Source organism: Stegodyphus dumicola, chromosome 9 (genome assembly GCF_044657685.1).
Source record: "Stegodyphus dumicola isolate Sdum_Otavi_A_Nest chromosome 9, ASM4465768v1".
In the NCBI taxonomy this organism is placed as follows: Eukaryota; Metazoa; Arthropoda; class Arachnida; order Araneae; family Eresidae; genus Stegodyphus; species Stegodyphus dumicola.
In genome coordinates, this window is record NC_140776.1 from 44019086 (window position 1) to 44134903 (window position 115818).

The 115818-nt window shown below is 31.4% G+C and overlaps 2 protein-coding genes across 3 annotated transcripts; both read left to right on the forward strand.

Moving 5' to 3' along the window:
- Positions 1–3234: 3234 nt before the first annotated feature.
- Positions 3235–4131, forward strand: LOC118192043 (uncharacterized protein F54H12.2-like). Its single transcript, XM_035362928.2, has one exon. It carries the CDS (start codon positions 3235–3237, stop codon positions 4129–4131), a length of 897 nt encoding a protein of 298 aa, XP_035218819.2.
- Positions 4132–14483: 10352 nt separating this feature from the next.
- pkaap (A-kinase anchoring protein pkaap) lies at positions 14484–96026 on the forward strand. 2 transcript variants are annotated; one of them, XM_035362929.2, is made up of 14 exons: positions 14484–14805; positions 18904–19053; positions 27995–28726; positions 37547–37645; positions 42258–42342; positions 49445–49568; positions 55092–55228; positions 57928–58072; positions 58190–58301; positions 72091–72265; positions 78927–79003; positions 83186–83238; positions 83717–83887; positions 86679–96026. In XM_035362929.2, exons 1-13 carry the CDS (start codon positions 14781–14783, stop codon positions 83867–83869), a joined length of 2067 nt encoding a protein of 688 aa, XP_035218820.1. In that variant the 5' UTR covers positions 14484–14780; the 3' UTR covers positions 83870–83887; positions 86679–96026. The 2 variants fall into 2 exon arrangements, with proteins under 2 accessions (XP_035218820.1, XP_035218821.1); XM_035362930.2 differs by having other exon boundaries at positions 95098–96026.
- Positions 96027–115818: the final 19792 nt, after the last annotated feature.

Here is a 115818-nt window from a genome sequence, read left to right on the forward strand (position 1 = left end):
GCATTTGGGGGTGTATTACGTCTTTCAAAAACGAGTGGCATTCCCATAAAAAAGACTAAAGAATGGTTAATGACACAAGACACTTATACACTCCATAAACCGATAAGATACAAGTTTAAGAGAAGAAAAGTTTTATCTTTTGGAATTGGTGAACTGATCCAATGTGATTTAGTCGACATGTCAAAAGTATCTAGATACAATAAAGGTGTAAAATATCTTTTAACTGCGATAGATGTTTTCTCAAAATATGGCTATGCGATACCAATAAAATCTAAAAATGCTGATGCACTCGTTGAAGCTTTTAAAAAATTATTTAAGCAATTAAAGACAATAGTAAACTTGCAAACTGACGAAGGGAAAGAATTCTATAATAAAAAAGTACAAGCACTACTCAAAAAGAATAAGATACACCATTATTCCTCATATAGTGAGCATAAAGCCAGTGTTGTAGAAAGATTTAATCGTACTCTAAAATCTAAATTATATCGCATATTTACACATCGAAATTCCTATAAATATTTAGACATCTTAAAATCTGTTTTAAAAAGTTATAATGAAAGTGTGCATCGCAGTACCGGCTTTGCTCCTGCTACAGTCACGTCTGAACTGGAACCTGAAATTTTAAAAAAATTATACAATTTTCAAATAGAGTCAGAATATAAGTTCAATATTGGTGATCAAATGAGAATTTCGAAAGCAAAGAAGACATTTCGTCGTGGATATTTACCTAATTGGACTGATGAAATATTTACCATAGTTAAACGATATCCTTCGAATCCTCCTACATATGTGTTGAAAGATTTGAAAGAAGAAATTTCAAAAGGAAGGTTCTATGAGGAAGAGCTTCAGAAAGTGAACAAGCGATCAAGTGATTTTTGGCGAATAGAAAAGATTCTAAAAACGAAAGGAACAGGAGATAACAAAGAATTCTATGTGAAGTGGAAAGGATTTGATCATCGTTTTAATTCTTGGGTAAAAGCATCATGGATGAAGCAGTAACTGATTTTTATGTTACCTTACCAAGCAATTCCAGTATAAAATATTTCCCACAAAACACTCAATCTTCATATCGTACCAAACTCTGCAAACCTCTTATTTTTAATGATAATAATTATGTTGTAGGACTTTCTGAGATATTCATTCCGCGAAATTGGTTTAACATTGGTGATCATAACAACAAATATTCTGTTTCTTTTGAAAAGAGGAAAGCATAGTAATGGAAAATATACAATATGACATATCTTTAATGTGTGAATCAAAAGATAGTCTTGAGAATTTTTTGTTAAAAGTGAATGGAGAAACTGAAAAGACACATAGTGTGAACTCGAATGTAAGATTTGCTTCCGATGGAGACAGAAAAAATCGGATTACAATCGAAGTCAAAGAAGGATTTCAAGTCCATATTACAACAAAACAAGCTCCCATAATACTTTATATGTTGAATTTGCCGTTTAAAGATATAATTATAAAAAAGAATCAAACTTTCAGGTTTAGACCAACAGTTCAGAGACAAATGCAACAAACATTTACAATCATAAATAAAAATCCTAAAAATATAATTTCGCATATAATACCAGCAACACCTATCAAGCGTGGTGTAACTAATGAAAAAGACGCTTACAGCATCATAAATGAAAATATCGAATTATTGGGGCTTCAGAATTATGTTAAGTTTTCATATGAACCAATAAAAAAAGAAGTGGAAATTAAACTTTCAGATTATGTCGAATTGGTATTGAAAAAAAGCAACGCTAATTCACTAATGCAAAACCTAAATTTGAATCATGATACAGTCATAAAAGGAACTCAACGATTCGCTTGCAACCCGTTGATTTTAATAGCAGAGAGAGAACAAATGAAGTTAATTATAAAAGAATATCATCAAACAAAAAGGACAGAAATGCAAACTGAACATCTATCAGTGAATGTGGGAATGTATAAAAATGCATTAAAATTATTCGAAGAATTTAAATACATTCGATTGCAACAGCTACCGAACCAAAAGGTTGCTTTAAACGTTCCTTCCGAACATGAAGTAAATTTCGGAAAAGGTCTGGCAGACATGTTAGGATTTAATGTCTTGCATTTTAAGGCTGGAAATTATATCAGTAATTATCCACTAGAGTTGGATGCTGGAATAACTGAAATATTTGTTTACACAGATTTAATACATCCACATCATGTTGGAGATTCTTACTTACCTCTTCTTCGAGTTATACCATATATGAATGAAAAGGAAGAACAAGTAGTAAAACACTATCATAAACCGCTTTATTTCCCGATCAGAAAGAATTTTGTTGACACAATTGAAATTGAATTAAAAACAAGTAGTGGTAATAATATAATATTTACTGGTGGAAAAACGTTTGTAGTGTTGTCCTTTAAAAAACGAAACACTCTATAAATTAAATAGTTTGAACACAATTTTGTCATTCTTTGTTTCCGAAACGAAACAACATGCATTTGAGCGCAAAAGAGTGCGAATTTTATTACTGTTCCCAGGTTGGTGGAGGAGGTCCCTACTTTCAAGGTATAGCACATCAACGAGGTTATGGAATTTTTGGAGATTTGAGGCGATATATTACTCCATTGGCATTAAAAGCTTCACGCTATTTAGGCAGGCATTTGCTACAAACTGGAAAAAATGTCCTTTCAGACGTCGCATCTGGTGCTTCTCTAAAAGACTCGGCGCGCTCTAGATTACGTGAGACAACAAAAAAAAATAAAAGATGATATTTTTAACAAATTAGAACATGGAAAGGGTATAAAAAGAAAGCGAAACAAAAAATCTACTCAGTCTACTAAAACAAAACGTCGAAAAACACAGCATAAAGATATTTTTCACGATGGAATCCATGTGCTTAAAAAGTGAACTGGATCTTTTTACATCTTCACCAACACAACTTGCCATTGAAGAATCCTCATTTTTAGAAATGCATCCTGTGGCCTCGCTGAATGATAAAACTCCGATAGAGTTTTATATAAGTGGAAATGGAGAGCATTATCTAGATTTGGCACATACTCTTATACATATACAGGCAAAGATTGTGAAAAAAAAACGGACACGATTTAACGGAAACAGATGATGTTGCTCCGATCAATTATTTCCTAAACACTATGTTTTCCGAGTGCAGTGTTTACCTCAATGATAGACAAATTTCTTCACAGGGAAATTACGCATATCGTTCAATCCTCGAAAGTCTTTTATTTTCTTCTAAATCTAGCCAAGAGAATATGTTAACATCCTCATTGTTTTATAAAGATACGGCATCACAACATAATGTATTTGGCAAAAATTCAACCAACTCAGGATACAAGAAGCGATACGAAATTTGTGCTAAAAGCAATTTAATGGATTTAATAGGACCTCTTCATTTTGATTTAGCTACTCAACCGAAGCTACTGATTAATGGTGTTAATGTGCGCATCAAATTAGAACAAAACAAAGACATTTTTTCTTTGATGTCCAAAGACGACGAATTTAAAACTGTGATTCATTCTGCAAAATTATACGTTCGTAAGGTAAACGTCTCACCTTCCGTTTTTCTGGCGCATGAAAAAGCGTTAGAAAGTGGCGTGATTAAAATGCCAATACGTCGAATAGAAGTTAAGACCTTTGCTCTATCATATGGACTACAATCGACAACAATAGCGAATGCATTTATTGGGCAGCTACCAACGCGCATCATTTTAGGTTTTTTATCAAATGAAGCATATAACGGGAATGTTTCAAAAAATCCTTTTCAATTTTCTCATTATAATTTAAATTATCTTTGTATATTAAATGGGAGTCAAATGATTCCTTCTAAGCCTCTCCAACCTGATTTTCAACAGGATTGTTATGCAACATGTTATATGAATCTTTTTACTGATTTAAACCGTTACCATAATTTTCAGAATATTAACATTAATTATGAGGAATATAAAAATGGATATACGCTTTATGTTTTTGATTTGACTCCTGATTATGCAGCAAGTGAATCACATACAAGCGTGAATAAAAATGGAAATATCGGAATCGATATAAAGTTTTCCCATAGTTTACCAGAGACAGTCACTTTATTGGCATTTGCAGAATATCGTAATGTCATAGAGATTGATAAATCTCGAAGTGTATTTACGGATTACTAAAAAAAAAAAAATATCTTGTGGCGAAAGGAGAAATGAATACGATAAGTTTGTGTAGATTAGCTTGTAGTGATTTAAAAATCAAGGAACATTTTGGCGGAGTATATGCATCGGATATTTTACCTAAAGTAAAAAATCAATTTAGAAGCTTTATAGTGAATTTAGATCCTCAAAATCTACCGGGCAGTCACTGGGTTGCTATTTATTTTAGAAACGATGAAGCGTATTATTTCGACAGCTATGGATTACCTCCATCAAATAAAAACATCCTGCGATTTTTGAATCAAAATTCTCAAAAAGTATTTTATAACAAGTTTTGCTTTCAGAATAATTTTTCTTCCTCGTGCGGTTACTTTACGCTTTATTTTTTATTATTCAAGAAATTATTTTTTATTATTCAGTATTCAAGAAATTTGACATTAAAGGATCTTAACAAAAGAAATACAAAAAGAAATGAAAAATTTATCAAACTATTCGTGAAGAAAAATTTTAAACTGAATAGATGTTGCCACCACACATTTCATTGGGGAAATCAACGTTGTACTGCGCTTATATATATGAGCAAAGCCATCAAACATTAGTTCATCGATGAAACATGGAACGTTACGGATATCTGTTGTTTGATTCCAATGGCACAGAATATTATTATGTGCATAATGTTTTATTTAAAGATATTACTAGCTGTATCAGGAATTCAATTGAAAATGAAATGATTGGAAAACGATGCTATTTTAAAATTTTGAACAATTCGGAAGTGATGAATCACATTCATGCTCATTCGAAAGCAAATGAATATGGATATTTACTACTACAACTCTCCTGCGATAAAATGTTATTGCATGACTCATCAATAAATTTGTTTAACAATTTATTTGACTGTGTGATGATGGGGAAACAAAATATACGCGGCGGTGAAGATGTTCCAGATACAGTTACTTGCACTAAAAAGAAGATTGGATACTTCATCATCCTTCCCGACGACGAAGTTATTCGGGAACTTCATTTGTAAACAATTATTATGTTAAAAAAAAACTATGTAATCTCTTTTTTTCTGCAATAAATAAAAAAAAGTATATTTAACAAAACATGTTTTTTACTCACTCTTATTTTATAATCACACAGACTAGATATTTTTTAAAAATATACAAATTATACTGTAAGTTTCATACCATATCTTTTTCCCTCTGTCTGGCATACTCACGTTAAAAAGCATCTGATATATATTTCGACAGATTGCTCTTCATCGTGAATATGCAAGCCCTTGAGGGGCTTGCCATTTTTTTTTATTTTTATTTATTTATTTATTTTTAATCGTAAAACTAGTTTACATGAAAAAAGTAACTATACAAATCAAAATACATAATAACAGAATATGAATAACATAAAATAACATGAAAAAACATAGCATTCAAAAATATACATACAAAAAAATTATTAAAAAAAACATATTGTGTGTAGCCTGTTTTTCACTGGAGTGGATAAAATCCATTGGCAAATATATTGATTAGTTCTTTCGTAGTGAGATTCTTTCTTTTACATGATGTAAGAAATTCGGGGTCGAATAATCGACGTGGAACAACATTTCGTTGTTTTTTATATTCTAAGTAGAGGAAAAAAAATACATGAAACAGTTTTTTTCAATTTTCTTGAAATGACTGCTGTTTATATAAAAATAATTACATATTAAAAAGTGTTTTCTATACATTCATCTTCTAAAAGCAGATTTTTATGATGACCATAGCAATTGGCATTTATGCCGTCTGCTTTTAAGAACTTCTTGTCGTAAAATGGCGACAATCCTACTTTGTTTTGAAGAACAGTGCATATATCATGCTTTTTGGAAGTAATTGTATATTGATACTGTCTCATTAATGTTTCATCGTACAAAATCTTTTTATATGACTCAGTGGTCAGATCTGCGACACTAGCTTTTTTAATTCCTTTTAACTTTTTTTTACATGTATTTCCGAAAGAGAATGCATACATTTTGCACTTTAACCCCACAAATTCTTTGATGGGTAAATTGTTTTCATTTTTCAAAAACCCTAATTTGCCTTTATTATTTATACTGTACATTAAATGATGTTTTTCGAAATTACTACAATCTAAAATTTCATTGAAATACTTTTTCATGTCATTAAAAATATCGTGAGTTTCAATATTCATATATAATGAGTCAGTATCAGTATAAATCAATTCGCATTTATCATTGTACACGCTCTTAAAATACTTATAATATAAATTATACATATGCAATTTCGACAATTCTAACACAGTGAAACCCACATAAATTGGTTTATCTAAACACAAATTTTGTTTTTTCATTTTATATAATGATAAATTTTCATTTATCACTTCAAAATAATCCAGTAAGGGACTTTGCAAGTATTTTTTGCTCTGAATTTCATTTAAGGCCGCTTTAACATTAACACGCTTTCTTACGTTTTGACATGTTTTGCCATAAAAACTATTATTCATTTTTTTAAAGAAAGATTTTTCAAAATCATTTTCGGATGCCGTTCTTTTATCGTTATTAAAAGCTATATAGCTTTCTAACCATTTGCATTGGGAAAAAGCCAAAATCTTATGTATCTTTTGTAGAACAAGTCCTTGTTCAAGATAAAATTTTAAGTTTAAATAATGACATATATAATTTTTCTTTTCGAAAAAATTCGGTGTCAATTTTTTGTAGGGTAAAACACTTTTCATGTTTAATTTGTCGCACATCTTTTTCGCATATGGAGACAACATGTCATATGTTATTGTTAAATGTTCTGGGGCCAACGGAAAATCATTGTGGATATCATGCAATTCAGGTGGATATAGGAGATCTACCTCTAAAATATATCCAACGCTTGAATTAGGATCGATGTTCAAAATATCGAAATGTCGTACTTGGTCAGTCGTCAACCATGTGAAATGTCCATATGGTAGCGACTGACTCATGACATATCCATACAAATTGTTAGCATCAAGTGCTAAAATATAATTATGGGGTTTGTATGGGTCATAATCTGAAGTATACGGATTATTAGCCACTACATGTCGCTTGCCTAATAAACAAATCCCCCCACGCATTTGTGATTCTATCCACATGTAATCGTTGGCATTGCTGAATAGCTGTAATTCTACTTTTGTATATTTCAATCCCGCATTCCATGTGAGATCCGCTCCTGTCACGAAATGGAGGGGATCCAAATTATAGTACGTCATGGACATTCGGCGAAAGGCCGAAAATATTTCGGCTAGTAGAACAGTATCAACATTTTGATAAAGCTCTAAATAATCTCCTATTGTTTCACAGTGAAATGTTTTGTACACGAGTTGTGCATGTTCATATTCATCATCTGTTATATGGTTATATGTTAAAATATTAAAAAAAAGCACTTTTATCTGGTACGCAGGTTTCCTTTAAAACCGCTTCTGAATCCAGATAACTGTATGGGAATACTCCTTTCCTCAGCAGTAAAAATCTGTTTGTTTCATCTTTGAAAAAACTATTAAAAATCTCGAATTGGTGTTCGGACTTTTTTAAGTTCTCAACTAATGTATCTAGCGAAGCGTCTAAAAATTGATAAGAATCCAAAAATTTGATTTCGTCTAGAGTAAACATAGTAAATTTTTCCAAATTTACTGGTGTGATATTAATGCATTTGAAAACATCTTTCGGCATATTTCGTAAAATTAAATGGGAATCGTAATTACGCGCATTATGTATTACCACTGGAATAAAATATGTAGATCTATAATTTAGATTGCATGTCTGGTGTGCTAATCCGCGTATATGTCCATCGCTCCAGTGGCAGTGATCTCGAACGCGTATCTCGTTTGGTAAAAATTGCTTTTGACATATGTGACAACAGTTTCTGTCATAAGTTTCAGAGCTTTCCAACATCGGTAGAATCCTTTTCATTTTCTGTAACAATTTATGTGATAGGTATTTCAAAGTTCTTAGAAAGTTATTAATGACATTATTTCCGGAGTAGTATTCCGTAAATATTATTTCATCGTTAATGTTTGTGACAAGAATTGCATAGCTGATAGGTTCGTGGTGTTCTACTGCTACTGAAAAACTATGAAACTCAGACGGAAAAGCTGAAGAAACTTTTCTAGTGAGAGACTCGAAATCCGCAAAAATGCAAAAAGGAAGATATAATTGTTTAGACAAGTCAGTGAATTTAACTACTAAATTTTGAGGGATGCTTACTTTCTGAGGTTCTTTGCCTTCGCACAATTTTATGTGGGTTTCTAAACTGCATTTTCGCTGAAACCCTAACAAACAGTTTTTACAATAGTGATGAATACCTTTACGAACATTTAATAATCTATTTAAGTTTGTGATTAAAAAAAATGATTTTCAAAAAAAAAAGTAAATCAATTTCTTTCATTAAGTCGATATTTTTTGTTTGCTTATACTTAAAGGAAAGATTTCATTTTCTTCAAACGCAAATACATTAATTTTTAAATCATTTAACTTTTCAAATTTTTGAATTCCACTTAAGGAAATCGGAAATTTTATCCCGCTAATTTTAAGACATCTCAAATATTTTTTATAATAATTTAACGTGTTTTTATTCTGTTTCCTTGGATATAGTTTTGCGATAACAGAATACAAAAAGCATTTATTATCATAACAATTAATGTTTAAAACCGCTTTTTTGTTTCTAATTTTTGCTGGCAATTCTATGTGTTTACATCCGCCTCTTATTTCTTTAAATTGCCTACTTGAATGTCGATATAGTTCAGACGCTTTATTGTCCATCCACTACCGTTTCTAATAAAGTTATCAATGCCTAGAAATATTTTTCGAAATGCATTGTCAATCGCTATCAATATCTGTCCTCGTGTTAGGATTCGTTCACATTTGGAGCAAAAATAGAAACTTTTTTCTGTTTCTTCGTCTCCATCGCCTTTCTTAAATAATATGCTTAAGCATATAAGTATTCTTAACCTAAGAATATTACTACTACTTATTAATGAAAAAATTATTTGTCGACTGTCCTGATATAGTAGATGAGGATCTCTGTAATTGTTGCAAATAGCTCTATACGAACGCACAAAGCCGCGATGGGCATTTCTGTGCACATTAAAATTTAGCATACTGATTTTAGAAACTATTATTTTGGATTGTTACAAAAAAAAAAGGTTGTGCTGAACAAAACAACCTCATATGATTTTCTTAAATTACTTCAAATTGATATATTCATTTTTTTTTGAATAATTTTAAACAAAATGTACTTTACAAATGCTACACAATTAAAAAAAAAGTAGTCAATGTTAAATATATAACACATTCATTTATACATAATAACACACTGATTTCAAAAAAAGAAAAATGAAAAAAAAATAAAAATAAAAATAATACAATTAAATTAAAAAAAACAAGCGTTTTTTTAAACCACTCGATTGCGTTTAATGTGATTGATCATGTGCTCGCAGGCCTGTTTCAAGGTATCCAACATTTCAAGGGGGATGTTAAACCGATTTTTGATGTCGTTATTGGAGGTCTGTCTGGATAAGCCGATGTAATGAGATCCACGGAACTCCTTGAGTTCCATGACAAGATTACGACCAAGATGTATTGAGTACAATGGGAAGAGGGTTTTTTCTCTTCGCTTGCTAAATCTAAATCGAAGCTCTTTGCTTTTTTACGGTGGGGATTATTCAATTCCACATCTTCGTCGTCAAGCAAGTTAATGTGTCTTTTCACTTTGCAGTCTAAAAAAATAATTTAAAACTACACATACTATGAACGAAATTCTAGGGAGCAGAAAAAAATAGTTTTTTTGAAAAACATAGCGCAAAGCATAAAAATAAAAAAATGTCTTACCATTGCTCGTCGAAGCTGAACTTTCCATTCTGTCAGGAACTGCAAATCAAACGAGTGGAGGAATATGTTTTTCATTGCGAATTTTTCTCTTTAAATACGCTATTCGTGTCCTAATTTCCCTCATCGCCTCTCCAGTACATTTATATGCTTACTTTTTTCTCCCCTCAATATTATTTCTATTACCAAGAAAAAGGAGTTGCTAAACTTTATTCAGTGACCCACATTTTTTTTTTCGCATTCGACCCAATAGATTGACCTCCGCGCTAAAACTAACTGCTTTCGTTTTCCATACTTGAGGTTTCCCCTCTCCCTCTTTGCGACCTCCATTCGCGTTTCCTCTATGCAGCTTCGATGGCACATTCAAAGAAGGAAGAAGGGAAAAAAACAACCCTCGTTTCCACATCTTTTTATGTTTCCCGTCCTCGGAATACTCATCTGTTTTGATAACGTGTGCGCTCCCCTGCAATCTTTAATTTCTCTAGGAAAAAAAAACGTGCGTCCTCCTTTTTTATTATTTTTAAAGTTTTTTTTTTACTCTTTTTCCATAAGTAAAATAAATCATGTCATATGTCAATCACAAATTAAGAACTGTTCCTTCCTGTAATCTAAATTCTCTCGAGTTTTTTTTTCTCTCATTCTTTTTTAAATCTTTTTCCTTCCTCCTTTTAAAAACGTTTTCTGTTCTTTTCCGAAAGTAAAAAAAATACCATATATCATTCTGTCATTATACTCATATAGACTTAATAAAGAACCACACCAATCTAGTTGTCATCCTTTTAACAAAAAACATCCTGTAATCTAAATTCGTTCGGACGTGTGTTCTCATTTTTTTTCCTCTAGTTCTAAAATGGATTTTTCCTCCTTCCTTTTTCCAAGGGAAGCGAATAATTATTATCACATAGCGTCTCATCATTATATATATAAACGTGTCAACTCGATACCGAATTAAAACAATGTATATACACCAAAACATCATAAAAGCATATCTTTCGTTTCAGAAAAGTAGGAATCACAGAAAAAAATATATATGACATGACTAAACATTTCAAAATCATAATAATCTGAAAATTATTACATATTTTAACTCATCTCCGACAACAACTCCCCAACACACATCTACATATCCTCCGATTCCTAACACACCTTCGACATCTCCACCCCCCTGATGTTTGTTTCCGTTCAAAACTCATATGTACTAACAATACAACCGTTTTACATACTTAAAAAAATTTTTTTTTTACTTCTCCCATCATAAAAAGCATATCTTTCGTTTCAGAAAAGTAGGAATCACAGAAAAAAAATATATGACATGACTAAACATTTCAAAATCATAATAATCTGAAATTATTACATATTTTAACTCAGCTCCGACAACAACTCCACAACATCAAGTTTCCTTACACACCATCGACTCCATAACCACCATCGCCACCATAGCCACTAAAGAGAGTAAAACCACCATCGCCACCATAGCCACTAAAGAGAGTAAAACCATTATCGCCACCATAGCCACTAAAGAGGCGATCGCCACCATCGCCACTAAAGAGAGTAAAATTCTATCCAGAGTCAATCAGATATATACTACTGGCCGCACCAAACGTATATAAATATATTTATATATATATATCCACTTTATTACCCGGCTCAGTGATCTCAGTTTCTTTACTCTTATATGTTTGTAAATTGTACATTTTTTGCTTTAAAAATGATTGAATTATGTTGTTTTTATCTTCCGGTCAAGGATTTTATGCCTTTAGTAAATCTGTGTGCAATATTTTTAGAATTATCAGCAAATTTAAAGTTGTTTAATTGCCGCTAAGCCTGTTTTTAATGGCGGCCATTCATGTTTACATTTGAAACACGAGACTAGTGCATTTGTTGCCAATCTTGAGAAACTTAGCTTCACAACAACAAACATAACGCCTTCATTTATTATTGCGAATTAAATCCTGCTTAATTCTTTCTGGAATTTTTTCGAGGAAATAAGCGTTTGAGATTTACTTCGTAATTTTTAATATAGATATTTTGAGTTTTTATGTATTTCCTCCTCCTCGCGAAGTGAGAACTGAATTAATTAAATGAGAAATACTCAATCGTCTGTGAAAAACTGTTTCTTTTTTGTTTTGTTTGCTTAATTTCTTTTATACATAGTTCTAGCTTTATTATAGTATTTGAATAGAACATGTGGCAACGATTAGATAATTCTTTAAATGATATACATTTTGTGCATTCTGAGTTATAGTAAGAATGAAATATAATACTGTTAAGGAAACCTAGCGCCAGAGTGTCGCTATGGTAACAAAGTGGTATGGTAACAAAGAGCCGGGTAAACAAAGTGGATTTTAAAGAATGCATTTATTCTATTGTGGTTTATGCGCTGTCGGCGAAGTAGGTTTAATTCAATCTAATAAGTTTAAATAAAATGCAAGAAAAAATGCGTATAATTTAATATTCCGTATAAGGAAGTCATGTGGTGTACACATCAGATTTTTTATATATACTTTAACAAAAGGAAATGTGTTCCTTCTTTTAATATATATAAGAAAAGGAATCCATTTTCCTTTCTAAACTTTTCAAAGTCGCCTACGCTTTAAAAATGATAAACTACGCTAAGGTAGTAACCCCCCCCCTTTAAAAAAAAAGATTCAGTACAACACTTAAACAGTTCACGTACGTAGAATCCGTTCTTTTCGATTGGGTTCAAATGACGGATCCGACAACTCAATGCGCATGCGTGATTAATGTCGGTGCGAATAGCATCGGCCAAGTCAATATCGCGAAAGCTTTTGACAGGGTATGGCATGGAGGCCCTATTTACAAACTAATCACTCTCAATTTTCCAGATCATTTTATTCGCTTAATAGCCTCTTTTCTCAGCAACAGAGCATTCAAAATCAAAATCGGTACTGCTTACTCTACCACCAGAGTAATCAATGCTGGTGTCCCACAGGGGTCGGCACTTTCCCCGTACCTTTTTAATATTTATACACAAGACATCCCTAAAAGACCCTTCTGTTCATCTTGCACTCTTTGCCGTTGACAGCGCCATACTTACTAAAGCCTGCACAATTATCGCCGTAAGAAACCAACTCCAAAGCTATCTCACAAAACTGGAAAAATGGCTTACCCTTTGGAGGATTAAAACTAACACTGATAAAACTAAGGCAATAATTTTCCGTAAAGGAAACATGAAATACTATCCTCCACCCCCTGAAATATTTGACGAAGAAATAGACTGGATTAATGAAACCAAATACCTTTGTGTCATCCTTGACAAAAACTTACCTTCAGAACCCACTTCCGGTCCGTAGTACAAAAATTTAAAATCACCACAGCTACTATGCGACCTCTTCTTGGTAGAAAAAGCAACTTATCTACTACAAACAAATTAATTCTTCATCGCTCCATACTGCGCCCAGCCCTCCTTTATGCAGCACCGATCTGGGGACATGCAGCTAAAACCAATATTAAAAAATTACAAATTCTATAAAATAAAATTGTACGAGAAATTATCAATGCTCCTTGGTATATTCAAAACATCTATATTCACAGAGACCTTCGAATCGAACTTATTCAAGAGTATATTAAACGATTAGCGGTCAACTTCTTTTATTCAGTACAAACCCACAGTAATAGCCTTATTAGCACTCTCAGACACTCCCCGCATCCCAGAGAAAATCATCGTTACCCACATAAGAATCACAACCTTAATTGACTCATTCACGCTAAACTAACTCTGCAGTTTACCACCCGCAGCTACATCTTATAACGACACTGAACTTGCCACCCCCCTTTTTTCGCCGCCGCTAGAGCGGACCTCACTCTCTTTTTTCCGCCTCCCGCACTCCTTTCACCCTACTCTTTCTCCCCCCACCCGATCCTTATCAGAAGTCGAGTAAAAAGATGTTTTACATCTTGACAGTCGAGAAAAAAATACGATCTCTGTGTGTGTGTAAAAGTTAAATAGCAGCTGCCGAAAAAAAATGTCTAATCTTCCGATTTGTGAAAGGATTGAAAACGATATCTTGAGACTTGCTGATTATCGAACAATCACTGTTTCTCTTGTTCCGTTTCGACAATGTCCAGACTAAGGCCTTACAGCTTATATTTAAAACTAATTCAATCTGCCATAAATACAAGTATCTTCACAAAATTGACAAATTCACAAATTCGCAAATTGAACTATTTAAAAGATACAAGAGAGAAGAAACGCATTTTTAATTTATATACTGAACTGAATGCAGCTTTTATTGGTTTCCGATTCTAGTGCGTTAATCCAGAGGCTGGATGTTATAAACGCGCAAAATATTAATTTTAGACTATTCATATTCCATAGCAATGTTCTGGATTATTAATTTATTCAAGGGAGAGAATTAAATGAATCGAAATAATGACGGACTCCTTAGACAAGGACTCCGTATTTACTGGAAATTATGACAAATACTTGCGGTTAATTATGATATATTACTCTCGCCTAACTTCGAAAGAAGTTTGCTATCAGCAGCAATAAAACATCTAATTTCCTTTATTAAAAGTAAATATTTTTTAAGGCCTACTAACGTTGGATTTCGAATATCAACATACAGTGAAGTGCCGATTTTTTGTTTGAATTCACAACTTGAAGTAAAATGACAATATAATTTTAATCAGTGTATGTCAGTTGCCTTTTTCGGTTATGAAAACTCTTATTGTAGTGCTCTTTTCGTAGCTCAACGGTTAGCCAATTTAAAATTTTGGAATATACTGCGGAGATCATTAAAATTATTCTCGATTTCGATTCACATGCAAAGTATGCAATGAGAATTCATAGAACTACATTACGATGCCGTTATTTCGTCGAAAAGCAGGTAAGTTTATTCTGTGTGTGAGTACACGTTTAATTATATTTAAAATAAGGGAGATGTTCCCCTGTTTTCCTCTAATTCCATGAATATAAAAATTTTTAAAGCTTATTGTCATTACTTCATTTACATATACCGAAAAATTTAATGAAAATAAGATGTGTTCACAGTAATGGTTGTTCGTTTTATGTGTGAATTAGAAGGCTCATTTACTAATTTTTTAAACGACTTTTAATAGATTAATCCATATTACAGTTTCTCTTCTTATACCCAGACAAAACATTACAGTCTTATAGTTGTGGTAATATTTTTAAAAAAAAGTTCCTGTGGTAATTAAAAGCAAGCGGTTGTAAGAACAAATACAGTCTACAAGTAAAGTCTACAAATACAATCAGAACGAATACAGAAACGTAACATATACTTCAAAGTCATTTTTGAAAATAATTTGGAAAACTTTCATTGCTTAAAATTGATATTATAAAACTTGTTTGGCTTAAACCTAGGATACGGTACACACGGGATTTGGCAAAGATTTTGAAGTGTGCGTTTATCGAGTCTTCCTTTTATTCTAAACATATTTTCCCCAGAAGAAAATATTACACTTTTAAAAAAAATATACGACTTAAAAACTCGTATATATTTTTTTTAAAGTGCAAAAATTATGTTATAAAAGTCTTCACAGACAACTGAGATCAAACAAAATCATCTACAATAAACACAGTATTTAAATTTATGGTGTGTTTTCTGTCAGAGTAATAAATGTCATCTAAAAAATTTTCAGTTTTTCAATGAAATTTTCAAAGAATGTTTTCTATTTATATGCTGTTATCAAGGTTACATCATGAAGGCATATGTTATGAGACATTCACAGATTCCTTTTTTGTGACTAGGAAAGGAGAAATCTGTTAAAAAAATTACTGAAATGATTAATGTGAAGCATTTCATAGTTTCTATATAATGAAACAATAAAATGATTAATGGGAATCATTTAATAGTTTTTCTGTATAATCAAACAATATTCAAAAACCTCACAGAATTCAAAATGATAGTAAATTTCAAAGACCATTAAGCTGTTCTATTGTATATAAAGTTCATTATAAAAATTAAAATATATGAATGCTTAGGGCTCCTATTGCAGCAAAACAAAACATTGGATGGGTGACACAGAAATAGTTCTACAGAGGGTGGAAGACTTCAAATTTTCTTTCTAAAAATTCTATGAGAAATAAGAAATCTGTCTAAAAAAGTTAACATTTACTGATTAAAGATAATTTTGCATCTTTGATGAAAATAATGAGTTGAAATTATGAGGATAAAAAAAAAAAAAAAAATAGTGGTTGAAGATGTTTATAACATAGTGAATGCAAAACAGCTCCAATAGCCATGTCTGAGGTGTCAACCATTAATGACAACTGCTAAACCAGGGGCATGGGAACCAAGTGCACTGCATTTAGGTTAGTTTTACTTTTTTCAAAGGCCATAGTTGTTTCTGCTGTCTAGAGAGTAGGAGGTTTATTGTTTTTTCTAGAATCTTCAAAAGATAATAAAGTGTTGCTTGGGTAGTTGTGGCCTTAGGAAAAAATCGTCGATCAAAATTCATCATTGCCAAAAATCTCTTTAGTTTGGTCATTGTTACAGGTTTAGGTAAGTTAGAAATTATTGAAATTTTTTTCAGAAAGAGGCCGAAAAAAAGGAAACCTTGGTTGTTCAACTACCACAAGGCGTAATTGAACAACCAAGAAATGATACTGACGACTTTCCCAAAACACATTTAGCAGGTTTCAGTTTTAACTCGTATTTCTTCAGTCCATCAAAAATCAAATATTTTTTTCAAAAAATATCTGTGTACAATCTTGAATCAATGAGGTGCAGGTTAGCGGTCAGGAATAGTTACAGCATTCGGGTGAAGAACATCATCACCACAGGGATGCTAGTCTAAAGTGACCACATTTTCATTGAGACAAAGCAGGACAAATGGAATGAAACAAGAATTATAATTTAGTTATGAAAGCAGACCAATAATTCAAAAAAATGTATTTTATTATATGCATTCATATACTTGTCTATAAATATACAAAAATATATTTATTATTAACTAGTGGTAACTATAAAAATATTTGTAAAAACAATAATTTGAATACAGTCAAAAGTCTTTAATCCGTACTCGTCGGGACTTCGATTCCGGATTATCGGTTATTCCGGATTATAGATCATCAGTTTAAATCTGGCAAGATGGCATGCAGAAATTATAAAATTAAAAATATGAAACCATAATTTATGAAATAAAGAGCAATTATGATCTGAAGGGTATCAAAATTTACCAAAAAAAAAAGCTTAATATTTATTTATTTACTTTATTAAACATTTCTTTCAACGCTCGCATGCATAAAGCATACATTACGCATAGTCGAAATTAGAAAATTGCAACCAGAAAACTATTTGATGTGTATTTGTGATATTTATAATGACGAGGAATTTGATTTAAGTCAATCCAAAACGGAGTACATCGAGATGAAGTACTACATTTAGTAAGGAATTGTAAGCCGAATAAAATAAAAAAATCTGCTCTGAAGATAAGGATAGTGCTGACAGATCAACCTCCAGTTCATTGTGCGCCGCATCGTCTCCCTCCCCGGCCGAGCAGCGTGAAATTGATAAACATATTTCGGAATGGTTAGAGAAACAAAGGATATGCCTTTATTCATTTTTGGCAACAATTCCACTTTTTGTTTGATGGACATCGAAACATGCTTTCGCTTTGTAGATCCTTTGGCAGCTCCAGCATCGGAAATTCTATTTGACATAATCGAAAGTTCAAGCTTACTTTTATCAAATTGCTCTAAAATTCTGCAAGAAATAATAAGTCGGATCCAATTCAAAGATTTAAGGAACAACGTAATCTGCAACATTAACTGAAATAGATAATTAGATAATTTTAGCTTATACCGTCCGTTATACATTAAACGCGCATGAGTAAACGTATTGTGCTCATGTGCACAGGCATATGCACAGCTGTAAAGGTCTTACGCGCATGCGCAGAAATTTTGTAGCTTTGAGGTCCGGATTATAGTTCATTCCGGATTATGGGAGACCCTCGTACCACCTGGAAGGTGGTACGAATACCTCAATCATGTATGGTAATGTTAGAGGTGTCGGTCTAGCCTCTATCTCTACCTGTACCTATCCATTTTAACTAGACCTCTCATATAAGCAAACTGCCATTGTCAAATAACTGGAGTTATTAATTCAGAAAATAAGCCAGAAATGATCATCTGATTGTTAAGAAAATGTTGCATTCAGAGTGTCATAGATGGAGCTGAAAATGATGTCATTTTACTAGACTGGTGACAATGTTAATATTAAAATAGAGGAGGTTGACATTCACCCAGATTTGAACGTAGAGGAGAGAGACTTCCAGACGCTTCTAAAAAATTCGAAGTCGCATTCTGCTGCTGAGAAATTAAATTAATATATATTAGGATTTAAAAATAAATTTTTTTTTCAAAGAATTCCGTTGTTATTTTTTGTTATTCCTTATTCTGATTTAATTATTTGTAAATTATTTTGAAGTTTTATTTATGTAAGCTGACTGTAAAACTTAAGTAGCAAAAAATTTGCTTATACTCAGGGGGATACGTAGAGTAACCTTTTTTTGCTGTATTTTTCTAATTTGTATTCCTATCCAAAATATTACAATAAAACAGAAATTAGAACAAAAGTAAATGATTGATATTTTATAAAAAATCTCTAGGCACAAGGTCTTGAAAAAATTTTTTTAGTTTACTTTTAGTTTATATAGGAGATTTTTAATACAATATTATTGTATTTTATTTCTAGAAGATGTAAGAAAAACCATTCAAGTGTTAGCGATAGAGATTTATAATTATATTTTGCATTTTACTCTAATAAAAATACCATAACTGTTTAAAATGTATTTTTGATGTAAATGTATCTAGATGATGTTTTGCATCATTTATTAATTTTTTATATTAATGTGGTTTTGTATGTAAATGTATCTAGATGATACTTTGCATCTTATGCATTTTGCTCTGATACAAAATACCACAACTGTATAAAATGTACTTTTTTTTTTTTTTTTTTCAGAAACACCATTGCCAAGGACTAGTTCCATATCAATTTATGGGCAAGGACGAGCTCAAGCTTTACAGAAAGCTAAGAATTCTGACAAGCATTCTAATGCTGGGTCCTTTTCAAGTTTTGATCTAGATGACAGACCATATCCATTGGCATTTGGTATGATTAAATAATATGTTAAATAGACACAAAGTATATAATATTTTATATTTATTAAACTGTCATGGATAAGAGTGGAAATATGCAGTTTATAAATGAGGTGAAATATTAGAGCAGAGGTGTATTCATTATTTTTCAGCATAGTATGATTATATGCCACATTCTCTGATTGACTTGTGAGTATGTTACTCCCAGAATTCATAAAATACTTTGTTGTGTTATGATTCCCGGTTAGTTCAGATTTAATACATTGCTCATTTTATTGCAGCTGATCATTCGCTGAAGCTTATTATTCGCTGCAGCTTATTATTTTTAATTTGCAATTTAATTTCATGTCCAAAATAAATGATGTATTTACAACTTTTATGTACAGTCAAAAGTCGTTAATCCGGACTCATTGGGACTTTGGCGATTACGGATTATCAATTTTTCCGGATTATAGATCATCAGTTTAAATCTGGTAAGATGGAAAATGCAGAATTGAAAAAATTGCAGAAATTACAAAATTAAAAATATGAAACCATAATTTATGAAATAAAGAACAATTATGATCTAAAAGGTATCAAAATTTACAAAAAGAAAAAGCTTAGTATTTATTTGTTTACTTTATTAAACATTTCTTTCAGTGTAAGTTGTTTAAGTTGCTTCGTTTCATGTGATAATACTTCCTCTTTAATTCTATTAAACAGATATAATTTCTTGTTTAGTTACAAAGTTCCGCTGTTCAAGTTCTATAATTGCTGTGTCAAGAATACTGACTAATTTGTCAATCGAAATTTTTTCGTTTTCAATAACCTCTGTTACTTTCTTCACTATCGGAAGTGAATTATGATGACGAGGAACTTCTTTTAAATCATATCAAAGACGGAGTACATCGAGATGAAATGCTACATTTAGTAAGGAATTATAAGCCAAATAAAATAAAAACATCTGCCCTGAAGATAAGGATAGTGCTGACAGATCAACTTCCAATTCATTGCGTGCCGCGGCATTCCCCTCGCCGAGCAGTGTGAAATTGATAAACAGATTTCGGATTTCGAAACATACTTTCGGTTTAGATCCTTTACGTATTAGCAAATATATATTGGAAATTCTATTTGATATAATCGAAAGTTCAAGCTTACTTTTATAAAATTGCTCTAATAGTCAGCAAAAAATAATAAGCCGAATCCAATTTGAAGATTAAGGAACAACGCAATCTGCAACATTAACTTAATTAGATAATTTTAGCTTAGCTTATACCGTCCGTTATACATTAAACGTGCATGCATAAACGTTTTATGCGCACGCACACATGCATATTCGCAGCCGTAAAGGTCTTACGCGCACACATAAACACCTATGCGCATGCGTCAACGCGACGCATGCGCAGAAAGTTTGTAGCTTTGAGATCCGGATTATGGGTGTCCGAATTAACGACTTTTGACTGTATTTAATTCAATATCTTTATTATATACAAGAGAAATATGTATTTTATAAATTTATCTTTATAGTTGTATTATGAAACCAAGGTAAGATGAATTTCAAAATTCTTTTAATATTTTAATAATAATTTTTAATTAATTTAAAAAAAAAATTTGGAGTTGCGCATTTAATATGTTTTTAAGGTAATAATTATAAATACTATAATTAACAGCATATATCCATAATCATGTTACATAATTTTATTATTAATAAAATTCATAATATAATTATTCTTTATATTAAGATAACTGCCATTAGCATAATACATTCGTCACGTAATAATTCCTATATACTTGTAGATGCTGTAATAGGTAGAACAGTATAGCCATAGGAGTCGTAATGGGCACCCTCCTGTAATTTGAGCTGGCTACGCCCATGAGAAACCTTTGAAATTATGATTGAACATTACTTCTGAAATATAAAAGATCAAGGAACATCTTTTATTCTGAAAAATAGTAGTTTTATATTTTAACTGTCAAGCATATCATTATGCATATGTTCATTTAAAAGAACTTTAGTTACATACTTGGTAAAGTGGTCACCATTTAAACCTTGATTTTTTTTTTTTTTTTTTTTTTTTTTTTTTTTTTTTTTTTTTTTTTTTTTTTTCAAATTTGCATGATATGGATTAGATTATTAGAGTTGCCAATTTTGATGACTTAGCAGAATAGACACTTTAACAAGGAAATGCCAAACTTTGGATTTTGCTAACTGGTGATATTATTTGATATTTCATTCCTCTATTTACACAAAAGCTGTAAGGGAAACGGAGAGGAAAGATGATCAGATTAGCAGCCATTAGGTAGATCAGTGGTTGGTAATCCTCTGCAGGGGAAGGGCCAAACACCTATGCAATGCCTATGCAAGAGGAGAGCCGTGTTATTAAATGTAATGGAAATATGCTTACAGAAGGCTAAGCTATTTAGAAGTCTAAATAAAACAAGGGAACTGATGTAACATTTAAACATAAGCAACAACAACAAATCAAAATCCTTGCTACAAAATACAAACAGTTTGAACAGGCAAATTATTTATTGAGACATTTGTTTCTTCTTATTATGTGATAACTTTGCATCAGGTGAAATATTTGTTGATAGGAGCAAAATATGGTCCAGGTGGCCGTCACTCAACCTTGTTCTTAATTGACTTTCAGCATATTTCACTTTTGTTCACAAGCATATGTATTTCAAAATAATTGAGTCATCAGTTTTACGTTAGTCATGATTTTTTTACATTTTCCGCTTGGCAATACATACTTTTTTTACAAATCTGCCAAGGATTGCAAATGAAGTTTTGATTTCAGAAATCCATTGCGTTGTAAATCAGTTAGCTCCAACTGCCATTCTGTTTCATAAGGAGTACCAGAATCTTTAATAGAGCTCATAAAAGTGTGTGGTACTATATCTCTCTTGTGATTTTAGAGATTTGAAAAATGAGAAGCATTTTCTTTTTGAAGTTGTGATTCCCGTAGTCAAAGTTTTCTTCCCAAAGCAGTAATTTGACTAAGCATCTGAAGGACAAACTTTCTTTCTTTGAAATTCAGGATTCAAAGTGCTCGTGTAAGTCATGATGTCTTTTTAAATCAAACTTCATAATTCAGTTTGGATCCTGAAGGTAAGAAGTATCTTGATCTTTATTTGAAGATCTTTGAGTATACCATTGTTTATTTATCTTTCTTTATGGGGAACAAATGTGGGTATGGCTAATTTATGGTTATCTTATTTTAAAATATTCTATAAAGCACCAATCCATTAACATAAAATAGAAATAGTCACTATAATTTAAAATTATTGAATTTTATGTAGTATATGCATAACTAAAAATTGCACCAAGTAATCAATAATCCTATGAACAATCATGAAAGACTGTGCAGTAAAGATTGCTTTCCATCTGCTCATTAAGCTACGTATATCACATATCATTAGCACGAATGAAAACTAAGAACAATGTAAAAACTTTGAAATCCTTTTACATTTGTAATATTTTGTACAAGTACTTGAAGTGTTACAAATTTTGTTCAGTATTGCTAGAATATATAGTTAAAGTTGTGAATTGATATTAAATGCAATAAATTTTAATTTAAAATTAAAAATTACTCCTACCCCAAACATCATCACACTCAAATAATGAAGTATTTTTGTGTGGGGGGGGGAACCTATCAACCTAGATGACAATCAAAAACCCAGATAAGGGTGGAGAAACCCAGGTATGGGAGCCCTGCCCAACATATCTTTATATCTGTAAGAATCTCTTTGTTCATTAAAGAATAGTATGATATTTTTGTGAAACCCAGGAATAGACTTTTGGCATAGAGAAGATCATTATAACATCGTCATATAACAAAATTAAATAAAATCTGATCATCAACCAGTTTGTTACAGGAAAAAACATTGGCCTCCAGTCTCAAAACCTTAATAACAGTACTGATTAAATTATGCTGGCTGGTATTAGGAAAAACATGCCATGATTGTGGTCTTGGAACATAGTAGACCATTTGAGTGAAGTTCTTTGACATAACAACAGCATTTGATGCTCTACCATCTGGGGAAATTCACTCAACTAATTACCACTCACTATGACTGGTAATTAGTGAGTGATACTGGTAATTAGTGAGAAGTGAAAAGTTAGCAGATTGTATTACACTTATAGTAAGTTGCTGACTGTTAACTGAAAATTGACCTCTTAGCAGTAAAACTGATGCCATGGCAAAAACTCCAATAATAATGAGAAGAAAGTATCAGAAAATCAGAAGCAGGCAAATGACGATATCTGCGGTCCTAAGGTACGTCACGGACTCTGCCGGTATATATCGTGTAGGAAACAGCATCGGCTTTAGTCGCATGCAAGATGCCTCGCAGTTCGGAGCTCTCTGATTTCTAGAAAGGTATAATTATCGGGTATCACAAATGTGGCCGATCCTTAAGGGTCATATCTAGCGATCTGAAGTACCCAAAATCGACAGTGGCCTATGTGATTAAGAGGTGGAAGGTGAGAGGTGATTGTCGGAATGTGTCCCGAGTCGGCAGACCAAAGAAACTGGGAGATAGAGACCGACGAGTACTGTCCAGAGAAATTCGGAAGAACCACACCCAACCGATGGCCCTCATCTGCAAGGAGTTTCAACAGGCATCCGGGAGTATTGTTTCAAGAATATCATCTGTAAGGAAGCACATCTGCTTGGTTTTCATGGTTGTGCTGCTGCCCATAAGCCTTTGATCAGAAAGTCCAACCGCGCTGCTCGGTTAATGTAGTGCAAAGCACATCGAAATTGGACTGTAGATCAGTGGAAACGGGTTTGGAGTGGCGAATCAAGGTTCACCCTTTACCGTTCGGATGGCAAGGTCTGGGTCTGGCGTCTACCTGGAGAGCGTCTCCTGCCAGAATGCATTGTGCCAACAGTCAAGTTCGGCGGAGGTGGAATTATGATCTGGGGGTGTTTCTCCTGGTATAGGCTGGGACCCTTGGTCCCCATTCATGGTAAGCTCAACTCCGATGCCTACTGCACTATTTTGGATGACAATGTGCTTCCTACGTTGTGGCAGTTTTATGGGGTGGACCCCTGTTACTTTCAGGACGACAATGGCAGTTGTCATGTTTCGACGTTAACCAAGGCTTGGTATGGTGCCAATGGAGTTCATCGAATGGACTGGCCTGTCCAGAGTCCAGACCTGAACCCTATCGAGAACCTCTGGGACGATTTGCATCGCCGAATTCAGGGGTGCACTACCTGTGCAAAATCGGTGAATGAACTTCTATGTCTTTTCCAAGCCGAGTGGAAGAAAATACCACTAGCTGTCATACAAAGACTTGTGGAAAGTATGCCCCGGAAGGTCCACGTTGTAATTACCTTTCGTGGAGGCTCTACCAACTATTGATTTTGAATAAATTCAATTTTTCTTTTCTATCACAGGTGTCCAAATACTTATTGGTAGTCAGTGTATATTACCAGTAGCTTTGAGAGCAAGTGGGAACAACCAAGGAATGTGACAAAGAATTCCACTTTCTCTTCACTGTGAAGAAACAGAAAATCTTCAAAACTTCCCTTTCATGTCTCTAAATTGACCGTAGTTTGCTAAAATGAAAAGAATGTTGGGAAGGGGGATGCTAATAGATTGCACTTATAATAAGTGGGAATGAAATATAAATACAGCAGATTTTTTTTTCATGAAATTGTCACATTTTTTTTAGAAGCAAAAGAATAATTTTGAATATAACCATATATATTTGTAACTAATTTAGATATTTTTACTTCTAATGTTTTGAAACAGAAGATTCAAACTGTGCCATGAAGCTGATTATTTTTATTTATATAAATTTAGAGAATGCAATATAAGTACTGTTTTTTAGGCACAATTAAAAAACTAAAGTTAAAATAGCCTTTTCTGTTAAATGCTTGAAGGATAAGCTAAGTGTCACTGAAACAGTAGATATGCAAGTTTTTAAACACTTCTCAGTGTACTAAGTAAATTAATTTTAAAAATGCAAATAAACAGCTTACAAAAATTAATTAATTTAAATAGCATTATACAGTACAAAGTCCGCAATCCGGACATCTATTATCCGGAATGATCTATAATCCGGACCTCAAAGCCACAAACTTATGCATGCGCATAAAGCCAGTAAAGCGTGTACACATGCGCGCTTCCGATACTGAAGAAAGTGACAAAGAGGTTATTGAAAACGAAAAAATTTCGATTGACAACTTAGTCGGTATTCTCGACACAGCAATTACAGGATTTGAACAGAGGAACTTTGTAACTGAACAAGAAATTATGTCTGTTTATAGAAGAGAGAATTAAAGAGAAAGTATTAGCACAAAAAAGAAAGCAACTTAAACAACGTACTTTGAAAGAAATGTTTAATAAAGTAAACAAATAAATATTAAGTTTTTTTTTGGAAATTTTGATACCCTTTAGATCATAATTGCTCTTTATTTCATAAATTACGGTTTCATATTTTTAATTGTATAATTTCTGCATGCCATCTTACCAGATTTAAATTGATGATCTATAATCCAGAAAAACCCCTACTCCCGCCGAAATCCCGATGAGTCCGGATTACTGTATTAAATAAAAAAAATACACCATTAGGAATTTAAACAAAATTAATTATGATTTAACACCATTTAACATATAGTTAAATTTCTGCAATAAATGAACAATATCAGCCTGAATTTTTGCACATTTTATAAAAAATCTTGACATTCATAAAGTTTTAATTATTTTTCTTTGTTTTCTTTTTTTATTTCAACTATTAAGTTGATAAAAGTGAGCATTCTTCTTCTGTACGAAAAAGATTTAAAGAAGTGTCTTTATGCCTCATATTTATGGGATAATTCTTAGTCATCACGATACTTCCTGTGCAGTGATGTAGCTAAGCAGGAGGTGGCACACCTTGTGCAGCATATTTGGGATGGCATTTTTCATGATTTTATTATGTTAGTTATACTCTAAAACACAGTGTTCTGAATGCAGTTCTGAATATTAAATAATATTGCAAAATTTCCCCACAGTTGCTTTAAGTGCTTACTTATTTATGAGAGGGATTTTTTTTACATAGTGAATAAGAAGACCTTCGATTTATTACCTTTGCACTTAAAAAACAACTTACTGTATTTTGTATAGAACAACAACTGGAGAGATGAAACAAACCTTTAGAATGCATCAACAGTTTTGATAACAGAAAAAGGAATAAACTAACACTTTAGAATGCTAGAATTAAAGTTTTATTTCAAAAAGGAATATAAGGATGGGAAAAGCTGTATTTACACTGCTTTTATAGTCAGTTACTTTAAAATAGGCCCTTCAAGATTTTTCCCCTTGTTTACAGTTGTAACATATATTGCCATTACTACAGAAAGGAGATTAGGAAATCTTAGCAAATTAAAAGACTTAACCATCTTGTGTAATAGTTATTACCATGATTATGAAGTAAGTTGAAAGGGGAAATAATCTCGAAGTGCCTGTTAAAAAGACTGTAGTCATTGCTGTTTTACCGTATTTGTATTAGAAATTTCATTCCATAAACCTTGCAACTTAATATTATGATACAGCATTTTGTAAAACAAGTGTAAAATAACTGTCTTAAAATAATGTGTAGTAATTGTTTGATCATAAATACTAGTTCAGAACAGTTATAAACATCTGTGTACAAAGTTTCCCAGACTTAATTTTTCAGTATGCCATATGATTTCACTTATAACCAATGATAATTAAACTGTAATGAATTAAAATTTCAAATTTAATCTTAGGAAGATATCATCTGAAAAATCAAATCATATTTATGATGTAAATTTAATGAAAAAAATCACATTCATGCGAAATTTTTATGTTTGAAATAGAGTATACCTTTAACATAACATTTAATTATACTTTTGTTTGCTTTGTTATGATTTTTAAACGCATGTATTATTTAAGCTGTTATTTCTAGAACCCTATACAAAAACAATAATAATAAAATAATATTCATTAAAATGCGTGAACTTATATGGTAAATTATAGAATGTCAAAAGATATATGGTATCATAATTGGTATATGAAATCCCGAGAACTTAAATGAACATTGCATATTACGTATTCAAAGTCCTAGTAAACCGTTTTTTAAAACAGTCATCCAACTTTTCAGAGTGTTTTGGTCTTTTGTATAAATTGTTGCGTTAGAGAGTTGATATTCAGTGCTGATGTTTATTTATGTACTAAAAATTACTAGTCACTTTCAGAAATGGTTTTTGTGTGAATATTCACTCTATATTTTAGTAATGATGGCTTTAATTTTGACTTATTGTAATTCTGATATTGTAGTGGCTAAAGAAATTATAGATAAGCAGTTATAAGAATTATAAAATTTATTCCCTAATATTTAAGTAAACTAATTTGGCATGTATCTAAAGAACATCTCATATAAGCCGTCGTAATTGTTGTCTCAAAACTTGCTGTGATGAGCAAGCACCTTACAACATATACCTAGCAGCATGACTCTTTCAGTTAACAGATGTATCACGCAATTTTGACTGCTTTTTACATCATTCAATGCACATGAGTCTTTCTGTCCCAAAGTAAAGTGTAACGCATTTATAAATCGTAGCCGGAAACCATTGGGCCAATTTTCAACACAAATGCCTCTGCAGCTTTCGAAATTTTATATATGGGCACATAATCATTTTCACATATCTTATATAAGAAGACGACTGGAAAATATATCGAGAAATAAGTGTAAGTGAGAAACTGTATGCTAAAAATAAATCAAAATATTATTTTGTTATAAATTTCTTTTTTCTATAACATTTTTGTTTATGCTTTTTCTATTTAGAACTTTTATTCATCCCTGGCACATTTTACTTAATGACAATTTTCATGGTGTTTGCTATAACACAAAAATACCAATAATTTTATTATTTATGTAATCTTACTAATTCATTATGGTAAATTTTGGTTTTTGCATGTATTTTTAATATATTAATTATCTATTTTATTTTCAGCTGAGGCTACATTTGACCCATCATTGCCTATAAAAAACAAATCTCGATTATCAAAAGATCTAGATGAAGTTCTTGCTGATAATTCTGCACTGGCGTACTTCATACAGTTCATGGATGCACATCGTGTTAAGCATCTGGTCAAATTCTGGCTAGAGGCGGAAAGTTTCCGAATTTCATCAGAGACTAAGCTAAAATCTGAAAATAAGAAAATGACTCTTCTTCAAACTTGTGATGTAAATATATCTGCCTCAAGCAGTGGGAACAGCAGTTATGTGTCTGATAAGTCCGAAGAAGTCTTCCAGTCCTCTAGTCATGCCACTTGTTCTAGTTCCAAAGTGCTGGACCATAAAGTTGATATATTTGAGAAAAACTTGCATGACCCTAATTTAAAAACACTTGCTGTAAATATAAATGATAACAATACTGTGCCTCTTCATATTAGTTATAACGAAACTGTCAAATTTGATTTTTCTTGCGGAAACTCATCTAATGATAAACCTAGTAAAATTGTACAGCAGAGTTCATCTATAGACTCTGGTTGTGAAGAAAGAGCTAAAGAACTTACATTTGATTGTAGTTTAACTGACAGTAAATCAATTCCTGTAAATAGTGGAAAAAATAATGCAAAATTGTCTGGTATTAAAAAAGAATGGAATGCTGAAAATGAGGTGTTAAGCAAAGATAATCAAAGGACAGAACTTCTGAAAGGTGGTTTGGTGAGACTTGAAACAAGTAAGTGTTTGGTTAAATCTTTTGCAAAGGGTCTGTTTTAAAGAAATCATTATTTCTCAAATTCTGATGTTATCTAGTTGATATATGTGTAATATACTTTTCCTGAGGTTATAAATTATATTTCTAATAATTGAAACTCTTAATTTCTGTTTATTAATTGCTCTTTTAGTTTTTGTTTATTAATTGCTCTTTTAATTTTTGTTTATTAATTGCTTCCTTCTTAATTCCTGATGGAGAGGGATCTGTTCCTGTTCATTCTCAAAATCGAGAGAGTCTTAAATAAAATCTATGCCAAACATAAGGTTATTGCTTTGCCTAATTTTAAGTTATATTTCACTTCTGTTAAATTTTGTGTTTATTCATTAACAGCTATTAATTAGATTAGAAAATGTAATGCATATTACAGTTATTATGTATAAAGCTTGGAAATAGTCATTTAAAGTAAAAGCATATTAAAGTAACTGATCGGATAGGAATGGATTTTCATTATTGGCAATCATTGCTGAAATCATCTTATTTAAGAAGCAAATGCTCCTGTCCTAGTAAAATAAGTATAAGAAGGATATTTATATAAGGCAACCTCATCTGTGTGAACCTGATGTATTGAAGGTATTTTGCTAAAGAAGGGGAAGAGAGAGAGGTAGTCAATGGTCTAAATGCCAAATTTGAGATAAAATTAAGTAACTATATTTTCTTTAAATACAAAATTTCAAGAATAGGTAATAAATTATTAATGTATTTTTCAGTGTTAGGCTGCTTATATAATATGAGTATGATTTTCAAGAGGACATTTTAAGAAAAAGTCATTGTAACTATTGTATATTTTGGGTAGTTGAAGCAGCACACTGTGTTGCCAAAATAGGCAACTCATTATATTGTCAAAATGTATTTATGTAGCAATCCAGGTATATGCACATATGCAGTAGATGATTAAACAACAGATTTTCACCTTAAAATTCAATGGTTATTAATTTTTTGGGGGGACTGCATACATTTTTTTTTGTTTTTCTAAGAAATTGTAATGGGGTAATGGAGTTTGCTGGCTAATGAAAAAGAAACCTGCCCAACAGTTAAGAATGTTAAAATTTCCATTCTGCAGAGTTGTATTTCATGAATGATCGAAGTTTATTGATCAAAACTCGTGCCCTTGATGGCTAATTTGTGCATTTCTCTTATGTTTTTTATGCAAAACAAATTGCTGTAAACACGAGAAAATGATAGCATGCACATTGCCCAATTTTCACAATTTTCTGCTCTTGAGTGAAAACAGCTCCTGTGTGCACAAGTCAAATAAAAAATAAGTAGTTTTATATTTCCCATTCTACTTGGTTGATTGATGAAATTTAGCTTGTATTTTTCATGTCTTGAAAATGTGACTGGCAATACATATATATGTATATAATTATCTATCTGTCTATTAATCTATGTGTAAATTTTAATAATTAAATTCAATTTTGATTATTTTCTAGAAAATGATAAGAAAATATTAATTTTGAATTGAAATAATGCAAAACTTATTAAAGATTGTGCATATTGTGGAAAGCAAAAGTTGTAAGAAGTATTGGATTTAATGAAATTTAAAAAATATATTAAAAGCATTAAAAATACAGGAAAACTTATTGCCGATTCCATAGAAAGATCCTGACTTTTTGAAGGGAATTAGCCCCTTTCCATAAAATCACCAGCATGTCAATCTGACCACGTTTCGTCTCTCTCATATTGTTAAACAATACTCCTATGCCAGATTGTAAAGTAATATAAATTTTTTAATTTAAATCTTTGATTTTGTACATATTGTACCATGTGTGTGTGTGTATGTGTATATATATATATATATATACCCACTTCCTTAGCTTAACAGTTCTTATCCATCCTTTATTTTTACTATTATTGGTCATAGTTATGTATTATAGAAGTGTTTTAAATGGCAAAAATATTCATGTTTTGGCTATGTCAAATTAAGAAAGAAAATTAATTTTGGGCAGGTAATATAAAACATTTTTATTGTGGTGTCCTAGTTCCTGTACTTATTATTAGGGAAAGCTTTATATATTATGAAAGTATTTATATATATGAAAACACATATATTTGGAAAGTTTGTTATAAAAAAATAAAAACACAAGAAGTTTGATTGTCGTACAACAAAAATTGACTGGGATATTTAATTTTAAAATTTGCAGTTTTTTATGTCATTTTCAGTAACTTTAGGATTTTTAATTAAATTAAATAATTTGGGGAAATAAGTTTAAATGGAATGCAGCTGAAAAAGATTTTTAAAAAATATGTGAAAAATTTTTTATTTGTTATTGACTGAGAAAGAATTTTATGGTATTATTATGGAGGCCATGAAAAAGTATTAAATTTTGTTATGGATGTTTCTTTTATGTACCAGAGAATATCATTAGTCACAGACCTCACTCTTTTGTCCATATCACTTTTCAAATGTTGCCACTTAATATTATTGTCATGCATTATTTTTAAAGAATTGTAGTGAATATAAAAAAACAGATATTGCTGCGAAATGCTATTGCCATGTATGTTTTTTAAGGAAATAATGTAACAAAAAATCTATCAACATTTAGCACTTTATCCAGAATTCTAAAGATAGCCAATATAAAAATATTTTAAACATCCACATCCAGTTTTGTTGCCATTTGACAGAGTGTAAGCTGTTTAATTTTTATTTTGAATTTATTCTGCCTGTTATTAACTAACTGAGCAATTCAAAAACAGTAAGTGCAGTTCCTTATCTCATTTATTAATTACTTGGTTGACCTGTGAAATGGCAGTAGCTGGATTTATTAAAAGCATTATATATGTGTGTGTGTATGTATGTATATATATATATATATATACGTATATATATATATATATATATATAATTTATTTACTAAAGAAATATTGATTTATATTATCTCCTAAGATTAATTTTAGTAGAATTATCTTAAAAGAGTGAATCCATACTTAGTAAGTTCAATTTCGAAAATTGTTTTAATGTAACTTGAATGTACATTGTTAAAAATGTTTAATGGGGACTTGAATTAAATCATGAATAACAAAATTTCAATTGTAAAAAGAAATAAATTAAAAGCAAGTAATTAAATTAAATGCAAGTAATAATTGCCATTGATCAGAAATTAGTTGACTTTTCAAGGGGAACAAACCAACTCCTGTTCAATGAACAATAATTAAGAAATAAATACAAAGGTGTTTCGTGCTTTACTCGAGTAATAAGGTGTTGCCAAACCGGCAATTCAAGCTAGGCCAAACATTTCCGTGGATAGAAGGGATTAAGAACTAATGCAGAGAACCAAGGAACTCATTCTGTTTAAGCATTTTAGCTAATTCAATTTTGAGTGAAAAGCAATTTCTGCAGTAAAATTGATATTGCTTGAGTAATTGTCCCGCGACATCCTCGTGTTTATGTATTTTAATTCAAAACTATTTGTAAAAATTAAACATTGGAAATTGGCATTATGAAATATAATTCAAAGTAATTGAAATAAACATTAGAAAATTACAAAATATAAGAAATATAATGCAATCTTTGCAAAAACAAATCTAAAAATAAAAATTTAAAATTAAAAAAATGTATACAGTCAAAAGTCGTTAATCCGGACTCGTCGGGACTTCGGCGATTCCGGATTATCGATTTTTCCGGATTATAGATCATCAGTTTAAATCTCGTAAGATGGCATGCACAAATTCTAAAATTAAAAATATGAAACCGTATTTTAGGAAATAAAGAACAATTATGATCTAAAGCGTATCAAAATTTACATAAAAAGAATCTTAATATTTATTTGTTTGCTTTATTAAACATTTCTTTCAATGTAAGTTGTTTCGTTTTATGTGATAATACTTTCTCTTTAATTCTGTAAACAGACATAATTTCTTGTTCAGTTAAAAAGCTCCGCTGTTCAAATCCCGTAATTGCTGTGCCGAGAATACCGACTAACTTGTCAATCGAAATTTTTTCGTTTTCACTAACCTCTCTGTCACCTTCTTCATGTCTTTATCCATTTTTTGCAGCAATTCCACTTTTTGTTTGACGGACATCGAGACATACTCTCGTTTTGTAGATCCTTTGGGAGCTCCAGAATCGGAAATTGACATAATCGAAAGTTCAAGTTTACTTTTATAAAATTGCTCTTACAGTCTGCAAAAAATAATAAGCTGCATCCAATTCAAAGATGAAGGAATAACGCAAGTATCAACATTAACTGAAATAGATAATTGTATAATTTTAGCTTATACCGTCCGTTATACGTTAAACGCGCACGCGAAAACATATTCTGCACTTGCGCACACACATCTTACGCGCACACGTAAACGCCTATGCGCATGTATCAACGCGGCGCATGCACAGAAAGTTTTTAGCTTTGAGGTCCGGATTATAGATCATTCCGGATTATGGGCGTCCGAATTAACGACTTTTGACTGTATAATAAGAAAAGGGAATGTACATGAAGATATAAAGGCCAGAAAAAGCATTAATTAACTTACGTTCTTTCTAGAGGGAAGTGGGCAAAGTGTTCTCTTTGCGTCTGACTCTGAAGGGTTGTGTTTCCGAAATTCTTTATCGGCAGCGGGGGTTTGAATTATATCAGTCGGTAAGACTTGTGTGAAGTAATTTATGGTATGAAGTGACATTGAGAATGATTGTTTGTTTTCCTCTTCTATTTTTGTCCATTTTCTTTTAATTTCATAATTTTTGAAGAGGGGTTTTGCTTGTTTTAAATGTTTTGGTTTTAAAATTTTAAAATTTATTATTGCATTTCTATGATTATTTGAAATTTATTAATTATGAATTTCAATTTCTGGTCTTTGTGAAATATTAGCTCTAAATTTCTTACTTTATGTCTTAAATGATAATTTTTCTTCAGCTTAATGTGCAAAAATAACTAGGCATGTTTGTGTTTTGTTTTCAAAAGAATTATTTTGTAATTATATACAGTCAAAAGTCGTTAATTCGGACACCCATAATCCGGAATGATCTATAATTCGGACCTCAAAGCTTCAAACTTTCTGCGCATGCGTCGCGTTGATATGCTTGTGCGCGTGCACAAAATACATTTACGAGTGCACGTTTAATGTATAACGGACAGTATAAGCTAAGCTAAAATTATTTAATTATCTATTTTAGTTAATGTTGCAGATTGCGTTGTTCCTTAATCTTCAAATTGGATCCGGCTTATTATTTTTTGCAGACTGTTAGAACAATTTAATAAAAGTAAGCTTGAACTTTCGATTATATCAAATAGAATTTCTGATATATATTTATTAATATGTAAATGATCTACAAAGCAAAAGTATATTTTGAAGTTCATTAAACAAAAAGTGAATTGCTACAAAAAATGGATAAAGGCATATCCTTTGTTTATCTAAACTTTGTTTATCTTTAACGCCGTGGCGCCGCGCAATGAATTGGAAGTTGATCTGTCAGCACTATCCTTATTTTCAGGGCAGATGTTTTTATTTTATTTGGCTTATAATTCCTTATTAAATGTAGTATTTCATCTTGATGTACTCCATCTTTGATATGATTTAAATCAAATTCCTCGTCATTATAATTCGCTTCCGATAGCGAAGAAAGTAACAGAGGTTATTGAAAACGAAAAAATTTTAATTGACAAATTAGTCGGTATTCTCGACACAGCAATTATGGGACTTGAACAGCGGAACTTTGTAACTGAACAAGAAATTATGTCTGTTTAAAGAATTAAAGAGAATGTATTATCACATAAAAAACGAAGCAACTTAAACAACTTACATTGAAAGAAATGTTTAATAAAGTAAACAAATAAATATTAAGCTTTTTTTTTTTTTTTTTTTTGGTAAATTTTGATACCCTTTAGATCATAATTGTTCTTTATTTCATAAATTACGGTTTCATATTTTTAATTTTAGAATTTCTGCATGCCATCTTACGAGATTTAAACTGATGATCTATAATCCGGAATCGCCGAAGTTCCGACGAGTCCGGATTAATGACTTTTGACTGTATATATATTTAACAAACATTCATTATTCGTAAAAAGCAATATATATACCTTATTTGACGGAATATAAGACACACCCTTATTTAGATGGCCTCACACAAGGAAAAAAGTTTCAATAGCGTGGTTTCTTTTAGTTCTCACGTTTCGTAAAAGCCAAGTAAACAATTATTGAATGCAATTACCTTCACGTATAAAACACAGGTAACTTTTTTCAGACCAAATTTAGGAAAAAAAGTGCGTCTTATATGCTGTCAAATACGGTATATATATATATGAGGGTAAAGTGAAAAGTCCTCGCCCTGACAATAAAAGACTGTAACTTTCAGTTAAGAAATGATTTTATTTTTCTACATAATCTACCTTGACTTCAACACTCTTGGTCTAACGTTTCTCCAACATCAATATTCCTTTCCAGAAGTGAGAATCTGGAAGGTTGTGAAAATATTGAATTTTTTTTTTCAAGTTTTGGAACAGATGGAAGTTTGAGGGTGCGGCATCAGGAGAATAGGGAAGATGGCTGAGCAAATTGTACTCCAAATCCTACAGTTTTCCTATCGTTAACGCCTCCTTGTGCACAGGTGTGTTGTCGTGGTAAAAGATGATTTTTTTCCTCGCAAATTTTGACGTCCAACTGGTCAAGAAGGTTGCAGAAATATTCACCTGTAATTGTTCTGCCCTTTGCAAGATTATCAATTAAAAGAATCCTCTCCGCATCTTGAAACACTTTGTGAAGGTCATAGACCTTGCCGGCAATGCAATCAACTTCTTTGGCGCTGAACCATCGGCTTTCACTTCATTGCTTGGACTACTGGTTCATTTCTGGCATGTGGTGGACACAGGCCTCATCCATGGTGACAAATTGGAGCACAAAATCAGTCAGATCCCTGCTGAATCGGTCCAAAGATTGCTGTGAAAATCATTTGCACATTTGCTTTTGATCAACATTCAGCTAATGCAGCACCCATCTTGTGCAGAGCTCTTGCATCCCTAAATCTTTGTGCAAGATGTTTCACACCCTTTCTTCTGATGTCCCCATAGCTTCAACTATCTCACTCACCTTCACTTGCCTGGTGTCTAACATGATATCATGCTTTTTTTTTATTGTTTCCGGTGTGGTTGCGGTTTTTAGCCTTTCTTCACATGAGTCATCTTCGAGGGATGTGCGATCACATTTAAATTCAGCTGCCCACTTTTTAATGGTTAACATGGAAGGAGCAAAGTCCCTGTACACTTTTGTCAACTTTGGATGAGTCTCCTTAGGAGTTAATCCATCCAAAACGGAAGAATTTTATGACCACACAATATTCAAGTTTATCCATTTTAATTAAAAACACGCAAGATGTCTACTGCGAAAATTCCTGTAAACAAACTACTTGAGAGAACGAGTTGAAACTGGTCATATGAACCCAGGCGGGAAACATAAATTTTTGCTGATTGGAGTGCCATCTGTGGGTCAGGCCGAGAACTTTTCCCCTTATCCTCGTGTATATATATATGAAATAAACAGCAGCAAGGAAAAGACAGGAGCAGTGTTGATGCGTACGTAGATCCATATTGAAGAGGAAGCATTTTGATTGCATTCTAAGCTAATAGGTTGACTTCATAATATCTAAGAAACTTAGCAGTCGAGGCAGTTTTAATTCCATTTTTATTTGCAACTGACTTCTGTAGTCCCAGTTCGCTTGGCACTCTAGCGGTGTCTTTTTACAGAACATTTACATTTTTGATATTATTGCAATAGCAAGCAAGATAGCAAAGTTACATCCTAGCAGGGTAGAGAGCAAAGCTGAAATGTGTAGTTATGCAAGATGGAAGCACGCAAAGAGAAAAGTTGAGTTTAAAAGTTTCAGTTTCCAGCTATTACGCCATCAGCGCTGCTGAAGCCATGTAAAATAGAATGATCTAGTAATGATGCAATCCCAAGAAGTTATTATAATTTTTGAACAGAAAGGGAGAATTAAAGTTTTACTGTTTGTTTAAATTATAATTTTGATTCACATATTTTTTACGATGGCTTTGCTGTAAGTGAACAGGCAACCTCTAATTAACTTTCAACAATATCCGGATCATCCCCCTAAACCAGTACTTTCGATAACTTTCTGGCATGTTATGTAACTCCTGCTATAAATGTAGAGTTTGTGCCATTTTTCATTAGACCGCTTTCTCCTTTTACTGCTGCCGCTCTTCCCATCTATCTTTCCTTGCTATTATTTCACACACACATATATATATAGTAATAAATTTAGGAAGCTGGCTGCAAAATTGGTTAGTTTGAAAAGAGAAATGGGCAACAAAAGTGATTCATTGCAAAAGTTTGAGAATAATATTCCTCTTGGGGAGAAGTCTATGGCAAAATTTTAACATTTGATTGGGAATTCTAAAAGATATGCTTTGTGCTGTTTAAAAAAAATTGGGATATTTTTCTGTTGAACATTTTGCAGCATAAGTGTGAAAAAGGTGATTTTTAATATGAAAGCTAAAAAGGCAAAAGTGTTGTAGCAATGGGAGTGAGTCCAAGAGCAGGTAGATAAACTGTGAACTGAATGAGAGCATAAAAAAACCTTAACAAACCCCCTGGTATGATGTTACTTAAAAAAATTATTGATTAATTTTTATGTCATAGAATTCATAATGTGCTGCTGTTTTCAAAGTCACTGTTGCCTTTTATGTAATAGCTTTATGAAAAATTAACTGCCAACTTTTTTAGGGATTGATGCAGAATATTTGAAAGCATAGTTTTAATTGGGAAATCTGAATTTTGACAGTATTCTGCAGTTAACATATATTTCTTTTCTTTAATTCAAACATTTTTTAATAGGTATAGAGCAAGATGCTAATTCCATATATTGCAAATATATTGCTCTTGATGCATCTTTTCCAGTCGGTGTGAGTGAAGAACTTAGAACAGCAATAAAAAGTAAGATTTCTATTATAATTTTCTGCATGTAAATATTTTTCTGGCTAATATTTTTATTTTCTTTTTGATGCTAACTATTATAGATACATCTTTAAAATAATTTATCTAACAGAGTTGTACTTATGCCATAACTGCTATTATTGTTTTCTTAGATGAAATTGTATGCTTCCATCTCTAGTGTGAATTAGTGTCATTTCTTATACTTTTTACTAAATCATTTTGCCAGCAGTTTATACTAAAGAAGAGGTAACAATACAGATGCTGTAAAACAGAAATTTGTTGCCAGAAATTTTTTGTTTTTGAGGCTTTTACTAAAATAGGCAATGGTGTGCAATTGATCATCATTTTCTTACAAAAGAACAGCTCCAGTTCCTTCATTGCTACTGTATGTATTGAGGATTATCTATTGTGGAAATGGAAGTCAAAGTGTCTTTCAGAGCTTTAAACATTTCTTCACACTCATCAATGTATGAAAACTTCTACATTGCTTGTCAGGCAGTGTAAAGGTCTTGCAGTTTTAGGAAAACCTTTGACAAATCTTCGATAATAAGTGCAGAGGCTGAGAAATCTTTTAAACTGAAGCACATCTTTAGGGTGACACTGGTCATGAACTGCTTTGATTTTCTCCTCTGTAAGTACACCTTTAACAGAGATAATATGACCGAGGTAGCTAACTTCTGGTTGAAATAATTTATATTTTGAAGGACTGAGTTTTAAATTGGCTTCACTGAGCTTCTGTAGCTGTTTTTTGATATTACATTTGTTTCTCAAAAGTTTGACTGTTGTCAAGTACTGAAAAAAAAAAAAAAAAAACTTCAAAGTTGCTGTTTTAGATGTCATCAATGGAAAGCAGAGATCTTTGATTGTAATGTCATTTAGATATCTAAAATCATCATAAAATTACGTGGAAACCCATCTAAAATGATAGATGATGCCTAAGGACTAGCTGAAGGCTCAATATTTTAAATTCTTCTATTAAACAACTTGCAGCTTTAATTTGATTAGCATTAAACTCTGTAGTTGCAAGTAAATCTTTTAATTCAGATGGACTGTGCTTCTGATCAACAGAATTTTGCACTATACTTGTCACATGGAAACTTGAAGCTATGTTTTCTCCTTTCGTAAAATAATGTGGCTTATGTTTTTTGTTGGGAATTCTGACAGGGTCATTTTCTATTATTATGTCTACTAGGGCAGCTGCAATTTAAAGTTCCTTCGAATGTATACTTTCTTGAGGGATATCAGTAATTCTTACTCGCAGCTTTTCAGCAGTTTTCACTGTTTTGCCGATGAAGCATTCCATTTTAGAAAGAATTGTAATATTCTTGTGAGCAGTTATTCCAATAGCAGCTCACTTCATTTCCACCTACTCTAAACATATGAGGTCTGTCCAGAAAATAATGTCATACATTTTATCGCAAAGCCTTTAACTTTGCAGTGCACGTTTTCTACCCTGACTGATGGTGGTGTAAATCAATTATCAAGCGAGCATTTGTTTCAGTGGTCTCTGAGCTCACAGAGGTGTAGGGTGGGTGATTTCGTAAACCTCTGTTTCATGTCTTGTATGAGAGTTTACTGAAACAAACATATACGATAAAGTTTTGTGTGAAACTCGGCAAATCTAAGTGGAAACTTTTCCAGTCGTTAAACATGTCTTTGGGCAGGAGTGAGCATCATAAAGCCTACACATGGTATAGCTTTTGGAAAGCTGTGAAGAGGTCAGTGATGAAGGCTGTGCTGGGCACATGCCAACTTCCTCAAACGAAGAGAATGTGATTTCTATGAAAGAACTTTTGCAGACTGTCAAATGAGTGTTTATTTAGTGGTTGATATGTTAAATATTCCAAAAGCTATTGTCTGAAATCGTGACCTAGGATATGCATATGAGAAAAATATCGTCCCAAGAATTTTGACCAACAGCCAAAGTATTTCCTGAGTGGAAATTTGTCAAAATGTTTTGGAAGTGTGTGAAAATGATTCTCACTTTTTGTACAATATCATGGGTGATGGAGCATGGATATTTCAGTACAACTCCAAAACGAAGAGCTTAAGTGCTGAGTGGCAAATTTGAGCATCCCCTCACCTCAGAATTTAAATTTAAAACCAAATGAGAAATATCTTTAAAAAATCTAAACCCAACTCATTGTTGAAGTTGGATTACTTCGCTAAAGGCAGTAAAATTACGCTATGGTGATACATATGGTCTTTATCAGTCCAGCCACTATCAACCGTAGTAACTAGTGCAAAAAATGGTAAAACTAATAAAGACTCAGACTACTTTGATTAATTTTCTGAGATTATTTAAAGCATTAAACTTTATATATATTTTAAGTTTTGCCCAAGGGCTTTGAAATTTCTAACTAAGCCACTGCACACAGGTGGCATGCCATACGTATAAATTGCATAACTTCTGCTAAATGTAATATGTAAGTGTCATCTTGTTAAATAATTGCAGTTTAGGCCTACATCTACTATACTGATTACTTGTTTATCTGGAAATAAATAATTAAGTGGTATTAATTTTTCTTTTTATACTATATTTTTAAAGCAACATATTGATTTAATTAGGTAGCTTGCTTTTCATTGTAATCAGAAACAAGTGAAATGCAATCAGAACCATGCTGTCATCAAATATTCACCTGCACTTTTATTTTCTTAATATTTATCCTAAAATATAAGTGGGGAATTGTACATTTTTGAGTAACTAAAGTGCCTATTTAAAAGTTAATATTTCTTATTAAAAACAATTAATCAACATACATATTTAACTTCTTGCAAGACTAAGTTTATAACAGTTTTCTGACCTTAAGTAGGAATCTAATGGCATGGCACATTGCCATTTTCTAAGTTAAATTTGCTTTTTTTAAAAAAGTAACATCACTGATTTAAACAAAAAAATTCCCATATAGGCAGTCAGATGTTCTTCAAAATTAGAGTTGTTTCAAAATTAGAGTACACATAGAAAATCCCGTCGACCATTTTTGGGGGGGGGGTGTGGGAAGAGCTGATTTTTCACTAATGATGGAAAAGCTTTCCTTAAAAAGCACTTGGTTTAGTGTGTTCTTTAAAGAAAAGTTTTATCAGCTCTATTTTTCAAATTCAGTTCTTTATTTATTTATTTATTTGACTCAGATTTGGGACATGCCAACTACAAAAGAGAACGCAGTTGAATATAGATATATATTTTTTAATATGGAATCCTACCAGCATCCACAAAGTTTAATGGGCAAGATATCATGCTTGAAAACAGACAAGCAGTGTTGCAATGTTAAGACTTGTGAAAAGTTAATATCAGTTCAGAAAAGCACATGGTTCCAGGTTCTATTTAATTTTTTACTGTTATCATCTGCAGCTGGTGCAAAAATGGATGACTGTGGAAATTGAATGGGAAAATGAACAATTAATTAGATTTAAGTAAAAGACAGTTATAAATTGGAGCTGTGACAACTACTTGAGCGGTGCAGGTTTTTTTTTAATCTGTCATGAAGACCGGTATTTAAACAACTTTTATTTGTTGAATTTGTATTTATTTATTTTAGCCTCTATTTTCAAAAACTTTACTTTATTAAGATGACATTTATATTATTAAAGGAAATGAGAAAGTAAAATATCTTAAATTATTAGCTAACATACCAAATAACAAAAAATCTCATAACTGTATAAAGTTGGTCATAGCACTCAGAGGGTTAAATGATGTTTGTGCAGACAACTTTTTATCAAGGCTAAAGAAAAATACCAGAGGGTCTAACTAGTTGAAAAACCATTTGACCTAGTGTAAAAACCAAGTAAGTAGAATACTGAGCAATTCATAGTTTGGTAGAACAGGGAGAACATCGAGTGTTTTACTATAAGAGTTTCTGAAAGAAGATGACTACCCTTTTGCAAGCAGCAAAAGAAAATATATATATATATATATATATATATATATATTAAAAAAAAAAAAAAGGATTTATGGTTTATTTGAACTCATGATAGTATTATAAAACTGTCAAATTAACAGTTGTCAGATTTGAACAGTCAAAGTTGTAAATTACTGATGTAACTTGTTGATCTGAATATATAAGAGTGTGTTTCCAAACCAGTGAATAACTGTGGGTCTCTGCTTAAGGGCATAACAAGAAACAGTCGAAACTGCACACTAGTACTTAGATTTTTATTTGAATGAATTTATGTGTTGTTGGCTTTGCAAAGAAAAGCATTCAAAGCATTAATAATTTTTGGCCACCACAATGACTGATATGTGCTTGGTGGGATTTTCGCCAATATATCTTGGTTGATGGAATTTTTCATAAGTACTAGGATTAATTTCCTGATATCAAAGTATTTGCTGAGATAATTTAAGCTAATAACTCATCCACTCAAATAATATTTTATTCGTGAAGACTTATTATTTATATTTAGTATTATCCGTTGAATTAAAAAGGTTTAATATAATATTTTATTATATGTTTTATTGTAGTCTCTTGCTTTAACTGTGTGTCAGAATTTGTATGCTTGTTTAATTTATAATGCTTAACTGCAAATTAGAAATTATATTTTTTAAGATGTTGAGGTATATAGTTTGTGTGCTGAGTTATTTGAGTAAAGTACAGAATTATGTTTTGTATAACAGATGATATATTCAATTCCTCTGGTGATATTGATCCACAGTGTTTTGTTCCTGCTCAAGATTTTGTTTTTAAGCGAATGGAGAAAGAGTATGTATTAATATTTATCCCCTTTTTGAAAAGATTCTTGTGTTTGATTTAGTAATTAGATGCATTAGCATAAATTTCATATCAAATTTAAATGTAGTATGCTAAAATGTAAAAAATTTCCTCTTTCTCTTTCTTTAAAGCTTCCTCATGCAAATAATCCCAATTGACTTAATTTGCATCTTACTTCCTTTGTTAGAGGAAATTATAGATGTAATTTTTCCTGTAAAACAAATGTAAAACATCTGTAGCATGAGCAGAAATATGTTGCACTGCATAAATCTCAGTCTGTGAAATCTACAAATAATGTGAACTTTTTTGGATGTGGATGCAGGGGCATGCTGACTGAAGCTAACAACACATCTCAGAAATATGACTTCACAAGAAAAATTCACTGAAAATTTGTGTCTATCGAGATTTTCATTGAATAAGTTGCTCACTTTCTGAGTTTGGTAAATTGCACTTATTATGCCATGGAAAACTCATGATAACTGTTGAAGAATAAAACATACATTTTATATAAAAAAAGACATGAAAATATGTAATTAAAAGATTTTAATTCTCAGCAAATTCAAGATTTCTACATGCATAGATATGCAATTTTGAAATGTTTTCTTCTGAATAGGCAGGAAGCATATGCATTTTTTGGCAGTTTCTCAAGTTATTACTTTGAGTCATTATGTTTTCAAAGTAATCCAGTAGTAATTGCTTTCAGCAGTAATCATTTTTAAACACATAATCTAAAACAGATTTTGGCCTCCTTATGTCATCACAAAAGTGTGCAAGATATCAGTTCTTATTTTTCAATCATTAATCTTCTAATTGTTAGTTTCACTGTTTTTCACAGTATCACGATCAACAACATCTTCTCTGTCCAGCAGTAAATCATGTTCAATTCCATCCATTGTGTATGATATGCCCTTACTTTAAAACTTCATCAAATACTGTCCTGAGATACATTTCCTTATGTTGAGAGCTTTCATGGATTTATAACAGCCTATAAATCATCCACTTTCCCCCTACTACATCCTTTCAATTTTTCCATCATAAAAGTGCTTGTTCTGATACTGCGTGGATAAATTTTTTTATCCTGTTGTATTTCTTGCTGAAAATCAAAGCACTTTTTACATGACTACATATTATTGGGTTTTAATAACAGTTGCCCGCCCCTGCACTGTCTCCACAAACAGTTCACATTAGCTTGTTTAATTATATTTAGTCAAACGATTTTTGGCATTTGAAAGATAGAGACTTGATTTAGAACATTGTGTTGTGAAATTTGTAAAAACAAAAAACATTAAATACAAGGTGTCTGAAATGGAACTATTATGCTACCAGATTAGAACCATCATTTACTTCCAGTTCTGTAGCAGAAAGTCAGCTATAGAATGTCACCAAATGTACTGACTATTTGTTATGTGCAAATAGTGAGTACATTTAGCTTTAAGGTACTAATATTGTATCATGTGACACTATGAAGGTTTGGTACTGAAAGTTCAAAAGCAAGGATTGTGACATTTAAGAAGCAAAGCGCTTTGATCGGCCTACTGATGTTGATGAGGCCCGCCTGTGAGAACTTGTATACTCGAACTGTATGATCAGTATACTCGAGAGTAGTATATGCTCAGTGTACTTGAGTGCTACTCGAGAACTTGCTAAGCAAATTGAACGTTAGTGCCATGTACATTAGTTGTGCTATACATCGCAAAAACTTGACGTACTAGTTCAATTACTGGGTGCTGCATGAGCTGACTCAAGAATATAAGGACAGATGTGTTCGGGTCTGCGCTAATCTGTTCGAATATCAATGCAAGGGCAAAATTCTGGGCTGGAACTTCACTTGTAATGAAAAGTGAATTTACTTCAACAACACAGGCCAAAAAGGGAGTTGGTTTGTACCCGGTTAACCCGCCAGCAGCATCACAAAATGCAATTTGACAAATAAAAAGATCATGCTTTGTATCTGTTGGGATTACTTAGGTATTATCCTTGAAGAGTATCCAGAATAAAACCCTTGACAGCAAGATGCCGATCCATGTTGGCGTTACTATCAAGGAATAATGTCGAACTGAGTTCTGACACAAAAAGGTAATGTTCCATCAAGATAATGCAAGTCTGCATGTGTCTGCATTCATTGGCTGCACTCTGTATGAACTCGGGATCTTTTGCTACACCCACCATGTAGTTCCAACATCATTCCATTGTGCGCAGGATGTCCGAAATGAGGATGGATTTTGGACTTGTGACTACCAAGTTTCTGTGCCTAAGGTTTTGAAAAACTACCAAAACATTGGCAGAAAATCATGTAACAATTTGTGAAACGCAAGACTGCTCTGAAAATTGATTTTTCAATCTGATATATCATGCCTTTTGCATATCTGATTGGAAATCAAAAAATTCATTTCAGGTGCTTTTTTTTTTTTTTTTTTTTTTTTGAAAACCAGGGCCAAAGAGTTTAAACAGCAAACGTTATAGTTAATATGCAGTTTTATAGAACCTCTTTTTTCAAGGTATTCAAACAAGGGGATGTGCATAATTGCTTTTTATGAAAAAATTAAATCTATTGCAACAGCTATTCTGTCAGTTTATGAAGTCAGTATGATTTTTTCTTTCTAGATTCTTTATAAAGTTTTAAATTGATGAAATGCTTTCCAGTATTAATAATTTTGAAATGTGAGCAAAATACTTATTAGCTCATACGAATTTGAATAATCATATTCTTCAAAATTAAACCTATCTGGATTGTTTTGAAGATTTCAGAGGCTCAAACTTATGTTTCTAGAACTAATGTTATTTTCCTAGTGAGTGAATGTTAAAAATCACCAAACACAGGTAGTTTGACTTGATTCAAATCCTACCAGTTGGACTAGTTGCATGAATTTTTCATAGTTTTCTCCATTGTAATAAAATTAAAAGTCAACTCCTTTCCAAAGTTTTCCATGAAGACATTTCTTTCCTAAGGCAGATTGCCTTTACATGCTTTGTTGCATTAAAAAAAAAATCTGATGTGTGCACCAAATGACTTCTTTGTATGGAATAATAAATTATACCCATTTTTTATTCCATTTCATTTAAACTTATTGGATTGAATTAAATCTACTTCGTCGATAGCGCACAAACCACAATAGAATAAATGCACTCTTTAAAATTCACTATATTTGTTTACCATAGCGACACTCTGGCCCTAGGTTCACTTAACAGCGTTACATTTCATTCATTTCTAACTCGGAATGCACAAAATTTATGTCATCTTAAGAATTATCTAATTGTTGCCACATGTTCTATTCAAATGCTATAATAAATCTAAAACGATGTATAAAAGAAATTAAGCAAAGAACAACAACAACAAAAAAAAAAAAGGGAGAGTTTTTCACAGACGCTTCAGTATTTCTCATTCAATTAATTCAGTTCTCTCTTCGCGACAAAACAAAAATACACTAAAACTCAAGATGTCTGTATTGAAAATTGTGAAGTAAATCTTAAACATTTATTTCCTCGAATAAATTCCAGAATGAATTAAGCATGATTTAATTCGCAGTAATAAAAGAAGGTGTTATCTTTGTTGTTGTGAAGCTTAGTCTCTCTAGATTGACAACCAATCTATTATGTTGTTTCAAATGTAAACAAATATGTCCACCATGTTATTTAAAAATTAGGCTTAACCGTACTTAAACAGCTTTTAAATTGTTGATAATTTTACAACTATTGCTTGCAGATTTACTAAAGGCATAAAAACCTTAACTGGAAGATAAAAACAACATAATTCAATCATTTTTAAATCAAAAAATGTACAATTTACAAACATATAAGAGTAAAGAAACTGATATCAATGAGCCGGGTAACAAAGTGGATATATATATATATATATATATAAATATATTTATATACGTTTGGTGCGGCCGACTGGAACCAAAATACGAGGGGCTCATCTACATGTTATAGCAGTCCTATATACAAAATTTCAACATTCTTAGGCTACTCGTTTTTGAGCTATGCGAGATACATACATATGTTCCTACGTACGTACACACAGACACCACAAAAAAGTCTCTTTAAAATTCATTTTAAATTAGTTTAGGGTTTAGTTGGTTTTAAATTTGTTCATTTTAAAATTTAGGGGGAAAAGAATCCTTTATCCTGTTCTAACATACAGATGTCACTTAAAAACATCGTTAAATTGCATTCGATAGCGGTCAAAATGGATATTTTCATTGAAATATGCTGCCTGAAACTTTTTGCGATTACAATACTTCCTTTTTACTTCGTACTAGGAAGTAAAAAACTCCACCTAATGTTTTATATACCGATTTTATATTGTATTTTTTAATTAATCAGTGTAGTTATTTTTAAATATTTTTCTTTGTAGAATTTTATTTTAATTGTATGAATTGCATGGTTAAATTATATTTTTCCAAATAATTATTTTTAAACTTTAATTTATTTGTTCTGTTTACTTTAATTATATTTATTAATGTAAATGTTTTGAGAATTTTATTTTATTTATTTAAACAGCATTTCTTTCAAATGTTACCCAGTATATGCCATGATGCATTTGAAAATTGATATATTAAAAGAGGAAATACAAGAGTCAAATAACCTAAGATAATGCGACAAGATTTAGGAAAAGAAGACAGAAGTATAAATTTTAAAATTTAATTTATCATGAAATAAAAACAATGCCAGATTTTTAAATAAGGAGTAAAGCTCAGATTTCTAAAATATTGCAGATTTGAATATTTTTAATTTGTATATACTTACTATCTGTGCACATGTAACAATGAATTTTTATCATTGCCTTGCTATATTTATCTGGATTCTAGACATAAAAAGGTGTTCCAGTTTTTGACTTGCACTTTCATATAATGCTTTAATTTATATTCAGATTTTGACATTCATTCTAGAATATTAATCCAGGAGTGGCATCAGTATTAAAAAAGTTACGTAATTAGGAATATTTACTGTTGCAAGTGCTTCCATATGAAAAGTTTTGAGGTAGCAATTGAAATTTACTGTTTATTTTAAATATACAATAAAACTCCTATTAAAAACATAATAAAACAGTTTTAATTCACTTATCATTAATCAATATAATTATAGTTCATGAAATACTAAAATTTTATTAATATACTTTTGGTACAGCAAGTTTGATATTTTAAAACCTAATTCATTTTAATTAAACAGTTACTTTTTTTATCAATTATTATTATCAATTAGCAGTTATTTGTTATTTTTATCTAATTACAATTTTATTATCAAACCAGCATTTTCAGTTTTAAAATAAATTGATTTAAATGAAATTAAAGTAAGAAATTGCGGACGATAACATGACAAAGATAAAAATTTACTTTTATGAACATAGAAAAAGGGAGGGAAAAATATATTAAAAATTCAATTCATAAATCTTATAATTTAAAAGATTGCTTTTTAATAAATATATATCATGCATCATTAGTAAAACTAAGAAAAAATTCCACATAAGTAATTATCAGGAAAAATTATTTTGAAATTTAAGGTTAAAAATAACTGTGGCAATTCATTGAAGATTGTAAATAAGTGCTTAAATGACATTTGGCATTATTATCGCTTATAACAAAGATTCCAAATTTCAAAACTTACCAATACGTAAATTCATATACAGCATCAAAACATTATGAGCATCCCCACATTTTTTAATGAACTCGTCTGGGTGACGGGGAGGGCATGTAATTAGGTGGGAATGGTGTTTAATTGCTGCTGGAGAAAGTAAGGAATCATTCTTGTACTTACTTTTGTGAGTGATGGAAAAGGATCTAAGCGAATTAGATAGAGGGCAGATTGTAATGTTCCAAAATCTCAGAACAAGTGTCTCCGAAACTGCATGACTGGTGTGTTGTTCATGATCTACCATCGTTAGTATTTTTTAGTAATTTTTAGTAAAAGTAATAACTGTTGTTGAGATTTCATTAGTAGAATATGTTCTCGCTTGCAACTGACAAGATACACATTTATTGAAATTTTTTGGGCATATTTAAGATTATCCTTTTACTGACATAGTTGGCCAATAAAAAAATTATCTTTTAAATATATTTTGATTCTCCCCCCCTTCCCAGATGACCTTCCCTGTACTTAAATGTAAAATTCTAAATATTACAATCTTCTGTCTGTTAGTTCTACTAATTGTGAAATTCAATCAAAATATTATGATGGTACAAAAATGTTCTCAGTAGAATAATCATTTGAATATTTTTTGATATTTTCCCAATAATTAGCTAAAGATTCATCAAATTCTTGCTGAAAAGGAAACTGTTAGAATGATAGAAGGCCATTCAATTTTTTGCTGTAAATACTAATTATATTAGGTACTAACTTTAAGTGCATAATTGTCATTGTGCTCAAAAAAATTTTCATTTAGTTAGTTCCATGCAGTAAAAATTATCTGTTCATCTAGACATTATCCCTTCTACTTCAGATTCTACATTTTATATAATTTTTTTATATGAAATGTGATTATTCTTATATGAAATTTTTTTATATGAATGCATACCAATAAGTCATTCCTTAAGAAGTCTTTATGACTGTATCTATCAGTACATTTACAGCCTGATTATAATTTTCTTTGATCAGAGAAAAACATTTAGCAACTTAATGTTGTACCATCTGCTAATAAAGTGAACATACAATTTTTGTAAGTGTAAATTCTGGTTAATATTAATGCTGACAGAAGATTAATATTAATGTTGCTCTTGTAGGTTTTTTTACACAATTTATTGATTATCATTTCAGACAACAATACAACTGCTTTTATCATTCCTATACTTCTGTTAAAAGACTATTTATAATAAAGATTTGACTGTTTTATTACAGTTCATTAGCTTAAAAAATATACCTTCAGTTTTCATGCTAAATAGAATTATCTATCAACAAAGTTTATTTCATTAAATATTAATGTATGTATAATGCAATTTAATAGAATACTACAATATTTAAATTGCGACTTTCCTTTTTTTTTTTAAATATAAATTAGCAAATCATATTACTCATGAAAAAATGGATTTCAAATCAAATTTTCACAATATGATGGCATGTTATTTTACTAATACAAAATTGCATCTATATTATTTTCCAGATATTTCCCAAATTTTTTAAGAAGTAATTTTCATTGCAAGCACCAGATAGATGTACTTACTAGTGGAAATGTATTTCTTGCTGATGTCCTTTATAATGATTCTGCACTTTTCTATTTTATGGAGGTAGTCTTTTATTTGAGTAATTTTATTGTATAATACTTGCTATGTTTCAGATTTCCTCCCACACAAAGAAGTATTTTTGTAAGAGTTTAAAAATATGTTATATAAGAGAAATATTAATTATTTTTATAATTGTAATTTGTTGGGAAAGTTTTAGTGTTATGCATTATAAGGATTATAGTTCAGGTATTCAGTGTATTCAGTGCTGTATGACTGACATGCAGGAAATATATGCTGTAGAGAGAGAGAGAGAGGGGGGAAAAATAAATAAAATAAAAGGCACCAGAATATTGACCCTAAAAGGTTTTCTGGTAATCATTTTTTATTTATCTTTTTGTTAAATGATTTTAAACCTTTTTTATTTGTGATTTTTTTTTTTTTAATTTTTTTAAGTGTATATAGCTTCATTATATTCTATACATATTTAGCCATGCAATCTTTAAATCTCAGTATGTAGGGGTCATATATCGGTAACATTCTAGTCATATATGCTACACTGCCTATATATATTAATCTACTGTGAACATATATGCTATACATTGTTAGTATTTAAACATTTAGAATTTATGTATGTGTTAAACAACCCTCCAAGTGGCCTAGGATTCAGCCCTCAAACCCTAAAATTACTAAAACAAACAGAAGTGCCATTTTCTTGATAATAATTCCAAAATGATTTTGTACCAATTTGTACCTTGATTTGTTTTCTTGCTATATAATATGTAATATATATATATAAGTATTCGGTTTTGAGGGCTGTAAAAAAAATTGCAGCGAAAATGTATGCGCGAAAGCGCCAAATCTAGCAAATGTGCCCATTTTACAGCGGGCCAAATCTCGTGTACGCGCTGATTTCAGATTGCATAAGTTTATATAGTTCTATATTTCTTAAGATGCCACTGAAATATTAGTTTAATTTTTAATTCCTTTTTTGATATCCTAGGGATTTAACAATTTGGGAATTGCCTATGATGAAAAGTCTGCGATAGAATTTTGGGTAAAGTGCAGAATCACCCACTGCTTGACGAGTTTTTAAGAATTGCTCATACTCGATATCCATGTACACATCGACTTATTTTCACTTTAAAAAAAATCCCAGAATTGCACAAAAATAGCACTGCGCACACCCTTGACTTTATCTATGTACACATCGACCTATTGTCACGTAAAAAGTAAAAGAAAATTGACAAAATTCCAATTGTTTTTACCCTTGTAAAAAGCGGCAAAGAAATAAGCGGGCGATTCTGCCCTTTATCGAAAATGTTTTCAAAGAAAAGGCATCATTCATTATAGAAAATTATGTTTGAACAACCAACGAGATGACATTATGCTTTAGCGATAACTTGGTAGCGAAATATTATATGAAATTAACCTTTCATCTAAATTAAAACATCAATATTTAGATAGTTATTTACTATTATACTTCCTTTCTTGCATTAGGGTTGCCGCAGTTACTTTTGGCAGCATTGGCATCAACAATAGTGTGGCGATTTTTTACGGTCCTCAAAACCGAATAGTACCAAAAAAAAATACAGATGTAAAATATAAAAAAAATACGATGGCTTTGCTCTTCGTGAACACACAACCTTCAGTTAATTTTCTGCAATTCAGGATCTTCACATTAGATCAGTACCTTCTAGAATTTGCTAGCCTATTACATAACTGCTACTATAAATACTGAATGCACACCATTTTGCGTCAGAAGCTCTCCTTTCCTCGTGTGGTGTACTCCACGCTGCTCTGTCCATCCTTCTTTTCATTGTTAGAATGTTATGATGCAGAAAGTCAAAATTTAATTTACTTAGTAACTCATTATTGAATATGTAATTTTATAGAACTTCGTTGGAAAAGGAAATTGATCTGCTATTTGAATTAAATATGTGCAATTAAAAGTGAAATTCCTCTGTGTGTCTTCTTTGGATATTGCCTTACCACTCTGCTAAAACCATGCCTGAACTCTGATGCCAAACTTCATGACTGCCACTTTAATTGTGTGTGTATATGCCACTTTGTCTGGACACATTTCTAGATGCATATCTGTGTACTTAAAGATATCATTACTAATACTTTTTAATGTGTATATACGAGTATATTGTTTGGCTGCTTGGAAGGTTAAATCATTGCAATACATGTGTATTTCAAAGTTGCTAATGCATGCACTCAGTCAGACTACTCTCATTTATAAATTTCTAGTTGTTTATCTGCTCAAAATTCAGCAAATTACTGAATACTAAGGAACAGATTAGAAATAATATGAAATACAAAAGCAATAAACAAATATTAAATAACAAAAACATTAATCAGGCATGTGATAATACCAAGTTATTCAAAAGAAATATACAGTCAAAAGTCGTTAATTCGGACACCCATAATCCGGACCTCAAAGCTACAAACTTTCTGCGCATGCTTCGCGTTCACGCATGCGCACAGGCGTTTACGAGCGCGTAAGACCCTTACGGCTGCGAATATGTTTGTGCGCATGCGCGTTTAATGTGTAACGGAGTTATACGCTAAGCTAAAGTTATCTAATTCAGTTAATGTTGCAGATTGCGTTGTTCCTTAATCTTCGAATTGGATCCGGCTTATTATTTTTTGCAGACTGTTAGAGCAATTTTATAAAAGTAAGCTTGAACTTTCGATTATGTCAAATAGAATTTCCGATATATATTTATTACAAAGCGAAAGTATGTTTTGAAATCCGAAATCTGTTTATCAATTTCACGCTGCTCTGCGGCAGAGGGGGGGGGGCAGAAACGTCATTCTGTTTAATAGAATTAAAGAGAAAGTATTATCACATGAAACGAAGCAACTTACATTGAAGGAAATGTTTAATAAAGTAAACAAATAAATATTAAGCTTTTTCTTTTTGTAAATTTTGATACCCTTTAGATCATAATTGTTCTTTATTTCATAAATTACGGTTTCATATTTTTAATTTTGTAATTTTTGCATGCCATCTTACCAGATTTAAACTGATGATCGATAATCCGGAATCGCCGAAGTCCCGACGAGTCCGGATTAACGACTTTTGACTGTACAATAGAATAAACAGACACAGTAAAACCTTGGTTCACGAACTTAATGCATTTCTGAAAAGCAGTTCATCTCCTAAATATTCATAAACTGGGGGGGAGGGGAATTTCCGTAGGAATTAGTATAAGGTAAATTAATCTGTTTCTGAATCTCAAATTATTGTTTAGAAAAGAATATGTAAGTTTTGTATTTGTAATGCAAAATCACTGGAATTCTAACACATAGACTATATGACTGCATGCAAACAACTTTATGGATAGAAAGTAACTTTAAGCTGTGGTATGATGAAATATTATCTAGGGGCAAAAAAAAAACAATTAGTTTCATTGCAGATTAATATAAAGTTTAATATGCTGTATAGTATGCCTGTTAATAAATGTAAATACTGTATTACTATTATTCATCAGCAGAATGCATATAAATTTTATGTAAAAATGTATGTTCCTAATGAAAAAAATTTAAACTTTTTTTTGTTTTATGAGTGGAAAGAATTACACTTGTAAATATTTTCAAGTTAGCTGTACGGCCCACTGAGTGTAAAACTTTGTAGTCTGCCCCTTTCCCATACCCCCCCCCCAAAAAAAAGGTTTGTGACCTCTGTGCCAAAAAAGTGAATCCATTACTTCCATTTAAAGTCAAGAACTCTGTAACAAAATACCATATGTACTTGTGTATTTCTCCCCTAGTTGTTTCAGCATGTGATTTAGAAATTTCTGGTTTATCATAGGAATGTAAATTGTATTTACAAATAGCAATTTATTTTATGTAAATTAAAAGAATATCATTAAAATTCATAAGCTGTTTGAAATACATAATATATTAGCATGTTTTTATGTGCTTTTAATACGCTATATATGTATTATTTAAGCTGTTTCTTTAGAAATAGTATACTATGTGTTGCGTTTTCAGGTGGTAAAATTAGTAGGAAAAGTGGGGGATATCTGAGTAAATATGGTACATTAACATCATACATTTCTACCTCCAGTCTATTTTGATTTGTTATTGCTTTTAACCTTGAGATGGCTTGCCTTTGTTTAAGACAATTCCTCAAGACGGATGGGAGTCGAAAGACTTGTCGCACAGGAGGCGAGTTTTTGTCACTAAACCTAACTTTAGGGGGTGGAAATCCAAAAATCAAAGTTCAGGTTCTAATATCATAAATTTTGGTATCTGTTTAGGTTATTACTTAAGCTATCATATACGTTAAAATTAGCATTTAATATATTACATGAAAATAGATTTTTAAAAAAATTTTACTGTGAGAAATAATTTTCGAAAGTGCTATTCAAATTATTCTGAAGCTTTAATTACCAAAATACATTAACAAACTTTAAAATTAATAAAATATAAAATATACAAGGATGACTATTTACAAGAAAAAGTATCAAAATCTTTCACAGGAAATGGAAGGCAGACACTCAGCTTAGTCTCTGACAAAATGTTTTTCATCAGAATCACTAGAAGTGTCACTCTGAACTCTTTAGAACACTGTTTCTTAACCGCCGGTCCGCAAGAAATATTTGCCGATCCGCGAATTTCCAAGTTATTTTTGTCTTCATGACTTATTCACGTGAAAAAAATTGTGCCTATGGATCAAATTATTAAACTTACCAGTCTGCGAGAACTTACCGAAATATTTTACCGGTCCTTGGAGTAAATCCAGTTGAGAAACACTGCATTAGAAAAGGAATCATTACTCTCATCCTTGTCACTTATTGGCTTATTTATCATGTGATTATATCTTTCCTCTGATAGATAATGCTTGCTCACCATAATAAATTAAGTCAAGGTTTTCGAAATAGAAAGGAAACTATGCAAAATATAAGTGATAAAGGCAATGCAAAAAATAACAGAACTCGACATAGTTTTTGCAAAGACTCCATAACAGCTAAAAAGAGGATTCGAAAGGATGTTAGAAACCCAAATGTTTATTCTGTTTACATTAGACTTTCCCTGCAATGCCTGATACCAAAGTTAGGTCCAATATGATCAAACTGAAGGTCAGGATCCTAAAATTATGTTCAGTTAAAGTAATGAAGACAGGATGCCATCTAGTGGGCTTTAAAAAATAGTTCAGCTTAAAATGCACATATATGCATCACCCGTCCCTTCCTGGCTGTGAGAGATGTTTGTAAGGAATGCATATATGGGACACCTGTCTGGAAAGGTTTAATGAATTTTTATTATATTTTAGTTTTAAAAATTTTTATATGCATTAGCATGACCTTGACAAACTTAATTATCATCATGTGTCATGCAAAACTGTTGCATAAGTTGCAATGTTTACTTATGTAGTAGATAAAATCATGTATATTGTATCAAATAACAGCATAAAAAATAGATATGTAACTATAAGTTTGTTTAGCTAACAGATCAGTTTCAGCTGCTGTTTTTTAAAATGATTTAAATGAAATATTTTAATGAGAATTTTTTAATTTTACTAAATGCTGTTAATTGAATTTGTGAAAAGTTAAACAGTATTTTCCTTCCCATCAGTTTATGGAACAAGAAGGTGTTCGGCATCTTGTTGATTTTTTATTGATGGCTGACAATTTTCAGAAACATTTACTTTCTCATCAGGGAAAGTATGATGGTCTGCAAGCTCAAACAGATGCCATGGTTTTATATGACAAGTAAGTGCTTAATATAGTATATTGTGTAAAATCTTATACTCAAGATTTTTAATCATCATGAAAATTTTTATTGAGAGATTCCATTTTTAGAAAATGTAATAAATAGTTGAGGGTTATGTGTTTAGAAGAAAATAAAAATAGAATAAAGCTTCCAAAATAAAAACCAACATGCATTTGATTTATTTAATATTGTCATTCTGAATGTTGTTTGTAGCCGCATCGAATAATAATAACCATTCTTTAATATAGTCATATTTAATTACACAAACTGTTGCAATTCTGAGTTAAAATAACATGCCAAATAACGATTTTTGGAGTTGTTAAGTCAATAAGAATCCACCCGAGCCTTCTTTTTCATAATTTGCATTCCTGCAGCTGAAGAAGACTGTTCCATGTTTAAAACCTTTGAAGCTAGTCCTGCAAATTCACAAATATTATGCTGATTCTTCTTGTTTTGTTTTAATACCTCCAAGGAAGTGTAACAGGTTTTATAATATTTTTTCTTAAAATTTTCATGTTTATTAAATCTTAAGGATATCTTTTCTTATTTATTTTTTAGTACTTGAGTACATTCTTTTTTCCTCCTCTTTTGAAAGCTTGTTATTGTATATTATGCTATTTTCACGACTTGTTCTTTGGTGATACACTGCTTTGTCTGCTTTTTAATGATATATCGCTTTACCAGTTAATGATACAAAAGTTGTCATGTAGCAGGGTTAATTGTGGTCCATATATAGCTGGAATTTTGGATTTTTCACTTTCTCATATCTGGAATTTTTTAATTTATCTTTCTCAAATTTTCTTTTACTAGAAAATATCATTCAAAGATTACAGAAATTGAAAAATTTTAGACTTTTGACTAAAGTCAGACAAGAGTTAACACTTTTGAGAGAAGTATTCGAGAACAAGAGAGGAGCTTGAAGTATTCAGGCTGAAAGAAAGCGGAAAGCAGAAATAACCAGTCTTGATGCAACTGATTAAATCTCTTTTACCTTACTTCCATGTATCCATTGTTCAGAGTTTATTTAATTGACTCTGATAAGAAGTTTTTATTATATAAGAAAGCTATTTTTACTGTTTGCCATATACAGACACAGAAAAATAAGCTAATTCTGTAAAGTTTTTGGCAGTAGTATTCAGGCTAAAGGAGCAGGAAAAGCAGAAATACCAATTATCAATAAAACTGTTTAAATCTGTTTTAATTTGTTTCTATGTATAGAATGTAAAATGTCCTTAAAGAACACCGACAGCCTAGATATTGCATAAAATGTGAAATATTCTTTATTCTCATTAATGCATGTGAAGCTTTTGGATGAGGAAATTCCTTTGAAGACCCAATCGGTGAAGATTTTAGGGATAATTTGGTGAATAACAAGACAGCTTACCAAAATTCTGTACATTCAATGAACCGTTCTCTTCTTTCTAGCAGTTTCTTACCTTCCACACTTGTTAATATACATACTTCAAGCTCTAATTTAATATTTAATTTATTCCCCCCTTCCCCAATTTGGTTTTCTATCGAAAGTATTGCTGATCATACTGAACTTTCGATTGTTAACAAATATATCTACAAACCAGAAAGTAAACTGTATCTCCCTCGAAGGCGGGCTGAAATTAACAATTACTTTTTTAAATGGTAGGAAATTTAAAAGATAGACAACTGGGGGAAATTAATTAATTAATAATAAATTTTAAAAATATGTACTTTTAGCTGTTTAATAAAGCTGCTTTGAAATATGTGAGCATGCATTTGTATTTCAGCTTAATATTTTGAATTATTTGAAATTTTATCAGATTTCCCCTCCATGTTGGTAGTTTTCATGATTTTTGAAATGGGATCACATTCAGCTCTAATGTAGTGTAGATGCAAATAATATTAAATTTTTAAAGCATTTTTTATGCATATTGTGTCAAAAATTTATTTTTCTCACATTTAATGCATAATATATGAATTTTAAAAGTATTTTTCTTTATATATACACTTTATAATTTTAATTTTTCAATTGAGACTGATCAAAGAATTAAAAGAGCAGGGACTTTCAATTAATTGTGCTTATGACATACCACCATTTATCAACACAAAAGTTTTAGTATCATGTATTTAATTTTAGTAGCTCTAAATATACTGACTTTCAGAATATTTCAGATTAAGTAAATCCTCCATTACCTTATTTATTTATTTTTTTCCGTAGGGGGGGGATATTCAGTAAGTAATCAAATGCGCATTTTTTATTTTTTATTTTTTTTTTATTTTATTTATTTATTTTTTTTTTTTAAGTTTCTGTATCAACACTAAAATTAAGTAAAGCAACAACCTTGTTGTTTGGCTAGATTTTTATATAAGACTCGTTAATAGAATAAGTTAATAGAATTTAAAAAAATGTTAGGAAAGACATTCCTAACATTTGTAACCTGCCTTTGTTTTTTATCTAAATATAGCTGTGGTTTCTCCCATCATTGCAGTTTCCTTTGCTCATGATGAGAAAGAACATATACCTGTTCGCTCTCAAAAGTGATAGAGTCTTAATTAAAATCTATGCCAAACACATAGTTGTCGATTTGCCTAATTTTATGTTTTACTTTGGTCTGTCTTTTCTCTCTTGATAAGTGGATACTAGTTTAATAAATATTTCATCTGTCATACAATCTTCAGAAAACCTGCTTTTTATTTTCTGAAATATTTTATATCTACCCAAAAGATACTTTTCCCTGCAAGCTACTATACCTTTGGGCTTTAGTGATGAGGTCCGATATGAAGTGGAAGCAAATATATGCAGAGAAGGAGGACCTTTACCAGATTGTTTTTTGAAACCTGTAAAAATTCTTACCCAGTATTTAGAAAAAGTAAGCATTTTAATGTCTTTTATTTTAAAAATGTGTTTCCATTTTAAACGAATTAATTTTTTTCTTTGCAAGATTTATCTTATCCTTTTTTTTTTTTTTTTTTTTCTTCTGCTATAGACTTACCTTCTCCAATTTTTAAATAGTCAGCTTTACTTCAAGTATATTTCAGAATGTATTATCATCATTCAGAGTGGTGGGACTGATTCTCCATTGCAGCAAAAATACACAGGTAAAAAAATTATTAAAACAAAAAAAAATCTCTGTTTTGCATAAAGGAAGGTATTTTTGGTATTTGGTTATTTCTTTGTGTATTAAAAGAATATGTGTAATGTATGTTTTTGCTTAAATCATTTTATGTGAATACTTTAAGTATTGTTATTTCTGTACTGAAAACACCATTTTTTCATTTTTCGAGAGATCACTGTAAAAATGATGTCTACATGTGAAAAGTACATAATAAAAATTTCATTTCAAGATTGTCATACTTATACAGTTAACTTAGAATTTTTAATCTTATTTCTGTAATATTATTATACTATTATTATGCTATTGTAGTTATATAAACTTAAAATTATCACTGTATTTTTAATTTGCTTAAAACCATTCTGTATTTAAAAAATTTTAAATAATTTTGAAATAATAGTAGCTGTGTAATATAAAAATGAGACTAATCATAAATTTATTTCAATTGTTTTTGTTCAACAAATAACACTTTTTCACACAGAAATTTTAATATGCATGCCGAACTAAAGAGAAAAACGTCTATCAGTATCATGTGATGTGCCATTTGTATTTTTATCATAAGCTAAGCAATTAAGAGCATAAAGGACAAACAACAGTCATGCTAAAACATGCTTGCACATGACAGGCAAAGTATCTTTCATCAGCAGATGTATAATAGACTGATTTGATAGCATAATTTGCAGACATTTAAATATATTGTTATGTCAATCTTGGGTTATTTTATGTTGTATTAGATTATACAACAATAAATATAAAACAAATTTTACTAATTAAGTGAAACATTACAGAAGGAATTTTGACCTATGTTTGCAGTCTAGATGTAACAAACACTATTGTGGAAAATTTGATTATTATAAAAATAAAATTGAAAAAAATTACAGCAAATCGCCCCCTTGCCCAGAAAAGGAAATTTTTATTGCTAATGATATAAGCATCTTGTGCTATGACCATATTAATATAATTTATTGATTTGTTTTATTGTTATTAGGTAGACTGGGTTTTGCATCAAAAAAGGAAAATTTACATTTTTCACCAAAATAAATAGATAAGAAATACAAAGTAACTTAAAATCAAATCAACTATTGCATGAAAAAAAAATAATCGTATATTTTATCAGCTGCTGCAACTAACGACTTGTTAGTCCAAAGGAGCTTTTTCCCTGAAGGACTATTGTTTTCGTTTTGTGATTTTGTGTTGAAAAGGCAGTATCACTTTTCAAATCATTGCCACCAAATACTATTGCCCTGTATTATATTTGAAGAAATTAAATAAGGAAGAATCTGCATAAATGTATGTATGTTTCTCGCATTGTGATAAAATAATGGTACCTCGAGCCATCCAATTTTGAATGCCTAATCCTACTGCAAATATGGGCACTGAAAGCCCAAATTTGAAATTTGTAATTTTTTTATTATCAATTTCATATTTTGTAAAACTAACAAATTTTTTATTAACAAACTCAAGGATTTAAAAGCGAGCAATGGCAACACTCTAGGTGGGGAAAAAAGATCTTTTTATCTCCAGTGTGTGGAACTGTGTATTCGAAATTCTAAAGATATGCTCATAATTTTATTTTAGTTGTTCTTATATTGCTTCTTCTTCAAAATATATGCATTATGTCTCAAAGTATCTCCAGAAGGAAGGTCATTTGAACTAGAGACATATCTTACTAAATCATCATGGACAGCTAAGTGATCTTATTTATGCAGTAGAATCTTGACTTTTAAACTCATTTTAAAATCTTCCTTTCTCATTCTACATGTTTTTGCACTTGATAACTACCAATAGTTATAAGTCTGATGCTTAATTCCATGTGGGCCTCGATGGGTACTTTTCCTTTAAATGACTAACGTTAGTCATATAGTTCATTAGAGTATCCCTGCCCATTTACATGAACGTAACTATATTTATTTAGCTATGCATGTAAAAATCTTGTACAAACCTTCTTCTGTGAACTCCTTTATTCTACCAATTATTTCCTTTTTATAGTAACCCATACAAATAAAAATTGATGATCATTAAGTTGAACTAAATAAACGTGCACTTATGCACTTATTCCGTAGTTTGTAACATGATATATATATATATGTAATAATAAAATTCCATAGTCAAGAATACACTTAAAATTCTAACTGTATGTTCTTTTCATTTTAAATGGCGACGGTCTCTTATTTGAAAGTACGTGGAATTAAATCCACAGCCCCGTAGTCAAGTTGTTTTTCCTGCCTTTTCTACACGTACAGTTATAGAATGTTCTGGAAATATTTAAAGCGAACTGGATTGGCTGATGAGGCTGATGTCATTTCTTGGAAGCTCCGCCTTTCCAGAGGCTATAAAAGGACTCGCAAAAGAATATTGGGGGCTTTTTCTTAAATGTCATGATGCAGTAAATTTCATGCAAAATGTTATTAGTAGTTCTTTTTTATTTACTCCGGATATCTGATTTTGTAACTGCTATTTCTCCTGACCAATAATAAATGGATCCTGTTTTTTAAACTTATCGTCTGATAATTTAAGCTACGACTACATTTATGATTCTTCAACAATCTATTTATTCCTGACAAAGCTGGTACATCACAAGGAGTCGGCAGGATAGATGTACCCAAAGATCTAATGGAAGAGAAAGAACTTTTTAAGTGCAACTTGTGTCTGTTTTTTACAACTGAAGAATTGTGAATTGTGATACAGCTGTGTCTTCGAATTTTGAGCGCGTCTCATAGTTAGAACCGCATGATTTGGATGCAATCCCAACCTGGAAGGCCACAACCCTTCCGACGCCAATAGGAACGAGATGCCTGGAAAGTGCATTTTCAATAAACTGTGGCTTCATCAAGCTGACTACGAAGACTGGATATTGATGGATGGCAATCCTTAAATGTGGTCTTTGTCTGAAACAAATTGAAATTTCTAGAATGGGAGAGTCAGCGCTGAAAATTCACATGAAAATTAAGTTTTGTTTTATCATTTCAATTTGTTTTTACATGGTTTTGCTTAGCTTAATTTCTGTGTTTGTTTCAATTAAGCCATAAATTAATTTATCACCTTCTACGGAGTTTATTCTCTTTTGCACGTACTATATTGTTGATAGTAATGCATAATTTTTGCTAATGGCGATACAATTATTAGTTGAAAATAACTAATTAAAAATTTTTTAATATTTTTAAAGCTAAAAACAACTGATTGAAACTAATTTTCCTGAATTAACTAGACGCAAAATTAACTTTCATGGATTACTAAAGTTATTGGGTAAAAGTTTAACTGAAAATATACATTCCGTATTATATATATATTATATATAATATAACAAGCAAGGTAGTTAGTACAATACTGTAAGACCAATTTGGTCTAGATAACATTTTGCGCAATATGCTGCAAAATAAGTAAATTAGAAATTGTAGTAAGCTCGCCTAAAAGTTACCAGGAGCTCCAAAAGTGGCTCCAAAAAGTTCAACTTGTTTTAAGAAACAATGTCATTTAAGGGTGAGATATATATATATTTATACAGTACAAAGTCTGAGGTCTGGACTCGTCGGGACTTCGGCGATCCCAGATTTGAGATTTTTCCGGATATTAGTTCATTTTAAATCTACTAAGATGGCATGTAGAAATTATAAAATTGAAAATATGAAATCGTGATTTATGAAATGAAGCATTTATGATTTAAAGGGTATCAAAATTTACAAAAGAAAAGAGCTTAATATTTATATGTTTACTTTATTAAACATTTCTTTCAATGTGAGTTGTTTGATTTGTTTTCTCTGCTAATACTATAGACATATAATTTCTTGTTCAGTTATTAAGTTCCATTGTTCAAGTCCTGTAATTGCTATGTCGAGAATTCCGAATAACTTGTCAATCAAAATTTTTTTCTCGTTCAGTAACCTCTCTGTTACTTTCTTCACTATCGGTAGCTGTATTTTCTGGATTTAGAACCATACTACAGATTTCGCCCTCCGTTGATTGATGATTGGGCATTGTCATCGCAATGAAAAACTTCTGTTTAACTTCGTTAAATTCTGCCGCCTGTTGCGGCCATGCGAGTTCTGGCGCTGGTTCTGGCTTTATGTGAATAACAAATCAGTTATTCTTAATTCAAATAGCGCTAAATATAATCATTTGTACTATGAGTATCGTTAACAAAATCTATTTTTAGCATAAGGAAAGAAATTTCTGCTAAATTTCCCCTTGTCAACATTTTAGCGCATTAAACTTAAATCTGTAATCGGATAATACTCTGTTATTTGGCGTCGCTGCATGATTCATCACTCAAGTTGTCATCCATTGATAAACATGCGGTGATGAAAGCAAAATACAATAAATAATGATTCGCGATTTCGGCATCAAGGATATAAAATATTAGTTGGTGTAAAATTAACAAATGTTTCGGTTTGAGATTATGCCAAGCAGATACGCAGCTATGGAGTCAAGTTACTAATCACACAAATTTATGCTAAAATAATTATTTCTTCAATAATGAGATATTTTATTTAGCGCCAAACTGAGATTAAGAATCGGGATTTCTGGCATGTTTTTTTATGATGAGGAAAAAAATCTAATGCGCGTGCATAAAGCATACCCCTTCCCTTCAAAAAAGCCCTAAAAAATTGGTTGGTGGTGGCTTTGAGATCCGAATTTTAGATCATTCCAGATATTGGATGTCCGGATCTCGGACTTTGTACTGTATATTTATATACAGTCAAAAGTCGTTAATTCGGACACCCATAATCCGGACCTCAAAGCTAAAAACTTTCTGCGCATGCGCCGCGTTGGCACGTGCGCACGGGCGTTTTACGCGTGCGCGTAAGACCTTGACTACTGCACATATGCGTGTGCGCAAGTGCAGAATATGTTTTCGCCTGCGCGTTTAATGTATAACGGACGGTGTAAGCTAAAATTATCTAATTATCTCTTTCAGTTAATGTTAATGATTGCGTTGTTCCTAAATCTTCGAATTGGATCCCGCTTATTATTTTTTGCAGACTGTAAGAGCAATTTTATAAAAGTAAACTTGAACTTTCGATTATGTCAAATAGAATTTCCGATGCTGGAACTTCCAAAGGATCTACAAAACGAAAGTGTGTTTCGATGTCCAACAAACAAAAAGTGGAATTGCTGCAAAAAAATGGATAAAGAGATGAAGAATGTGACAGAGAGGTTAGTGAAAACGAAAAAATTTCAATTGACAAGTTAGTCAGTATTCTCGGCACAGCAATTAACGGGACTTGAACAGCGGAACTTTGTAACTGAACAAGAAATTATGTCTGTTTATAGAATTAAAGAGAAAGTATTATCACATAAAACGAAGCAACTTAAACAACTTACATTAAAAGAAATGTTTAATAAAGTAAACAAATAAATATTAAGCTTTTTTTTTTTTTTTTTTTTTTTTTTTTTTTTTTTTTTTTTTGTAAATTTTGATACCCTTTAGATCATAATTGTTCTTTATTTCATAAATTACGGTTTCATATTTTTAATTTTAGAATTTCTGCATGCCATCTTACGAGATTTAAACTGATGATCTATAATCCGGAATCGCCGAAGTCCCAACGAGTCCGGATTAACGACTTTTGACTGTAAATATATGTATACATCTTTCAAAATATAACTACCAGTATGGATTCACTCTTTTAAAATAACTCTACTTTAATTAAACTTAGGAGATAATATAATCAATTAATCAATATTGTTTAGGAAATAAATTATACATATATATAGTAAAAAATGTATATTTTCACTATTCAAGTATTCACTGTGACAAGTATTCTTATCTTATCACATGAACAGGCCTCTGTGGAAAGGGGCTTCTCTGTAAATATAGCAATTGAAATTGAAAATTTAAGTGACTCATCATACATTTTTCAACGCACAGTATTTGATTACATAAAATTTTCTGGAGGTGATCTTAATATCGAAATTAATAAAGAAATGAGATCAGCAGCAGCTTCTGCAAGAAGTGGAATTCGTTATTTAGAAGTTCAGTATTTAGAAGAACAAAAATCTTTAACTAAATCTGAAAATTCAAAGAGGAAAAGAAATTGATTATATGAAGCAGAAGAAAAAATTTCTTCAAAGTGATATTAAAGATGTTAATGAAGAAGTAGATGCTTTAGCAGATGAAGCTGAGACCAGCAGGAACATTGATTTGTTTATCAAAGCAAATGAACTTAGAAGAATAGTTAAAGAAAAGGAAATAGACATAAATAAATTAGATGTTAAAATAGCTGAAAAGATTTCAGATTTAAAAAATAGCACAAATATTTTGTATCTTTTATTGTACAGTTTATTATTCTAGTATCTTTCAAAAAACCAAGGAAATAAATTGTATGTTTACAAATCAGTTATTTTAACCTGCAAAATATTCTTACATTGTGATTATAATAGTAGTTGACTGTGTTTAAATAAATATCAAATAAGTTAAATAATAGCCATGTAAATCTCTAAAGTAGTGACTGTTAAGACACAATAACACGCCGAATAAATATTAATTCAGAAGTCAAACAACAAAAATCAGCGTTATATTTACAAAATTTTCACAGGACTAGTTTCGATGGTTTTACCGAACCATCATCTTCAGCTGCAAAACCGCAAATGAACAAGATAGGAAATAATGATTAGATAAGATAAGAAAGCCTGGACAAGAATAAGCAAGTGGCGCCATCTGTTGGCGAAACCAGAACTAAAACATAATTTCTCTAAAAGCCGAAGGCAAATTTGGATTGGAATTAGGATCGTTAACTAGAACAGAAAGATTTTTATGAACGTGAAATGCCTCTAGAAAATCCAGTTCTCCAATGGAAGATGTTTTTTGAATAATTTTGGCAGCAGAAAAATTGAAAGTGTGATTTTCGGACCAACAATGTTGAGCAACAGAAGACTTCTGTGTTTCCTTTTTTCTAACATATGCCTCATGTTCTTTGACGCGAAATTTTAAGGCTCTCTTAGTTTGGCCAATGTAAATTAAACCACACTGGCAAGGAATCCTATAAATACCCCAGGAATTCATATCCGGAATGGGGTCCTTGAGTATAGAAGTTGGCATTTTATTGATGGGAGAATAAACAACCCGAAAGTTAAATTTCTGCAAAATATGTGAAACTTTATAGCCAATTGATGGAAAGAAGGGAATGACAACAGAATTTTTATAATCTCCTAAAATAAGAGTGTGGCTTTTAGTGTGTTGAGATGAAAATTTTTTAACTGCTTGATTAATAATGTTGGGTGAAAAGCCCCTGTCAATAGCTATTGCTTTTAAATAATTTAGTTCTTCATCAAGGGCTAGTTTGGAGGAGCAAACCTGAAGAGCACGGAAAACATAGGAATAAAATGAAGCTAACTTTTGTTTAGTCGGATGACGTGATTTAAAGTGTGGTGGAAGGCAAACCGATGAAGGTTTACGGTAAACTGTACTACTGAAGTTGGATGTGTTACGTGTGACCAGAATGTCGAGAAACGGAAGAGAATTGCAAGTCTCAAGTTCAAAAGTGAACTGAATAGCAGGATCAATAGAATTCATTGTTGAAAGAACTTTATTTCAATCATCTTTATTACCTTCATACAGGGTAAAAGTATCGTCTACGTAGCGGAACCATGCCGGGAAGTTTAAAGTTTCAAAAAATTTTGATTCATAATAATGCATGTAGATATCAGCCAGGATGGGACTGAGGGGGCTTCCCATGGCTAATCCCTCAGTTTGCTTGTAATATTTATTTTGGAGAACAAAATGTGTTTGTTTCAAACAGAGTTGAGTGAGAGAAATTAGCTCATCAATTTCGATGCAAGAGAAATGAAATTCGCGAAGTCTGTTTTCTAGACATCTTAATGCACCCTGCACTGGGACATTGGTGAATAATGATTTTACATCAAAAGAAACCATGAGTAAATTACTAGGAGAAATGTTTTTAACCTTTTTTACAAACTCTATTGAATTTTTTATGGTGTAAATGTTATTGTCTAATAGAGTGGAAAATCTAGAAACTAAATATTTAGCTAATGGATACGAGGCAGTACCTAAATTTGATACAATAGGGCGGAAAGGAATACCACTTTTATGAATTTTGGAAAGAGCATATAATCTGGCACAATTCGCAACAGATGGGATAAGCGAATGTTTTAAGTTGCTTGAAATGATTTGCGAAGATTTGATCGCAGTTTTTATTTTGGATAAGTCCGAAGGTGAAGGATCTTTAGGAATCGGATTATATGGTCCTTCGTTTAAGAGTTTAGTGACACCATCGATGTAAGTGTTCTTATCCATGACGACTATCTGGCCACCTTTGTCGGCCTTTGAAATGATAATATCTGGGTTAGAATGAATTTCACGCATTGTAGCTCTTTCTCTCGCAGTCAGATTTGGTTTCAAAGGTTTATTATTGAATTTCACATTATGAGCGATAAGATGCCTAATCATTTCTTTCTGTGAATCTGAAACTTTACTGAACTTGAAAGCTTTTTCGATAGGAGCCAAAATCTTTGGAATCGAGGGTTTACAGGTTTGTGAGAAGTTAAAATTATATTTTAGAATTCTCGAAAAAGCTTTCAAGTTCAGTAAAGTTTCAGATTCTATCGAAAAAGCTTTCAAGTTCAGTAAAGTTTCAGATTCACAGAAAGAAATGATTAGGCATCTTATCGCTCATAATGTGAAATTCAATAATAAACCTTTGAAACCAAATCTGACTGCGAGAGAAAGAGCTACAATGCGTGAAATTCATTCTAACCCGGATATTATCATTTCAAAGGCCGACAAAGGTGGCCAGATAGTCGTCATGGATAAGAACACTTACATCGATGGTGTCACTAAACTCTTAAACGAAGGACCATATAATCCGATTCCTAAAGATCCTTCACCTTCGGTCTTATCCAAAATAAAAACTGCGATTAAATCTTCGCAAATCATTTCAAGCAACTTAAAACATTCGCTTATCCCATCTGTTGCGAATTGTGCCAGATTATATGCTCTTTCCAAAATTCATAAAAGTGGTATTCCTTTCCGCCCTATTGTATCAAATTTAGGTACTGCCTCGTATCCATTAGCTAAATATTTAGTTTCTAGATTTTCCACTCTATTAGACAATAACATTTACACCATAAAAAATTCAATAGAGTTTGTAAAAAAGGTTAAAAACATTTCTCCTAGTAATTTACTCATGGTTTCTTTTGATGTAAAATCATTATTCACCAATGTCCCAGTGCAGGGTGCATTAAGATGTCTAGAAAACAGACTTCGCGAATTTCATTTCTCTTGCATCGAAATTGATGAGCTAATTTCTCTCACTCAACTCTGTTTGAAACAAACACATTTTGTTCTCCAAAATAAATATTACAAGCAAACTGAGGGATTAGCCATGGGAAGCCCCCTCAGTCCCATCCTGGCTGATATCTACATGCATTATTATGAATCAAAATTTTTTGAAACTTTAAACTTCCCGGCATGGTTCCGCTACGTAGACGATACTTTTACCCTGTATGAAGGTAATAAAGATGATTGAAATAAAGTTCTTTCAACAATGAATTCTATTGATCCTGCTATTCAGTTCACTTTTGAACTTGAGACTTGCAATTCTCTTCCGTTTCTCGACATTCTGGTCACACGTAACACATCCAACTTCAGTAGTACAGTTTACCGTAAACCTTCATCGGTTTGCCTTCCACCACACTTTAAATCACGTCATCCGACTAAACAAAAGTTAGCTTCATTTTATTCCTATGTTTTCCGTGCTCTTCAGGTTTGCTCCTCCAAACTAGCCCTTGATGAAGAACTAAATTATTTAAAAGCAATAGCTATTGACAGGGGCTTTTCACCCAACATTATTAATCAAGCAGTTAAAAAATTTTCATCTCAACACACTAAAAGCCACACTCTTATTTTAGGAGATTATAAAAATTCTGTTGTCATTCCCTTCTTTCCATCAATTGGCTATAAAGTTTCACATATTTTGCAGAAATTTAACTTTCGGGTTGTTTATTCTCCCATCAATAAAATGCCAACTTCTATACTCAAGGACCCCATTCCGGATATGAATTCCTGGGGTATTTATAGGATTCCTTGCCAGTGTGGTTTAATTTACATTGGCCAAACTAAGAGAGCCTTAAAATTTCGCGTCAAAGAACATGAGGCATATGTTAGAAAAAAGGAAACACAGAAGTCTTCTGTTGCTCAACATTGTTGGTCCGAAAATCACACTTTCAATTTTTCTGCTGCCAAAATTATTCAAAAAACATCTTCCATTGGAGAACTGGATTTTCTAGAGGCATTTCACGTTCATAAAAATCTTTCTGTTCTAGTTAACGATCCTAATTCCAATCCAAATTTGCCTTCGGCTTTTAGAGAAATTATGTTTTAGTTCTGGTTTCGCCAACAGATGGCGCCACTTGCTTATTCTTGTCCAGGCTTTCTTATCTTATCTAATCATTATTTCCTATCTTGTTCATTTGCGGTTTTGCAGCTGAAGATGATGGTTCGGTAAAACCATCGAAACTAGTCCTGTGAAAATTTTGTAAATATAACGCTGATTTTTGTTGTTTGACTTCTGAATTAGTGACTGTTATTAGTGTAAAATACACTTATACATGTTTTTCAAGAAATTATGTTCCTAATTTAATGTTATCTACTTCATAACTTGTAGGGAGTTAGTTTAATTTTCAAAATTGTTTTATGGTAAGTATTAAATTGAATTTAATAATAGTGCATAATACACACTTCTGTTAGTTTCTTAAAGTGAAATTACAAGCATGAAGTCGGTTGTATGGATAATTGCTTTATTCTATTCATTTTTTTGTTTGCTGATAGGTCCTTAATTTTTTCTTTGATGGTCCCTAAAAGTCCTTAATTTTCATGTAAGGAAATGTGTACGAACCCTGTATTTTTCTTTATTTTCTATAAATGTCAATATATTAAGATATATTATTTACGATTTATATATTGATATTATTATTGACTATGCTATAGTGAGAGTGTATATTTAAGATTAATATTATTGTAACTCGAATTCTGGATGCGAGTTCTTCAAACAAATTAAGCAATGATTTAAAATATTTTTTCTATTTGGAATGTCTTGTGGTCGAGGCACCTGGCTTCAAGCCTTTTCAGATGGGGGGGAATATTTGTAATAATAAAATTCCATAGTCAAGAATACACTTAAAACTCTTAACTGTATGTTCTTTTCATTTTAAATGGTGACGGTCTATTATTTGAAAGTACGTGGAATTAAATCCACAGCCCGTAGTCAAGTTGTTTTTCCTGCCTTTTCTACACGTACAGTTATAGAATGTTCTGGAAATATTTAAAGCGAACTGGATTGGCTGACGTCATTTCTTGGAAGCTCCGCCTTTCCAGAGGCTATAAAAGGACTCGCAAAAGAATATCGGGGGCCTTTTTCTTAAATGTCACGATGCAGTCAACTTCATACAAAATGTTATTAGTAGTTCTTTTTTATTTACTCCGGATATCTGATTTTGTAACTGCTATTTCTCCTAACCAATAATAAATGGATCCTGTTTTTTAAACTTATCGTCTGATAATTTAAGCTACGACTACATTTATGATTCTTCAACAATCTATTTATTCCTGACAAAAGCTGGTACATCACATATATATATGTATTGTTATGAATTGTACAGGTGAGGTAAGATAGCTTTCCCCGCAAAGCAGTTTTAGGGCTGCCATAAAATGGCAAGGAAAGGCCAAGTTGCCACATTTGGTGGCAAAATTGGTGATATCCCATGGACGGATGGAGAACCTTCTGGAACGAATTCTTACCGGTTTAGCCCAGAATGTTCTCGAACACAAGCCGAAAGCTATATAAACCCTGCTGGTCCGCAGTCAGAGAGGGAGTGCCTTACATAGAGTGCGAGGGATTGTGTCTCATCTAGTAAGTCCGTGCGCAGACGATCGAGTTGACAGCCGGCCAGCGAGTGCCAAGTGGGTCATCGAGTGCATCGAAGAGTCTCTTAGTGTATCGCGGTTAGTGCATCGTCGAGAGAGCGTGTTGAGCTCTGGGAACGACTGAACCGAAAATTCGGGAGCTGTGCTCTGTGCGTCGTCGAGTTCATCGTGAGTTGTAGCGTGGAGAGTCTCGAGAGTACATTGATCTCCGGGAACGACTAAACCGAAGAGTCGGAAGCTGTGCTCTGGTGCTTTGCAGTGAAGCTGTCTCCACCGTGATAGCTTGATAACCTGAAAGCTGTGTCGCTGATTGTGTAGGCGTGTTTATAGTGGATTTTCGACGACTGTAAAAGTGTTTTGGAGCTGTCCTGATAAATGTTGGTAAATAAAGTGTGTTTCGATACTTCATCAAGAAATATTGTCATTATTCACTCCAAATCTGCACGAACCCCGTATGAACATGAAGTGAAGAAAGAAAATAACGTAACAACTGGTGTCAGAAGAAAAAAACGCAACAATGTATATACCGAAACTTGCTCAGACAGATTGTGCGGATCATGTTAGTAGGTATGTGGAAGATGTGAATATCTGGTGAGTTATTGAATGGTGAGCATCATGCACATTAAGAATTACCTGAAATATATGTTTCACTAATTTTCATTTAAAAATATTTGTGAACAATATTTTGTGTGTAATTGCTAATACTTGTGAATTTCAGATTTATTCACCTCTATTTCATAAATATAAAAATTATGTATATTTAATAATAATGTTAACAAAATTTTAATCATATTCAAGAGTATTAAGGAAATTAAGTTGGAACAAATTGCCTCATGTCTTTGATATAGCACTGTGCATAATCCACAAATAAATGGATGGATTAAATGAATCCACATTTAATAATCACTATGTATAAGTGTGTTAGGGTAACTCTCATATATGACTGCTTAAAAAGAATATACCAGGTAACAAAGAAAGTTTGAGTGGTTTTTGAGAACAGTTTTGGTATATTAGTGTAGTCAAATTGATTCTGATGATATCGTATGTGTACATTCCTTTCAAACCTTATTCAGTAGAGAGTTGTTCAGTGCATCGACTGTTTCGCTGTAAGTTTTGTAGGAAGTGCAATTTTCGAAAGAACACATAATTGGGAAAAAAGATTTTGAAGCCTATTTTACTTTATGAGTAAAATTGGGCACAAAGCTAATGAAGTCGACAAAACAATATGCTCTGCATTTTGAGAGATATTAGTGAGTGAACGGACTGCTCAAAAGAAGTTCAGCTGATTTTCTTCTAGGGACAAGAATCTTGAATACAAGCCTCGTGTTGGTAGTCCATCCACCCTCAACAAAGTCCAGCTAGAAGAAGTCAAGCAGAATCCTCATCAAACCTACCAGGAACTTGCGCATAGGTTTTGAGTATATGATAAAACCATTTGATCACATCTTCATAACCTTGGGATGACATGAAAATTGAGGAAGTGGATTCCTCATGTTTTGTCTGAGGAAAACAATCTCCAGTCATTGAAAATCTGCTTTTGTTGCTGTCACGTCTAAAGCCTCCATCCTGGACTAAAATCATGTCTTGTGACAAAGAATAGATCACGTATGATAACCGGATAAGAAAACATCATTGGTCAATTTCCTGGTTTGGTATCACCGGCCGCTAAACCAGACATCCACCAAAAAAGGCTAATGCTGTGTGTTTAGTAGACCAGGATGGCATAGTCGACTATGAATATTTCAGCTGCACTGTCCCAGAAGCAGCCAGCACTAGTCAGTCAACAGATGAGTTCTCCTCTATGATAAGCCACTATGATAAAAAATTTTCTTGTTATCAGAACAATAATGCTTATAGCATATTTAATCAGAATCATTTCCTTATATTTACATAGGCAGTGACAGTGGAAGTGAGCAGAGTCTTCCTATATCTTCAGTAAACACCCTTCTTGCAATGGACACTAAACACCAAAGTACATCTAAAATAATAAAAAATCTTGATGATCAAGACATGAGAATAGATACTCAACAATTTAATCCTGATGCACTTTGGCAAAGACCTTTAGCTGGGTAAGTTAAAGCTATATAAATTCAAACTTGGTTTGGTACTTTTCGTTATTGGGACCGGATTCAGAAATGTATTTTGCATGTATGTATATGTGTATGTGTATACAGGGTGTTTCAGCAAATCGGGTGCAGACTTTCAGGTGAGATAGAGTCCAACTGGACGACAGAAAATCATATGGCAATGAATGGTCGGAAACGCTTTTCTGGATAGTAGTGACAATACAAAACACAAGAAAGCAAGAGCATGAATAGGATGAGGAAACATGTTTATTATGCTTAGTGTAACAGATATCAAGAAACAAGAACAAAAATAGACAACCATCATCATAAAGAGGGTGTTCGAAATTACAACCCTGGACCGTGATGCAGGCCTCTTACACCTCTGGTTCATGGAAGATCTGCATCACGCATGGAAGATGCATGACGCACAGTTCCTGCATCAAAGTCCGATGTGGTAATTTGAACACCTTCTTTGATGACAGCCGTTGTCCATTTTGTTCTTATTTATTTCTTGGTTTCTGCTGTACTAAGCGTAATAAACAAATTTCTCACCCTGTTTGTGTCCTTCCTTCCTTTTTTGTGATTTATGTCATCACTACCATGCCAGGAGAACCTCTCTAACCATTCATTGCTATACCATTTTTTATCGTCCAGGTATATCCTGTATCTCTCCTGAAAGTTTGTAACGGATTTGCTGAAATACCCTGTATATATGTATACGTACATATATACAGGGTGTCTGTAATCTGGACTGTAAAAGTTTGTAATCCAGGTGTCCATATCCGGAATGATCTATAATCTATATCAAAGCCTCAAACTTTTTTTTTTTTTTTTTTTTTTTTTGTGTGTGTGTATGTTTTACGCATGTTACACATGGGCATTTAATGTTTACGCATGCACTTTTACCACAAAAAACGAAGTAACTTTAACAACTTGCATTGAAAGAAATGTTTAATAAAGTTAACAAATAAACATTAAGCTCTTTTCTTTTTTTTTTTTTTTTTTTTTTTTTAATTTTGATATCTTTTTAGATCATAATTGCTCTTTATTTTATAAATTACGGTTTCATATTTTAATTGTATAATTTCTGCATGCCATCTTACCAGATTTAAATTGATGATCTATAATCCGGAAAAACCCTTAATCTGGAATCTTCGAGAATCAGTCAAAGTCCCGAGGAGTCCAGATTATAGACTTTGAACTGTATTGTGTATGTGTACATACATATATATATTATGTAAGGGAAATATGGTCCTGATAACAGAAACGTACCCTTTGTTTTATATGTAGTGATTTCCAAGCTTTCGATTGACAACACACCTAATTTAATTACCAATCTTATGACTAAAATGATTTTGATTGATTTTAAATTATTGTTATTATTTCATTAAAATTTGCCTTTCAGCGTAAATATGTGCATCATATATTGTGTATCGGTCATGGTCTTCAGTTGATAGACTTGACCCAAATTATCTTCGAAATGCATCTATATTTAGATTTTATTATCTTAATGTTACTTCACAATAATGGGGTTAAAAATGGAATTAGATTTATATTGTGGTATTTACAATTGTAATGTGTACAGATTACAAGTAAATCCATAATGATAGTAAAATTTGTGTATTTTTCATCAAGTGAAAAGCATGAGGCATAGTAATGTTGCAGTACGTTGCAACACATCATATGGGAATCACTTTTATGATGAATACGAAAGAATATAGCAGTAAAATAGTTGAATTAGATAAAATTCTCTAATTATTTTAATTTGCTCATATTTCTGTCATTTACTTTTATTAACGATAGAGTAACTAATGCTAGTAACTTGCATACATTCAAATATATTTTTATGTGCTTATTTGTTTATTTGTTTGGAAATTTATTAGAATTTCCAAGCAAATAAATAAATTATAGAAGGTCTGACTACTTATCCCCCCTTTTTTTGTTTGTGTGTATGTGAAAGAACTTAAATGAAAGCAAGATGTAATTTTTAAAAAAGAAAGTTGCAGAATATTGGTGTGTAGTTTTTATAACAAGCATTAATTTTTTATAGTAAGTAAAAAAGATGTTTGAAATTTTATATTTCATGTCAATTTGTATTTTTAAAGATGTAACTGAAGTATTAGATGAATAAATAAGTAGTCCAGACCTTGTAGGATTTTAAAATTAAGATGAATAAATAAATAGTTTATACACATACTGTGTAGTAATACTCATGAATTACATGTTTATATATTATTACTTAATCTTGTTAATTTTTCTTTTTTTTTTTTTTTTTTTTTTTTTATTCTTTTTACACAAATTTAATAAGAACTTAAATTAGAAATAACGTAGATTTAACTCATCACTGATGTAGTCAGAGTTTGTATGGTTCTTAAATTACTTCAAAGTCTAGAATTTTGGGAAACGATTTCTGGTTCTTAAAAGTCCTTAATTTTGGTCCAAATTAGCAAAAGGTCTTTCTCGTCTGACTTTTCTGTCTGCTTTTTACAACTGGCATTTTGAGAATGAATTAAAAATTTTTTGGGAATATTTTTCGATTTGTTGATAAAAATGTATTTGATGGGTCATCATCTGAATTTTATCCGTCCTCTTAATAGAGCACGAGGCTGTGCATCAATGAAACATTAACATTTCAAAATTATTTCTATTTTGAGAATGTTCATAAAATATTACATCAGAAACATCATTTCCCTTTTTGAGGTATGATTTCTTTTATTATGCAGTACTAAATTTATCAATTTCAAGATCAATTTGTATATAAAATTTCTGATCCGGGTATTTGTGAATATTCCGACTTTTTTTTTTACACCCATAATAAAATTTTAAAATATCATTAAAATAATGATAATAAATTAAGATTGTAACCAAGAAATAGCAATAAAATAAAACTATTTTATTTTCCCATGTCATATTTTAAAATAACATTATTTCCCATTTTTTGATTTAGGAATATTTTGGTTCTGGAAAATGAATAAGCTAATAAATGTCATGTATCTTATTCATTTTCCAGAGTTTCTGAAACATTTTCTAGCAAAAGCAAAATAGTTACTTTAGTTATTTTTAAATTAATTTAATTTTTCTTCTTTTGTATTATTTCATTTGAGTTTTTCCCATGTAATTGTTTCAGAATATTCAAATGTTTATAAGTTTTTTCTTAAAAATTCACTGTACACTTTTCTTTTCTGAACTTTTCATTCAAAAATCTTTTGGCGTTTTGCTCTAGCTAGGTAATTTTTAGACCTTGCACCTCGGAAGGCTTACAAGGATTTGAAAGCAAGATTTGTAGACCTATTATTCCAAAAGATTCCAGAAAAATGTGACCAAATGAAAGATATTTTCACAGTATTGATATGTAATGAATGAGTGTTATAAGAAATTTGTTATAAATTTCTAATTTTATGGAAAATTTTTGGAAGAACTGTGAAACAAAGTTATTAGAATTATCTGCCTTTAGTCCTAGAAGTCTTCATAACATATTTGTCTTTCCTGTATTTTCTTGAGACGCGAACATGTAAAATTTCAGATTTAGTCCTTGGACAGGCATCTGTAGAAAGGAATTTTTCTATTACTAAAGAAATTGAAAACTGGTAATTTAAACGATTCATCTTATATATCTCACTGCATGTCACACAGAATGTTTTGCCCTACAGTCTCTATGGATCTGCTGCACAGTGTCTGCTGTGAATTCTAAAAATCTTGCCAGCTCTAAATTTTGTTGCCTGTTGCTTCCCTAACTTCTAAAAATTCTGCCATACTGACTCTGGCGCCAGTCCTGACCTTGTATCATTTCATATTTATTCTCAATACTCATATTATTAAAGAAATAAAGTTAGTGTCTTCTGTACATTCTAAATACTTGCAGTTCTTTAGCATAACAGAAATCTTTAATTAAATCCAAAATTCTAAACTGTAGCGGAAACTTATTGAGGAAAAAATTATATAATGAGGAGGAAAATTATTCTTCAAAAGTGTATTGTTAAAACATTAGCAAATTAGGGGATGAAGCAGAGACTGGTGGAAACATTGGTTTGTTTATTGAAAAAAACAAACAAAAAAATATATGAAAGAGAAGAAACCTGATGTAAATTAGCTGAAATATCTTAATAATTTTCAAATTAAAAAGATGCATAAATATTTTTTGTGTGTTGTACAAAATATGTAATTCTTGTTTTGTAGCTCTTTTCATGTTATTATTCTAATATCTTTTTAGAATCAATATCATAATTACATAATTTTTAGAATCAATTACATGTGTAATTAATTATATATATTTTAAACTGTAAATTAAGTAATGATTTGAATATTATTTTTTTAACAGATAATTTTTAGAAATAAATAAAACAAAAACTAATAGTGTCCATGTAAATCTATAGGGGTTCGAAGTATCTGACTATGTATACAGTGTGAATCTGAACAAGTGGACAAAATTGAAGGGGTAGTAGAAGCTATATGATCAATATTCATCACAGAATGTATGGTCAGAACTCAAATGGCGAGCTGCTAGTTGGCATTGTAAATAATAGTGTAAAAAGGCTCGGTCATAGCACACAATGACATTTTCTACCATGGATTGCCGAGAGGATTGCTGGTTATACAAACCACGAAATTTCCAAGGCGATAGATTGGCCGAGGTGGTCCCATAGCTTGGCCACCAAGATACTGGATCTCTCATATTCGGACTTTTTCCTTTGGGGCCATATGAAAACCTAATTTATGAGTGCTTCATTAAAACCAATGTGGATCTAGTCGCCAGGACCACCGTTGTTGCCGGCAATATTCGGGATATGCCTGGTATCTTCACAAATGTCCATCAATTCATATCCTCCATGTGCAAAGCCTGCATTATAGCTGGCGGAATGTCTTTCGAGCAATTTCTATTAGCATGTTTCATTAATAAAATGTTTTCTGAAGTATTTACCCTCATTCTTGTGTTAATTCCTTAAATGTGACAGTGGAAAAACTACCCTTTAACTTCTCACCTCTTGCTTTCTGACCGATTCTAGGAAAAAAAAAATCCACATAAAAAAAAGCTCACAGGAAAAAAGCTCACAGGTATAATGGTCAAAGGAAAAAAGCACACACAGAAATATGCCCACATAGAAAAAAGCTCACATGGAAAAATGCCCACTTAGAAATAGAAATATGCTCACACAGAAAAAAGCTCACATGGATATATGCTCACATGGAAGTAAGCCCACTGATAAATAAAACTGGTGATGTAAATTGAACTGAAACTCAAGCAGCCAATAATAATTTTACAGCAATATTAACTGTCCTATCAAAATGCTTTGAAAACCAAAACTAACTCGGTCTGACTTGAGATTTCATCATGAACATTACACACTTGCTTTCCACGCTTTGGCCTATCTACACTGCTGCCTGTTTGCTTTGATTTCTTGCTACAAAATTATCAAAGATGAAAGCCTTTTGGAACATACACATTTAATGTGCCGACTTGTGTGTAGCCGCAACATGTTGCTGAAAATAAAACTGAAGATTTAATCTGCATTCACCCCCAATTTTCCGGTCATTGCTTCTGAGTTTGAATATATTACATATATATATAATATAATTTAAATAATTTTGCTTTGAACAATTCAAATAGGTGTACAATGCCCAAATCGATTAATTATTGATTGATTAATCTAAGGATATTTCTACATATTTTATTTATCAGTGGGCTTATTTCTATGTGAGCATATATCTTTGTGAGCTTTTTTCTGTGTGAGCATTTTTCCATGTGAGCGTTTTTCTATGTGGGCATATTTCTGTGTAGTCTTTTTTCCTGTGGTGGCCATTTTTCTGGTCACCTTTCCAACCATACATTCTATGATGAATATTGCTTTTATAGCTGCCTTCTATCACTCCCTTAAGTTTTGCCCACTTGTTCAGATTCACCCTGTATAAATATTTGTAACTAATCACTCACCTTTAGAACTTTTCTATGCATGTTAAGGTAAGGTGTTATATTTATTTAATCTTTAAATCTATTAAGAATCTTTAAATCTATTATTTATTTAATCTTTAAATCTATATCTGTGGACATACGATAGTGACACAAAAATGTAAATATTAACATAAACATGTTTGTTCTCAGAGTTGTATTACAGAATAGAGGTTTGGGTATAGATAATTGCTTTAGTTTATTCAATTCCCTTTGCTGATAGGTCCTTAATTTATTTCACTAGTTATTCTTAAAAGACCTTAAAAGTACTTTATTTAAGTGTTTAGTAATATATCGAACCATGTGTAGTGAGTAATGCTTATAAAAAAGAAATTTTATTGATCATCTTAGGCTTAACACAACCATGTATGTAGCTTTGTTAATGACGTACTTAAGTAATAGGCAGTTTCAGTTAAGTTGGCTAAAATTTTTAATTGCTAGAACAAATGTTAAGTTTTTAAAAATTTCAATTAAATGTGTTAAGTTTGTTACTTTCTTTAGTAATTTTATTTTTTATAAATGAACTGTTTTCAATCCTTTTCTCTAATCTTGTAATTGTTTGAGGCATTTGTAATTGTTATGTATTTTCATGCAGAATTGTTGCATGTACCTGCATTGTACCTTTTTAATACTAAATTTGTCAGTGAAAATTGTAATTAGGTATATTATAGAGTATTTTCCTTATTTGTGGAATTCAGTATCTTTTATATAATATTATAGGAAGTTGCAAATGGCACATGTTGATCATCTGGGAAGAGTGACTACTGAATTTGAACCAGATCCTGAAAAGAAACGTGGTTTGTATTTTATTATTATTATTATTATTTTAATATTATTCACAAAACTGTTTGCTATATCAAACAGCAGTAATAAAAAAATATTTGTATAATGTTATTCATTGTATCCATTTTAAAACATTATACATCATAAGATAACTGTCAAATATTTAAAAGAAAAGTATTGTAGGGTACAAGTGTGGGGATCCCCTTTCATTTATTTATAATATATATTTAAAAAGTTTATGCAGAATTATAAACTAGAATTAAAATTATAAACTGACAAAATATATAAATTTTGTTCAATTTATTTGTTTGTACAATTTTGTTCAGTTAATGCTGGCAGAATATATGAGTAATAACCAATTAATTATTTGTTTAAAAAGCTTATGCATAATGTTTCAAAATTATAAATGACAAAATATATGAATGTAATTTATTATCCTCTTCATCCATGACCATGAGCACAAATACACATGCACCATTTAGACTGATTTATTCTCAAAATGATGAACAGGGATCATGTAGAACAGATTTTTCCTGGTGTTATTTTTTTCTCTGTTTGTTTCCACGGTGTTCAAAGAGCACAGACATAAGAAGACAGGAAATTACCTTTAAGTAATCTAAGCTGATATCCTGATCATTATTTATAATTAGCTGTTCTATTAAATTATGCTTAATTTTGTGCATTTATTAGTCCAAATGGGCTTTATCCCTGAAGGACTATTGTTTTCATTTTGCGATTATGCGTTGAATCACTATAAATGTGAGTTTCACTTTTCAAACTGTTGCCACTAAATGTTAGAGTCCTGCATTATATTTGAAGAAATTAAATAATGAAAAATCTGCTTAAAGGAAGTTATATTTCTCGCATTGTGATAAAACAAGGGTACATACAGGGGTTGGACAAAAATATGGAAACACCTTTAAAGAAACATGTTTCTTTGCTTAATATGGTGTAGGAAACCCGTTGGCATCCAAAACAGCTTGCAGTCTTCTCAGAATGGATAAATACAGTTCCTGTACGTTTGCCAAGGGAATATTATACCATTCTTCCTGCAAAATGGTGGCAAGTTCAGATAATGATGTTAGCGGTGGATAACGAGAATGCACTTTCCGTTCCAATGTAGACCACAAAGGTTCGATAATATTCAGTTCTGTTGACTGTGGTGGCCAGGGGAGATGGGACAACTCATCCTCGTGCTCAGAAAATCAGTCCTGGACAATGTGAGCTGTGTGAACAGGGGCTTTGTTGTCTTGGAAGACACCATCACCATCGGGGAACAAAGTTTGTACCATGGGATGAACTTGATCGGCCAAAATGTTCACATAAGTCTTGGTAGTCATGTGCCCTGACACAGTTATGGGGCTAGCAGAGAACCACGATATGGCTGCCCAAACCATAACAGAACCCCCGCCATGTTTCACTCTTGGCAACAAGCAGTCTGTATTATAGGCTTGAGACGGCATTCTCCAGACGTAAACTCGGCCAGAAGTGGGAAACAATGTGAAAGAAGACTCGTCAGACCATATTACTCGCTTCCACTGCTGTATAGTCCAGGCTTTTATGACTTAAACACCACCTTTTTCTGTTACGGGCATTAGTATCACTGATGAGTGGCTTCTCAATTGCAGCACGGCTAGAAATTCCCTGTTTATGAAGCTCCCTTCTAATTGTTTTGGTACTCACAGGATTCGGTAACACAACACGAAGTTGTATAGGTGGCGTCAGTAGTCAAAAACGCCAGCACTACCTACTTATTTTATTAAAATCAATCTTTCTTTTCAAACATGCATTTCACAAGGTGTTTCCATATTTTTGTCCATCCACTGTAGAGCCATCGAATTTTGAATGATGGAACTGTGTATCGGAAATTCTAAAGATATGCTCATTTTAAAATTATTTTGCGACATTGCTATTGAACTGAATTAACTGGTTTAAGGGCAAAGAACATAATATTTAATAAATAAAGGAAACACAAAAAACGTTTAAAAAAACTGAAACATAATTTAAAATCTGAAACCTTTCGGATTTTTTTTATATATTTGTAAAAATACAAGCATTTTCCAAATTAGTTTTTCTATGTATACTTTATTTTGTAATAAAATGGAATAGGTAAATTTTATTGTGTTGTAATTGTAATTATAGTTATTCAATTATTATATTTTATTGTATGATTTTTATTATATATTATAATTGTAATTCTGATTATTACATTATTACAAATAATTGTCCTAATTATTACATTATTACAAATAATTATTACAAATAATTTTTTATTATTATATGATAGTAAATAATTATTGAAATTATATGATAATTGATAAGTATTGTATCTTTTTTTAAAATTTGAGCTAATATATACTCCTACAGCGTTGCTGGTTCTTTTCATGGACTATTTCTCCGTTTCCATGTCACGAAATGCAGTGACACTGTATAGCAATTTCTTACAACCAGCATGAAATGCTTTGTTTTCACCAACTGAACTCATTTTAATGATAAAAAAAAGCTATCACTAACACAAAAGACCACAATATTGGCAAATGTCATGGCAAAATCAACTACGATCTTCTAGGTAAATTCCACACAAATGGGGTGAAAACCCTATTGTTTCCTTTTTTTACTTTGAAAAGAATACTTCCATTGAAAAATATAGCTCCAAGATTTTTAGTGACTTTAAAAGTAAACTATGAAACATGCATTGTCATTATAAAATTCATTTTTTATGAAAAAAAATTCTATATTCTTGGTTCCCAGGCTGTAAACCGATGTGAATTTAGCCGAATGTGAAAGGTGCAAAAGACAATTGACAATAGGATCACTCGATGACACAATTTTCTTATGACATCTCACCTTGTACCTCACATAATTAATGCCCTTTTTGGAGGATTCTATGTATTTTGGCTGAATGCCAGCTGAAGCTGTGTTTGAGATGGTGGAATTACGTAGCGTATTCGGAAACTAAGTACCGTTTCATTCTGGCGCCGTCGCAGCGCTGTGGTAGGCGTCCCGTGCATGCGCACTAGTCTTTCTTGTTCACTGACTTTCAATTGTCACCATTTTGGTTGCTCTATGTTGTGTTTTCAGTTTGCTGTGCACATTCAAAATGTTTAAGACAATTAATTCTCCCGCTGACTGTGAGATTCGTGCCGTGATTCAATTTTTGAATGCGAGGAATGTTAAACCGGCCTAAATTTATCATCAAGTGACAGAAGTTTACGGTGAATATGCGATAAGTGATGGAATGGTGAGAAAGTGGGTAAGAATGTTTAATGCAGGTCGAATAAATGTCCACGCCGAGGCTCGGAGTGGTCGGCCTTCTGTTGTCACCGATGATTTGGTAAGGAAAGTTGATGAAGCAATTCATGAGAACAGACGCTTCACAATGACAACTCTTTCAGAGGCATTTCCACAAATTTCACGGCGCCGTCCGACTATCACTTGTTCCTGCACATAAAACGCGAGCTTGGTGGCGAGCGCTTTGGATCTGACGATGACACGAAAAATGCTGTGGAGTCGTGGTTATCAAAACTGGCGGGAAGTTTCTTTGACGATGGTATACAAAAACTGGCCACCTGCTATGACAAGTATTTTCGTGGAAAAATAAAATTGGATTCGAAACAATTGTTTTACTTTTTTTTTTTTTTTTTTTTTTTCAAAACGGCACTTAGTTTTCGAATATGCCTCGTATAATAATCTATCATTTATTAATTATGCAAAAGTTTTTTTTTTTTTTTTTTTTTTTTTTTTGTGTGTGTGTGTGTGTGTGTTTGTATAGTGTGATGGAACAGCACACACAAATTAAATTTTCACATGAATGTGAAACGTCATGAAAATATAGAATATCAGTTTACTGGATTCCTGTAAATGTTAGACTTCTTAATTTTTACTAGAAATGTTTTGGCAAAATGTATAAATAAGAATTAGCTTTTCTCTGTATTAAGCCTTGTTTTTTTTTTTTTTTTTTTTTTTTTTTTTTATGAAAATAAATAAATTATAATAATTATTTTAAAAGAAATTATAAATTAGTTTTAAATTAACATACTTATGTTCAATTCATTATCTGCTTTTTTAATTTTAATTAATTAATTAATTAAAAATACTTTTACTCATATGTATTAATATATTATGGATTTTTATTACATCAATTAAAATTTAGTATTTTGCATAGAACTTGAAAGCATTATAAAATTTCTTTTCAGAATCCAGGATTTCAAGAGCTGTTAAGAAACTAGTCAACTGGGATGCAAATAAAGTAAGTGTCTGTGTGGAACTTTGGCTAAACGACTGCAGATATGTTTAGTTTGTTCGTCATATGATAAAAGAAAATGTGTTTTCTATTTATTTTTGAAGAAACATTTGTATTTGATCCTAGATTTAATAAAAACTGCTATTTCTCAAAATCTTAAGGAAATTAATTTTTCATTTGGCATGAAATGCTCCATGATATTTCTAATAATCGTGTAGTTCATTGAATAATTTCTTGATTAGTTTACACTGAGGAAAAGTGTTTTTGATATTTTTCTTCATAACAAAATTAAAAGGTTTAATTCTAATTCAGTTCTTTTAAATTCTAATTTTAAGACTTCATAACAAAATAATTAAAAGACTTTAAATTGTAACATTTCTGTAAATTTGCATACATGTCAATTTAGCATTTGTTTTAAATTTATTTCTTAAATATGATGCAAATCTGAATCAAATCAATCTAAGAGTTTCAGTCATTACTTTAGGATCAAGAAGAAATGGCATGGAAAGTAGCTGAAAGGATAGTAAAAGACATCTGCAGTATAACTATGCCAGAATCTGTTGATTCTATGCCAAAAACTATACCTGATTCTATACCTGAAATAGATGATTTTTTATTTGACAGCAGCCCATCATAGCCAAAATTGCTCTTTATGGTAATGTTATTTTAAATTTTATTCCATTGCATTATTCACAGCTTGATTTTTAATGACAAAATCATTCTAATAATATGTATGTTCAAAAATAAAACTTAATTTTACATGAAATTCTTGTGTTGTGAAATTATCGTATTATTTTTCTTGTTAGTACAACACTGCATGAATAATAGTAAAAAGATGACACCTCTCAGAGGATTAATAGTAAGAACATCCTAATAAGATATTTGTATTTGAATTTAATAAGAGTTCTGCAATATAATCACACATGGCCAAGTTTCGTGTATTTGTGTACCAATCAATTAAATATAATGCTAATAAATAATATTAATGATCACCGAAATTTTAATATGAATAAAATAGGTTTTGCTTGCTTATCTTTATGTGGAGTAAATTCTCAATGGAGAATTTTGTTTGCCTGTACAAGTTGCACCCAGAAAGTAACCACATAATTTCTTGCAAATAAGGCAAAAGATTACTAACCTTCAAATAAATTTAGCTTCTTCAAAATAATCACCAGAAGTGTGTATGCAAATTTCTAACGTTTCTTCAGGTCATTGAAACACATTTTATAGCTGTTGGAACTAACCATACATAAAATGCACGTAACATTAACAATACACTTTCAAATCTCTGTCCTTTCATAGCCATCCTGTGCTTTGGAAAAAGAAAAATCAGCTGGCAATAAGTTGGGAGAATATTGTGGGTAATTTGTCACTGCAGTTGAATACTTAGCAAGATGTTGTACAGATACTGCTGGGTGGGGCCTAACTTTATTATGTTAAAGAAACCATTGCCCAGAATCAAAAAGCTCCTTCCTGACTTGCTTTGTCCTGTTTCTTAATCAGCAAAGCACCTCCTTGTAGAAATACTTATTAACTGATTGATTTTCAAGAACAGGTTCGTGGTGAGTTAATCCTTTGCAATAAAAACATGCAGCCAGCATCACCTTTGATTTCGGCATTAGGGCTTTTTTTTTTGTATGATAGAAGACAGTCCTTTTCCTTTGTGTAGTTTTTCCCCCCCTCCCTAGGTCATATTGTAGTAACCACGTTTCATCTAACCCTATGATGTACTTAAGAAATTGTTTTATCTTCACAGCATACTTTTCTGTCATCTTTTTGCTGTTCTATCATTAACCCAAGGCACAACTCGAGCACAAACTTTCCTCATTTTCAGATTTTTGACTGAAATTATAACTTTCTTTGCTTATCCCAAGCATATTTGAAAGTTGCTAAGTTGTTACTTGTCTTTCAACTTTTACGAAGGGGCAAATTTTCTCTACACTTTCCTCATTCTTTGAAGTTGAAGGGCTCCCTATCTTTGGTTCATCTTCAATGCTTTCATGCCTACATTTAAAATTGTACCATTCATATAGTTGTGTTCTTGATAATGGTGCATCATATTATGCTATTTGAATAATCTACCATTTCGGTAGCAGATTTGCTTAATTTCTACCAAAATTTAATGTTATAACATAGTTTAATCTCAAAGTAAAGTTTTTTTTTAATGATGCCTTCTCAGTAAGTGAAAATGCCATTTCAAAATGCCCAGTTTTGACAAAATAAGCAGTTTAAACTGGCTCTTTTAAGAGTTGAGATGTCACACTTTCTAAACCTACATTTATTTCTTCACTTTTGTATTTTATCATTTAATCTTTTAATTTATTTGGTTTCTTTAAAGTTTATTTATTGTTCAAACTTTTAAAAATTAGAAATATTTCAGGGAGGGAGTGTCACATTTAATCTGCCACAGCCTCCAACTTTTCTTTTCTCCCCCCCCTTAAACCACACCTTCTGCTTTGGTAAAAAAAAAAAAAAAAAAAAAAAAAAATTCATTGGTTTGTAATTTGCATAGAATCATATAAATAGAACTGAAACATATATAATAAAGTAAATTTAAGTCAATTTACACCATTGCCTTACAATGAGAAAAACTCCAGAAATTCCAGTTTTTCATATGGCATATCATCCAGTGAGTATAAAGGAAATACTATCAATATTTTTTTCTGAAAAAAACTTTTTTCATTTCAGATCACCAGTTTGAACAATTTTTCTTATGAAATTTCTTTCTAGGTACTACATTTATATTTAGGAAATTAGGCTATTTAGTACATGCATTTGTATCAGTAGAAATATCAGTGATAGCAATGTAAACTATTCTATTAAAAATTGATATATGCATTATTTTTGCATGCTTTCAAAATAATAGTATAAATGTGACAACATTTAAATATACTGTCAGTCAATGGTAACAATACTGTCAAAATGATTTTCTTAAATAGCAGATATTGTTACTTATAATATTTTGTTAATGAAAGAAATCTAACATGGTAATGTGAAAAGTGTGCACTTCTATTCTTTGCAGTTTATTTAAAAATTACAAAATATGCCTTTAAAAATATATAAAATGTTGATTTTAATGGATATGTGAAAGGCCAGCATCAGAATTCTTTAAAAAGTGTTTAAAATGTACTATTTTTCATTTTCAACATGAAAAACATTTCACTATCTTTTATCTATAAGTTGCACTGTTATATGCAATATTTCTTTTGTTTTATTTGATAGCTAGTTTTCATATCTGTGTTGAACTAGTCCAAAATCTCTCATGTTATTTGTCATTCTTGAGAAAATGTTAGTAGCAATTTTTATTCACAGTAACTGAGACTTATCAAAAAATGTTCTGACTTTTCTTTCACTTTCATTGTTATTGAACCAGTATTCATCTAAAATAGATTTAATTTTTTTGTAAAAATGTTTAATTTTACGCAACAGCTGTGTTTTTATTTTAGGTATGCTGTTTAGCTGGTGTTATAAGTTGGAATATAATGAAAGAATTCCTAATTATGGGTGTTGCTACATCTTGTGATATGAACTCTTATCTCCTTATTTCTTCCATGTTACTTGCTTTTGTAAAATACTATCTGCATGTATGGTTAGGGTCACATATTTAATTATTTTATTTTTGATTTTCAGGGTATAGTAATCTCAGTTTTAAATTTTTAATTTCTGTTTCTTCTTTGTACTCATTTTCTCAGTATAAGTTTATATATTTTTAAACATGTTTTTAATTTTATGCCATTGTATAAAAGGTTAGAATATGGACAGATAAGGCTGATTTTTATGATCTATTGACCGCCTTATAATTTATTTTGGATAATTTAAAAACATGTTAGTTTTTTACAAACATTACACTACTTATCTTCTAGTAATAACAACAGTAAATGCTTATTTAAAGGAACTTTAAAAAAATTAAATGATGTTACAAAGGTAATAATAATAAGCATGAAAAGTTTTATAATAACCATGCAGTTTTATCAGAAAATTTATACTAAAAGACTAACAGTCAGTCTTTATTATTGCATACCTTATGTATAGGATAAATTTGGAAGCTAAAACTTAATCGGGGACAGACATAAAATTATTTGGTTGATTTTCTTCTAAGCAAACAATTTATTAATATTAATATTTTTGATATTTCTTAAAACAAGCTAAAAATATTAATTTTTACAGGTACTTAGTTGCAAAATTATTTGTAAATTATTCATTTTTTATGAATTTTCATATATAAATGGTTCTGAAAATGCACTACTTTTCTCCAATTATTTGAATGTCTATGTGCATTGTACTACTTGTATGAGTTAATGTAGATGTGCATCTTTTATTTTTGGAAAAAGTGATACCTTTGTGCTGCTATAAATAACTACATAATCTAACTGTATATCTTTTAATATAAACATTTTAATATCAAGTTTAATAACATGAAAAATGTGTTGTTAATCACTTCATTAAAGAACTCTGTTTCAGGTGTATACTGTGTAGTAAACTAAAATAATTTTACTGCTGTCAAGTAAAGCATGATTGTCGTTTTGTTTATCAAAATCATTCCAAGTAATTTGTTAAAAAAAAGCTTGTGTACCTTAAATGCATAATAATTTTTTTATTAATTTTGTAATTAATATTTATTATCACTCTGAACCTCATTTTATTTTAATTCTTAAGATTAGCAGTGAAGAAACCTCTGTATTACCTGAACTTTTCTATGCCTGAAAAATTATATGAATTACCAAAAATTAAACAATGCTCCCTCATATTATCTCTGTTGTAACTCAGGTTTTTGGATGCCATTGTTAGGCTCATTCTTAGATTTCTGTTTAATAACTTATACATTCATTGTAATACTGAATTAAAATTTTCATGAAAAATATTTTAGCCTGAGTTGGACTGATTCTTAAGAAATATGTTTCTTGTCATGGTAACCATTAAATATTGCATGAAGCTTATGCTTCACTAAAAGTTCTCACTGGGATTTTTGGTAGAGAATGAAAACCGTTCTTTTATAGCAGTTTCTTTTCTCTAATAGAAATGTATTTCAAATTAATAATGGATTTCAAATGAATTACTACTACATCTCTAAATTTATTATATGCTTCTAATGGTGTTGTTGTAGCTCTTAATATTTTGAGAGACGACTATTAATTTTTTTCTCATTTCTGCATTGAATACTTTTTGGCAAAAATATTTTAACTCTGCTCTTGATCATAATTGTATACTTATATTCATGTGTGTGTATGCGTGCATATATATAATTACATAACGCAAATATCATTTCCAAATTTCAGATAGTGTCTGATTTACTAAACAATACTGTATCAGTAATGAGTTATTTAATTTAACATTCAAAAAATAAAGTACTGTCAATTGATAAAACTGCATGATAACATTGAATGAAATTATCTGCAGAGACATATTTGATATAAATAAATTATAAATTAATAAAATAAAGTACTGCATTTAATTATGCTTGGGGCTGTGATCCCAGTGACAATAATCACATTCATTACTGGATAAATTGTTTATACCTATAGGTGTATATAAGTATAAACAATTTATCCTTTTGAATGTATGTTGCTATATTTTGCCCATTGGTCTATTTTCATGTTGAAACTTCTTTTTATCATTTTCTATTAAATTTATTTGGTTGTGTCAAGTATGTTTTATTTATATAACCTATAAATTATTTATATTACCTATAAATAAAACACACACAAAATTGTGTCCATTTAAAATAAAGATTTTAAAAGGGGTGGAATTCTAAACTGACTGCAGTTTTTTCATATTTTTCTTGTATAATGAAGTGTAAATCTTTATCATAAATTTTTATGATATTCACATACCAGAAAAAGAGCTTTTCAACTTTTCATGATTTATATCATTTTTGTGATTGTGTCATTTTAAAATTCTAATATCAGAAATGCCATCTTGCAAATCTCATTTTTTTGTTGCATCTGATTCTGAAAACCATACTTATTTTCAAAGAGTCTTGTGAGTTTTGCATTATGTTATGTTGAATTGGGATTTTTCTCTTTCCATAATACATAGACTTTTAATCTTTTGATATGTTTATATTTTTATGGGCTATGCTTATGTTATAGTTATAAATGATGACTGCCTGCACATATATATGCTCTTTATCAAATGGTCATTTATATAAAAATGTAAAATACTTTAACTTATGGCACATGAATTAGAAAATTGGTCAAGTTTCTTTCAATCGTTCCCTGTTTGGTATTAACACTCTCCCTTTTTAATTAGTACTCTATAATTATTGCATTTAATATATTATATATGTTTCCATTTAATATTCAATTCAAATTCAAATATTTGTATCTCTAAATTTCTTATTACACACTTCTTAGAATTAGTTTTTAAGACAAATTATTTCATTGGTGGTTTCATTCAAATTATTTCGAAAATGGTGCCTAATAACAAAGCTGGCAGGAGTGAGTACAGCAGCAGACTGGTAGATTGCAATCATAGAAGAACATAAAAATCCTTAACAAAACCTTTTAGTCGATTGTTAAAATCTGAACTATTTTAGTTTTTTAATATATATATATATATATAATTGACAGGACTATTTTGCAACTTGCTGTATTTACCATTTAAAATGTATTATAGTAACAAAATGGCAGAATTAATAACACAAATTTACTGTGTCTGGAAACAGTTGGAAAGTTGATAGATCAAATAAAATATATAAAATCTCATATGTGTAGAGCCACAAATTTAATGGTATATTCAGAAATGTAAACTTCAAAGAACTGAAAGGAAAGAATAATTTTTTAGCTACAATAGAAATAAATAAATCCATACAAAATATTGTTGCATTTTTTACTGGTATGCTTTTAGTTATTTGTGCAATATGTTACTTTTTCACCTTGACTGAATGTTATATCTGGATGTCAAATATTTAGACTTAACAGTGCAAGCACCTTTCTGTAAAAAAATAAGATCTTAAAAGTCTTTGACCAATAAAATTACCCATGAAGATATGATTTCATATATCTTCTTCCAAGACATTTCTCTCTGGGAGATTAATAGAATGTGATTTCATATATCTTCTTCAAAACATTTGTCTCTGGGAGATTAATAGATTGTCACATATAGAATACAATTTTTGTTTATTCTAGACTATTTTGCAAAGAATGTCTTGAAGATGTAATTGTATCAGAAATGCCAGTAATCTGTAAATTAAATGTTAGCTTACACCATTGTTATTTATTTTGTGAATGATTTTTGTCATGAAATTGGGCAATATTAGGGGGGAAAATTATTAGTAAAATGTGACTTTGACATCTACTAAAGCTTTATCTTTCACACTGCACATGCATGAAGTTTTTGTTATACCACTGTTGTCTCAGTATTCTTTATTTTAGTTACATTGTGTGAAATGTATGAAATTTCCCTAACCATTTTATTTTATATCAGTTGTCTGTCTGAATCTTCCCTTTTCTGAGCTTGATTGAAAAAAATCAGATCAATTTATCAGTTTTCTCTGCTTTGTGCAGTCATAAAAACATGAAAGAAAACTCAAAAGTTCTTAACACTTACTTAACTAGGACCATTAACATACTTTTATGTTATCATTTCATTCATAAACTTTTAGTGCCTATTATTGTTATGTTTATAAATAAATAATGTAATAAAAAAAGAAGGGTGAAGAAGTAGCTTTTATTTAACACTCGGCATGCGGTTATACTTCGGCGCGAACTTACATGTGTAACGGGCGTTTTTTTGTGAATCGTGCGGAAGTATGGTTATTCAGGAAAATCGCAGTAAATTGAAAACTACTTGTTTTTATGAACAATTTTTTTTTTTTATTTTATACTTAAATATATACTGTATGATTATTTAACCCCCCCCCAAAAGATATTGTTACGAAATCACAAAAATAAACGATTTTTAAAATTTTACAATGTATTCAAAAATATTTTTTCATAACAAGTACAAATAGAACTGATAACAAGTTAATAGTTCTTTACAGTATGGTAGCGTTCAAAGCATTTTCCTCTATGAAGAGGAACACGGCAGAAGCTAAATATGAAACACATTTCACTTCGCACTTCTTCGACTGCTCACACGCGACATTGTCTTTGTGGATTTTTCTTCTTCCCGGCACCAACAATTTTCTCCAATACGTGTTTGCGCATATCCATGGACAATCTTCCAGGAAGGTCGTGTTTTGATATCATTTGCTCTGGTTCTTCAATGCTGATTTCAGGTAGTTCATTAGTAACCCAATGTCGTGCAAAAATTTCGTGTATTTTATTTTTTGCGTCTTTGTCAATTTGTATACTACATATGCATTGAAAAATGCACAATTCATCATATACATAGCTAAGCGCTTTGTCCACTTCACTGTTTTACGCAAAATACTATAGTAGGACAAATACTGATTGGCCCAATCTACACCTTTCATGTACTTGTAGTCAATCAAAGCATTTGGCTTTATGATTTTTTTGTCTCTTGATATGATCAACATTACTACTTTCTTTTATTTCCACAGAATAGATTAAAGAGATGAGACCAACTTCTTTCTTGGATTGCCAAACTTGTACCAATATATAATTTTTTCTTCGAAAGATTGTTTCTCCTTTTTTTCAAATTAGTTAGGCACTCTGGTAGACCTCTATTCTTCCTAATTGTTCCTCAAATTCATATTTTTTTGGGGGGGGTGGGGTAACAGGGCTTTAGTGTTATCGATGCTGTTGTAGTAATTGACCATGTACAAATGGTGCCAGACATCAGTATATGGCAAAACTACTGTGAGTATCGTTTCAATCAAACGTAATCCTTGAGCTGCATAAACTTCAAAATTGCAAATATAAGCAGTGTCACTTACTGACAATATTCGTATGAGTATGCCGTATTTTATAATTTTTCTAGCGTTGTAAACTCTAAAAAAACAATTGTTCTCTCCAAGGTATTATGCCCTCATCTAACGATACTTGTTGTTTCGGTTTGTAAATGTTATTGAATTTTTCAACAAAATAATTTAGTATAGGCCTGACTTTGAATAATCGATCAGAATCGTCCGTGATGTCTTCATTGTTATTGAAATGCCAAGCCTTCCATATTTGGAGAAATCTATCCCTTGACATAGTTTAAAAAAAAAGAAAAGAAAAAAGGTGTACTCGTGCAGACATTAGTTAACCAATAATCGTCTCGGGCGTCTTTACGAACTTGTCCCATGAAAATAATAAGCCTCAAAAATTTCTTCATCTCCGGAATCGTAATATCTCTCTATTTCATGCTTTTAGGAGATATTTTGAACTTATTCATATTTTGATAATAATACCTGTTTGATTCCGCGACTAAATATGCAAAAAAGTCATCGCCTATAAATAACTTTACTGCATCAGCTGTGGGTTCAGGAACATTAGCCAGCTATTATTAGTTCAGGAACCATTTCATGCTATTATTAGTTATTCCAGGATGACCCAAAAACTCTTCAAGGTCTGGAGGATTGTCAATTGATGACCATTCATCTGCTTCTTCATCAGAAGTTGTTTCAGAACTACTAGAAATTCTTCTTCAGATGAACACTCGAGAACGTGGAATAATGTCATCGTCACTTTTTTCGATATCTTGACTTTCAGAATCACTATCATACGAAAAGTCCAATAATCTGTCAGTTATTTCTAATTATTTCATATTTTCTTCATCACTATCTTTGTCACAATGATTCATTTTATCAAATTATTTAATCAATAATAAAAAACCAAGCTTCAAATTGACAAAATACGACTTGTACGTTATGGAGCTAAGAATTTGATTGAAGACGAAATAACTCAACAAAAGACCAAGTAACTCGACAATCATAACTTGTTGAAAGAAAAAATGCATATCAAACAACACCCATATAATGTCACACATGCATGTAATTATACGTATTTAATAGATTTGTGGTGGTTAGTGGGTATTCACCACAAATCTACTAAATACGTATCTTTACGTGACCCACGCTCCAGTGACAGACTGCAAAAAATGTAAAAATATGTTGCCCACATGTCATACGTATTTTTACATGATCCGCGCTCCAGTGACAGACTACAAAAAATGTAAAAATACATTGTCGCATGCCAAGTGTTAATAGCACAGTGTTTTACAATATACAATATTCATTTTAAAAATAAATACACAATTGTCATCTGCAGTTGAATCTTCCTGCTTTAACATACCGCAGATAAAAGGAATGACCCTTTTGGTTCTGGTGCAGTTCTCTATTGTACTCTTACGTTATGTTGTATTATATTATACAGTTAAAGTGAGTCTCCAAAAATAAGAAAATTGGATGTAATGAACTACTATATGATTATGTTAGACTAAAACATTTTTGTATTTTTCATATACCTTTAAGAATCTCTGCAGGTTTTAATGAAGAAATTACTGTTCAAATTGTCCATGTTTAGAATATTAGGTGACTATATTCCTTATTTCATCCATGAAGGAAAACATCTTCACTACCCCACTATGAAAATTAATTGTAACATACATATTTTGTCTCATACCATTGGGGTTGCATTTTCTTAATGATGTTTGACTTGTTCACTTAGGAGCAAAATTTTTTACCATCATAATAAAACAAAAATTATGGTGGTAAAGCAAAATGTTTTGTTATTGTGACAATTAAACCCAGTATTTTTGTTTAATAAGTGACTCATTGCTTCTTTTAAAAAATGTTTAACAGAGTAGTATTCAAGGCTTTCTTAACAATTAAATCCAGTATTTTTATTTAATTGGTGACACATTGAATTGAAAATAACACATTGAGATGTGACACAATAAAATTTTTTAACAGATTTGGCAGACAGAATAGTATTCAAGGCTTTCATAATTATTAATCCGGTATTTTTGTTTATTTGGTGACACATAGCCTTCTTTTGCAAATTTTTAACAGAGCTGCCAGACAGAGCAGTATTTGAGGCTTTCTTTTAGGGAATTTTTTTTTAATGCTTATCAGTTTGTTTTGAGTATAAATGTTCTTCAGTTCTACTCTGACTCCAAGTTTTGCATTCTTTAGCTCTTTTGAAAGATATAAGATATTCTTCATAATGGTTATTGAATCTTTGGGTTGCAACCATACATATCTTGTGGGATACTGTTTTTTTTGTCACTGTACATTGTATAAGACACATAGATTTTCTAGCTCCTTTCGGCTTGTTTTCGTGATGTAATGGTAGCACACTCGGCGCATATTTGAGAAGTCCAGGTTCGAGCCCCGGTGAGGGTCTTGCTCATTTTTTGTGTTTACTACTTCAAAAATTCTAGTGACTCTACAAGATGACAAAATTATCTTCCTTTTCCATCTTATCTAGTTGAATAAAACTCTCATGTATTCTTCAGCCAAATTCTGTGATTCTGTATAAAAAATTTATTTGCATGCCGAGCTGTGGATGTTAAAACTTCTGCATTGAAGATAAAATGAAGATTTTTTGAAAAATACAAAATGGATGCAGTTAAATCAATATCTGCCAGAAATATAGTTTATCCAAATCTTCAACTCATGCCAGATAACAAAATCAAAACCATGTAATATCTGCTCATGGAAAAAATGCGAATATGAGAAAAAAGTTGAAAGAAAAAGAAAGATTGAGCATGGGGGTGTTGAAGAAACATTTTAAAAATGAATTGCAAAAGCCATTGTTTGGTCAGATGCTTCGAAAGCCAATTAAATCTCCAGGCACTGAGAGACAAAAGGAATGGATAACAAATTTAATAACTGCAATTAAATGTTGATGTATTTAAGTTAAGTTTATTATTTGTTTGCTTTTTGTAAATGTGACAATTTTAATCAGTTTACCCCCCTTTCTTTATTCATCATTAATTTTTTACACGGTTTTGTGAGCTATCTGTTTTTCTTTTCAGATCAGATATAGTGAACCAAACTTTTGGTTTCTTGAAGTTTATAATAGCGAGGTTTGACTGTAAAGAAAAGTTTGTTAAACTCAGGTATTGAATATTGCATATTTGTTTATCTGTGTTAACCATTTTTTGCAGATATGAAACTGAAATTAAAATCAGAAACTTTTTTGAGACTTTGTTAAACAAATTCTGAAATCATAGTTTCTGATCTTTCATTTGTATGGTTTGAAAGAAGAAGGCAGTCTTGAAATTTTACTAATGTAACCTATGCTTATTGTAGCAGATATTTATTAATCTGAGTGCAAGATCTTTGGTTGATGATTTCTGAAATAAAGAAATAATTTCTAATTTTCTTTCTAATAGCCTGTATTTATTTTAAGTATTAACATGTATAGTTTCTTCGGTTTTTATGTGTTTAATGTTTGACTGATGGTATAATTGTAAGCGAATATTGTCTGTAGCAAAAAGAATTTTTTATGTATTTGGTGGACTTCAGTATTGGTTACTATTTTATGAAATGCTATTATTATTCCGTTAACTGTTGTTTCTGTTGAATCTGAACTGTATATTTATCTTTTTTGTGCTTCCATTATTTTGTGAGAAAGGTTAATGTAGATGTATGGATATAAAGTACACTAGAAATTGTCTTTCACTATACATTATGTTGTTGAAGTTTGTTACAATATATATTATATTTAATATTCTGTATTTTGATTCATAAATTGTGTTGCAGAATATTTTGAAACTAAACATTATGTTTATGTAAACTTATATGTAAATGAGAGATAAGGTGCTCTGTGATTTTATGGAATTAACTGATAATGGAAAAGAGTATTAATGCAATATGTTAATAATTCATCCATTTTGGGGTATGTAATATCAGTGTACAAAATACTGAAATGTAAATAAAAGATAACATCTTCTTCTCAGGATTTTTTTTATAATGTTCTGCGATGATGAATTATTATCCTCATCATTATCTATTAAAATTTTGATAATGTTTTTCAATGCTTGTTTTTATATTAAAATCTGATGATTTGAAACTTTTGCATCTTAAGATGAAATTACTTTAAAATTATAATTATTACCATTAAAAAATTAAAATCATTGCTGAAATAATTCTTATTTTCAGGACTTAATGTTTTTCTCACAACTTGGCTTCATAAATAATAAAACATGCAAACACACATTTGTATCAATTAAAAAGCATTAACAAATTAATAAATCAGGTACATGTACATATGCATAATAAATTTTTTTAATGAAAATTAATTGTAACACATATTTTGTCTCATGTCTTTGAGGCTGCATTTTCTGAATGATATCTAATTTGTTCACTTAGAAGCAAAATGTTTTACCATTATAATGAAACACAAAATTATGGTGGTAAAGCAAAATTTTTGGTTATCGTAACAATTAAATCCAGTATTTTTGTTTAATTGGTGACACATTACCTTCTTTTGAAAATTTTTCATGGATTCTTTTTTAAAATGAATTACTTCTTTTATCGAAAACTGATAACTGAATATCCGTCTTAAAAGGAAATAAGAATACTTACAGTCAAAAGTAAAAGCTTTGTTATTGCTTATAGAAACTGTCATTCTTCTGAGCCAATCAAAATCTCTAATGGTGATAGGCTTTACCACTTCATTGCTAAGTATGATTGCTAGGCATAAAGAGAGAAGACTTGTTGGGTGGCTCTTTTAGATTTCAACAATAAATCACTGATTAGCATTTTTAATAAATGCAGGCTGTCAAAAGCTTATTAACAGCTGAAAAATTTATTAATTATATGTATATGCAAAAGGAGAGAATTAGGATGTAAATCTCTGTCTTGATCCAGCTCTAAATTACTAAGACATACATAGTTCTACACAAAGGTTCACAGAATTACTTTAAAAATGTATATTATTATACAGTGTCTCATAAAAATGAATGGAAACATTTCATTTATAAAAATAATGTCAAAAATTTTAAATGCATGAAATAGAAACTAAAAGATTGCCTTTATTTGAAAGTATATATACATTTAATCTAGTCTTCTTATAGTATTTTACTTATACTAAATATTTTTTCCAAAAATAAAGTATTGTGCTTAAAAGTTAATATCTTCTCTTTTGAATGAAGAAGTCATCTTATAACAGACTGCAAACAAAGTCATAATCTAATAAATATATATAAATAATGATATATTGCATTAAGACAACAGGAAAAATCTAAAATGACACTGTACAATGTTGTACATCTCCGATGAATAAATTTATGATATATTGTATTAAAACAACAGGAAAAATCTAAAATGACATTGTATAATGTTACTCAATGCATGACATAATTCAAAGTGAGAAAAAAAGCATGACAGTCAAACATTTTTTGTGGAAAATTTTTAAATATTATCAAAAGTAATCTAAATAAAAAAACTTGAAAGCTGTTATCCAATATGTAAGGTTTATTCTCAAGTTTAAAATCTGTATTAGTGAAAGTAAAGAATATTTGAGAAATAATAATTCTGATCACTGTAATAAAGTAATATTTGTTGAAAGTAGCTATTTTAATATATTTGATTAGGATGTCAGCTTTAAGCACGGAGAAGAGATGAAAAACAAAATTAGTTCTAACAGTAGAATATGGTAGAGGAATAGGTATGATATTGCTATTTGAAACCCTGATTTTAATTTGATGTAATAAATCAGTACAAACAGATTGATATTTTAAAAAGAAATTTAAAAATTATCAGTTCAAAAATTGAACCCATGGAATAATTCAAATTTTTTTAAAAACAATTATCCCAAACTTATTACTCTAGGTATTGCTGCGGATGCTGAATACTTTTTATAAAATTTCCAGGGGTATTAATTTCCTTTCGTCTTCCATTACTTTCCAGAGTCCATCAACCATAGTGAGTTTGCACTTAGAAATTAAAAGCAAGCAAGTGAAATGACAGAGGACTTATATGCAATACCTGTGCCAGTTTTCACTTTTTCATGGCACATATCGGCCTATGATTACTATAGAGTACAGACGCTAAAATGTTTAATTCTATTGACAGAATGACAAAAAGTGAAATAGAGACCGAAATCTTGCAATACAGATTATCGGTGGGGGAGGGAATTGTTTATTCGGTCTCGATTGTTGAATCTATGTATCTATATCCATCAACGCTACATTTTTTTACGCCTTCATCTTGCAAATTCTCGCATTTATTGAAAGTCAAAGAACTAAAAATGTTTCTTGAAAGCATTAACATATATCATAAATTTGTTCCAAATTATGCAAAAATAAGACCCTATAATAACCTATATATAAATTTACTTTAAAAAGATACTCCATCCATTGAACGCTAATAGTCAAACAACCTTTTAAAATTTAAAGATTTTACTTTCCAAACTCATTTAATATTATTTAATTCAAATTACCCTCGTCTTGTGTTTGTAAATGCCTCTGAAGAAGCTATTGTTGCAGTTTTCAAACAAGAACACCCAGATGGTACATCAGCATTAAGAAAGACCTCATAGCATTTCATTCTCATAAATTAAGATCTTATGGAGTCAGTGAATTAGAATGTCTAATTATACAATGAAGGGTCAAAACATTATGACCACCTACTCAATAACACGTTGCATGGCTTTGGCAGGCAAAACAGCTGCAACTCGCCTTGGCATGGTTGCTACAAGTTCTTGGTAGATGACTGAAGACAGATTGTACCAAATTTCTTAGCAACAGTCACACAAATTTGAGATATTCTGACACTGTGGTGTTTGAGCTCTGAGCTGCCGCTCCAAAACATCGCAGATGTTCTCAGTCGGGTAGGATGTAGTGAGTTAGGTAGCCAGTACATTAATTAGAATTCATCCGTATGTTCCTCGAATCACTCCAACAGCATTCGAGCCTTCTGGCATGGGGCATTGTCTTGCTGCCTATGAGAATGTCCTCCAAAGCATAATACCACTGCCACCAGCCTGTGTATAACCTGCTGTACAGGGAAGGGGGCAGCAAATGTTTGCCTGGAAGATAGTGTACCTCATTCATCCGACCAGGCAACTGTCTTCCACTTATTCACGGTCCAGTCTCGATATTTCTGGGCTCCACTGTAGGCGTAGTTGACAATGATGCTTGATCACCAGAAGCATACGTGTGGGATATTTGCTGTGCAATCCCATATCCAAAGAATGTTCACTAAACCGTGTGTTCCGAAACACCTGCACTGTATTCGGTTGACAGCTGAGCCACTGCCTGCCACCGATTTTGCTGTACCAAGCGGAAAAGTCGTTGACCTCCTTCTTCTTTGATGATGTCCTTTGTGGATGTCCAACATCTTGATGTGTACTGCTGGTTTTACCACCATTTATCCACTTTTCATAACTACTAACAGCGGCAGATCGTGAACTACATACCAGTCATGAGTTTCAGAAATACTCGTTCTTAGTCTTCGGATCATTACAATCTGCCCTCTATCAAATTAGATCAGCAGCCTTTCCATCACTGGCAAAGTAAGTCCAAGAATGATTCCTTACCTTCTCCAGCCGCAGTTAAATGCCATTCCCATTTAATCACTTGCCCTCCATGTCATCCAGATGAGTTCATTGAAAAATGTGGGAAGGGTCATAATGTTTTGTCTCGTCAGTGTAGATGCTGTAGATAAATTGTATTACTATTTACATGGAAATCATTTTTTATTGTATATGATGATCATGCTGCTTTGTAAATTACTTTACTTTGATTATAACTGATAGATATTCTAATCACTGAATTAGAAAGTCTAGCAATCACAAAAAATATATTGCATCCTACAGGTGGATTATTCCAATGGTGTTTAAAATTATCCATGTAGGATTCTGATATACAACAGACATTCTACTAATATTGCATCTGTTATGTTAACATATAACCGTATTTGTCAGCAATTTTGTTTATAAATTAATTTATTATCACTGAAAGAAATTGAAGACCATCAAAATTTGGATAATGTTTGTAATCCTGAATTCAAGAAAATTAATAATGTTTTAAACATAAAAAAGTAAGTATTGCATACAATTGCAATAAAATGTCTCTTCGTACAAAATTATTTCAAAAAGCCCTTACTGAATTAGGCCATATTGTTTCTTTTATGTCAAATTTATTATCTCCTCAATATTATTAGGCAGGTATAGTTCAAGATATTAGATATTATTGTAAACATTGTAAAGTATACCAGTTTAATAAGAAAAGTAAAAGAAAGTAAATTTGATGCAGTCTGTACCGTCTGTAAACGAATATTTTCCAATTTTGTCTATTGATATCGCTGGAGGTTTAAATTGTGTGATAATATATAGGTGGAGATGATAATACAAGTACTATATCGCTATAGGTAGACATTTTCCTCTAGAAGTGTAACTACTAAAATAAATTCTTAAAACAAACTTTTCAGATTCAAAGAAAATTTGCAGTGATTGTAATGCTGTATGTACTTTTTCAAAAATCAACGCTAGATTGCCCAAGGAAGTCATTTTGACTGCTTTTTAATTTCAATTAGAAAAACAATTATGTATATAATGACACAATTTCTTAGAATTTTGTTACTTTTGTACAACATTATAAATCCTTTTATTAATAATTGTAGTTAAACCCCTTATTTCATTTCCAGTATATAGATGTGTTATACCTATATTGCCAAAAGCAGTCATTTTGACTGTTTGGGAAATTTTAAATAATGAAAAGGCTCTTATTATTGAATTGAGTAAATTTCTTATATGACCACTTCGACTCTGTATTGAAATAACAGTTTTCTTTTCTTTCTTTCTTTCTTTTTTTTTTCCCCCAATTACCGTCACATGATAACATACAAGTACGTGATAATTTGTCGATTTGGGCATATACTTGATAAGTTGCAGTTTCTCAGTAAGCTAAAGTAGTACTTGTTATTCGAATCTCAGTGAACACATTTTTCTGAAACTCGTCGAGCCATATACAAGTTGTAGAAGAAATATCACGACCGGTAACGTTTTCACTAGCATGTCACTCTCGACAAAATTATTGGTTAAAAAAAAAAAAACTCTAGTTGGAACTATTCAAGGAAATAAAAGAGAACTACCCAAATCAGCCAAACAAACTAAGTAAACATGCCTCATTTCTCTGCTCTATAAATCAGTGAATTGTGTTCTTACAATATATAAAAGCAAACCAAATAAAAGTGTAGCTGTTCTAAGTTCTAAGCATAAATTTGTGAAAATTGATAAACGTAATAAAAAAGTGTTACCCGAATCTATTCAATTTGATAACAGCACAAAATGTGGAGTTGATATTACGGATCAAATGGCCAGAAAATATACAGTAAAAGCAATGGCGTAGCTAGGGAGGGGCAAATGGGGACATCTGTCCCCGGGCGCAGCGTAGAGGGGCGCCAAAATTGATGGTACAAAATTTTAGAATGAAACTTTTTTCACTCTTGGCACACAGAAGGGGGCACAAGGTCTTCAGTTGTCCCCGGGCGCTGAAAACCTACATTTCTGAGAAAAAGCTAGTTCTCGTAGATGGCCCCTCAAATATTTCTCAATATGTTAGATTTAGCTGCTTTAAATGTTTGGATCCTTTACAAAGAAACGACAGGAATACAAATACAACGAAAAGAGTTCTTGTTTCAATTAGCAGAACAGCTTTCCACCAAATACAGAGCTGCAAGACAGAAAAAGTCATCAAAATATGAAGACTCGCAAAGATCAACTGCAATATCATCAAATGCAACCCGTTTCTAACAAACGCAAAATTTGTCAAGTACGACTTTGCCACAACAACAAAACAAATAATATATGTGAAAAATTTGAAATGTTTGCGGAAGATGTACTCGTAAAAGATTTTCATTTACAAAAAATGTACAAATAATAATGCATAAATTATTTTTTTCCAAGTGAAGCAATTTTTTTATTGTTAATATTTACTAATAACTTGTTATATAACTGTAAATAATACAAAAAATATTTAAAATTAATTTCAAAGAAATTTCTTTACATATTAATTATTCTTTCACAATGCAGTCATTTTGACTGCTTTTAGGCAATGTAGGTATATGCTAAGTTTCAGTCTTTCTGGTGTTAAACATGTTTTTGAAAAACCATAATGTTATAGAATTATAAACTACTGTTAATATATCACAAACTAACGGCAAAGTAGAAAGCGTTAATCAAACTATTTAAACTGCATTAAATGTAAATTAAATTCTTATTAAGGTATAATTGTATGGACAAAATTGCTTCTTCAAATTACTGACATTAAAATAATATCCTGTAAAACAATTTCCACCATCGTATCTAATGTACGGCAAACAGTTATATATTCATTAATTTAAGGGCAAGATTTATATTCAGCGGTAGAAGAAGGAAAAAAATTGCTCAGAAATAATCTAATGATTATCACAATGTAAAGAAGCAGAGGTATACTGACAATAGTTTTAAAGCAAGTAATTTTAAAACTGGTGATATTGTAATGCATAAGGAATTTCAATGTCACAATTCTAGAAAACATTCACCTCTATTTTTAGGCGCACATAAAATTTTAAAACAATATTCTAAAACTGTTTCAGAATTGATAAGTCCAATTCTCTCGCTAAAACTAAATCTGAAACTGTGCGAACCAGACTAATACTTTTTATTAGAAATAGTAAAATATCTGTTCCAACTAAAACTAATTTAAAAGTTTCAGAAATTATTTATCAAAATGGGCTTGATTTTTTAAAAAATATATATTACCTGACCTTTTTTAACCCGACAAAATGAGGCCCATAAGTTAAAATGCGTATCCAGTTTTATCGGTAGCAGTGGGGTAGGACAGGATGTGCACATGTTAACTTTATGGGAAATTAAGGAAAAAAATATTTTATTCACAATTTGAGAATATTATTTACAAATTCACTAGTAAAATTGTTTTCGTTGTCTTTCTTTTCACTGCAGCTTTTGTGGACCCGGTTAAGGCAATTGCCATATTGGATCCTCTGCTTTTACCGTTTTTATCGGAAGTTTTTTTTTTGTTGTTGTTGTTGTTGTTGTTTGTTTACTTTTCTTTTTCTTTTTAGCCTAAAGGGACAATTTGCCCAGAAGGGCTATTAATTTCGTTTTGGCATTTTGCGTCAGCTCACTATACATAAATGTTGATTCACCTTTCAAATTTTTGCCACCAAATATTAGAGCTCTGCATTATACTTAAAGAAATTAAATAATGAAGAAACTGCATGAATGTATGTATGTTTCTCGCACTGTGAAAAAACAACAGTACCTACAGACATCAAATTCCGAATAACCTAGCGCTCCATTCGAATATGGGCATCTGGAAGCCGAAATTTGGAATTTAGAATTTGTTTTATTACCTACTAGCCGCTATGCGGCCAGCCTTCGTCTGGCTATTAAATGTACCGGAAAACAAAAGTCCTCTCCACAAACGTCGTATCCAAGTGCCTCTCAACAAATGTCCAGTATCCAAGAGAAACATTAAATTTAAATCTGCACAGAATTATCGTCCTCATTTTTACAAGTGGCAACAGTGCTGATATCAGCAACAATAGCTGCGTGTCATTATGATACATTGCGTGCCATCGATTTGATGCGATTTTATCAAAAAACATAAAATAATAAAAATAAAAACTCCCTCGAATTTTGAAAAAATCGTTTCGGAATGCACTGGCTTTTGTCTAGATGCACCCTATGTACCAATTTCGTAGGCCTGGGTCTATTAGCTTACGTGCAGCACGAACGAAAGACACACACAGACAGACAGACTCTTTCTTTTATTATATGTAGAGATTTCATATTTTGTCAAACACTGAAGAATTTTTAATTAACAAACTGAACGATTTCAAAATGAGCAATGGCAACACTGTACGGGGAAAAAAATATCTCCAGCGCGCGAGACTTTGTATTCTAAGATATGCTCTTTTAAATATTTTGTGATATTGCTGTTGAATTGAATTTTATGGTTTTAGTGCGAAGAATATGATATTTAATAAGTAAAAGTAACACGCAAAACTTTAAAAAAAAACTCCCCTTTGGGCGTAATATAAAATCTGAAAGATTTCAAATTTTTGGGGTGAGGGGGGAGTCAAAACGATTAACCGTTTCCTTGTGGAAACAATGTAGTGGCAATAACAACAAAATAGCATTGTTTTCTTGGACGAAATTTATTAGATCGAGGTTTTTCATATGTGTGGCATAGTTATCCAAAATGAAAAGGTCTAATTTTTCAGCAGGCAATTTAGAGAATTCTGTAAAATTTCGAAACCAATATACAGAAATTTTCCACATCCATCAAGAGGGATATTGAGCAAAGCTACCTGGCGATGCAGCATCAATGAATATGGGGTTTTTCTCTCTTTGGAAGTGGCATTAAGTTCTTGGCCGCACTCGTACGTTTCAGCGGTGACCAGAAAAATGCTCACAGGAAAAAATGCCCACAGGAAATATGCTCACAAGTATAAATGCTCACAGAAGAAAAGCCCACATAGACAAAAGCTCACATGGAAAAATACTCACTTATAAATATGCTCACACGGAAAAAAGCTCACATAGATATATGCTCACATGGAAAAAAAGGCCCACTGATAAATAAAATATGTAGAAATATCCTTACATTAATCAATCAATAAATTACTCGATTTTTTAAACATCGTACACCTACTTGAATTTTTCAAAGAAATATTATTTAAATTACCAAAACATCTATTGTATATATATATATATATATATCAAAAACGGTATAACTTATGCGTAGATTTAGTTTCTATACAAGATCAATAAATGGGCCGTTTTGAATTAGGAAAAACAGGAGGAAGGAAGGCAAATGAAAGAGAATATACAGCGAAAAATTATTACAATTTTAATTGTTAAAAAAATAAAATAATAGTAAGTTACAAATTTTTTAATAGAAACATTTAGAAGAATAAGCAAATAGAAATAATTATTTTATTTAAACTACGTAAAATACCTTGTTATATATAAATCATGTATATTTCACACAAACCTTCTTAGCATGACTTCGTGGTATGGTGGTCTGCACGCTGGGCGCGTATTCCAGAGGTGCGTGGTTCGATTTCCGGCAAAGGCTTTGGTCATTTTTCCCATCTCCTGCGTCCAAAATACCTAATGTTTCTACAGTGGCGCCCGAACTACAAATGTGGTGGATGATGATTTTCCACACCCAGGATTTGGCGATTGGGTCCCGTAAAAACCCCAGTCGCCTTTTAAAAGGGGGGAGTATATAACGCATTTCTCTCGCCTTCCTAGCATGCCTTCGTGGTGGGGTGGTCTGCACGCGGGGTGCATATTTCAGAGGATGGTGGTTCGATTCCCGACGAAGGCTTTGCTCATTTTTCACATCTCCTGCTTCCAAAATACCTAATGTCTCTATAAACTTATTGAATATTAGCTAATATATGTAAATATCTAATTTTATCATGGATTTCATCATAGTTTCTTACATGATTCGCGATTACCAAATGCAAGTTTCATATATTTTTTTTTTTTTTACTTTAGTACGCCCTGTATTTACAGCAGATAGTAATAAACGTTGACAGGCTAAATCTTTTTTCAGTCCGTCAAACAAAAACCACATACTAGGATGGCTACAATTAAATAATGAATTTAGTACCTTATGAAAGTTTTCGTAATAATTTGTTGTTTTAGGAGATTTTTCGAAGGCTGCTTCGTAATGATTCCACACTCCGATCGGAAAATGTGGTCTTCTAGAACTTTTTAGGCTCCAAGCTTAAATAACTACATTCAAACATCAATTTCTATAGATACACATCAAAAGTATGCAAAAACAGAGTAAATAAAAAACAAAAATAAACTATTGGCAATTACAAAGGGAAAAAATTGTCGTACAGGGGGCAGTGGTATAAAATATTACTGTACATGCAAAATTTTACTATAGTTTTTCATTCTTTTATATACCACCCCTGAAAAAGTTAATATGAGCATTTGTCTAATAGTTTTTCAAATGATCAAATAATTTTTCTGTAAAAAATTCAAGTAGGCGCACGATGTTGAAATCGATTAATTTATTGATTGATTAATGTAAGGATATTTTTACGTATTATATTTATCAGTGGGCTTATTTCCATGTGAGCATATATATATATATATATGAGCTTTTTTCCGTGTGAGTATATTTCTAAGTGAGCATTTTTCCATGCGAGTATTTTCTATGTGGGCATATTTCTGTGTGGGCTTTTCTGTGTGAGCATTTATACCTGTAAGCATTATGCCTGTGGGCTTTTTTCCTGTGGGTTTTTTCCTAGAACCCGTTTCAGCAGTAACTAACTCCACATTTGGCTGATGCCAATGTTTCAACCTGTTTTTCCCTTTGTCCCTTTTTCTGATGATCTGTTAGTAACAGTATTTATTCCTGTTTCGTCGACGTTATATATAACGGAGGAATAAAATCTGTGTTTCTTATGCAAACCTTCTGACAAATAAAAAAAATTAATAAACAGCTTGTTTGCTGAAATCAATGACTATTGATATCGAAATGTTTTCTGGAAATTGCAAAGAAACCTTCTTCTTATATCTGTTTAGGCCTATGAAGGTAGAGCTATGTTAAATTGATAGAAAAACATTAAAAAGTTCATTGCTGTATTTTGAATAGTTTATGCTTTATGGTATTATGTGCACCTAAAAATGCGCATTTTAATTTGTATGACATAGGGAGTATATGGTTACCGTAAATAATAAATATAATTTTTTCTTAAATTATATGTATTCGGTCTTGCTACGCTCGGCCCACTGGTCTTACATGAGTGTAGAGGTTATATAAAAACAAAACAGAACCATGCTACCATTGGACTAAGATCTTATTGTCTGTTAGAGTATAATCCTTAGTAAATGTATAATGAGGCTGACGAAAGACAGATTTTCTAACTGTAATGACTGATAAACAATGATAGTTTAAAAACAAAGGACCATTGTAGAGTTGACATCAGGAAGAAAACCCGCCGAAACCGTGAATTCAATAGCAACTTGCTAAGAATACCGTTTCTTCTTTTAAATTAGTGGAATATACACTGAAGTGACAAAAGTCATGGGATACCTCCTAATATTTTGTCGGTCCTCCTTTTGCCCGGCGAAGTGCAGCAACTCGACGTGGCATGGACTCAACAAGTCGTTGGAAGTCCCCTGCAGGAATATTGAGCCATGCTGCCTCTATAGACGTCCATAATTGTGAAAGTGTTGACGGTGCAGGGTTTTGGGCACGAACTGACCTCTCGATGATGTCAATCGATGATGCCATAAATGTTCGATAGGATTCATGTCGGGCGATCTAGGTGGCCAGATCATTCGCTAGAATTGTCCCGAATGTTCTTCTAACCAATCGAAAACAATTGTGGCCCGGTGACATGGCGCATTGTCATCCATAAAAATCCCATCGTTGTTTGAGTACGTGAAGTCCATGAATGGCTGTAAGTGATCTCCAAGTAGCTGAAGGTATCCATTTCCAATCAATGATCGGTTCAGTTTCACCAGACGACTGAGACCATGCCATGTAAAAACAGCCTAGACCATTATGGAACCAGCACCAGCTTGAACAGTGCCTTGTTGACAACTTGGGTCCATGGCTTCGTGGGGTCTGCGCCACACTCGAACCCTACCATCAGCTCTTACCAACTGAAATCGTGACTCATCTGACCAAGCCACGGTTTTCCATTCGTTTAGGGACCAACCGATATGCTCACGAGCCCACGAGAGTCGCTGCAGGCGATGTCGTGCTGTCACTAAAGGCACTTGAGTCGGTTTTCTGCTGGCATAGCCCAAGGAAGACAAATTTCAACGCACTGTCCTATAGGACACGTCCCTCGTACGTCCCACATTGATTTCTGCGGTTATTTAACGCAGTGTTGCTTGTTTGTGAACATTGACAACTCTACGCAGATGTCGCTGGTCTCGGTCGTTAAGTGCAGGTGGTCGGCCACTGCGCTGTCCATGGTGGGATGTTATGCCTGAAATTAGATACTCTCGGCACACTCTTGACACTGTGGATCTCTGAATGTTGAATTCCCTAACGATATCTGAAATGGAATGACCCATGCGTCTAGCTCCAACTACCCTTCCGCGTTCAAAGTCTGTTAATTCTTGTCGTGCGGCCATAATCACGTCAAAGCCTCTTCACATGAATAACTTGAACACAAATGAAAGCCCTGCCAAAGCACTTCGCATTTATACATTTTCTACGCGATACTACTGCCATCTGTATATTTGCATATTGTTATCCCATGACTTTTGTCACTTCAGTGTATATCAGAATTCGTCTGCTAGAAAACAGAACTGATGCCGTCAGAATCAAGGTACTCGGTTGCATCTAAGGAGGAAGGAAGGGAAAGAAAGGCTTTAACCCATTTCTGTTGCTCACTCTCATGACGCAGTTGCAGTAGCAAAATACTTAGTGGTTTTCTATTAACATCTATAAGCTTTGACAAATCCGGAGATACATACCTTCTTAGGTCGTAAATATAAGTATAAATGTATATATTTTCTTTTTCTACAATAACTATATGAAATATCCTAACTATGTGAAAGTTAAAGTTTAAAAGTTCTAGCTATGTGAAATATCATATTTTTAAACATTTCCTTCAGAACGAAATTAAAGGCTGTTACTTTTCTTGTGTTCTGAACAGTTGGAATTTCAATGAAATGTTTCCGCTAATTACTTTAGAATGAAATTTTAGGGTAATTCGATTTTGCTTAATTAATGATTGCAAAAATTGAAAGCCAAATTTATTGCATTTTTAACATTAAAATCACGCTTTTATTGTGTTACTATAATATTTAAAATACGGTATTAAAATATTTCCTCAAATATGAGATAATGTTCAGTTTTCTGAGGTATCTTTTAAAGCAAAAATCATAGTCACTAAAATTAATGCTCTGTTTGATATTTACTTCAAACTAGAGCCCTTTTTATTAGTCCAAAGGGAAATTTTGTCCAGAAGGACTATTAATTTAGTTTTGGCATTTTGCATTATCAGGTTCAGTGTTTCTCCTTACTTGCTTGTGGAACATGCAAGAACCTGATTCGGAACAGGGAGCTTACTAAAGCTATGTTCAATAAATGTGGGAAGTAGACAAGATACACAGGAAGGGTATACGAAACCCTTTATTTTTTCACTCTTTACAATAATTTCCGTACTTCGGAATACAGAGACCAACTACTTGTGGTCTGAACGTAAGAATATAAAAATATTAACTAAACTCTAACTTAAATTTGGAATAATAAACAAGGTCTACGTGGAAGATTGGCCGTATATTAACAGGAAGCCGTATGTAGTACAGAGAACTGTTAACACTACAATACGTTTAAAATTATCAAGAGGATTAAACCTCTGGCCTGGAAGGCAACCAGCAACTGAGTAAAACTGCTAAGGCAAGCGGCCTGCTTCGACTAACTCCTTCCTCTCCTCTCGCTTGGCAAAAAGCCACAACTTAAGTACTTGGCGTTCGCCAGACAAATTTGCATAAATAAGTTAAAACTTTTAATTCTGGCCGGAAGTAGAAAATAAGAAGTGATAGTAAAGATTTAAAATAAAATAAACGTTAGTAAAACTTAAGATCCTTACAGCATTAGTTCACTATAAATGTCGGTTCACTTTTCAAATTCTTGCCACCATATATTATCACACTATTATAGTTAAAGAAATTAAATAATGGAAGAATCTATATAAATATATATATGTTTCTGGCATTGTGATAAAACAACGGTATCTAGAGACATTAAATTTTGAATATCGTACGTTAACCCGAATATGGGCATCTGGATCCCCGAATTTGCAATTTGTTTTATTATCGATTTCATATTTTGTAACATTTTAATGAATTTTTGATTAACAAACTGAACGATTTCAAACCAAGCAATGTCAAAACTGTACGGGGAAAAAAAAAATCTCCTGCGAGCGAGACTGTGTATCGGAAATTCTAACGATATGCTCATTTTAAAATTATCTTGCGATATTGCTGTTGAACTGATTTTGTGGCTTAGGTGCGAAGAACATGATATTTAATACATAAAGGTAACACCTAAAATGTTAAGAAAAGTCCCTTTGGGCGTAATATAAAATTTGAAACCTTTAAGTTTTTTTTCTTTTTTTTAATAGTTAAAACTATGTTAAATATCGCTGCTAATATTGTTGATTTTTAAATTTCACGTACTTTACTTTCTTTGCAGATTTCGGGGGGGGGGGACAAAAAAAAAGGAAAAAGCTTTATTAATATTCTTTGATAATTGTAGCTGAATTATTAAAAAAATATAAGGAAATATTTCTTTTACTACTCATCAAAAATTAGTTCTGACCTTTATATTCAACAATACATATTTTTGCGTGCGTACGGGTGCACAAGTCCGATAACAAGTTAATAAAATTGTTTTCGGTACTTTTCCGTTTCGCCGGCGCAAATCTCGCCAAGCAGACTTTGTTGGCGACAAACATACAGTATACACAGAAAAAATGTTAACAAATGTTAGTTCTATGAATTTTTTTATTTGGAAGGCATAAACATTTTAATATGGTTTAAAATTTTGTAAAAAGCCAATAACTAAAGACAAATTTGTAAAAAGATATTTATTTAAGAATTAACTATTCTTTCATGGTTCAACATCCTGATTCGCCGGTTCGTATCACGTGACTGCAAGTGATCTTATCTCACGTAAACTACGCTACAAAATTCTAATTCTCTCAGTAATTATCTACATTAATTTCAAGTTAAATCTTAATTTGGAATACACATTTAAATGTAAGAAAATTATTTCAATTCGTACTAATAGCTTACTCAGAAATTATGTAAAACCGCAGTGCTTTACTTCGCTAGCGCATTTTCATTAGAATTCATGATTTTAATCATTGATTTTTCCTTTTCTATATTTTCGCCTTCGAGTGAGCGGTTTGATTGCATCTTAATTGAATGGTCTTAGGGCATAAAATTTAACTATCTTGTAAAAATTCTATGTAATTGTATGCCAGCATTGAAAGACAATCAGTCTGATAAGAAATGGGAAATGGCTGCGACTTATTTTGAAAATGAGGCGTAAAAGGTTATCAGCGAAGATATTCCGTTTGGCATCAGTTGTACCATTATTGGCGACTTTAATCGTTTGCGCCGGCAAAACGGAAAGGTACCACTTTTTCTTATTACAAGAAATAAAACAAAATGCTAGAATTTTTCCTCAGAGATATTCGTACAATATCAAAATATCACGCAATATAATCAGTAGCTATCCTTTAAACTACTGTAAACGTTAGAATACAAAGCAATCCACACCGCAAAGAAAGCTAATTCGATTAAGAAAATTACAGCTAAGTAAACAACAACAACTTAGCTGAGATATCTTTCTCCGGCATTTTAAAGTGTTTTAATCGATCGCGAGAAAGTTCTGGTAATTTCTGTTTTCTCGAGATTTCTGGAAAGTAGTAGATTTTAAGGTTACAGTTAAACACAGTAGTCGATTACATTTATTCAATTTAAATATAAATTACGAAATACCTATTTATTAAATGTTAAACGAGGGAGTTTATGAAACATATAAATCCTTCATTTTCAAATGCTTTCAAGTTGCTGTTCCAAGTTATCGGAAGATAACCATAATGAGATCTGTGCGGAAGTGCCATTAACCTGTATAAATTGCTCTTACCCATCCAGCAATGAATGCGAAATTAAAATTGTGCGGAAATCATTCTGCTTTTGAATTTGTGCCGAGTTTTCTTGTGCGGGAATGCCACTAAACAGCTGTCAAAGTAATGTGCACTGGATGTAAACTTAATGGCACACCTCCTTAGATTGCCAAAGCTCTTCAGTATTGTGTCAGCCGTGGTGAAAAGAATGTATCTCCTTAGGTTGGCCAAATAAGACCTACCAATGTTAAATACAAATAACATTTTTATTTTTTGATATAATTATTTTTTTCTCTTTTTGTAGGTCATAATGGAATTCTTGGAAATTTATTATGAAACCATACAGTACAAAACAACGCGTTAAAATTATCGAGTTTTTCTGTTCTTGTCAACGATCAATTGTTATGACGCAGCGTAAATATCGGCAATATTTTAATTTAAGTGTACTGTTATGGCCAATAGAGTTATCGACTCATATTTCTTCGAGAATGAATGCCGGAAACGATTTCCGGAGCTTCTTACAAAACAATGATTATAAAATTTTTGCGGCCAATGACGGAGCAGAATCCCTTTTATTTTTATGGGAATATTTAAAAGACAAAGTGTATGTTAATAAACCAGAGACTATTAGACAGCTGAAGTAGAATATTCGAGACAAAATACTGAGCCTTCAACCAGAAACATTACGTGATGTCATGGAAAACGCGTTAAAAAGAGCCAATCTCTGCATCGAGAAAAATGGTGGACATTTGCCTGATGTCATATTTCATACATAATTTCCATAAAATATATCTAATGTATAAAAATTAATCGAAATAAATGATTATTACAAGAGTTATCCGTATTTAACATTAGTAGGTCTTATTTGGCGCACCCTATATTAATTACTTCCTCCGTAGTTTCATCTGACTACCCGGTGTTACGCATTCTTCCCTACTTACTTTGATTTTAAAAGTTAGTATCAAAAGTAGGAAAATATAAAAAAAATCTGAGCTCTTAAACTCCAATATTTTTGTAAAATTATGGAGAATTAAAGAACCTCAAGATTCAAGAATTTTAATTATGCATTTCATTTACTAAATTTCATACGTATATTCTCGTAAATCAAAGTGTATTTTGAAAAGCTATATTCTTAAATTTGTTTTTCATATAAAGCAAATTTGAAATTTTGCTTTCCTTAAAAACTTTTAACATTAAAGAAAGTTTTGTTTCTTCTTATTATTCTTATAGCAAGAGTAGAAAGCCTTAAGAGCCTTTTAAGATTTAAAAAGTATTTAGAATTCGTCCTGTGTCTAATATAATATTTAAATCGAAATTTTTAAAACATCAAACGAAGTAAGAAACAGCTCTAGAGATTTTCAGTTGGGTCAGTAGGGACATCCTAAGTATCAATGAAATTTTATAAGGGGCCGAATGGCGGTCGTTAGCTGAATATGCATGGGCATAATCAAGATACCTTTCATTACCAAATATAAATAAAATTGTTAATAATAAAATTATGTTATCAATAAAATTGGTAATTAATTTTTTATGATAGAAAGCTATATCATGTAGTAAGAAATAAAATAAAATAAATACTATTTAGGGAAATTTACACAAAAATTTTTGAATATATTTTAAATAATAAATACTTTTAAATATACTAATAATACTTCTTAAATATACGAATTTTTATGCAGTAAGTACAACATAAAAAAGTAAAACACAGGAACGCACACACAAAATAATAATAGTAATAAATATATTAAAAAAATTCTAAATTTAACAAATATTCTCTATTCGTAAGCTAATATAAAACTTAATTAGGAAATTTAATTGCAAAAATAAAAAAAAAATAATAATAATAAATAAATAAATAAAAATAAAAATAAAATTTTATTGCTGCAAACTAATTTACAATATCATTTAAATTCTAAGAGCATATGTAAATTAAGTGCACATATCTAAAACCATGAAAAAATATATTATTCCAAAAAATTAAATTCCATAAGTGAATAATTATTGAGCAGGCAGGAGACAGACTTATTAAGGGGAAGTTGCCCCCAAATCTAACTCTTCAATTACTCAACTCGTGTTTCATCATCCATATAGGCAAAGGTAAAAGTAAAATTCAAAACCAAAAGTAAAACCAATCCAAATTTTAACGATCGCCTAAAATGTTTTCTTTTTTCTTTTCTTTTCTTTTCTTTTTTTCTTTCTTTTTTTTTTTTTTTTTAATAATATTTTTGAACAAAGTGATTTAAGAATCAACTTAATTTTACGACAAATATTTTTTTTTAAATGCAACGTTACATCGAGCTTACGATCTTAATTAGTGTGATGGTACATTGCATCCATCATGTTAATTAAGATCGAAATTTTGTGTAACTAGAATCGGTAATTTTTTTAATGAAATCTTATTCATATTCTAAATTTAAAAGAAATAATAATAATGCAAAAAATAATAAAACAAACATTTGATAAACAATTTTTTTCAAGACTTTTGTTCAAATTCTTAGTATAATTGCTATTTTTAAGTTATTTACGCGCAATTATTTGTATTGTGATTAGCTGCTGTATACTATAAAGAAAAATAAAGGGGGTCGATGAAGAAAACCATTCTTTTAAAAGTGTGGGTGCAAGAAAAGGACTAGGAATTGTTGATTTAGAAATATTTTAGTAAAAGCGATGTAAAAAATTAATTTTTGTATCTTTTTGATTAAAGGTGTCAAGTGAAAAAATTTATAATATCTTACTGGCTTATTAATTTTCTTCTTAAAATGGAAAATGTGTATACGACCAGTCATACTTAGTCCATAATGCTTTGAAAATCATCTATGTGTATGTCATCCCTTCGAAAAAAGAATTTTTGTTCTTTGAAATATATTTAGCATTTTTTAAAATTAAATTACGAATAAAGTTTGACTTTTGCTCTTTGTTGAAGTAGGCTGTTTTGGAAACAAATATTACTTTTTGGGAATATTACAGGCACTGAGATCTAGATAAAAATTGAATAGACCTTTTTATATTAAAGAATTAAAGCGAAATAGCTCCTTTTGTCTAACTTAAAAACTTACTTCTCAGTTATGCGAATTATAATGATGAGAATAAAGTTCTCTGTGACAGTTAACTATTAAATATTTTTATTAGTGATTTGCTACTAAACTGGTTTTTATGACAGATTTTGATGATGAAAATCATTGCGCCACAGCACATCGCATCACTTTACGGGTAAGACTCCGGATGCTCAAACCGGGTGTTGGACCGGAAAAAAATAAAAATTCCATTACAACATTCCTGAGAATTGTCACGTATTGAAAATGCCGCTGCCATTCGGTACGCCAAAAAATGCAAATCTAGCTAATATGTTGCTACCCGCAGAGTGGATGAATCATCCTCTTAAATTGCACTGTCATTCAGAATTGAGCAGATGAATGTAGCCACGCGTTTGAAAAGAAGTGAAATGGTGAGAGTAGATTGAATAGAATTTACACTTTTAAAAAAATTCTCTTTATGTTAGCCATACTCCTTTTCCTGTTTCCAATCAAATATTTTATGCTAAACTTCTCTTTAAAATTTGTATTCTTAATCTATGTAATAAAAGTAATCTCGAATAAGTTTAGTACGTCTTTGGCCTTTGAAACTATGTTGTTAAAATACAATTTGGTTAAAAAAAAAAAAAAAAAAAAAAAAAAAAAAAACAACGATTGTTAAAAATAATACGCATAATTAATTTTAATACTAGCTTACAAGCAAATATAAATCATATATTTTAGATTGTAAACATTAATTGTATACTTATCGCACATATTTACAAATATTTTTACAGAAAATTCAGTACTGGAAAACATCGCTTAACGAGGTTAATTAATCTATCAACTAATGCGAGTTAAACGAAACTGCGTTAAGTAAATACAACAACCAAGAAAAATAATTATAATTAATCAATTAACATTTTCTCTATATTCAATACTTGCTTAGAAAAACACGATTCTTAAGTGGAAATTTGTGCTTCTCAAAGTAACGAAGAGGTTTGTGATGGAAAATGAATGGATGTGGAATCAGGCGATTCTCGAAAGCGAAGACGAAATGGGTAAAGCAGGGAGACATTTTCCGCTGAATTAAAATGA

Bases quoted from the DNA above. Each gene is read 5' to 3' on its own strand.
- LOC118192043 (XM_035362928.2), top strand. From the start codon at position 3,235: ATGTTAACATCCTCATTGTTTTATAAAGATACGGCATCACAACATAAT.
- pkaap (XM_035362929.2), top strand. From the start codon at position 14,781: ATGCCGTTATTTCGTCGAAAAGCAG. The intron at 19,054-27,994 runs GTATGATTAAAT...TTTTATTTTCAG, and splicing joins ACCATATCCATTGGCATTTG to CTGAGGCTACATTTGACCCA. The intron at 58,302-72,090 runs GTAAAAAAATTA...ATATTTACATAG, and splicing joins ATTGCAGCAAAAATACACAG to GCAGTGACAGTGGAAGTGAG.